Genomic DNA, 106,872 nt, shown 5'->3' with positions numbered 1-106,872 from the left:
GAGTGTCTGGCTGCGCGTAACCAGCAGCCAGGCGATTTGCCTCAACCTCCCACCCCACCATAAACGTCTCCCCCTTACTCTCACAGATATTGTGGAGCACACAGCAAGCAGTAATAACAGTGGGAATATTGGTTTCGCTGAGGTCTAAGCGAGTCCGTAAACTGCGCCAGCGCACCTTTAAACGTCCAAATGCACATTCTACCACCATTCTGCACTTGCTCAGCCTGTAGTTGAGCAGCTCCTGACTACTGTCCAGGCTGCCTGTGTACGGCTTCATGAGCCATGGCATTAAGGGGTAGGCTGGGTCCCCAAGGATACATATAGGCATTTCAACATCCCCAACGGTTATTTTCTGGTCTGGGAATAAAGTCCCTTCCTGCAGCTTTTGAAACAGACCAGAGTTCCTGAAGATGCGAGCGTCATGTACCTTTCCCAGCCATCCCACGTTGATGTTGGTGAAACGTCCCTTGTGATCCACCAGAGCTTGCAGCACTATCGAAAAGTACCCCTTGCGGTTTATGTACTCGGCGGCTTGGTGCTCCGGTGCCAAGATAGGGATATGGGTTCCGTCTATAGCCCCACCACAGTTAGGGAATCCCATTGCAGCAAAGCCATCCACTATGACCTGCACATTTCCCAGGGTCACTACCCTTGATATCAGCAGATCTTTGATTGCGTGGGCTACTTGCATCACAGCAGCCCCCACAGTAGATTTGCCCACTCCAAATTGATTCCCAACTGACCGGTAGCTGTCTGGCGTTGCAAGCTTCCACAGGGCTATCGCCACTCGCTTCTCAACTGTGAGGGCTGCTCTCATCTTGGTATTCATGCGCCTCAGGGCAGGGGAAAGCAAGTCACAAAGTTCCATGAAAGTGCCCTTACGCATGCGAAAGTTTCGCAGCCACTGGGAATCGTCCCAGACCTGCAACACTATGCGGTCCCACCAGTCTGTGCTTGTTTCCCGAGCCCAGAATCGGCGTTCCACAGCATGAACCTGCCCCATTAGCACCATGATGCATGCATTGGCAGGGTCCATGCTTTCAGAGAAATCTGTGTCCATGTCCTGATCACTCACGGGACTGCGCTGACGTCGCCTCCTCGCCCGGTATTGCTCTGCCAGGTTCTGATGCTGCATATATTGCTGGATAATGCGTGTGGTGTTTAATGTGCTCCTAATTGCCAAAGTGAGCTGAGCGGCCTCCATGCTTGCCTTGGTATGGCGTCTGCACAGAAAAAAGGCACGGAACGATTGTCTGCCATTGCTCTGATGGAGGGAGGGGCGACTGATGACACGGCTTACAGGGTTGGCTTCAGGGAGCTAAAATCAACAAAGGGGGTGGCTTTACATCAAGGAGTATTTCAGGCAGGACTTCACGGAGGGTTCCAATAAGAAATGGTGCACCTAAGTTATTGTTCTTATTGGAACAAGGAGGTTAGCCTGGCCACTGATTGATACATGGCTAGATTTACCTCGCTGCATCTTCTCTGTGAGTGACTGCAGTGTGACTTAGAGGAATGAGTCCCCTAGACAGGGGAGGAGGCAAATGAGTACAAAACAAATCTGGTCTATTTCTTGTTTTGATCCACTCCATCTATCTTTTACATCTTTGGCTGGCAGCAGACGGTGCAGAAGAACTGCATGCCATCCACATCTCATGGCTGCTCGGCAGAAGATGGTACAGTACGACTGCTAGCCATCCTCATCTCTTGCCTGCCTGGCAGAAGATGGTACAATACGACTGCTAGCAATCCGTATCACCTGCCTGCTCACCATAAGACGGTTCAATAGGACTGACTGCAGGACTAAAGAGAATGACCTGGTCAAGTCACTCTAAATTAAGTCCCTGCGCCCATGTCTGTCCAGGCGCTCCCAGCCGACGTGGCCAGGAGCACCTCGGACATGACGATGACGGCTACCAGTCGTATTGCACCGTCTGCTGCCACAAGGCAAGGGGTTGCTGCTACTGTGTAGCAATGCCGTACCGCGTCTGCCAGCACCCAGGAGACATAGGGTGACGGTTACCTGAGCGGGCTCCATGCTTGCCGTGGTATGGCGTCTGCACAGGTAACTCAGGAAAAAAGGCGCGAAACGATTGTCTGCCCTTGCTTTCACGGAGGGAGGGAGGGAACGGGGGCCTGACGATATGTACCCAGAACCACCCGCGACAATGTTTTAGCCCCATCAGGCATTGGGATCTCAACCCAGAATTCCAATGGGCAGCGGAGACTGCGGGAACTGTGGGATAGCTACCCACAGTGCAACACTCCGGCAGTCGACTCTAGCCTCGGTACTGTGGAAGTGCTCCGCCGAGTTAATGCACTTAATGCACTTAGAGCATTTTCTGTGGGGACACACACACTCGAATATATAAAACCGATTTCTAAAAAACCGACTTCTATAAATTCGACCTTATTCCGTAGTGTAGACATACCCAGGAAGGAGATTCTACCACCTCCCTAGGTAACGCATTCCAGTGTTTCACCACCCTCATAGTGAAAAAGATTTTCCTAATATCCAACATAAACCTCCCCCACTGCAACTTGAGACCATTACTCCTTGTCCTGTCCTCTTCTACCACTGAGAATAGTCTAGAACCATCCTCTTTGGAACCACCTCTCAGGTAGTTGAAAGCAGCTATCAAATCCCCCCTCATTCTTCTCTTCTGCAGACTAAACAATCCCAGTTCCCTCAGCCTCTCCTCATAAGTCATGTGTTCCAGACCCCTAATCATTTTTGTTGCCCTTCGCTGGACTCTCTCCAATTTATCCACATCATTTTTGTAGTGTGGGGCCCAAAACTGGACACAGTACTCCAGATGAGGCCTCACCAATGTCGAATAGAGGGGGATGATCACATCCCTTGATCTGCTGGCAATGCCCCTACTTATACAGCCCAAAATGCCATTGGCCTTCTAGGCAACAAGGACACACTGTTGACTCATATCCAGCTTCTCATCCATTGTCACCCCTAGGTCCTTTTCCGCAGAACTGCTGCCTAGCCATTTGGTCCCTAGTCTGTAGCGGTGCATTGGGTTCTTCCGTCCTAAGTGCAGGACCCTGCACTTATCCTTGTTGAACCTCATCAGATTTCTTTTGGCCCAATCCTCCAATTTGTCTAGGGCCCTCTGTATCCTATCCCTCCCCTCCAGCGTATCTACCACTCCTCCCAGTTTAGTATCATCCACAAATTTGCTGAGAGTGCAATCCACACCATCCTCCAGATCATTTATGAAGATATTGAACAAAACCGGCCCCAGGACCGACCCCTGGGGCACTCCACTTGACACCGGCTGCCAACTAGACATGGAGCCATTGATCACTACCCATTGAGCCTGACAATCTAGCCAACTTTCTACCCACCTTATAGTCCATTCATCCAGCCCATACTTCTTTAACTTGCTGACAAGAATACTGTGGGAGACCGTGTCAAAAGTTTTGCTAAAGTCAAGAAACAATACGTCCACTGCTTTCCCCTCATCCACAGAACCAGTAATCTCATCATAGAAGGCGATTAGATTAGTCAGGCATGACCTTCCCTTGGTGAATCCATGCTGACTGTTCCTGATCACTTTCCTCTCATGTAAGTGCTTCAGGATTGATTCCTTGAGGACCTGCTCCATGATTTTTCCAGGGACTGAGGTGAGACTGACTGGCCTGTAGTTCCCAGGATCCTCCTTCTTCCCTTTTTTAAAGATTGGCACTACATTAGCCTTTTTCCAGTCGTCCGGGACTTCCCCCGATCGCCATGAGTTTTCAAAGATAATGGCCAATGGCTCTGCAATCACAGCCGCCAATTCCTTTAGCACTCTCGGATGCAACGCATCCGGCCCCATGGACTTGTGCACGTCCAGCTTTTTAAATAGTCCCTAACCACTTCTTTCTCCACAGAGGGCTGGCCACCTACTCCCCATGCTGTGATGTCCAGCGCAGCAGGCTGGGAGCTGACCTTGTTCGTGAAGACAGAGGCAAAAAAAACATTGAGTACATTAGCTTTTTCCACATCCTCTGTCACTAGGTTGCCTCCCTCATTCAGTAAGGGGCCCAAGCTTTCCTTGGCTTTCTTCTTGTTGCCCACATACCTGAAGAAACCCTTCTTGTTACTCTTAACAACTCTTGCTAGCTGCAGCTCCAGGTGCGATTTGGCCCTCCTGATTTCATTCCTACATGCCCGAGCAATATTTTTATACTCTTCCCTGGTCATTTGTCCAATCTTCCACTTCTTGTAAGCTTCTTTTTTATGTTTAAGATCCGCAAGGATTTCACCGTTAAGCCAAGCTGGTCGCCTGCCATATTTACTATTCTTTCGACACATAGGGATGGTTTGTCCCTGTAACCTCAATAGGGATTCCTTGAAATACAGCCAGCTCTCCTGGACTCCTTTCCCTTTCATGTTATTCCCCCAGGGGATCCTACCCATCAGTTCCCTGAGGGAGTCGAAGTCTGCTTTCCTGAAGTCCAGGGTCCATATTCTGCTGCTTTCCTTTCCTCCTTGTGTCAGGATCCTGAACTCGACCAACTCATGGTCACTGCCTCGCAGATTCCCATCCACTTTAGAATCATAGAATCCTAGAATCATAGAATATCAGGGTTGGAAGGGACCCCAGAAGGTCATCTAGTCCAACCCCCTGCTCAAAGCAGGACCAATTCCCAGTTAAATCATCCCAGCCAGGGCTTTGTCAAGCCTGACCTTAAAAACCTCTAAGGAAGGAGATTCTACCACCTCCCTAGGTAACGCATTCCAGTGTTTCACCACCCTCTTAGTGAAAAAGTTTTTCCTAATATCCAATCTAAACCTCCCCCACTGCAACTTGAGACCATTACTCCTCGTTCTGTCATCTGCTACCATTGAGAACAGTCTAGAGCCATCCTCTTTGGAACCCCCTTTCAGGTAGTTGAAAGCAGCTATCAAATCCCCCCTCATTCTTCTCTTCTGCAGGCTAAACAATCCCAGCTCCCTCAGCCTCTCCTCATAACTCATGTGTTCCAGTCCCCTAATCATTTTTGTTGCCCTTCGCTGGACTCTCTCCAATTTATCCACATCCTTCTTGAAGTGTGGGGCCCAAAACTGGACACAGTACTCCAGATGAGGCCTCACCAATGTCGAATAGAGGGGAATGATCATGTCCCTCGATCTACTCGCTATGCCCCTACTTATACATCCCAAAATGCCATTGGCCTTCTTGGCAACAAGGGCACACTGCTGACTCATATCCAGCTTCTCATCCACTGTCACCCCTAGGTCCTTTTCCGCAGAACTGCTGCCTAGCCATTCGGTCCCTAGTCTGTAGCTGTGCATTGGGTTCTTCCGTCCTAAGTGCAGGACCCTGCACTTATCCTTATTGAACCTCATCAGATTTCTTTTGGCCCAATCCTCCAATTTGTCTAGGTCTTTCTGTATCCTATCCCTCCCCTCCAGCGTATCTACCACTCCTCCCAGTTTAGTATCATCCGCAAATTTGCTGAGAGTGCAATCCACACCATCCTCCAGATCATTTATGAAGATATCGAACAAAACCGGCCCCAGGACCGACCCTTGGGGCACTCCACTTGATACCGGCTGCCAACTAGACATGGAGCCATTGATCACTACCCGTTGAGCCCGACAATCTAGCCAGCTTTCTACCCACCTTGTAGTGCATTCATCCAGCCCATACTTCCTTAACTTGCTGACAAGAATACTGTGGGAGACCGTGTCAAAAGCTTTGCTAAAGTCAAGAAACAATACATCCACTGCTTTCCCTTCATCCACAGAACCAGTAATCTCATCATAAAAGGCGATTAGATTAGTCAGGCATGACCTTCCCTTGGTGAATCCATGCTGGCTGTTCCTGATTACTTTCCTCTCATGCAAGTGCTTCAGGATTGATTCTTTGAGGACCTGCTCCATGATTTTTCCAGGGACTGAAGTGAGGCTGACTGGCCTGTAGTTCCCAGGATCCTCCTTCTTCCCTTTTTTAAAGATTGGCAGTATATTAGCCTTTTTCCAGTCATCCGGGACTTCCCCGGTTCGCCACGAGTTTTCAAAGATAATGGCCAATGGCTCTGCAATCACAGCCGCCAATTCCTTCAGCACTCTCGGATGCAACTTGTCCGGCCCCATGGACTTGTGCACGTCCAGCTTTTCTAAATAGTCCCTAACCACCTCTATCTCCACAGAGGGCTGGCCATCTCTTCCCCATTTTGTGATGCCCAGCGCAGCAGTCTGGGAGCTGACCTTGTTAGTGAAAACAGAGGCAAAAAAAGCATTGAGTACATTAGCTTTTTCCACATCCTCTGTCACTAGGTTGCCTCCCTCATTCAGTAAGGGGCCCACACATTCCTTGGCTTTCTTCTTGTTGCCAACATACCTGAAGAAACCCTTCTTGTTACTCTTGACATCTCTGGCTAGCTGCAGCTCCAGGTGCGATTTGGCCCTCCTGATTTCATTCCTACATGCCCGAGCAATATTTTTATACTCTTCCCTGGTCATATGTCCAACCTTCCACTTCTTTTGCTTCCTCCACTAATTCTTCCTGGTTTGTGAGCAGCAGGTCAAGAAAAGCTCCACCCCTAGTTGGCTCCTCCAGCACTTGCGCCAGGAAATTGTCCCCTACGCTTTCGAAAAACTTCCTGGATTGTCTGTGCACCGCTGTATTGCTCTCCCAGCAGATATCAGGAAGATTAAAGTCGCCCAGGAGAACCAGGGCGTGCGATCTAGTAGCTTCTGCGAGTTGCCGGAGTTGTGAGTCAGCCACACCTGGATCTCCGCAAAGAGTAAACCTTCCCCCCAACTCATTAACCATGCAGCACATGTGGGAAACTGAGGCACACACACTATTCATCCAGAATAGTATGACAAACTCCCACTCTGTCACAACATCCCAGAACTTTGGGGGTTTTTTGCACCAGTGTTTTATTATTGACTCCTTTTTAGTTGGAGGCCCCTGGCACCCCCAGATCCCTTCCTGCAGTGCAGCTTCCTCGGCAGTCATTGCCCAGTGTGTGTGTGCAGCAGCCCGCTCCTACCTAAGGGGGCACTTATTGAATTTCAGCCTATTTACTTCAGACCATTTCTCCAGACTGTCCAGATGCTTTTGAATTCCAATTCTGTCCTCCAAAGCACCTGCAACCCCTCCCAGCTTGGTATCATCCGCACACTTTATCAGCGTTCTCTCTCAGTCACTAGCCAAATCGCTGATGACAATATTCACTAGACCGGGCCCAGGGCAGATCCCTGCGGGACCCCACTCGCTATGCGATTCTAGCTTGACTGTGGCCCATTGGCACGGACTCTCAGGGAGCGGTTCTCCAACCAGTCCTGCACCCGGAGGCTCCTGGAGGCTGTTTCCCTAGTGTGCTATGAGGGTCTGGGAGACAGGTCACAAACCGCATTCAAGCTGAGCTCTGTAATCTCCCCCCCAGCCTTGGGACCCGGCCAGAGAAGGATACGAGGGTGGTTTGACACAGACTGTAGCTCAGCCCCTTGTTACCTTTGAGGTGCTCAAAGAGCCAATCTCAGCTGTCATTAAAAACCAACCTTTCTGCCCCCCGCAACATTCGAGCCTGTAAATGTGGCACCCCCCAAAGCTGCTTCTTAATGAGCCCCAGCTGCCGGCCCTTCTCCCAGCACCTAGCCCCAAGGCAGGTTCTGCTCCCCGCTCCCCCGGGGGAGGCTGAGCACACGCCCCGGCGTGGCCTGTGATGCCGGGAGGGGTTTGATACCCACACATGGCCCCTGACGCCCAGTGGCTGGCGATCCCCAGCGCGAGGCTGCAGAGCCTGACCCAGAGCCCCAAAGGCCCCGGGCGAGAGACACCCTGGTCGTTACAGCAGATCAGAGTCAGTCGGATGGGAGAGGACAGCAGGGAGGGCCCTACTCCCCGCCGCCCGGGGAACGTCCTGGTGTTGCCATTTCGCTGCGGTCTGGGCTCTCACGCCGTCCCCGGGCTGCACGGCAGGGCTGGGTGTTGCAGGCAAGGTGCTGGGGACTCATTTGAGATCAGAACGGCCACACGGGGTCGGAGCAACAGTCCAGCCAGCCCAGGAGCCTGGCTTCCGACAGCGGCCAGCGCCAGGTGCCCCAGAGGAAATGGGCAAGGGACCCATCAAAGAGGAGGCCCGCAGGGCAGGCCACGGAAGCCGTCCGAGCCCACTCACGCAGGCTGCCCAGACCCCTCTCCACTCAAGGCCGAGCTCCAAACCTGCCCCCAGGGCTCCTCTCCGCTCTCTCACGTACGTCTCCACACAATGCCACAGACGCCACCCAGGCCTCGTGCCCTCCCACCGGGAGCGGCACCATTCACCCTATTTTGCAGGTGGGGATGCCACAGCCCAGGCTGGCGAGGGGCCGGGCCCAGGACCGCTCGTGGAAGGGGTGGCAGGGCCAGGCACGGGGCCCAGCTCTCCGGCGGGGCCCAGCTCTCTCGGCGCCCGGTGGAGGCACTGGTGCTGTGCCAGCTGCAGGCGGCAGCGCTGGCACCCTGGGGGCAGGCGAGGGGCACCATGTATCTGTCCTTGCGCCTCAAGCCCTTCCCGCACTGAACGGCTTCCGGTGCTCGTGCTCCAGCCGGTGAGCGGCCCAGGCCTCCCTGGAGCCGAAGGCCTGTCCGGCGCGTGGGCCCGCTCGCTGCCGAAGCGCTGGCTGCACTAGGCGCAGGGGTGTGGTGGCGGGCGCGGAGGTGGGCGGTCCGGGAGCCGCGCCGGGGGAAGTGCCCCCCACTCTGCGCGCAGGGGAACGGCTGCTCCGGCGCGTGGCTCTCCCGGGGCTCCTGCCGGGTGCGCTCGGCGCAGGGGCCGGGCTGCTCGGCCGAGGGGCGCCGGTGGTGCTTGCCGAGCGCGATCCTCCGCGGCAGACTCTTGCCGCACTCGGCGCAGGGGAAGGACGCCTCCCCAGCGTGCCGCAGCGGGTGGCGTTGCAGGAGGTAGATGTAGGGGAAGAGCTGGGGGCAGTGGGGCAGGGGAAGGAGCCCCTCCTGCGCTCCGCCGGCGGCTCCACCGGCAGGATGATCCTGTCGCTGCACTTGGTAGCACTTGAAGGGCTTCGCTCCGGCCAGCTCCATGCGTACCTTGTCCACCAGGTGCTCGCTGTAGAGGACGCTGCGCGTGCAGGCCACGCAGGTGACCGTCCGGTCCCGCAGGTGGGCTCTCTGGTGCACCGCCAGCCTGCCCACCCGGATAAGATCTTCCTGCACTCCCCGCAGGGCAGGTTGCACTCCCCGAGGTGGGTCCTCAGCACGTGCACGATGAGGAGGCCCCGTTCCGAGAAGCTTTGCCCGCCGTCCTTGCAGGTATTCGGCACCTTCCCCTGGGGCGCTGGGAGGGCTGCTGCTCCTCCCAGGGACTTCTGGGCTCCCCACGGCTTCTCCTCAGCCCCAGCCCAGATTCCATCACCTGCCGGGCACAAAGAGAGAGACCGGCCGTTACCGCCAGCGCCGTGAGAGGGAAGGAGGCTGGGTCCACAGCAGATTATCGGGGGGAGATTAGCTAGGAGGAGAAGGGGCAGGCGAGATTTCCCATCCAGGATGTCACAGAGAGAACGGCCAGCGCAGTGCAGCCAGTAACTAGCCAGCAGTGATGAGGTCTGCACTGCGGCCGTGGTGGGGAGCTTCGTATCGCAGGGCAATGAGCCCAGCCCCAGACGCTGTCTCAGGAAACGAGACAGCCAGGGAGAGCGTCTCAGCGTCTGAGCGTCCACTCTCAGCCCCAGCCCCTCCCAGCCTCCACTAACCCGAGCCTTTCTGGGGGAGCCCCTGGCATCACTCACCCGTGCTGGGGGGCTCAGGAATCGCTCTCTCCTGCCCCTGCTGGGGCTCTTCCCCTCACTCCAGTTCACAGCTGTTCTCTGGCTTGGGGGCCGCAGAGCCTGTGCGTGGAGGGGAGTCACAGGCATGCGGGGTGTTGAGACGTGTCAGGCCTCAGACACGCCAAGCCCCTTGGCCCCCGTCCTGGAGAGGCAGAGCCAGGCGTCACCCTGGATTTCCGGGGCAGGATCACGTCTGCAGGGCTTGCTACAGCCACGGGTATCATGGGGAGCGCAGAGTCGGTGCCTGGGTCTCTCTGGGAGCCGAGGTCCTGGGGCTCTGAGGACACAGGGCCCATGGACAGCTGGGGTTTTGGCCAGAGGTGCAGTCTGGGTCCCAGGCATCGAACCTCCCTGAGCTGCTCGGAGCCCCAGCCCCAGCGGATGTTGCTCTAGGGCTGCTCCCAGGCCAGGTCCCCCCAGGGCAGCCGGGCTAAGGCCTCGGAGGCACCGAAATGACAGAGCTGGTGAACCAAGCTCCTGGCTCTGTCCCCATGCTCAGGCCACGATGGGAGGTGGAACAGGCACTACCTGGCATTTAGCGACTGGGCACAGGAGCTCCCTGGGGAACCGTGACAAGATGTGCCTGGTCCGCGGGTTGGTCGCTCCCGGCGTGGAGTGCCCAGGAAGTGCCTGGGAGGAGGAGGTCGCGGTCTCTGCCATGGCAGAACCTTTCAACCTGCTCATGGATCCCGGGGCCTATGGGCGGCGACGGTTGCCTAGCCGGCAGGCCAGGCAGCAAGCCGGACTCCTTGGGGGAGCATTGGCCAGGCCCAGCCAGAGACGGGGCAGTGGCCGGGGGGGCTTGGAGCGGTGCCCAAGCCTGGGGCTGATGGACGTGGCTGAGCCCTGCTGCCCTGCATGGGGTGGGAGGGGAGGACCAGCTGTCAGGCCCTTCGCTCAGTCACGGGCCCCCTGCCAGGAGTTCGGAGTGGGGGCCAGGACAGGGGATAACTGGCTATTTGTGCTGCTGCTAAAGAGATGGACAGGGAGCCTCACCCACCGAGGAGACCAGTTCGAAATTCTCCCTCCTCACGGCCCAGGACAGCTCCCGCTGCCATTCCCCTAACGCCGCCCACTCCGCGGGGAGAATCGGACCCCCACGTCCTCCAACGCCACCCGCAGCACAAGCCGCCCCCCACAGCGCCTCCTGGATGGCCGCGCCTAGGCCCTGCACGGTCACCACCCTCCCAGCTGCATTCCCAATCCCCATCTGGGAGCTCACCCCGGGCCCTTGGGAGGGCGAGGCCCCTGGGAAGGAGGGCAGCCGTGGGAGCAGCGCAGGGGCGCTGGAGCCAGACGGTTTCATGGCACTGGCCTCTTCGTCCCCTGCAGTCAAGCCGACAGCAGATGCCCTGGCAAGGGAAGGCCGAGTCTCACGACAGGCTGCCCTGCATGGCAGAATGAGCCAGCAGCTGGGACTGTGGACTGGGACGGAGAATCGAGGCAGCCAGACACCGGCCTGGAACTTGGCTCTGCCTGCGTTTCCAAGGCGACATGGGGTAGGGTGTTGGATCATATTAAAGAAGTTCTGTATTAAAATCACAAATGAGTTTGATTCCCCAGAGTTTCAATTCCAGGGTATTACTAATGAAGAGGTCTCTTGGTTTTTGGTGCTGTTTCTCTCCCTCTCTGTGTGAAACTTGCAAGCTGCTAACTGTGTTAGTACATCCTACGACAGAGTCTGTTCTCAAAGCAGTTCACAGAGAGAGAGACTCAAAGCAATACTCTAACAACAGAAACAGCACCCAGAGACTCCCCGCCCTTTTGTTGTATTAACCATTGTGATTAAAATAGAGATAGAGGATGTATGTGGATGGATGCTTGGTGTGGATAATAACTGAATGATCAGGGAGGTGCCAGCCTAAGAATCCAGTGTCCATCGGCTGAAGAAGGCGTCAAGTGGAAATAACCAGAGGACCCCCACACCCCAGGGCAGACTGGAATCCACCCAACAGCCTCAAGAATGGGAGAACCAAAGAACAAGATAACATCTTGGAGCCGTCAGGAATGTGCTATCTGCTGATTGATTCAGCAACAGCATGATGAAGCAATTCCCATAGACTGGCATAGGAAGAAATTCCTATAAAAATAGACTCTAAAAAGTGAGAACTTTGGGGTCTGATTCTGCAAACCAACTTCCAGGAGCATCAGATGAGCATCTGACAAGGCCCTGCTCCCTCCTCATGTCCAGGCCACCTGGACAGTGGCTTGGCATGAGCAACTCTAAGGCTGGTAACTATGATAACAACCTTGCAGAACCTGTGTGTGTGTGTGTGTTTGTATGAATGAATGTGTGACTAAATATGAGATTGAATGGAATGTTATAGCTATAACTAACTAACTGCTTACTATGATTCTTTCTGTATTCACAATAAATGTGGTATTTTGCCTTTTTCCCTTTAATAAGATCCTGCTGGTTTTTATTTTATTGGTACAACAAGGGGAGCCCTTGGAGCCACCAGCCCAGGGCACTGCCAGGAGCACCGCCCAGGCCTGGCACATCTGTCCCGAGCACCCGCCCCTCGCCCCTTACCCGCGCTGGTCGCAGGTCGCTCTGCGTCTCGCACACCTGTCCCCAGTGCAGGAGGACCCTGGAAAGCCGAGGAGCCCAGACAAACCGACCATCCCCGACACAGGGCCCGGCTCGGTGACTCGCTGCAACCCAACCGTCCGTCATCGGCGCCTGCCGGGGGGCAGAGAACGGCACCGCGTTATCTGAGCGCGCGGGAGAGGCCACCTGGACGGAGCGAAGGCGCGAGCTCTGCGTGGTGACACCGCTCGCAGCGGATGGGGAAGGGCCAGGTGCACCTAGCCCACCTTGTACAACATGGGAAGGGGCTGCAGAGGCCGGGCTCCCAGGTGCACAAGCGTCCCATGCTGGAGGGTGTGAAAAGCCCCCACAGCCAGCAACAGAACAGGCTGCCCCAGGCCGGGGCTGCGGGACACCAGAGCAGCTGCCTGCCAGGGGACACCAAGCCTGGAATAGAGGGGGCTGTGGGTCAGGAGAGAAGGGTGTCAGCAGAGCTTGGGGAAGCCCAGGGCTGGGCTAGCAGGGGGCTGTGGGTCAGGGGCACCGTCAGAGCTGGCGGGGAGCCCAGGGCCGGAATAGTGGGGGGCTGTGGGTGGGGAGTGAGGGGCGTCGGCAGAGCCGTGAGGAGAGCCCAGGGCCGGGCTGGCAGGGGCTGCGGGTGGGGAGTGAGGGGCGTCGGCAGGGCCGGGGGGGAGCCCAGGGCCGGGCTGGCAGGGGCTGCGGGTGGGGAGTGAGGGGCGTCGGCAGAGCCGTGAGGAGAGCCCAGGGCCGGGCTGGCAGGGGCTGCGGGTGGGGAGTGAGGGGCGTCGGCAGGGCCGTGGGGAGAGCCCAGGGCCGGGCTGGCAGGGGCTGCGGGTGGGGAGTGAGGGGCGTCGGCAGGGCCGTGGGGGGAGCCCAGGGCCGGGCTGGCAGGGGCTGCGGGTGGGGAGTGAGGGGCGTCGGCAGGGCCGTGGGGAGAGCCCAGGGCCGGGCTGGCAGGGGCTGCGGGTGGGGAGTGAGGGGCGTCGGCAGGGCCGGGGGCGGGAGCCCAGGGCCGGGCTGGCAGGGGCTGCGGGTGGGGAGTGAGGGGCGTCGGCAGGGCCGGGGGGGGAGCCCAGGGCCGGGCTGGCAGGGGCTGCGGGTGGGGAGTGAGGGGCGTCGGCAGGGCCGTGGGGGGAGCCCAGGGCCGGGCTGGCAGGGGCTGCGGGTGGGGAGTGAGGGGCGTCGGCAGGGCCGGGGGGGGAGCCCAGGGCCGGGCTGGCAGGGGCTGCGGGTGGGGAGTGAGGGGCGTCGGCAGGGCCGGGGGGGGAGCCCAGGGCCGGGCTGGCAGGGGCTGCGGGTGGGGAGTGAGGGGCGTCGGCAGGGCCGGGGGGGGAGCCCAGGGCCGGGCTGGCAGGGGCTGCGGGTGGGGAGTGAAGGGCGTCGGCAGGGCCGTGGGGGGAGCCCAGGGCCGGGCTGGCAGGGGCTGCGGGTGGGGAGTGAGGGGCGTCGGCAGGGCCGGGGGGGGAGCCCAGGGCCGGGCTGGCAGGGGCTGCGGGTGGGGAGTGAGGGGCGTCGGCAGGGCCGTGGGGGGAGCCCAGGGCCGGGCTGGCAGGGGCTGCGGGTGGGGAGTGAGGGGCGTCGGCAGGGCCGGGGGGGGAGCCCAGGGCCGGGCTGGCAGGGGCTGCGGGTGGGGAGTGAGGGGCGTCGGCAGGGCCGGGGGGGGAGCCCAGGGCCGGGCTGGCAGGGGCTGCGGGTGGGGAGTGAGGGGCGTCGGCAGGGCCGGGGGGGGAGCCCAGGGCCGGGCTGGCAGGGGCTGCGGGTGGGGAGTGAAGGGCGTCGGCAGGGCCGTGGGGGGAGCCCAGGGCCGGGCTGGCAGGGGCTGCGGGTGGGGAGTGAGGGGCGTCGGCAGGGCCGTGGGGGGAGCCCAGGGCCGGGCTGGCAGGGGCTGCGGGTGGGGAGTGAGGGGCGTCGGCAGGGCCGGGGGGGGAGCCCAGGGCCGGGCTGGCAGGGGCTGCGGGTGGGGAGTGAGGGGCGTCGGCAGGGCCGTGGGGAGAGCCCAGGGCCGGGCTGGCAGGGGCTGCGGGTGGGGAGTGAGGGGCGTCGGCAGGGCCGGGGGGGGAGCCCAGGGCCGGGCTGGCAGGGGCTGCGGGTGGGGAGTGAGGGGCGTCGGCAGGGCCGGGGGGGGAGCCCAGGGCCGGGCTGGCAGGGGCTGCGGGTGGGGAGTGAGGGGCGTCGGCAGGGCCGGGGGGGGAGCCCAGGGCCGGGCTGGCAGGGGCTGCGGGTGGGGAGTGAGGGGCGTCGGCAGAGCCGTGGGGAGAGCCCAGGGCCGGGCTGGCAGGGGCTGCGGGTGGGGAGTGAGGGGCGTCGGCAGGGCCGGGGGCGGGAGCCCAGGGCCGGGCTGGCAGGGGCTGCGGGTGGGGAGTGAGGGGCGTCGGCAGGGCCGTGGGGGGAGCCCAGGGCCGGGCTGGCAGGGGCTGCGGGTGGGGAGTGAGGGGCGTCGGCAGGGCCGGGGGGGGAGCCCAGGGCCGGGCTGGCAGGGGCTGCGGGTGGGGAGTGAAGGGCGTCGGCAGGGCCGTGGGGGGAGCCCAGGGCCGGGCTGGCAGGGGCTGCGGGTGGGGAGTGAGGGGCGTCGGCAGGGCCGTGGGGAGAGCCCAGGGCCGGGCTGGCAGGGGCTGCGGGTGGGGAGTGAGGGGCGTCGGCAGGGCCGGGGGGGGAGCCCAGGGCCGGGCTGGCAGGGGCTGCGGGTGGGGAGTGAGGGGCGTCGGCAGGGCCGTGGGGAGAGCCCAGGGCCGGGCTGGCAGGGGCTGCGGGTGGGGAGTGAAGGGCGTCGGCAGGGCCGTGGGGGGAGCCCAGGGCCGGGCTGGCAGGGGCTGCGGGTGGGGAGTGAGGGGCGTCGGCAGGGCCGGGGGGGGAGCCCAGGGCCGGGCTGGCAGGGGCTGCGGGTGGGGAGTGAAGGGCGTCGGCAGGGCCGTGGGGGGAGCCCAGGGCCGGGCTGGCAGGGGCTGCGGGTGGGGAGTGAGGGGCGTCGGCAGGGCCGTGGGGGGAGCCCAGGGCCGGGCTGGCAGGGGCTGCGGGTGGGGAGTGAGGGGCGTCGGCAGGGCCGTGGGGGGAGCCCAGGGCCGGGCTGGCAGGGGCTGCGGGTGGGGAGTGAGGGGCGTCGGCAGGGCCGGGGGGGGAGCCCAGGGCCGGGCTGGCAGGGGCTGCGGGTGGGGAGTGAGGGGCGTCGGCAGGGCCGTGGGGAGAGCCCAGGGCCGGGCTGGCAGGGGCTGCGGGTGGGGAGTGAGGGGCGTCGGCAGGGCCGGGGGGGGAGCCCAGGGCCGGGCTGGCAGGGGCTGCGGGTGGGGAGTGAGGGGCGTCGGCAGGGCCGGGGGGGGAGCCCAGGGCCGGGCTGGCAGGGGCTGCGGGTGGGGAGTGAGGGGCGTCGGCAGGGCCGGGGGGGGAGCCCAGGGCCGGGCTGGCAGGGGCTGCGGGTGGGGAGTGAGGGGCGTCGGCAGAGCCGTGGGGAGAGCCCAGGGCCGGGCTGGCAGGGGCTGCGGGTGGGGAGTGAGGGGCGTCGGCAGGGCCGTGGGGGGAGCCCAGGGCCGGGCTGGCAGGGCGTCGGGACTGAGGGGCGTCGGCAGGGCCGGGTGCTGATCCAGGACTGGCTAGTTCGTTAATCCACAGGTCAGGCGCAGGCCAGGCCTAGCAAAGTGGCCGCCCCAGGTGACTGAGGTGAGGCAGACCTGCAGCCGGAGCAGGGATGCTCGCTCAGCTGCCAGGACTCCCCGCTCCCGCAGAGCAGCAGTGACCCAGCCCGCCGGCACGCGGCACCAGCCCATCCCGGGACAAGGCCAGGTCCCTTAAGGGGTGCTGGGCCCCGCCTGCGTGGGGCAAGCTTCGCTCACCGCCCACGTGCAGTCACATGACAGGCAGGCCACGCCAGGAAGGTCTTGCCCGCTGGGGCAGAGACAAAATGGAAGCCGCAGCAGGGCCCGAGTGAGGCTCTATTGCTGGGCTGGAATCCAGCTGCTGGTGGGCCGGGGGCGCCGGCGTGAACCTCTGCCCAGCGAGAGAACAGGCACCGCGGAGATCACCGGGTCCCTGACCGGGCAGCCCCAACGCAGCCTCTTTAGCTACCCCGGGGGCGCCAGCCAGCCGGCGCAGAGCACAGGGCCCCAGGGCTTTGCCTCCTCATCCTCCACCACTACTGAAGTGCCACGGGGGCCTTGCACAGGCGGCTTTGCTGCAGCTGGCCCTGAGAACATGGAGACCTGGGCCAGTGTCCGTGGAGCTGGGCACAGCGTCCTGGAGCCCCGCTGGGTCCCACGGGGCAGCAAGGCTGTGACCGAACGGCACACACCCGTCTCCACAGGGAGGTGCCCTCCCCACTCTAGCCGCGCCTCTTGGCGGGCGGCCCAGACGAACGGGGCACTGAACCCAGCAGGTTTGCAGGGCACACAGCGCCCAACACAGAGCACCCATTCCCCGAGTCCCCCAGAGAGCAGGGCTGGCGGTGCCTGCGAATGGCCAGCAGCGCGGTTCACACAGAGCATCCGCCCGCCGAGGGGGCCCAAGGCAGCTGCCCGGCAGCAGTCTGAGCAGCTCAGGTGCCCGAGGGGACCAGGCCCGGCAGCTGGCCGGCACAGAACCCAACACACCAAGGAGTTATCTGCAGGCCTCCCCACACCGTAACAGAGCGGCTCAGGGGCGGGCTCAGCATCACTCAGCCCTGCTGCGGGATTCCTCCCCCCTTCCCCTGGGGAACCCTCACGTTTGGCTCTTCGTCTTTATCCGCCTTCCAGGCGACCTCCACTGCGGTGCCTGCAGAGCCTGTGTGGGGGAAGAGAACCACAGGCTGGATTTCCTGTGGCCACTGCGGGCTGGGACGGGGGCCACATGGGGAGACAGGAGGACAAGTGTTCCTTTCCGTCCTATGGAAGAGGCTGCCTGGCAGCCCCGGACCGGCCACGCGATGGCCCAAGGAGCTCTCTGACAACTGTGGGGTGCCATTTCTCTTGCCCCCCAAGTCCCGGGGCTATTCACGGCACAGTCTTGCTCTCTCCTGCCCTGGGAACCCCTCTTGTGCGCAGACAAAGGCAGAGCGCTCCCCAGACGCAGAGCACACTGCGGGGAGGCCCAGCTCTGTCCTGCCTTTATTCCAAGGCTCACCACAGCAGGGTTTTCACTACCCCTTCCCCAGAACTCGAGGAAACCAGCCCCTTTGATAGGTTTTCCCTGGAGGGGAAGTGGGGCTGCTGAATTCCCATGCGCACAGACAGGCCCAGGCGGGAGAGCAGATGAGGCAGCTAGACGTGCAGCGGGACGAGGACTCTGCACAGAGATTGGAGCCAGCAAGGATCAAAGCCCAGGCCTGAAAGCCCCAGCTCCCGGGTTAATGCGCCAGGACGGTTACAGAGCAGGAGACGAAGCCAAGGCAGCCGAGAGGGACACGTTACTCAGTTACCAGCAGGGCTTTTTGGGTGGTGGCTCAGCCCGGTTCATGCCCCCAGACAAGCCCCTTGATGCAGGAGCTTCCTCGCCCGGGGAGCCAGTGGCAGCTGCTATGGGGGGTCCCAGTCCTGCTGCTCCCTCCAGCGCCCCGTGGAAGTGGCTGCCCCAGACCCTGGTCAGCCCAGCTGGGAGCAGCTAATGCGGAGGCCTTGTGGGTACTAGCTTGGAGACCAGGAGTCTCCCCATTTTCAGGCCAATCTCATGATTTCTGGGGTCTGCCTGGTGGTTTCTGAACTCCTGGGGCTGGCGATTCTGGGCCATACCCCGCCGGGACCCCATTACCGCAGCAGCAGGCCTGGCTGGGTCAGTGCTGTTCCCACAGCACTGGGCCGAGGCCCCCAGTATGGGCTCAGCCAGGACAAGGATTGGACCAGTCCTGCCCCAGCCTCTGGACGTCTTCCCCACTGACTAGCCCCCGGGATCGCATCTCTCAGGGAGGACGCCCCACTAAGAGCCCATGGCCCGAGGGAAAACCCCTCCCCCAGTGCTCCTCACCCTGGCCTGGGGATCTCGGGGGACCTGCGTCGCTGTTGGGCTCTGACGTTGGGGCTGGTCTCTCCGAGTCAGGGATTTTCATGTGTGCGGCAGCAAAGAAAGGGAGCCTCACCCAGCGAGGTGACCAGCTCGTAGTTCTCCTTCCTCACGGCCCAGTACAGCTCCCTCTGCCAGTCCGCTAACGCCGCCCACTCCTCAGGGAGAAACCGACCGCCACGTCCTCGAATGCTACCGGCACCTGCAACAACACGCAGCCCCATCTCAGCACCGCCGGGATTGAGATCTCTAAGGGACTGAGAATAGTGATGCTGCTCCTCAAACAGCACCGATTTTTGGTCTCTAGCGAAGGGAGGCCCCTGGGACCCGGGACCCAGGACCCGTTAGAGGGGAAAAGCCCTGTCCCCTGCCCCCCTGAGCCAGCCATTCCCCCGACCCTGGGGCGAGCTCAGAGCTGGTGCTCCCTAGAGGGGAAAGGACCCCCGCTCCCCAGGTTACACTGGGCTGGGCAGGTTCTCGGACAGCTGGGCAGAGAGGAGCCGCGAAGGGGCCCGGCAGGGGCTGTTCCCTTCCACCTCCGGAGAGGGGAGCGATGATTCGGGCAATGCAGGAGAAGCCAGGGGCCTGTGAGCCACAGAGAGGCCAGCGGCCTGGCCTAGGAATGGGGCCATGTTGCTGCACCCGAGGCCCACAGCCCACGCCTGGCACGCAGGACGGAAAGGGCTGGGGAGGGGCAGCCGGGGGCCGTCTCAGCGAGGGAGCAGCCAGGGCCAAGTGTGGGCAGGAGCAGGTTCTGGGCAGGGAGCGCTGGGCAGGGCCCAGGGTGGCGGCTGGGGCGACTCTGCCAAGGGGAGCTTGGTGAAACTGAGCACAGTAGATACAGGAGGAAAGAAATGGGCACAAAGTGACCCCCGCTTGCGAAGTGTCTTCTGGTTATTCTGCCCCCCGGGACGTTAGCGGCCTGCCAGCCCCCAGCCCAACGCAGCCCAGTGGTCGCCCTGCCCAGCCCTGGCACTGCCCAGCCCTGGCTCCCACCTGTCTCTGGCCTTTGCTCACCGCGTGCCCTGGGGCTCGAGCTACATCCGCACCGAGCTCTCGGGGCAGGGCCCGGCTGTGGGGGGTCCCGATCCCTGCAGACACCAGGACACGCAGCACCGGGGTGTGTGAACAGGGGCGGGAGCGCTCCTGCGAAGCAGCTGTGCCCGAGCTCCGGCTGCTCCCGGGGGGCCTCCCCGGCCCGGGAGTGGGTCTGCGGGGGCAGATCCCTCCCTGCGCAGGGCGCGGAGCCGCGGACCCCATTTCCTGGCCTCCCTGCGCGGTGGGGACGGAGCCGCCCGGGAGCGCAGGGCCTGGGGCGCCTCCGGGAAGAACAGGGCAGCGTGGCCCTGCTCGCGCTCAGGGCATGCCGGGAGCTGTGGTCCGGTCTGGTCCGGTCCGGTCCGAGTGTGTCGTGGGAAGGAGCCGAAGAAGCCCCCCGAGTTCCCATGGAAATAGACGTTGGTGTTTCAGCGACCCCAGCTAAATGAGTCGCCGCCCCCGCCCCGCCCCCAGGTACTTTCCTTACCAGGGTTTTGTTTTTTAAAAATGAGTTTTGGTTAAAAACCGTCGATTTTCCCAAGCCTGCCTGCGAGCAGCACTTGAGAACCCGGACCATGGGGCTGGCCACATTCGGGTGCCAGGTTTTCATTTAAAACAAGCATCAGAAACCTCCCCCCTCGAGGGGTCCTGCAGGGGGAACTCCCACTGGGTTTTCATTGGAAACAGGAGTGTAACACACAAAGCCGGCAGCCCCCCTGTGCCAGGCCCGCCTGCCGCCAGCTCGGGCTCCCCTGGGCTGCCAGAGCGAAACAGGCTCCAGGGCCAGGATCCGGCCAAGATTTGGCTTCCAAGCCCTAGGGGTTTCTACCCCCTGGACCTCATTCCCACTGGGCCTTGAGCCTGGCACTCACTGACTCCTGTGCCAAATGGGCACCAAATGCTACTTCCCCTCTTGCCTCAAAATCTTGTGGCGCCAAGTTCCACTGGTTAACAACACTGCCTTTAGTCAGGTTTAAACAGGCTGCCTCTGATTTCCACGGGGTGTCTGTCTCCCTTCGGGTTTTCTATCACATCCATCAGTTGTGAAATGAACGGCCATTCAGTCCCATCGGAGTGATTTCCCTGCCCTCCTCCCCCGCCAGCATCACATCTGTCATGGAGTGTGGGGGAGTCCAGGCCCTGCACCTCTCTTCCAGGGATTCACTGAGACTCTCAGCCAGCCAGTAAAACAGAAGGTTTATTGGACAACAGGAACACAGTCCAAAACAGACCTTGTGGGTACACCCAGGATCCCTCAGTCAAGTCCTTCTGGGGGAGCAGGGAGCTTAGACCCCAGCCCTGGGGTTCCCTGCGTTCCTCCACCCAGCCCCAAACTGAAACTAAACCCCCCCAGCAGGCTCCCTCCTGCAGCCTGTCTTCACATTCCTGGGCAGAGGTGTTACCTCCCCCTCCTGGCTCAGGTGACAGGCTCTCAGGTCTCCCATCCCCAGGGCACATTCCCAGGTCAACACTCCCCCCTCCCTGCTGCGTCACATCGTCACAACATCACCTGCTAATTTGGGGTCACCGTGGTGGCTGTCGGTAACTTCTTGATCTGCCCAAATGCCTTGTTGAGTTCTGCAGCCCCACACCCACTGCAGCCCCCTTTTAGTGATACTGGATTGTTTGGCTTCTTCCTGTAACAAGTTTGGTAGAAACTTTCCTTGTTAATAAGCCAAAGCTAAAAAGGACCCAGTTCAGGGGTTCTTAACCAGGGGTCCGAGCACATTGGCCTTCCCTGCTGCTGGATAGGAGTGGGGTCCTGCTGGGAAAAGAGGGTCATGCAGGACCCCCATCTAGTCCAGTGACCTGGTGCCTGGCACACTGCCAGCGTTAAAGCACAGGACTGTGCCAGGCACAAGAGTCCCTGGGTCAGAGCTTCCCCCATCTGTCAACCACCCTGAATCAGACGCTGGGGTTTGTGAAACACCCATTTCTCTGTTTCCTTCTGCAGTCCAACCCCTGCGGTGATCAGCCCTCGGAAAGGCCACAGCCGCCAGCTGTCCAAAATGCACCGCCTGGCTCCTAGCCTGTGAGACAGCAGCCGTCCCTGAGGCGTGTTCCTTGAGTAAACCACACACCTCCCGGGGGGGGCGGCTGACCCCTCTAGGGGCACCGAGACCACTTAGAGATTAATGGGTCTGCTACAGCCTTAGTTAAGGGCCATGTGGTTTTTAGCTCATTGGTTCATGCATTTAGCACCAGAGGTCCCAAATTCGATCCTGCCTGATGGTGACCGGGGTCTGTCGGCGTCACACTAGGAAGGTGTTTTCGAGGCTCACCCAGCAGCCCCTTCCTGCTGCTAAACGCTGTTTCATAAACTGTGGGCCCCCTTTTTATTTATGCAACCATCAGCCAAGTGTCCGAGGCTCCATGGTGATCCGTGTCCACGCAGGGGTGGGTTACTGCACCTCGGACTCACTGCAACATAGGAATTGCCAGATGGGATCAACATGAGGTACGTCTAGCCGGGTCCCATCTTTGACAGTGGCCAGAATTAGGTGCCTCACAGGAAGGTGTTGAAACCCCACAGCAGCAGGTGTGGGATAGTCTGCTTTGCACATGGATCTGATCCTGTCTCTAATAGCCAGAGCTTGGCTTGAGCCCAGAAGCTGGAGGTCTAGTGTCCCTGCCAACATTTTCACCATTATTTCATTCACTGCTCTGCCTATTCTTGTTATCCAGAGAAACATCCAATACCTTTTTGAATCATGCTCAATTCTTAGCCTCAACTAGGTCCTATGTCAGTGAGTTCCGCAGGCTAGTTATGTCTCCAGTAAACAAGTATTTCCACTGATCAGTTTTGAATGTCTCAACTTTTAATTTCATGCAAAGTCCCGGCATCCTTGAGTGAGGAGATGAGGGAACGAGGGGACAGCAGACCCCAACTTCCTTGTCTAGGCCAGTCGTTATTTTATAGACTTTGGTCACGTCCCCTCTCCTGCGTCTGCTCGCTGCGGTAACCCTTCGAGTCGGTTAAATCTCTTTGCAGGGGAGTTTTTCCTTTGATCCCTCTCACTGCCCTTGACTGACCCCCTCTCGTTCTGCCCTAGGCTGGCTATAAGGGGAGCCCCGGGCTGAAACAGGATCCAGGGGTTGGCAGCACCACTGATCGGTGTGAAGGGAGTCAAATATTCCCTGTCCATCCCAAGCCTGTTGAATCCCGACATCACACGAGTGTTTCTGAACCCCGGCGGCATGTGGAGTGAAGATCTCCGTCGAGCTGTCTGGGGGGATGCCCAGGCCCTGTCCAGGGCTGAGCCGGGTCATCTGGACCCCCGCAGGCAGACGGGGAGGTGCTCTTTCCCCATCTAGCATGTCTTACTCTGCATTCAATGAGTATGGGTGTGACGAAGTGGGACTGTTCTTAATGTTTCCTCTGAATATTGTGAGGGTGCCTCAGTTTCCCCTATGCAGTTCTTAAGTATCTACGTGGTGGGGTAAGGGTGTATGATCCTTGCAGAGCCCTAGAGGGCACGTGTGTGCAGGGGTCTGGACACAGAGAATGGCCATCACCCTGTTTCCTGGCAACTGATGGCCTGGCCCTTCCCACCTAGAAGGTGAGAGCTAAAGGGTTGGAGAAATAGGAATCAGGTGCCCTCTTTGCCCAGGGAAAGGAATAAAGCCCAGGGGAGAAGGGGCTGGAGGGAGTTTCAGTTGGGGGCTGGCTGGGACATGGAGTGAAGTGCAGACGTGGTTGTCTGGCTCACTGCCCCCCAAAATGGACCCAGCTGAGGGGTCCTGTTCTCTGCACCTACAAGCTCTGTTTTAGACCATGTTCCTGTCATCTAATAAACCTCTGTTTTACTGGCTGGCTGAGAGTCCCGTCTGACTGCGGAGTTGGGAGGCAGGACCCCCTGGCTTTCCCAGGACCCCGCCTGAGCGGACTCGCTGTGGGAAGCGCACGGAGGGGCAGAGGAGGCTGAATGCTCCGAGGTCAGACCCAGGGAGGTGGAAGCCGGGTGAGCTGTGTGTCCTGCAGACAGGCTGACTGGCTTCACAGGGATCAGTTCCAGCGCATCGCCCAGGGACTCTGTGACAATGGGTTCCCTGTGTGCCCGTTCGCCCAGCTGGGTCCGGGGTCTCTGAGCCCCTCACGGCCCCTTCTGCACCTAAGTAACCTCCACGCCTTTGTGTCACTGGCAAACATTGCTGCTCCCGTGCCGCACCCCCAAATCACTGGTTAATATACTAGCCACAGGCCCCAGAACAGAGCCCACAGGCCCTGCTGGTACCCTTCTGGCGGGAGGAAAGCTGGCCACTCCTTCTGACACTGAAGACAAGGACATGCCAGCCTGTCCTGAACACACAGGGCCTGGCCCTCCCCTGCCCTTTGCTCTGTGACCTCCCTCACGCTGGGCACCAGATCAGAAAGCGCCGGACCCCTCTCAGCACTCCTGTAGGTGGCTGCACAAGGAGCAAGACGAGGAAGCACCAGCCCCCGGGTAGGGAATGTACCACGGCCGACAGGGAGCCTGGGTAACTGTCTCCTCAAGCAGCGATCTGCCCGCCCAGGCCCTGGCCTGGGCTCTGTGGGGCACCAACGCATAGGCCTGGTCACAGCCCCCATTAGCCGGCTGCAGGCCATGCAGCCCGACAGCCCGAGCACAGGAGAGCTGGTGCCTCCATTCCTCGCCTGCAAGCCCCTAAGTTTGGGCCCCGTGTTCCTGCTGCAGGAGCTGATGGCATCGCCAGCCACAGGGCAGGGGCAAGCCGGCAGCTCCCAACGTGGTTTGAGAGCGGGGGGGAGAACACGACCATCCCTGGGATGGGGGCGAGGAGGAGGGGGAACCAGGTAACACCCTGTAGTGTCTGCCCCTGGGAGCACCTCCTTGCTGCTGACTGCTGCCATAAGCCCTGCCCTTCCCAGCCAGCCCCCTACCCATCTCTCCCCTCCTCCCCAACCCCGGATCTCACGTCTGCTCACACTAGGAGAGCGCACATTAGTGGGACAGGTGCTGGCTGGCTCCAGGGGGCCCCTGCGGGAAACCCAGCACCCCGGGACCAGGTTCTGGAAACGGGCAGCGTGATGCAGTCCCTGTCCCCAGCCAGCCCCGCAGGGCTGGCAAGCTGTGCCCTGCCAGAAAGCACAGGCACGAGGACCATTGCCCGGGGGCAGAGCGGAGAGCAAGGCCCCTGTCCTTCAGTGGGGCTCTGACCCCATTGATATCCCCTATGCCCTGCCAGCCGCGCTGCCCTGTGCCGGTCAGCAGCCACGTGGCTCAGACACACCCTCAGGGCACGCTCCCAAGCCGGCCTGGCACAGGGGGTTCAGTCCTTTCTGCGGTTTGCAGTGACATGGACCTGACCCCTTGGGAACATTCCCTGCACCCCAGCCAAGCCACTTCTCGGCTGCACGCCGCTCGCCTCGTTTGCTCTCCAGAGCCATCTTGCTTTCCCTGTATCCTTCACACATCATCCCAGGACAGCGCCTGGAACCCGGCCCCGGGCAAGCGCTGACAGGAGCTGCCCACTGGGGACCCCTTCCAACCCCCTCAGTCCAGGCTCAGCTTGTGCCCCCCAGCAGGGGGGCTCAGAGCCCTTCCCCCTCTCTGCCCTTCAACCCCCCTTGATGTAACCCAGCCAGCGAGAGCCCTCTGGTAGCATCAGCACGTATCATGGGTGTATTTTTCTGGGAAGGGAGTGGGGAACAGGAGCCAGGACTCCTGGGTTCTATTATGGCTCTGGGAGGGGAATGGGGTCTAATGGTTAGAGCAGGGGGTGGGGGGGACTGGGAGCCAGGACTCCTGGGTTCTATTCCTCTATTTGCAGGGTCATCAGTCACTCCATGTGGCCCGTTTGGCATTCGTTTCCTCCCCCGCTGCGAAGGCGGGAGGTGCTGTGCAGCCGGTGTATGGGGTGGAGGGCTCCCGTTCACACACAGCTCGCTCCCTGCAAGCACCAGCAATCCCGTGGGACCAGCAAAGACAGACACTCATGAGAGACCGTTTATTTCCAAGCAGCTGGCTGCCCTAGTCAGAGCAGGGCCTGGGAAGACCCTCGCCCTAGTACAGTTGGTACAGGAGAGGGATCAGTGGGATGCCCCAGCTCCAGAGCCAGGACAGGGAAGCGGGGCGGCGTGGGAGGGATGCAGGCTGTGCAGAGCAGTTACTCGGCAGAGCGAAGCTGGAGCCTGGCCGGGTGCTCAGATATCCTGGACAACCTGGGCTTTCTCCTTGTCCGGCAGGAGGATGGAGTCAGAGGACAGGAGCGGCTCCTTGCCCCCCGTGGCCTCGGCCCAGTCCTGAAAGCAGGGCAGAGGTTTAGGGCTCCAGCGGGCTGAGGGCTCCAGAGCCGAATAGCGCAGCCAGCTGAGGGCAACGACGCCCGTAGCTCCGCACTGCCCCAGCGCATATCGCCTGGGCAAGCTGCTGCCCCCCGGGCAGAGAGGAGAGTCCTGCCGCGGCCTGGACCCCTCTGCTGAGGAGAAGCCAGTGAGCAGATGGGTCCTGACCCCTTCTCGCTCTGCCCCCGCAAGATTCCCGGGGCACTGAGGGTCTCTGAGCTCGGGGGCTCAGAGCGCGCGCCCCAGGGGCTGGCCTGACATGCAGGGCCGGCGGGAGAAGCAGGAAGGGGTCCCCAGGACTGCCTGCCCCTTCCGTTATCACAAGTAGCCTTGTGATGCAAATGGGATGGGGGCTACCCTACAGCCCCAGGCGAGGTAGGCTCTGCCAGCCAATCAGACGGCTCCTTCCGCTCCACCCATTTTGTACTGAGCAGGGCAGGTCAGGTTACACTGCAGCTTTCAGGAGCTGGCACTGATGGGGCAACAGGCCCACTGCTCCCCGACTTGTGCCCCATGCTGTGGGGACCCCCAAGGGGGGGTCCCCTGGATCTCCACAGAAGCCCAGGGAGGGGTCATCTCAGCTATCCAGGAGCCCTGCTGGGACGTCTCCTCTTCTGCCACCCCCATACAGCACTAGGGTGCGTCTCCCCATATCACTGACCCACCAACCCTCATGCCAGTCCTGGGGAGGCAGAAGGAAGCCCCTGGCCCAGGGTCCCCCGCTCCTGGGAGTTCAGCCAGGGCTGCCCTGGGGCCCAGCCAGCCTGCCCTAGAGATGATCCCGCTCCCCCGTTACCTGCTTCCTGCAGCACAGGGCCCAGCAGCCGTAGAGGAAGGAGTAGAGGGTGATGCAGAGGCCGGTGGCCATGATCAGCAGCAGGAGCAGCCGCACGCCCCGGAACAGGTTCTGGGAACAGCGGAGGGGACAGGCAGCACCACGGTCACGGGGCCCCACCCTGCCCGGGGCCAGGAGCCACCCAGCTCCCAGGGCTCCGTGCTCGGACAGCAGTTGGATCGGCCAGAGCAGCCTGCACAGCTCTGTCTGGGAGCTCTGTCTGGGGCCTGGTCCCTCATTTCAGACCCATGGGCCTCATTCTAATGATCATGCTCCTTGCTGGGGGGCAAGCCCCTCGTAGGCCATCCTGGGGGCTGCCCCCAGGGGGCAGTACGGAGCCTGTGAGTCAGATCCTTCCAGCCAAGGCTCACCCAGCACTTCCCCAAGGGACACCACGATCAGGAGGAGGGACCCAGCCCCAAGGTCACATGGCAGCTGGTGGCAGAGTCAGGATAGAACCCAGGAGTCCTGGGGCTCGGATCACTGCAGCACAGCTGCCTCCCACTCCTGCAGGAGGAGATGCACGTCGGGTAAACTCTGCCTCTCAGTGACCCAGACATCCAGCTGGACTGAGCCTCCTCTGCACAGGATCTCTGGGGCAGGAAATAGCACCCCTGGAAGTGACCGTTGGCCAACCAGCAGGTCACAGCCCCTGCAGAGGCTCCAGTCCCCTGGACCCCTGCAGAGCTGCGGAGGGCGGGGTCTCCTACCGGGCGGGGCACCATGTGCGCACCTCTGCCGGCCGGGGCGAGGGACCGCCCAGCTCCACGCTGGTGCCTGCAGAGAGGGGGCCCGGGACACTGTGGTGACCATGCCAGGGGGGCTGCTCACCTCAAGCCTCCTGAACTGGAACCTGCAGTCCTGTGGTCTCCAGAAATCTTCGGAGCCCGTGGGCGACGGTGAGGCCGGGCCACACAGGTAAGAGCCTTCGGTGAAGGTGAAAGACCATGCCATATCCCGCGCCCCGATGATCACAGCCACGGTCGCCGAGACAACGCTGGCCAGGGTGAACAGCAAGGCTAGCCAGACCTGCGGGGAGGGGACCCACCGGGTGAGGCACAGATGCACCTGCTTCCCCGCCCTGCCCTGCCCGCGCAGGACCATGGTCCAGCCCCAGGGCTCGGCAGGGGCACACGGCCTGAGGCTGCAGGGACGGAGGGGACACTGCAGGGCAGGGGGCTGCCCAGCCCCACCCACCGGCAGGTGGGGCGCTAATGAGGGAGCATGGCACATGGGGGGTCCATCGGAGCCTCCGGGGGGTAGGTGTACAGAAATGCAAGAAGAGGGTGGGGGCATCAGGGCAGTAAGACTGGCCACCTGACACACAGTAGAAGGGATTTTGTAGATTCCCGGCACCAGGACCGTTCTGCCCACCCCGCTGGCACCCTGGGCCCGATGAGCTAGAGCGGGGCTGTTAGAGACACGCGTGGCCTGGATTCACTGGCTCCTTATTCTCAGCCGGGACGGGTCCGGTTCCGCTCCAGCCAGCGGCTCTTGTCCGGTCCCTGCCTGTCGGAGCCAAGGGCCGTCTGCCACAGAGCCCCCTCCCCTGCACAGACCGGGCTCCGGGCACCGCCAACCCCTCCCCTGCACAGACCGGGCTCCGGGCACCTGCAGACGGCACGCACGGCACCGCCGACCCCTCCCCTGGAGACACTAACCCAGCGAGCTCTGGCAGCCCCTCACGGGAGGCAGATTTCCCAGCCCCCGGCTCGTCCCTGTGGCTCCTTTCTGACCCTTTCCCACTTGCCACCATCCTTCCGGAAGTGGCACCACCAGTCCGGAATGCTCCCCCCCATCCGGGCGTCGGGGTGCAGACAGCGCGGCTGCCCCCATGGGGAAAAGGGGGCAGGCTGGGAGTAGCCGGTCGTTGGGACCCACACCCAGGGCACTTCCCTTCAGTACAAAGCAGAGCCCCCTGGAGCCAGCAGCCGGTGCCCAGCGCCCCGGGCACGCACTCACCCAGCAGCCAGTGCCACGCTTTTCGCTCACAATGCAAAAGACTCCGGAGATGATGAACTGTGGAAGGGAAACCAGGGTGAGCGCCGTGTGGGCTGGGGCATTGCCAGGAGCAAGACCTCACCCCCAGCACCCACCCCAAGGTGCCCAGCAAAGGTGCAGGGGGTCGCTGTGCAGACAGTAGCCCTGGGGCTTCCTCTGGGACTGCCTGGGCCAGGGCTGAAGGCGCGTGCCGGCCGACTGTCCCTGGGGCCCATGGGAGCACAGTGTGGTGGGGATCAGGACAGACAGCGGACTGGCCCATGCCAGAGGGGACCGGAAAACAGGTCACTTGCTGACGAGCCACGTCCCTCTAACGAGCCCCAACAGCCACTGGAGCCTGAGAACTGCAGCCGCTTTGGGCATTACAGAGAGACCCCCGCGTCCCCCCCGAATCCCAGTCCGAGAGCTCACGCCCGGGGAGAGAGGTCCAGCTTTGGGCCGAGGAGCAGCTGCAGAAATCCCGCCCCACAGGCTCTTCACTCGGGCCTGTCCCTGGCAAACGGTGTCTGGAGCGGGGGAGCCAGTGACTGAGCCAAGCTGCTGCTCTGGGTGGCAGGGCTGCGTGCGACTCACCAGAGCGCCTGTCCAGAACGGGGATCCCGACGAGATCTCCTCCATGTGCGGCGCAAAGCAGAGCATCACGCCAATGGCCCCACACACGATCCCGAGCAGCACCTGGCAGGCCTGCAAGATCAGCCCACAGGATTCAGCAGATGGACACAGCAGCCTGCCTTGCCTATCCCCCCCGTCGCCCATCTCCCCTCCCACCCACAGCTGGAAACAGTTCTCATGGAGGCAGGACCAAGTAAGCCCAGCCCAGCCCTGACAGGGGTTTGTCCAGCCTGCTCTTGAACACCTCCAGTGACGGGGATCCCACATCCTCCCTTGGGTGCCTGGTCCAGAGCCGAGCTCCCCTGAGAGCTAGAACGATTCGCCAGCGTGGAGCCCAACTCCCCCTTGCTGCAGATGGACCCATTGCTCCTAGTCCGACCTTCAGTGGCCATGGAGAACAACTGATCCCTGTCCTCTTTCTAACCCTAACTCCAACCCCCAACCACCCAGCACATATTTAAAGGCTCCCGTCTTTATCTTCTTTTCTCAAGACTAAACAGACCCAGTTTTCTAGACCTTTGATCGTTTTTATTGCTCTTCTCTGGGCTCTCTCCAATTTGGCCACATCCTTCCTGAAGTGCAGCGCCCAGAACTCCAGCTGAGGCCTCACCAGTGCTGAACACAGCAGGGCAGTGACTTCCCGTGTCTTACATACGACACTCCCGTTAATACGCCCTAGAAGGAGGTTAGCCATTTCCACCCCGGAATCATGTTCTCGAGGATATTCACTTTGTGACGCTCTCTAGCCGCCAGCTCCCCCCAGCCAGGTGTTCCCCATTTTGTGCCTGGGCAGTTGTTTTTTCCCTCCCACGTGAAGTTCTTCGCACTTGCCCTTATTGAATTTCATCGGTTTGAATTCAGACCAGTTCTCCAATTTGTCAAGGTCATCTGGAAGTCTCATCCTGTCCTCTAAAGTGCCTGCAGCCCCTGCCAGCTTGGGGTCATCCATGGTAAGTAAATACTTTCCACGTCATTAATGAGACTATTGACTCGTACCCGCCCCAGGACTGCCCCAGCGGGACCCCACTGCATGTGCCCTCCCAGTTTCACAGAGAGCCACCGACAGCTACACTCTCAGTCTTTCAACCCCCTGATGGTAATTTCATCTCAACATCTCCCTACTTCGCTTATGAGGGCATCATGTGAGACAGCGTCAAAGTCTTGCAAAATCAAGATCTATCACGTCTACTGCTTCCCCCACCCAGGAACCCCGTCCCAGAAGGAAATTCGGCTGATCTGGGATAATTTATCCATGACAAACCCAGGCTGGCTGTTCCTTAAACCCTATTTTCCTCGAGGTCTTACAAACAGATTGTAAGCCGCACTCCCGCTCTAGACGTGCTCCTGCTCACTGGGCTCTCCCCACTACACATCTGCGTGTCCCTGCGGCGCCCTGATCTCAGCCCCGTCCTGCCACGTTGGCACTTACCCCAAGCACTTTCTGCTCCCCGCGGTAGCGGCCCTTGGCAAGGCCCTGGCTGGTGGGTGCCCAAGGCTTGGCCCTTCTCTGGAGCATGGACCTGACCAGGAAGGCCAGGCACGACTCCTGGTTGACGGTGATGTTGATGACGGTCTTGTCCGAGCCCTCAGTGGAAACCTCCATGTCATTCACCTTTACCACGCTGGTCGGCATCCTGAGCCCGCTCTGAAACAGGGAGGGGAGTGAGAGCAGCGCCCAACCCGCGTGCCTGACCTGCGCAGCCCCCGCGCCAACAGGAGGTTCCCCTAGCACAGCCCCAGACCACTCTGCCCCACTGAGCACAGCGATGCCAACACCTCCTGGCCGCCTGGGAAGGGGCCGTTTCTAAGACCCCTTTTCAAAGAGGCCTGGAATGGTCCAACGGTTGCTGGATGTCATAGGGCTTACCAGACAGGATCAGCTCTGGGCCCATCTCCAGTAGTGGCAGGGAAGGGGCTGCAACCCCTGCAGTGGGCAGTGAAGGGATAACCTGAGACAGGATCACCTCACAGGGTCAGCTCCTTCCTTTCCCCCATTCTTAGGGGTCAATTTATGCCCTGAAACAGGCGGGTTCATACCCCTTCCCGCACTAATCCTCACCACACTAACTCTGGATGTTCTCATTATCCATAAATATGGCCAGTCTATTCTGAATCATGCTAAATTCGGCCTCAGTTAGATCCTGTGGCATTGAGTTCCACAGGCTAGCTTGTGTGGTGTGAAAAACTATTTCCTTTCATCCTCCCCCTCCCAGCACTATCTTATTTTCTTTCCATTATGCCAGCAAATTTCTAATCACACTTAAAAATGACCAAGATATTATTAGTGATTTGGTATGTATCCTGTGGACACTCGATGTGCCAGGACCCCAGTGTGTAAGGTGCTGTACAAACACAGAACAAAGAACGTCCCTGCTGACAACCTAAGTATAAGACAAGAAATGGACGGGGAGCACAAGGAAACAGGGACCAGACCAGATGGGATTCACTCAAGAGTTCGGAAGGCACTCAAATGTGAAGTTGCAGAACTACTAACTCTAGTAGGAGAGGTCTCGGAGTAGCAGCCGTGTTAGTCTGTATTCGCAAAAAGAACAGGAGGCCTTGTGGCACCTTAGAGACTAACACATTTATTTGAGCATAAGCTTTCGTGAGCTACAGCTCACTTCATCCACTGCGTGCATCCGATGTAGTGAGCTGTAGCTCACGAAAGCTTATGCTCAAATAAATTGGTTCATCTCTAAGATGCCACAAGTCCTCCTTAACTCTAGTATGTAACTGTGACATAGCCAGGGCAAGATCCAGACCCATGAGTAATTGTATCCCCTGCCCTCTAGCCTGGGGTGCCTTTTTCACTGCTGTAGCCACCTGCCTGGTCTGCTCACCCACAGCCTCCAGCAGGTAAGTCACTCCCAGCGAGGTCTGGGTGAGTTGCAGCCAGCCCGACTCATGCTGGCTTTTCTATTGCAGGGTGACCCCACCACACTCCCAGTCCCAGATTTCCCCCCAGAAATGCAGGTCTCGTAGAGGCCAGCCATTTCCAGGACAATTACGCTGATATAAAGTGTGTCATTTAATTCATAAAAACGAGAAGCACATTCTTACTGTCCCACATGGAGCTTCCCAAACACTGCACTTCAAAGACAGGATTAGATAAAACAATAAACAAGTTTATTAACGACTGAGAGAGAAATTTTACACGAGTACAAGTAAGGAGGCATAAAAGGCAGAACCAGTTACAAGGAAAAGAAAAGTGAAATGCAGCTCCTGCCTAACTTAGCCAACCAGGGTACTTTGAAGCCAAGTTGCTCTCACCACGTTTCGGCAGTTCTGCGGGTGAACTTCTTTCAGTCAGGATCCCTCCCCCACTCCAACGCTGCTTCCTTCGTTCTCCAAGTGTCATGAATGCCCACGGGCAGAGAGAAAGGGAAGAAAGCTTTGGTGTATCTGCCCCCCTGGCTTATAGTTCCGCCCCCCTTTGAGTAACGTTTCCAGCGGAGATTCAGGAGACAGTCTACGTGGAGTCTATAGTCCAAGTACACTATATTACTGCATCACCAAAGGCCACATGCTTGTTGACCCTTCAAAGAATTATAGTAGATTGCTGAGGCATGATTTCCCTTGACAAAAGCAGTGTTAACTCTGCCCCAACAAATCTTGTTAGTCTCTGCTTCTGACAATTCTGTTCTTTACGAGAGTTTCAACCAGTTTGCCCGGTACTGAAGTCACGCTGACCGACCTGTAATTGCCGGGGTCGCCTCTGGAGCCCGTTTCAAAGATCAGTTTCACATGAGCTCTCCTCCCATCATCTTGCACTGAGGCTCAATTCAACGATAGGTTTATCCTCCTGCTGATAATAGCCGATAAGGACTCCTCCTTGTTTTTGCTGATACAGACTAACACGGCTACCCCTCTGAAACCACAGTTTGTAGTTCTGGAATTTCACATTTGAGTTCCTTCAGTACTCTTGGGTGAATCCCATCTGGTCCTGGTGACTTATTGCTGTTTAGTTTATCCATTTGCTCCAAAACCTCCTCTGATGACACCTTAATCTGGGACAGTTCCTCAGATTGGACACCTGAAAAGAATGGCTTAAGTGTAGGAACCTTCCTCACATCCTCTGCAGTGAAGACTGACACAAAAAATTCATTTAGTTTCTCCCCAACGGCCCTGTCTTCCCTGAGTGCTGCTTTAGCACTTGGATCATCCACTGGGCCCTGGATTGTTTAGCAGGCTTCCTGCTTCTCACGTACTTACAAAAATTGTCATTAGTTTTTGAGTCTTTTGCTCGTTGCTCTTCAAATTCCTTTTTGGCCTGTCTAATTATACTTTGACATTTGAATGGGCCATCAATGGCTATAGCCAAGATAGTCAAGGATGCAATCCCAATGCTTTGGGTGTCCCCAAACCTCTGAGTGCCGGACGCTGGGAGTGAATGATAGGGGATGGATCACTCACTAATTGCCCTGTTCTGTTCACTCCCTCTGTAAGCACCTGGCACTTGTCACAGGAGACTGGCCTAGGTGGACCTTTGGTCTGACCCAGTCTGGCCGCTCTCATGTTCTTAACGAGCCAGTGCTGGGCGGTCTCTGCACATCAGCTGCCTACCCACAGTTACTTCACCCACTCAGCCATTTACACATGCAGAGAGCTTTACTCTCATTCTATTAGGGTGACCAGATGTCCCGATTTTATAGGGACAATCCCGATTTTGGGGTCTTTTTCTTATATAGGCTCCTATTACCCCCCAATCCCCTTTCCTGATCTTCCATATTTGCTGTCTGGTCACCCTACATTCTCTAGCAAGATTTTTCAGAAGAGCCATTCCACGCAGAATGCCAACAGGACAGCTCGGCCGCGCATTTTAACATGGAAATAGCCAAAAGCCGTTAGTGGGTCCTCATTGTTAACACGTTTCAACTCGCTGGGCCTGTGTCCCTCTCAAAAGGCAGCCGTACAGCTCCTGGCAATGTCAGGTCTCCTGCATGCAAGGATCTTTTCCCCAGCCCCACATCCTGCAGGCTGCTCTTTAGAAATGGACATGGCACAGTCCCAGCCGGATACTCCGGGTTTGCTTCCTGATCCACCCACACGCATCCAATTGCAGGGCTGGGTCCCTGGAGTTCAGTGGCACTGAGCCTGTCCCCGCCAGATGTACTGCTCAGCTCGCATGGCCCAGCCTTCGGGCAAGCAGGGCTCGGGCGCTGTGCAGGAGCCGGAAGCAGAACAGAGCTCTGCGGTGGGAAAGCCCCAGAGGCCTCCTGGAGCTTCTCGTCCAGTCCCGCTCCTCCCTCTGGCAATCCCCCCCCCCCCGAGACCAGTGCCTAGAGCCGAGCCCTGCCCCCCCCGCCCCCGAGGCCAGCGCCTAGAGCCGAGCCCTGCCCCCCCGCCCCCGAGGCCAGCGCCTAGAGCCGAGCCCTGCCCCCCCCGCCCCCGAGGCCAGCGCCTAGAGCCGAGCCCTGCCCCCCCCCGCCCCCGAGGCCAGCGCCTAGAGCCGAGCCCTGCCCCCCCCCCGCCCCCGAGGCCAGCGCCTAGAGCCGAGCCCTGCCCCCCCCCCGCCCCCGAGGCCAGCGCCTAGAGCCGAGCCCTGCCCCCCCCGCCCCCGAGGCCAGCGCCTAGAGCCGAGCCCTGCCCCCCCCCGCCCCCGAGGCCAGCGCCTAGAGCCGAGCCCTGCCCCCCCCCGCCCCCGAGGCCAGCGCCTAGAGCCGAGCCCTGCCCCCCCCGCCCCCGAGGCCAGCGCCTAGAGCCGAGCCCCCCGAGGCCAGCGCCTAGAGCCGAGCCCTGCCCCCCCCCCCGAGGCCAGCGCCTAGAGCCCTCCCGCCGAGGCCAGCGCCTAGAGCCGAGCCCTGCCAGCGCCCCGGGGGGGGGGGGGTCAGCAGGGTGCAGCCCGGCCCCAGCAGGTCTGCCCGGGGCCGTGCCAGCCGGGGTCACGTTCCACCCCCCGACGGGCTGTTCCCCGCTCGCAGCAGCGGCGGGAGCCGGGCAGGTCCCTGCCCCCCCGGAACGGCCAGGCTGAGACAGGGGCGCAGACAGGCGGGGGGGCCCCAAGGCCGACGGGCCCCCAGCTCGCAGCGGGAGAGGAGGGTGTGGAGGGGCCCGGACCAGCACCGCGGCTTTGGGGGGCGCTGCCCCCGCGGGTCAGAGGTGGGGGGCCGCCCGGGGAGCGGCTGGAGGTCGCAGCAGCAGATTCCCCCAAAGCGGAGTCCAAGCCAGCGGCTGAAAAGCCAAGCCCGGCCCGGCCCGGCCCCGCAGTCCCGGCCGGCCGCCCCGCACTCACCGCCGGCCGCTCCGCGACAGCTGAGTGCGCAGCGCCGCGCTCCTCCCTGCCTCGGAATGCGCGGCACGGAGCATGCGCGGTTCGCCCGCCTCCCCCGTCGGCGTCTGCGGGCGGCTCTCGGCGCCGGGGGCGAATCGGAGCCGGGGGGCCGGGTCTGAGCGGGGGCGGCCATGGACGGGGGGGTCCAGCAGCTGGAGGCAGGGTTAGGGGCGGGGCTAACGGGAAAGTCTGGGCGGGGTTAAGACCAGGGGCGGGGCTTAACACACCCCTGAGCCAGCACATGAGAGCACTTTAAATTGCCGGTGCAGATAATCCCTGAGATTTCATTCAGTGAAACATTTTACCTATATCCCCATAGAAACAAAGAACCCCTGAGCACCTCGGTGCCTGAATGCATGGCGTCTCTGAGCAGTGTCCCAAGTTCTCTTATTTCCTGCTGGGATTCCCTGAATTCCCTGAATTTTTAAATCTAATTTTTTGAGCAGATGTTTATTCTGTTGGAGCTGACTTCCACTCGGACGGAATTTCTGGCCTAGTGCCAAAACTTCGTTTTGAGTCACTCCACCAATGGGGGTTGCATTTTTGCAACTGTTATTTTGCCTCTCAGTCTAGGCCTTAGTGGTTTTCCGCATGCCGTTGTGTACAACTTGATTCTCAAATATTCAATAAAGGCCGTATACTGTCTCCTATAACGTCTTTCTCCCCGGAAAAAAATCTATTGTAATTTTTGCAGACAATTAGAACTGCCATCGTGGGTCAGACCAGTCGTCCGCCTCATCTAGTGTCCTGTCTGGTGACAGTGGCCAATGCCAGGTGCTTCTAAGGGAATGATCAGACCAGGCGATGACTCAGTGAACCATCCCATGGTCCCCTCCCAGCATCTGGCAGTCAAAGGACGGGTTAGGGACATGCAGAGCTTGGGCCTGCATCCCTGATTATCTTGGCTAATAGCCAATGTACTTATCCTGAGGGACTGATCGAATTCTTTGTTCAACCCATTCATAGTTTTGCCTTTCAAAATATAATGAACACACATCTACAACCCCAGGATACCTTTACAACCCCAAGGATTCTAAAATCGTGAGTTATACACCCTTGAGTCAAGACATTGTAATAAATAAATGATTTCTTTTTTTATGTGCCTCTTTGTTCCTGAGCCTGTGGGGTGCAGCAAGGCCAGTTCCAATGCCTTGAGCCTAAACACCTGAATGAATCTTCGTCTGCCCTCATACTCCCAAACATTTCATATACCTAAGGCCATTTCTGCACTTTAAGTGTGGGTTAACTCAAGTTATGTCAGCATAGAGTCACTACGGTGGGTTCTAGCCCACGAAAGCTTATGCCCAAATAAATTGTTAGTCTCTAAGGTGCCCCAAGGACTCCTGCCTGCTCTTTTTGCTGAGACAGATTAACACGGCTGCTACTCTGAAATATGTCACTTGTGTGCATGCCTCCTGGACTCCTTGTCTCAGCAGTCAGGGTACTCACCAGAAGCACGTGTATAGTTTCAGAGCGAGGTGCACCATGAATAGATATCCCACTGTCCACCCACTGTATTTTGGGAAGCTTTGGTGTGGCAGTGTATGCTGGGTACCAAACAGGTCAGACAGGGCTGGTTGTGGCCAGGGGATCCAACTGCTTAGAATGCATTGTTAACATCCACTCATTTTACATGTAGCCCATACATAAACTTGTACATAATGTTTACACGTTTTTTTCTAAACCCACTAACCTGCCTGGCCCTCCTCACTGTCTGCCATCTCACACAGACTCAGGGAGCTTGCACGGCTCTGCACTATTGTCACAAGTGTTTGCACCCAAAGCTGCATGCCCCTTTGCTATTTGCAGATCAGCAAACATACATGTGGGGTGTGACATTATACTCTACATGCTTTATGAAAATATGCATACGGTACGGATAGGACATAGGTAATATAGACTTTATGCCGGATGGCTGATGTGGGGTAGCCACATCACAGTGCCGTGTTACAGGGAGCACATCCCTATAGTTTGCAGGGTCATTCATGTGTGTGTGTGGAAATGCTGCCTGCAGCAGCGACAGGTCCTACTTTGCTGACAAAGGTATTTCAAGCAGTCTCACACGTCAAACCAACTGGATCGCCCCCTTTAACCAACAGTGGAACAAGCCTGCAAGCGGTAGAGGTGGTCTATCTTGCCTTTAGGAAGGCTTTTGGTACTGCCTCCCATGACCTTCTCATGAACAAACTATGGAAATGAAACCTAGATGGAGCTAAAATAAGGTGGGCACAACGAGTGGGGCTCTGCAGGGATCAGGTCTGGACACGGTTTGATTCACAATCTGAATGGCTGGGATAATGGCACAGAGAGTACACTCAGACAGCTTGTGAAAATGTAAGGTCTAGAAAACATGAGCTATGAGGGAAGGCTGAAACATGGCAACAGGTTTCGAGTATGTACAAATAAAGTAGCATCCTTTTGCAGAAGCTGTTTCTTACAGTCTAGACGTCTCACCAACTGCTACAGAAGCACATTTCTACACAGAGCAATTTCACCTACATCTGGACGCATTTGCTACATCAGGGTGCAGTTTACTACAGCAGCAGGTTCTTACAATCTATACGTATCAATAAGTGTTACCGGGCCCGGCCCCAGCTCGCTGCAGTTCGTTCCCAGGCTGCAGGGGGCAGGCTTGGGGTGGTGCAAAGCTCTGCATCTCTGCCGGCGTTCGTCTGGGGGTGGCCCTGGCCATGGGCCCCCTCTGGAAGCTGAGCGAGTCCCGGGATGGTGCCGCACGCAGGGGGCTCGGCTACCCAGAGGCAGCCCTGCAAGGAACCTGCAGCCCAGGTCCGGCTGGGCTCGCTTCCTCCCAGGAGAGCTCCCGGCAGGGCGGACAGGGCTGTGGGGGCCGCCCGGGTTGGGTGTGGGGATCCCGGTGCAGAGAGGCGAGGTGTGGAGCTGGGGGTGCAGCCCTGGCGGGGGCGGGGTTTACCCACTGCACCTGGGGATCATGAGCCTCCCTGGCCCACGCCAGACTGCGGGCCACCCCGGACACAGGCCACTGTGGTTTGCAACCCAGGACGGTGCAGGCCTGTACTGACTCCCCAGGGTGCAGGGCAGAGGCGAATGGGGCAAAGCCGGGGGAAGGTGAGAGCTGGTGGGGGACCCTGGCGCATCCTCCTGGATAGAGTTAGGGTCTGATGGGTCTCTCTTAGATAGATCACCAGTAGGGCGATGGTTCCTGCTTGAGTTTTCCCAAGGGAAGCCCCATTTTCCCGCTCTGGGCACCCCCTTTCTATAATGAGATTCTGCCTATTCCTACATTCTCCACATGTGCATGAAAGTGTCAGCTCTCTCTTTTCTTCTTGGTCTGGTGTCCCCTAAAGACGCAAGGGACCCTGATTTCTATAGGCCGTGTGGGTTCTCTTTATTCTCATTAACACTGATGCACAACCTGTATCCAGGGGTGAGCTGGAGCCTGTTCTCAATGGTTCGCGCGAACCGGTTGTTAAATTTAGAAGCAGTTTTAGAACCGGTTGTTAGGGCTCCCTGAGCTCCCGGCCAGGGAGGCTCCCCCGGCCCCTCCGCCGCCTTCCCACCTCTTGCAGGGCCTCAGCGTGCCATGCCACCGGCACCAGCTCTCCGGACCGCTCCTGGGCAGCTCTGCAGCGCCTGCCACGTTGGGCAGCATGGGGGGAGGGCTGCGAGCTCCAGCAGGCCACGCGGCATCCCGACACACTGCCCTGAGCAGCATGGTAAGGGGGCTGGGCTGGGGCTGGGGCTGGGAGGAGGGGTTGGATAAGGGGCAAGGAGCAGTTGGAGGGGGCGGAGGTTCTGGGGGGGCGGTCAGGGGATGGGGAACGGGGCGGGTTGGGTAGGCAGTCGCAGCCCCAGAAAGTCCCAGCCAGGCTGGGGCTCGGCTGGGGCAGCCCCCCAGGCCAAGGGGGCCCCGACTTGCGGCGCATGGTGTAGGGCTCAGTGCTTTAGAAGGGGGCTGTTGGAGACAGGGCCGGATCTAGGCACCAGCAAAACAAGCAGGTGCTTGGGGCGGCCCATTTCTAGGGGCGGCATTCCGGCCCCGGCCATGCTGCCCCTCGCAATGTGCCCCCGCCCCCTAGCTCGACCCCACCTGCTCCCCTGAGCGTGCCGCAGCCGCTCCGCTTCTCCCCCTCCCTCGCAGGCTTGCTGTGCGCCAAACAGCTGTTTGGTGCGGCAAGCCTGGGAGGGAGGGGGGAGAAGCGGAGCGGTGGCGGGTCGGGGGAGCAGGCAGAGCAGAGGTGAGCTAGGGCAGGGTGTTGCAGGGGGGAGCCGTCGGAAGCAATGTGGGGGTGGGAATGTGGCAGGCCCGGGGGAGGAGGCCAGACTGGGGATTTGGGGAAGGGGTTGGGAAGGGGCAGAGCCAGGGGCGGGGAGCATGAAAAAAAAGTGGGGGCGATCAAAAATTTTTTTGCTTGGGGCGGCAAAAATCCTGGAGCCGGCCCTGGCTGGAGAAGGGGCTTGGTGTTAGAGGAGGGGGTGCATGGAGCAGCACCGTTTGGGGGGCATGGGGCTATGGAAGGGCTGCGGGGCCCCGCGTCCTGTCTCGGGCAACCGCTCCGGGGCCCCGCGGGCAGAGGCTGATCCGATGCCGCCTCGCTCAGCAGCCGCAGCTGAGCTCCATGCCTCTTCCTGCCTGGCCCAGGAAGCGTGACCGGCTGCGCTGGGCAGGGAGATCAGGCACCATGTGACTGGGCGGCGCATAGGGCCAGGGAGCCAGGCCCTTGGCAGCAGCAGCCTCCTCTGCCCCAGGAGCCGGGCAGGGCCGGCTGGTGCCATGGCTGGGGGCTGCCTTAGATGTGCTGGGGTGAGCCCCCCCCAGTCTCTCCCACTCCTGCGCTGTGGGGCTGTCCAGCCTCTGCCGCTCGGGGGCACTCGCATCCCGCGGTGGGGAGTCGGGCAGACGGCAGCCTTGCCTGCAGGGAGCTGCCGCCCCACATGCCAGGAGCGACCCCACTGATGCAAGGGCTGCAGGACTCCTGCGCCACCATAGAATCATAGAATAGAATCGTAGAATATCAGGGTTGGAAGGGACCTCAGGAGGTCATCTAGTCCAACCCCCTACTCAAAGCAGGACCGATCCCCGACTAAATCATCCCAGCCAGGGCTTTGTCAAGCCCGACCTTAAAAACCTCAAAGGAAGGAAATTCCACCCCTCCCTAGGTAACGCATTCCAGTGCTTCACCACCCTCCTAGTGAAAACGTTTTTCTTAATATCCAACCTAAACCTCCCCCACTGCAACTTGAGGCACCTGGGATGGAGAACGGGCCTGGGGAGGGGAGGGGGCAGGACAGAGCCTGGGGCGGGTGGGAGGGGGCAGGACAGAAATCAGAACTTTTTATCGGGAACCGGTTGTTAAGATTTTGGCAGCTCATCACTGGCTGCGTCCCATGGTTCAGGCACATGGTGGAGACAGATGCGCCCCGACAGCAGTTTTTCAATTAAAATTAATCTTCCAGCTGATTTTTTCACAGTATCACCACTTGGTTCCTCTTTTCCCCTGACCTCAGGGCATCAGGTCATTCTTCGGTCACTTACTTCTGTCAGCATTTCTTAGCTCCAAGGCCTAAAATAGCGAAGCTAAGATCTTGCAGCCTCAGCCTACAGGCCTTGCGTTTCATCCCTACTCACTCAGCATGGGTCGACGCTATGTGGTTAGGTCGAATTTAGCTGCGTTAGGTCTATTTAAAAATGACTGCGTCCACACAACCAAGCCCCTTCCGTCGACCAAAAGGGCTCTTAAAATCGACTTCTGTACTCCTTCCCGACGAGGGGAGAAGCACTAAAATCGACCTTGCTGGGTCAAATTTGGGGTAGTGCAGACGCAAATCGACGGTATTGGCCTCCGGGAGCTATCCCAGAGTGCTCCATTGTGACCGTTCTGGACAGCACTTTGAACTCCGATGCTGTCAAGGTTCCTTCCCCACTCTGAACTCTAGGATACAGATGTGGGGACCTGCATGAAAGACCCCCTAAGCTTATTCTTACCAGCTTAAGTTAAAAACTTCCCCAAGGTACAGACTTTGCCTTGTCCTTGAACCGTATGCTGCCACCACCAAGCGTGTTAAACAAAGAACAGGGAAAGAGCCCACTTGGAGACGTCTTCCCCCAAAATATCCCCCCAAGCCCTACACCCCCTTTCCTGGGGAAGGCTTGACAAAAATCCTCACCAATTTGTACAGGTGAACACAGACCCAAACCCTTGGATCTTAAGAACAATAAAAAATCAATCACATTCTTAAAAGAAGAATTTTAATTAAAGAAAAGATAAAAGAATCATCTCTGTAAAATCAGGATGGTAAATACCTTACAGGGTAATCAGATTCAAAACATAGAGAATCCCTCTAGGCAAAACCTTAATTTACAAAAAGACAAAAAACAGGAATACACATTCCATCCAGCACAGCTATTTTACCAGCCATTAAACAAAAGAAAATCTAATGCATTTTCTAGCTAGATTACTTACTAACTTAATGGGAGTTGGAAGACTTACATTTCTGATTTGTTCCCGGCAAAAGCATCACACAGACAGACAGAACCCTTTGTTCCCCCCCCCCACGCTCCAGATTTGAAAGTATCTTGTCCCCTTGTTGGTCATTTTGGGTCAGGTGCCAGCGGGGTTACCTTAGCTTCTTAACCCTTTACAGGTGAAAGGGTTTTGCCTCTGGCCAGGAGGGATTTTATAGCACTGTATACAGAAAGGTGGTGACCCTTCCCTTTATATCTAGGACAGATGCACTAGCCAGGTACACAGGAAAAGCCCCAGGAACGTTTGAATTTCATTTCCTGTTTGGTAAGTGTGGGAACTTAGCAGCACTCAGCAGCACAGGTGACCATGCAGTCCCCCCCGGAATCATAGAGCATAGAATGTTTGTACACTCCCCCATCATCTCCGTCCCTGAGGTTATCACAGATTAGAAGGCAAAAAAAAACCTCACTCACAATGGCATGTTTTCCGAGCTCATGCAGTCCTCCCGCACTGATAGGGCACAGCCTAATGCCTGGAGGTATTCAGTGGCAGAGGCCAGGAAAGAATTAAGTGAGTGCAAAGAGCGGAGGTAGGACGCGATGCTGAGGCTAATGGGGGAGCAAATGGACATGATGAAGCATCTGTTGGAGCTACAGGAAAGCCATGAAGAGCACAGACCCCAGCTGCATCCACTGTATAACCGCCTACGCTCCTCCCCATGTTCCATAGCCTCCTCACCCAGACGCCCAAGAATGGGGGGGGGGGAGGCTCCGGGCACCCAGCCACTCCACTCCAGAGGATGGCCCAAGCAACAGAAGGCTGTCATTCAGACAGTTTGATTTTTAGTGTGGCTACAATAAACAATATGGCCTTGTCCTTCCCTGCTCCCCCACTTCACTCAGGCTACCTTGTCCATTATCTCATTTTTAAAAAAAAATTAATAAAGAAAGAATGCATGGTTTCAAAACAATAGTTACTTTATTTCGAAGCAGGGAAGATGGTTGGCTTACAGGGAATTAAAATCAACAAAGGGGGCAGGTTTGCATCAAGGAGAAACACACACAACTGTCACACCTAAGCCTGGCCAGTCATGAAACTGGTTTTCAAAGCCTCTCTGATGCGCAGCGTGCCTTGCTGTGCTTTTCTAATCGCCCTGGTGTCTGGCTGCTCAAAATCAGACACCAGGCAATTTGCCACAACCTCCCACCCCACATTAAACGTCTCCCCTTACTCTCACGGGTATTATGGAGCACACCGCAAGCAGCAATAACAGTGGGAATGTTGGTTGCACTGAGGTCTGACCAACAGCACCAGCGAGCTTTTAAACATCCAAAGGCTCATTCTACCACCATTCTGCACTTGCTAAACCTATAGTTGAACTGCTCCTTAGTACTGTCCAGGCTTCATGAGCTGTGGGAGCAAGGGGTAGGCTGGGGTAGGTGTGACCGTGCGGTGCTGCTGGCTGGGAGAGCAGCCTGAGGCAGGAGCCTCCAGCTTGCAGGAGAGCGGAATTGCAGCAGAAGCGGTGGAGCCATATGCCATGCCCTGGAGGTTGCTAGGAACCGGGCAGGGAAGATGTTCCCAGAACCCCCGGCCAAGCTACATGTCCGACGAGGACGGCTACCAGTCCTACTGCACCATCTGCTGCAGAGTTGTAGGAGAGCAAGAGAGCAGGAGAGCAGAGTTGCAGCGGAAGTGGTGGAGCCGTACACCATGGACAAGGACGGCTAGCAGTCCTACTGCACCGTCTCCTGCGAAGGCACCAGGAGCAGCTGCTGTGTAGCAATGCCAGCTGCTGCAGATGCTTCTGTGTCGAACGCTTGGAGGTCCTGGTAGGGCAAGGTACCATGGCCAAGGCAAAAGAGCAGAGCCCTGGAGCTGTTACATGTGTCAACCACAGAAGTGCAATGGGGTGTTACAGCGCCGATCGGACTGGAATGTATGGCTGCAAGACTTCTTCACCAGCGACAAAGCACAGGAATATGATGCACCTAAAATCTAAAAAGGCCCGCACATTTCCCAGAGTCACTACCCTTGATAACGAAACATCAGTGATTGCATTGGCTACTTGGATCACAGCAGCCCTCACAATAGACTTGCCCACAACAGCAGCGGTGACGGTGAGGTGAGCGGGCTCCATGCTTGCCATGGTATGGCGTCTGCACGGGTAACCCAGGAAAAAAGGCACGAAACGATTGTCTGCCGTGGCTTCCACGGAGAGAGGGGCAACTGATGACGTACCCAAAAGCACCCGCGACAATGTTTTTGCCCCATCAGGCATTGGGAGCTTAACCCAGAGTTCCATGGGCGGTGGAGACAGCGGGAACTGTGGGATAGCTACCCATAATGCACCACTCCTTAAGTCAATGATAGCCACGGGAGTGAGGACGCACTCCGCCGACATAATGCGCTTAGTGTGGACATACGCAATTGACTGTATAAAATTGAATTCTAAAAATCGACCTAATTTCGTAGTGTAGACATACAGATACCTAATACATACTTATCCCTTCCAACGACTGATCAGTCTGATACTTCTGTATGTAAGAGCAGCCACACTGGGTCAGACCAAAGGTCCATCTAGCCATAGGCACCGACTCTGTGGGCTGGAGCATCCACAGGGAAAAATTAGTGGGTGCTCTGCCCCCACCGGCAGCCAAGCTCCCCCCGCCCCCACCCCATCCTCCTCCTCCTCCCCTGAGTGCGCCGCGCTCCCACTCTTCCACCCGCCTCCCAGTGCTTCCCACCCAGCTGCCGTCAAACAGCTGTTTGGCAGCATTAGCACGCTCCAGGAAGGAGGGAGAGGAGCAGGAACGTGGGGCACTCAGGGGAAGAGGTGGAGCCGCGGCGGGGATTTGGGGAAGGAGTTGGAATATTGGCAGGGAGAGGGCAGAGTTGGGGTGGGAACTTTGGGGTGGGAAGAAGCAGGGGTGGAGCCTCATGGAAGGGGTAGAGGGAGGGCTGGGCCGAGGACAGAAGGGGGTCGAGCACCCATGGGAAAGTGGGGAAGTCGGCGCCTATGCCTCTAGCCCAGTATCCTGTCTTCTGACAGCGGTCAATGCCAGGTGCCCCAGATGGAATGAACAGAACAGGGAATCATCCAGTGATCCATCCCCTGTCGCCCATTTCCAGCTTCTGGCAAACAGAGGCTAGGGACACCATCCCTGCCCATCCTGGCTAATAGCCATTGATGGACCTCTTCTCCATGAACTTACCTAGTTCTTTTTTGAACCCTGTTATAATCTTTGCATTCACAACATCTTCTGGCAAGGAGTTCCACAGGTTGACTGTGCGCTGTATGAAAAAATACTTCCTTTGTTTGTTTTAAACTTGCTGCCTATTAATTTCATTGAGTGGCCCCTAGTTCTTGTGTTATGAGAAAGAGTAAATAACACTTCCTTATTTACTTTTTCCACACCAGTCATGATTTTATAGATCTCCATCGTATCCCCCTTTAGTTGCCTCTTTTCCAAGCTGAAAAGTCCCAGTCTTATTAATCTCTCCTCATACGGCAGCCGTTCCAGACTCCTCGTCATTTTTGTTGCCCTTTTCTGAACCTTTTCCAATTCCAATATATCTTTTTTGAGATGAGGCGACCACATCTGCACACAGTATTCAAGGTGTGGGCGTGCCATGGATTTATATAGAGGCAATATGATATTTTCTGTCTTATCTCTCCCTGTCCTAATGATTCCCAGCATTCTGTTCGCTTTTTTGACTCCTGCTGCACATTGAGTGGATGTTTTCAGAGAACTGTCCACAACGACTCCAAGATCTCTTTCTTGAGTGGTAACAGCTAATTTAGACCCCATCATTTTATACGTATAGCTGGGATTATGTTTTCCAATGTGCATTACTTTGCATTTATCAACATTGAATTTCATCTGCCATTTTTGTTGCCCAGTCACCCAGTTTTGAGAGATCCTTTTGTAGCTCTTCGCAGTCTGCCTGGGACTTAACTATCTTGAGTAGTTTTGTATCATCTGCAAATTTTGCCACCTCACTGTTTACCCCTTTTCCCAGATCATTTATGAGTATGTTGAATAGGACTGGGCCCAGTACAGACCCCTGGGGACACCACTATTTACCTCTCTCCTACAACTGAACTCTATTTAGCATACAATGATTCTACATGACATGTTAATTAATCAGAACAGCACACAATAAATGAATGGTTTCAGAGTAACAGCCGTGTTAGTCTGTATTCGCAAAAAGAAAAGGAGGACTTGTGGCACCTTAGAGACTAACCAATTTATTTGAGCATGAGCTTTCGTGAGCTACAGCTCACTTCATCGGATGCATACCGTGGAAACTGCAGCAGATTTTATATATACACAGAGAATATGAAACAATACCTCCTCCCACCCCACTGTCCTGCTGGTAATAGCTTATCTAAAGTGATCATCAGGTTGGGCCATTTCCAGCACAAATCCAGGTTTTCTCACCCTCCGCCCCCCCACACAAATTCACTCTCCTGCTGGTGATAGCCCATCCAAAGTGACAACTCTTTACACAATGTGCATGATAATCAAGTTGGGCTATTTCCTGCACAAATCCAGATTTTCTCACATCCCCCCCACCCCCATACACACACAAACTCACTCTCCTGCTGGTAATAGCTCATCCAAATTGACCACTCTCCAAGTTTAAATCCAAGTTAAACCAGAACATCGGGGGGGGGGGGGGGAGGAAAAAACAAGAGGAAATAGGCTACGTTGCATAATGACTTAGCCACTCCCAGTCTCTATTTAAGCCTAAATTAATAGTATTCAATTTGCAAATGAATTCCAATTCAGCAGTTTCTCGCTGGAGTCTGGATTTGAAGTTTTTTTGTTTTAAGATAGCGACCTTCATGATTTTAGTTTAAGGTGTGTGCGTTTGGCTTGCCAGCTGCGTTCTTAGGGGGGAGAGCATTTCTGATCCCTGAGTGCGCCAGGCTGGGGTGTGGGTCTGTTCTAGGGCAGGGATGGGCCCGGGGTCTCTGGGATTTGGATTAGCAGGGGGCTCGTGTAGGGTGACCAGGTGTCCGGAACAAAAGGGACCCTGGCGGCTCCGGTCAGCACCGCTGACTGGGTGGTTAAAAGTCTGGTTGGCAGCGCTGCGGCAGGCTAGTCTCTACCTGTCCTGGCACCGCGCTGTGCCCCAGAAGTGGCCAGCAGGTCCGTCTCCTAGGCGGCAGCCGCCCGAGGTAAACCCGGTCCCCAACCCTCTGCCCCAGCCCTGAGCCCCTCCAAACCCAGACTACCCTCCTGCACCCCAAACCTCGCACCCCCAGAGCCCGCATCCCCAGCCCAGAGCCCTCATCCCTCTGCAGCCTGCACCCCTACCTCTGCCCCAGCCCAGAGCCCCCTCCCACACCCTGAACCCCTTATCCCTGGCCGCAGCCCAGAGCCTTCACCCCCTCCCACACCCCCCTCCCGCACTCCAAATCCCTCGGCCCCACGCCCTAGTCTGGGGCCACGGGGAGGGGGCGGGGCTAGGCTGTCCGGGTTTTCTGGGACTAGAAAACTGGCAACCCTAGGCGGGGGGAGGGGGGCAGGATCTGTGGAGCTGCTGCTTTCCCTGGGCCGCAGGCTTCATTACTCTGATTTCTCTATTCCCCTGGCGCCAGGAGCCCAGGCACGGGCCGGCCCCGCTGCGCCCGGCGCTGCACACACACACCACGGAGACGAGACTCCAGCTGGAGCCGGGCTGCGGGGGGAGCGGTCGGGGCGCTGGCCGGGGTCTCCCCTGCGCACTGGGGGATGCTGGGAGATGTAGTTCTGCCCTTCCCACCGAGCAGGAACAAAGCCCCAGCTGCGAGCCGAGCTACAGCTCCCGGCTGCGGGCTCCGGAGCGCCCCGGGGCCGGTTCCCCTGCGCGCTGGCTCCCGGGGCCCAGCCCATCTGCCGGGCCCACCGCTTCCCGGCCCGCTGCCCGGCGCGGGGACCGACCGACCCCCGCCCCGCCGGGCAGCCGCCTCCCCCGGCCCGGCCCGGCCCCTGCGCCCTGCCGTGCGCCCAGGGCGCGCCGCGCTGGTCCTGCGCCGCCATTCGGGGCGCGTCGCGGCTGGGAGCGGAGCCGGCCGAAGGCAGCGGGCGGGCCATGCCGGCGCAGGTAGGGGTAGGGCTGGGGCTGGGCCGGGGCCGGCGGCTGGGCTCGCCCCGCGCCAGGGGACGTGGGGCTGGAGGGAGCCGAGCCCGGGATGCGGGGAGCGGGTGAGCCCGGCGCCCTGTGCGCGCTCGGCCCCCAGATGGTCCCTGGCGTGGCCGGCGGCCCCGGCACCCCTCGCCCTGCCTCGATTGGTCGGTCTCCAGCCCCGGGCGGTCACGCCGCGGCCGGGCGAGAATCAGGCCCTGGGCCTGACCTGGCTGCTTTGCTTGTCCCTGCCCGGGAGCAGCTGGCAGGCTTGTTATCGTCGGGTAGCGTGGAAGCGCTGGGGCTGTGGGCGCCGCGGCAGGTGTGAATATCGGGCCCCACCCTTGTCTTTAGGGGAGGGTCCCCCTCTGCCTGCAGGGCCAGCCCAGCCTGGCGGGGTCTCCCTGGGAGTGGAGCGAGGAGCCGCCTGAGAAAGTCTCACCTCCAGGGGCCTTCTGGCAACCACAAGGCAAAATACAAAGGGCAGACGCTGGTGCCAGGGGGTGGATCCCATGGCACAACTCAGGGCAGCCCCAGAGCTGCTCCTCTGGGATCCTGCCTGGCCAGACACAGAGGGAGGGAGCCAGACCCGCTAACAGATGAGCAGGCTCTCCGGGGAGACACCCCCCTGCAGAGGCACCTGCCCCTCCTCAGGGGTGGGTCTGCAGCAGCAGGAAGAGGTGTTTGGTCTGGAGGTGCTTCTCGTGCATCAGTGTAAATCCAGGGGACCCACAGTCCTATCCCCCTCCCCAGCTCAGGGTTGGCCCCAGCCCTTGGGAATTCTATGCATTGGGGTATGGTGCCAGGACTAGGGGCTTGTTAGCCTGACTAGCCTGTGTGAAAGAGGCTAATATAAAATGAAGCAGAAGCCTGCACTTAGGTCAAAATGCCCCCCACAGCCCTGCCGTCCCTGGGAGTTTGGCCGGACCCAGGCGCCAAGCTGGGATCATCGTTATTCTAACATACGCTGTAAGTCGTGAGAGGTTAGATACGCACCTGGGGTAGCCTGCGTGTGTCTAACCCCTGCTTCTGCCTGGCTGGACTGGAGCCCACGGTGCTGGAGCCCACGGTTGCATTGCAGGTGCCGGTGACGTTTGAGGACGTGGCGGTCTATTTCTCCCCGGAGGAGTGGGCGGCGTTAGCGGAATGGCAGAGGGAGCTGTACCGGGACGTGATGATGGAGAATTACGAGCTGGTGGCATCTTTGGGTGAGGATCCCTTTATTAGCAGGAGCAGCAGCATCTTGGGCACCCCAAGATCTCACGTTCCCTGGGGACCCTGGCCCTGATGTACGTGGGGAATGCCCGGCGTGTGGCTGAACATCGGAGACTTCCCCCTGACGAGGGGCTGCAGTGCCGTGCTCCGTGGCCTGGGTCCAGGGCGCTGTGTCTGGCAGTAGATCCATCGCTTTCAGCCCCCGTTTGTTGGCGCCATCCCAGCAGAGGTATGCTGATGGCCGGGGCTGCCTCCTAATGGAGGACACGTCCCCCCACCCTCCGGCATTAGGGTGCATAGCCTCCCTGTTGGTGCTTAACGGGTCACGAAAGACACGTTGGCGCTGAGCCCCAGCACTAATGAAGCACTGGCTGGGCGGCCGGACGGTGGCTGCTGGCCCGACGCCCAGCTCGGAAGGTGGCATGGGGTACGATATCGCCACCCTGACTTCTGCGCGGCCACTGGCAGCGGCGCTGCCTTCAGGGCTGGGCGGCCGCAGAGAGGCAGCTGCTGCCTGGGAGCCAAAGGTGCCAGGGCGATGAACTGCCAAGCCTGGAGGTGCTGGGGCCCGGCTTGCTGTCCCATTGGACCCAGCTCCTGGAGTCTCAGGATCAGCTACTCAGAACTGTTCACAGTGATCCAGGCCCCTGTGACCTCACGGCTCGGTTACTGCCAAGCTGCCTCCGTGCAGTTCCCAGGGGCTCGAGCTGGTGAAGGACGCAGTAGCAGCGGACGTGGGCACGTACCCTGTGCCCTGCACCAGCTGCCTGTTGACTCCCAAGTGCAATCAAAGGGGCTGGGTGCTGTCTGTGGGCGCTAGATGGCCCAGGACCCAGCTGTCTGAAAGGCAGCCAGTATCCTATCACAGGAACTTCCAGCCTGGGGGCTCCTCGCAAGAGAAATTCCTGTTGCAGTGGCTGGCACAGTGAGTCCTTCTCTTGCCCATGAACAGGCTCCGTGGGCCCCAAGCCCAAGGCATCAGCTAGAAAAGCAAAGCGAGAGAAGGCGCCATATGTCTGGGACCACCAGTACTCGAGAGCGAAAATCCTGATGCTTCCGGCACAGGGGAACGACACCCCTAACCAGGTGAGACCTGCTCCGGTAAGGAGAGCGAAGTGCTGGAAACTCAGAGGCTCTGGGCAAGAGGGGACTAAAGGAAAGGCCCCAGAGCTGGCCAAGGCATGGGGCATCGGAGAGAGACGCCACGGTGTCAGCTATGTTTTAGGCCTTTGGGTAGCGGAAAACTTTTTTTAACAGCAGCAGGCAGCCTAATGCCCCGTCAGTGCCTGTGGCTTCCTGTCTCCGAAGGGCTTCCCCGATTTCTGCTTTATGAGCACCGTTAATTGCTGGCTCATAAGCATGTAAGCCTGAGTCTCCCGGTATCCGGGCTGTTCCCGCTCTGCTCTGGCGGCCGGGCCCGTGGTGCTGGACGGGCTCTGGTGCAGGCTGGGCCCTGCGTTCTGTGCCAAGGCGTGGGCAGCGAATTGGGGACGTGCTGAGCCCGCGCTGCTTGTTAGGAGAGGGTGATCCCTGGGGGGAAAGGCTGGTGGGAAGTGCCGCGTGCCGTGGACTCTCTGGCTGTGGAGGGCGGGCACTGCTCTGATTCTCTGCCCGTTTGCAGGGACATTGCAGGAGACGTGGGGCGCTTGCTGGCATCCTGCTCTGGGGGAGGAGGAATTCAGGTCTCTCCCTGCCCAAGAGCCCTCAGGCTCCAGCTCTTAAAGCAGCAGCCTCCCTAAGGTGACTTTCCCTCCTTTAGCAACTGGCTAAGACAGCTCAGGGCCTTTTCCTTCCAGGCGGCCAGCTGCCCTGCCGCAGGGGGTGAGAACAGAGGGTCGCTGCGTGCAGCGGCCTGGGGAGTGGCTTAGCAGGGCTGATCTGTGCTGCAGGAGCCGGCGACCTTCGAGGAGGTGGCGGTCTATCTTACCACCGAGGAGTGGAAGGAGCTGAAGGACTGGCAGCGGGAGCTGTATCAGGACGTGATGAAGGAGAATTACGAGCTCGTCACGTCTGTGGGTAAAGATCCCGTTATTGGGGCAGTGGCCCGGCCTGTTACCCCGGCCCGGCTTCATAGCTTGCTCTTCTGGAACGTGGGCAGAACATGCCCCAATTATTCTTAATTAGGCAGGGGGACTTGGTGGCTTCCTAAGCCAGGTGTGTCATAAACACACCAGCCCCGACAGAAGGCAGCCAGCGTGCGCGTTCGACTCCTGGCGGTGGGCTGGCTAGCTGAGCCATTTGACAGGCTCGTAACAAACCTTGCCTTCCATCGAACAGGAGGCACCATGGCGAAACCGGAGATTGTCTCTAGGCTAGAGCGTGGGGAAGAGCCATACAACCCCAGAGAGACGCATGTTCCTGGTCCCCACGGCATGGGTGAGTGAGGCCAGCAAAGCTCCTAGAGTCGGGGTCCCTGTGCCGGCTCCTGGCACGTGGCACTTGGTTGTGTTGGACACAGTGGTGCCCAGTTCATGAACGTTTCCGGCCCTGCCAGTGCGGTGCCCGGCGCTGAGGAGGGCATGGGCCTGAGCTTCAAGCAGCGGGTCAGTCAGTGCGTTTGTCATTGCCAGGGCAGACCCCACAGGGTCCCTCTGCCCCCTCCTGCCAGTGCCAGCAGGGGGGACCATTCCTGTGGGAGGTACAGACAGAATTGGGAGGAGTTTCCCTCTCTCCAGCAGGCACCGTCATTGCAAGGCGGGCAGAGGCTGGAGCCTGCAGGCCCTGGGGAGTTCCCAGTGGGGCAGGCCCGGGGGAAGTCTGGCTAGCAGGGACACAACAGGACCTTCCCTTGGTAAATAGCGGGTGTGGGTGAGACACACCTGAGGGCAGGGGCGGCGCATGAGGGAGGATCCAGGGGCAGGCTGTGGACTGGCAGCGCTGTAAACACTGGTCCCGGAGGAGTTTCCACAGGAGTATGTCCCACAGAGAGGCCCTGGGGGCCGTAGCTGTGCCCCCAGGCTTGGCTTTACCCCCAAAACCCCCCAGCTCACCGGCACATGGAATAACGCCTGGACGCTCCTCTCCCGGCAGGTGGTGGGACCCGGGGGACTGATGAGGAGGGGATGCGTCGTGAGGAAGAGCCGGCAGAGCTGGACCCGAGCGAGATGCTAACGGAGCGAGACGCAGCGAGAGTTTCCCTGGGCTCGGCCGGGACCGGAGCCAGCGCGAGGCCCGGGGGGAATGGACACGATGAACCCCCGTGGGGCGAGAGGCGGGTCAGGGACTCCCCAGCCAGCGCTGAGCCCCAGAGCAACGGGGCCCCAGAAAGACTCCGCCCAGCGCCCGAGAGCCAGGGGGGCAGCCTGGGGACGGGAGCCGTGACTGTAACCCCCAGCGCAGCGGGGCCGTGTGGGGGGAGCCCTGGGCAGCGGGGGAAGCCAACAGAGGAGCACGCCGCCCCCGGGGGCAGGAGGCCCTACAAGTGTGGGGAGTGTGGGAAGGGCTTTGGCAGCCAGGCCTCCCTAGCCAAGCACGGGTGGCAGCATGCCGGGGCGGGCGCCTTTCCCTGCAGCCAGTGCGGCAAAGCCTTCAGCAGCAAGGGCAACCTCCTGCGGCACCTTACGCTGCACAGCGGGGAGAAGCCCTTCGGCTGCGCCGAATGCGGGCGCCGCTTCCGCACCAAGCAGGCCTCCCTGTCGCACCGGCGCGTGCACAGCGGGGAGAAGCCCTTCGCCTGCCGCCAGTGCGGGCGGAGCTTCACACGCAAGGAGAACCTCCTGCGCCACCAGGAGACTCACGTGCCCAGAGAGCCCCAGGCTTGCCCCGAGTGCGGCAAGAGCTTCCTGCACGCGGGCTCGCTGCTCCTGCACCGCCGCGCCCACGCCGGGGCCCGGCCCTTCCCCTGCGCCCACTGTGGCAAGAGCTTCAACTGGAAGACGAACCTCACCGCCCACCTGCGCAGCCATGCCGAGGAGCAGCCCTCCGCCGGCCGCCAGCGCGGCCAGGCTTCCAGCGACCGCGGAGACCTGCTGCGGCACCAGAGGGCCCACGTGGGCGGCGGGCTGCCGATGGGCTACGGCCACGGGGCGACCTTCAGCGAGTTCCTCCAGATCCACGAGATGCTGATCTCCCGCACGCATGCCCGCAAGCCCCTGGGCGCCCTCACCAAGTACAAATGAAACCTGGCTGCAGGGCCCGGGCAGCTCTGCCAGCGCGGGGCAGGGGAGGACGCCCAGCCCCGTCTCCCAGCACGTGGCCGGGTAGAGGACCCTGCCAATGCAGGTACGCCAGCGGGGTTACGGCCCGGCCAGAAAGCGCGGCCCTGGTGTGGGGAGCGCTCTCCAGAGCTCTGGCTCCTCGCTGCAGGCTCTTCCCCCAGGATTTTTCCTTTGGCTGGTGGCTGGTTCCCATCCAGCGTATTCCGGCGGCTGCTGCTGCCAGCTGTAAGGTGGCTGCTGCCCCCTGGGGTGCACTGGTGCCATTGTTTAGGCCCCGACGGCTGGTGATGAAGTCCTGCAGCACGTTCACAGTCAGGGCTGCTCTCCGAGCTCTGATGTTGCCGCCCCTTGCAGGAGAGGCTGCTCGGACGTGTCCCGATAGCCAATAGCTAGCAGAGAAGAGCAGGGCCTAGGAGAAATCTTCCGGGTCAGCCCCAGGTAGCACGCGTGGCTCGGTGCGCTGGCCAAGGGGGCCCGAGTGGCAGATCTCGCTGCAGCAAGGCCCGCGTCCGGGAGAAAAGGCAGCATCGCAGAGGAGGCGCAGACTGCAGCTTGCTGACTCCAGGGAGAGGTTTCAGGGGAGTGCATGGTGACAGCAGGCTGGGTTAGCCTGGGGCTGGAGAACCAGAGAGTCTGTCCAGCAGCCTCAGTCGGGAGTCTCCGCAGTACGTGGGCTGCCGAGAGCAGCCTGGCTCGCTGGTAAAGGGCCTGTAGCCGCACTGGCTAAAGGCGCCATTGACCAGTCTCAGGTCTCGTTAATCAGCCAGGATCGACTCACCGGTGGGTGCCTGTGAATCCCAGCTGCCCGCTGGGATGTCTTAGCCGCATTGCTAGCCTTGCCCATCCAGCCTAAGGTCCCACCATTCTGATTACCCTCTTGCCTTGTATAGAGCCATCGAAATGCTGGGCTGGAAGGGACCTCAAGAGGTCCCTGAGTCCAGACCCCGGCGCTGAGGCAGGACCAAGAAAACCCAGCCTGGTCCTGACAGGTGTTTGTCCAACGGGTTCTTAAAAATCTCCAGTGACGGGGACTCCATGACCTCCCTTGGTGGGAGCCTGTGCCAGAGCTTTGCTGCTCTGGGAGTTTTTGCTACTATCTAACCAAAATCACCCTCTTGTTCCCCACTTCCCTTTGAAGCTGGCTTTATCTGCAGCTCTCTCGGCCTGGCTAGAGCCTGAGCCATTGTTGGCTCCCCTCTGAAGTCGGGGAACACCACGTTTCGCAGGGTCTCGCTGTGTACCCCTCTGGGCTGGTTTGGCGGCTCCAAGGATGCTGGAGTTCCAGTGGGCGAGGAGGGAGGGCCGAGGCGTGTTCTCAGCACGAACGGGGTCCTGTTTAAAGAACGTTTTCTTGACTAGGCCTAAATCACCAGCTCGGGTGAGGAGCGTGCCACCTTCATGCAGGCTGACCGAGCAGTGTATGCAGTGACATTCTCCGCGCGGTGCGGAAATACACCCTCTCCCGCTGTCAGACCAAGTGTCCAATAAACCAGTCCAGTTGTCGCTTGCTGCCGCTGAGGTGTAGCTAGCATTTTTGTGAAACGGGCGAGTCCCCTGGGGGCGCAGGAGAACTTGGTGCAACACGGGCCGTGAGCCGGTTGTGTTGGGCATGAAGCTTTTCTGGGTTCTCCACCTCCCAGGCAAATGTCAATCGGCTTTCCTCCAGTTCGTGCTGTATTTCCGTTGGGCTGAGCCCCTACCCAGGCCGCTCCCTGCATCCCGGGCGTGACCCACCCCTCCTGGGAGCTCTGTGCGTCTCTGCTGTCCTGGGGTGATGGTACAGAGTTGCCGAAAGAACGGCTTTCCAGCAGCAGGGGCCAGGGAACTGTCTGAGAAAGGGCTCTCCGCACGGCCAGTGACTCAGCCTTCCAAGGATGGTGAAGCAGGGGATGCAGATGTGCACTGCCTGCTCACTAACCTGGGCTCCCTGGCTGCCCAAGCCTTTATTTCCCCTGCCCCGTTACGCCTGCAGGGCTGGGTGAGAGAGAGAGCCGGGCTCTGGCCCCCTGAGCCCTGCAGGGCCGGTGGTGCCTGGGGGTAAGGGCGGGTCTGTCCCTGGGGAGCCCTGTGGGGCCAGGCCAGCTAAGGGAGGGGAGCCGGGTCTGTCACTGGCGAGCCCTGCAGGTCTGGGCTCGCTAAGGGAGGGGATCCTGGGGAGCCCTGTGGGGCTAGACTGGCTAAGGGAAGGGGAGCTGGGGTCTGTTCCAGGGAGCCCCGTGGGGCTGGGCTGGCTAAGGGAGGGGGAGCTGGGGTCTGTCACTGGCAAGCCCTGCGGGGCGGGGCAGGGCTGGCTAAGGGAGGGGAGCCCAGGGAGCCCTGCGGGGCTGGACCGGCTAAGGGAGGGGGGACCCTGGGGAGCCCCGTGGGGCCGGCCCGGCTGAGGGCGGGGGGGACCCGGGGTCTTTGCACCCGCAGCAGGTTCGGTGGCCGGGGTCCCGGCTTGTGCCCAAAGCCCCCGGCCAGGGCCGAGTTTGGGGACCCCGGACCGGGCCGGGGAAGAGCCGAGCCCCGCTGCAGCCGCGGGCCGGGTGGAGGGAACCGGCTCGTCGGCAGCGAGTCCCTGGCCGGGCCCGGGCTGCTCCTCCCCAGCGCTGGGCCGGGCGGTGTGAGCGGCTCCTCCCCCGTCCCCGCCCGCCTTCTTCCGGCCCCGGCCCCGGCCCCGGCCCCGGCCTAGCCCGGCGGAGGAAGCGCGGCGGTGCCGCGGGAGGCTCCGGCGAGCCCAGCCGAGCGGCGCGCAGAGCCCCGGGCCGCGCAGGGGGCATGGCCGCTGGGAGCGCTGCTCAGGTAGGCTCGGTTCCGCGCGGCTCGGCTCGGCTCGGTTCCGCGCGGCTCGGCTCGGTTCCGCTCGGCTCGGCTCGGGCAGCGCCGGTGGGCTCGGGGCGCCTGCTGGCGGGGGGCTCCCCTGCGGCACCTTCCCCTCCCCGCCCGGCTGCGGGGCCGGGGCCAGCGGCCGGGGACCGTTAGATCATCTAGTCCGAGCTCGGGTGCATCCCCTGGACACATCCCGGCGGGCCCGGCACAGCCAGTGCCCCCAGGGGCCGGGGCCAGGCTCCTGCCCTGTGCGTTTGGCTGCCCCCAGCGCCCGTTTCCAGTGCCGGGGGCCGGGGCCGGCGCCTGGGAGCCGCATCTCTGAGCCTCTGCCGGGTGAGCGCAGCGGGACTCCCGGAAATCGCCCCCCGCGCAGGCTCCCAGCCCTTGAAGGCTGGGCCAGGCTCTGGAGCTGCTGGAGGGGCAGGAAACGGTGCTGCAGACAGGGAGCCCCCCGGCATAGCCCCAGCCCTGGGCTACGGCCGCAGAAGGGGACGGTCCGTCAGGGCAGGAACGGGCCCAGCTCCGGCGACGGACCCGTTCTTCCATCCCCCCGGGGCGGGCTGGGGCGCGCAGGGGGTGTGGTGGCCTTTTCGCCCCCGACAGAGGTAGTCCCGTCAACCTGCCTTTTAAGGGTAGAGCCTCTGGGTGCCCAGCTGCTGGAGTCCCCTGGGGCCTCCAGGGTCGGGACATCCAGCCCTGCTCCCAGAACCCCCTGGACGTGGCGGCCACGGTCGGTTCGGATTGCGCATCGTGGAAAGCTCGGCACATGGCGCTGCACGACTCGTCACGGATAACGAAGGGATCCCACTGGCCGAGTTCGGAACGGCCCGAGTTCTCGGGGCTCTGCCTCTTCCCGGGGACCCGCGAATGTTCTTAAAACCGAGTTGTTGTGGCCGCTGCGTCTTTAGGATGCACAAAGGGGGTTTGGACGTTGTCATTCTGCTTGTTTGTGTATTGGAAGGAGGGGCTGGTCTCCCTGGGAGCCTCTGGCTGACCGGAGAGCGCCCTGAATGACTGTCCGTGTGGGGTGAGCGTAGTGTAATCAACCAGACAGACCTGCTAGACGGGGCATGAGCGGTGCCCTGCAAGTGAAGCCCGGCTAACGAAGGGGGGCAGTGACTGTTTAAAATGCGACGGAGTCTGTTTCTTTGTGGTGGCACCTGTTTAACTCCAATGCCCGAGGAAGACTGGAGAGAAAAGCTCTCTGAGCTAAAGTTTGGCTCGTCACCACCTGCCCTTCCAGGAGAGGCCACGTTTCTCAGTCCGCCCAAAGATCAAGGAAGAGGAGACTTGATATTCCTGATGTAGCTGTAAGGTAAAAAACAAGCAGACTCCCACCACAGTCCTGTTCTGTTCTGGTCTCTCTGGCCGTTATGCATCATGAGAAAGGGCGGAAGTCCAATGTTTTCGGCTTTGCAGATCACCTTTAAGTTTAGCCCAAGCGAGCCTGCTGCAAACTGGCTCCCCTGGGATCTCTCCCTCCTCTGCAGCTGCATGTTCTCATCGAGACACCAGCCGGGTGGGTCTGCGGGCTGGCTGGGTAGGTCTGAGTGCCAGCTGGGTAGATCAGGGGCTACTCTCAGCCTGGCACAGACCAGGGCTGGATGCGGTAATTGGCAGTATTATGGTGACACCCTAATGACCCTAGATCAGGGTCCCATTGTGGTGGGCTCTGGATATACCCAGAGTCAGAGACAGCCCCTGCCCTGTGGTGCTTACAGGCAAATCTAAATAACACAGATAAAGGTAGGGAGGAGGTAAGTGTTAACCTCCCATCTGGCCACTGGAGATACTAAGTGATGTATCCAGGGTCACACAGGGAGTCTGTGGCAGAACCAGGAACTGCCCCAGGTCCCCTGAGCGCTGGCCCACCACTGTGCCCACTACACCAGTCTTCCTGAGCAGTCGCCCCACCCCGCATAGGACAAGCTCGGGACACCCCCAGGCTTGAAGCCACGTGGGACTGGTCAGCAGAAGATCAGAGACAAAACCTGTCTCGGGCAAGGTAAAGGAAGGTGACCCAACCGGCCATGGGGCCCTAGGCTGGGCGGTGAGTGGGGCAGCTTGGAGGATGTGACCATGAGGAAGGTGGATAAAGATGCCACTGAATCAGTAGGTCCTGAATGGGGACCCTTCTTGTGTTTCAGGCCCTGGTGTCATTTGAGGACGTGGCGGTCTATTTCTCCCCAGAGGAGTGGGGGGTGTTAGCTGAATGGCAGCAGGAGCTGTACCGGGTGGTGATGATGGAGAATTACGAGCTCATCGCCTCGCTGGGTAAGACTCAGGCCCTGTTAGAGTCTGTGAAAGGCCCTGGCCGGTGCCAAAGTGGGAATGGGATGAAATCCACCCTGAGGGAGACCCTCTAGCCCACAGGAGCCAGCTGGAGCTCGCACCTCTCGGGCAGCGAGCGAGCTCTGTGCATGGTCCAGACACGGCCCAGTCCCATGGTAGCCCTTTTCAAGGGAACATTTGAAATGCTGCAGGGCATCCAAATGTCTCTTCAGAAGAGCCTGGGAAACTGGCTGAACTGTTCTGCCTGGGAGCATGTCCCCTCCACGGGGCCCAGGGGCTGCAGGTACCTGCCCATCCCTCAGCAGCTGCCTCTCCCAGCAGGGATGAGGAATTCCAGCCTGCTCCAGGTACCGGTGGGCTGCACCTCGCAGGGGCGGTGCCCGTCCACACACTGCTGTTACGTATGGACGCAGCCCTGCGGGAGCTGGGCTCACCCCAGGCAGTAGCCCCCCATGTGTCCCTGCCCCAAGAGGTTTGCAGTCGGAATGAAGAGCCCCTGTGACAGCATCTCCCACTCACATCCGACGCGTTTGCAAATCACCTCTTTCTGCGGCGGACACAGGAAACCCAGACTGTGGGTCTCTCCCCGTGCCCAGGTTCTGCAGGCCCCAAACCGGAAATGATCTGTAAAATGGAGCGAGGGGAAGAGCCACACGCTGCAGCTCCCCAGGGGGAGAGGGACAGAGGAATCCTGGATGCCCCCAGCACAGGTGAGCGGCACCGATTCCCCTTCCCAGCAAACTGCTCAGAGACAAAAGAGCAGAAACTTGGTGCGACGTTCAGTCCCTGTCCCAGGTGGAGATGAGCAGAGGGGGACTCAGGCCCTGCGCTGGCCGATCAGTATCCCCAAGAGACGTTCATGCAGCAGTGGCCTGGGCGCGGCCCCTCTGCTAGGGCCAAGACGGGGCTGGGGGTAGAACTGCTTGTGCCAGCTCTCTGCTCCTCACGGCGGCTGTCTGCCCGCTCTGCGCTGCTAAGGGGCATCCCAGCCTCCAGCCCCCGATCTCCCTGGGCTCCTTGCTCTGCAATGAGATCCGCGGCAAGGCCGTTCCTGCAGGGAGATAGGGCACATGGTGCGGGAGCTCATCGGTCTACCATTCGTTCCTCCCGCCCTGCGGGCCAGTCCCGGTCGTGTTCCCGCCCGACGGGGAGTGTGCCGTGCCCTAGCACACGCACGCTAGCCTTGCCCAGGATCTCTGCCCGCATTGGCTGCACAGCGGGCACCGGCAGAGACACGGTGTCTCTACGGCCCGGCCCCTCCCAGCCTCACTCCACAGCGCGCCGCGGGGGCAGAGGTGTGGCTCGAGGCGCTGGGTGGGCCCGGGGCTGGTGGGAATGGGCAAAGGTGTGTGGCTCTGTGGCACCAGCGGAGCATCCGGCCTCCCCCAGCCCCTTCCCAGCGTGTAACTGCTTGGCTTGGTCTGTCCAACAGCTGGCTGGGGCAGGTGTGTCAAGGAGGAGCGGTCGGCGGAGGGCTGCAACGAGCAGTGGGCGGCGCCCACCTCGCTGGCCGGGGGAGCCGAGGGGTTTGTGCTGGAATATCCTGCCCTGTGGTGCGAGGTGAAGCCGAGGGAGCTGGCCGGAGACGCCCCCCAGCAGTCCCCGGAGTGGGAGGGAAGGGACGGCGCGTTCCTGAGCGGCCCGTTGGCCATGATCCACCCAGCGAGCGAGGGCCCCCTCATCTGCTGCGAGTGCGGGAAGAGCTTTGATGACGAGGCCTCGCTGAGCGCCCACCAGCGCCTGCACCCGGGCGCCGGGCCCCACGAGTGCCGGGCCTGCGGGAAGAGCTTCCGCCACCGCCGCAACCTGCTGACCCACAAGAAGCGGCGGGGCACGAGCCGGCACGCGTGCACCGAGTGCGGGAAGGGCTTCTGCCTCAAGGGCGACCTGCTGCGGCACCGGGCGGGGCACGCGGGCGAGGGCGGCCACGCCTGCAGCCTGTGCGGGGAGAGCTTCCGCCACCGGAGGAACCTGCTGGCCCACAGGAAGGAGCACGCCGGGGACACGCCCCACCGGTGCCCCGAGTGCGGGCAGAGCTTCGGCGACCCGGCCAGCCTGGCCCAGCACGAGGCGGCGCACCGCGAGGAGAGGCCCTTCGTGTGCGCCCGCTGCGAGCGCAGCTTCAGCTGGAAGGAGAGCCTGCTGATCCACCAGCGGAGCCACCCGCAGGAGCGCTCCCACAAGTGCGCCGACTGCGGCCGCAGCTTCAGCCGCAACGGCAACCTCCTCATGCACCAGCGGGTGCACACCGGGGAGCGGCCCTACGCCTGCCCCGAGTGCGACCGCGCCTTCTGCAACAAGGCCAACCTCATGGCCCACCGGAAGCTGCACCGGCGGTTCAAGCCGTACGCCTGCGCCCACTGCGGGAGGAGCTTCAGCTTCAAGACCAAGCTGCTCCTCCATCAGAGGGACCACGGGGACGAGCAGTAGCCCCCTGCCGCTCTGGCTGCTGGAGGCTGCAGCCGGGCCTGGCAGGCTGCCTGGCTCTGGTGTTGCTAAGGACCGGGGCTGAAACTCCCCCCGGGCAGAGGGCTGGGGCGAGGCCTAGGTGTTGCCTCAGCCTGGAGGTCCCCTGGGCCATGGAGCAAGACCCCCGCCTTTGCGGGGAAGCTCTGCTGTCTTGCAGAGGCCTGGTTAGGTCACTCTGGGGGGGTTCTGCCCTTGCTAAGGGTAGGGGGTGAAATTCACCCCAAGGCTGAGGGCTGGCGTGCATGCGGGACTCAAGCGGTGCCAAGGCCTTGCCAGCCAGCCCTCTCCCCGGGGGAATTTCACTGGTCGTCAGTATACTGCCGTGTGTCCTCATTGTAAGGCACCAGACTCGCCCTGGGCCTGGCTGCCCTGAGAGCTACATCCCCCTCCTCAAATGGCAGTTCCCCGGCCCGCCAATGGGCGTCCTGAGCCCCCCATAGTTACCTAACCCACCCATAGGCAGTGGTGGTCTTAGAGAGTCATAGCAGCGAAGGCCAGAAGAGATTGTTCTGACCATCCGGTCGGGCCTCCTGCTTCACCCAGGGCAGAGAATCTCACGCTGGGTCTCCTGCAGCCCCCTAAGAAGGACCATTGGGCAGTTTCTGAGAGAGGTCAGGGCACTAGCCGAAGCCTTGGGTTCATGTCCCTGCTCTGCTACAGATTTCTGTGTGGCCTTGTGCATGTCTCTTAGCCGCTCAGGGCCTCGCTGTCCCAGCCGTACAATGGTGATACCAGCCTGTCCTGCCCACGGGGGGTGGGGTGGGGATAAATGCAGTCATGCTTGTGAGACGCCTAGATACCACGGTGATGGTAGCCAGATAAATGGATGGATTGTCTGGTTGGCCCCCGGCATAGCCCGGGCTGTAGAAGTTCCCACGGTTGAGCGTGAGGCTCCTCTAGCTGCTGTTCCCAGTGTGACTGGTTTTTCCCATAGAGACGGTCCTGTGGGGCATTTCCCAGTGCGCTGGCTGCACTGGGCGGGACGCCCGCCCTGCTTGTTTCACCACAGCATCGAAGGGGTGCCCTGTACCTTGGTCCCTTCACATTATAACTGCGCCAGGATTTTGGAAATGCTCCGCAGCTCCAGAGCTGCGCAGGGCTGCCCCCCATCGCAGCAGAGGGGGGTGTGGGGAGGGTTCCCCGTGGGGCAGTGGGGAGAGACAGTGAAGTCTGTGCAGAGTTCAGGGCAGATATAATCCCTCCAGGCCGGGCTGCAGCGAGGTGACCCATGTTCCTAGTGCCCACCCTCCTCCAGGGAGAAACTGCACAGCGTTGTGTGTGTCCTGGCTGTGCGCCCCCCGAATGTGCAGAAGCAGCCATCTGCCTTCCAGACTTCCCCCCCCCGGGGACGGCCCAGCGATGGGGACCAGCACTGCAAGTCAGGCGGAAATTGCTAGGGCAGTTCCCATTCTGCGGGGAGCCCATTCCTGGCAGGCTGCCATTTCTGCTGAGCAGCAGCGCAGTGAGTACCGAATCTGGGCCACCTCCATGGTGCTGGGGACACAAATTCCTCTTTCTTTCAATGGACAGAATGTCTTGGGGACCTCGTGTAAATCTGGCTGCAGACAGACCATTACCTGGGGATTTGCAGGTCCTGCCGAAAATAGAGAGTTATTCCTTGCTTGGGGCTCTCCGCAAAATGCTATCTGCAAACCCTCCCCTGGCTTGTCCACTCTGGTCTTGTCATGTCAGCCTAAGGAGATACTTCCCACAATGCACAGTCAACCTGTGGAACTCCTTGCCAAGGGATGTTGTAAACGCCAAGACTATAACGGTTCAAAAAAAGAACTAGACCAGTTCCTGGAGGATTGGTCTATCAATGGCTATTAGCCAAGATGGTCAGGGACGCAGCACCATGTTCCGAGTGTCCCTAAACCTCCATCTGTCAGCAGTTGGGAGTGGACGCCAAGGGATGGATCACTTAATAAACCGCCCTGTTCTGTTCATTCCCTCTGAAGCACCTGGCATCGGCCACTGTTGGAAGACAGGATCCTGGGCTAGATGGACCATTGGTCTGACCCGGCATGGCCGTTTTGATGTCATCCCCTGTCCCTTCTGACCCATCGATGATGCCAGCTTTGACTGCCTACTTGTCTGCTTCTCTGCTGTTCTCGCCTTGGCCTCCTACACGACTGCGACCCCCTCCCTGGACTGATCTCTGAGACCACTCCCATCCCGCCTCCCCCCCCCCCCCCGCATGTCCCTCCTCCAGGCCGGGTCATGTCTCCAGGACCTTGGCCAGCTAACAGTGGTGAGGGGGCGGGGGCAGTTGGGTATAGTCGATGTGTATTTATTCAGTTCCCCACCCTTCGTATGTTTACATGGTGCCCTGAGCTGTCCGCTCCTTGGAGCTGGGCCTGCGGCTCCCTGTCCATGTAGGTGATGCCTGGCAGGCTGTGGGCCCTGCAGTAACCCAGATACTGCATTATAACAACTGCAGGGGCTCTGGCCACATGTCCTGGCCAGAGCTGAGCCTGTCGGGCTGGTGGCAAGGGGTACATCTCCACGGGCCCAGTGTTGGTACGGTGGCTATTTCCTGTTACTGGGTGAGCTCAGGGTAAGGAATAAAGATATCGTGAGTCAGGATCAGGTGTTGTACAGGTGATATCGGATTATTGGTTTCAAGATTCTTGGTTTCAAGAGCTCAAGTCAAACCATCAGTGATGAACTTTTCCTGGGAAACTCACTCAGCAGCTTCCTTCCACCTGCCCTTTATGTCAGACCTCTTATTCCCCTGGGGATGTTTAATTCATTAGGAATTGGCCCCTCTGCTTCGCAGGTTAACGGCAACCCTCTCCGGGTGCTAGAACTCCCTTCTGGAGAGCCCCCGACTCCTGCCTGAGACCTAGGGTGACTATGCTTCCCTCTGCTGAACACGGGACACCCGGTAAAATTACTCGTATTCAAGCGAGTTCAATGGCAATCGATCAGAACTATGCAGAACAAACGTTCACATTACCATCAAGTTGACTGAGCCCGTTAAAATTTACCTTCTTCTCTTTAAGGCTTTAGGGTTCACACGGGAGGGGTGCCCCCCCACACACACACAGAGGGAGAAGTGACACATACACTCCCGTACACCTCTCTCACAGGGTGCGGGGGAGATGTGTGACCAACCAACCCGACCATCCCTGCCTGGTGCTCTCTGCCCTCCATGCCTGCCTGCCTCTCCTGGTTCCTGACACTGTATCTTCCCAAGGCAAGGTGTGTGTGTGGGGGGACAACACACAGGGTCACATGCCCCTCTCCCCCCACCCCCTCCATTTCTGCCAGGGTTCACACCAGAATGTGGCCAGCAGCAGCGTTTTGGGGAGGGAAGGGATGGGAGCTGCCTACAGCTGTGGGGGGGGGTGAGGGGGGGGAAAGGGATGACCAGGCCCATGTCTTTGGAGAGCTCATCTCTTCTCCCCCCGCCTTCCTGCCCCACACAGTGTCAAAAGGCAGCTAGCACCTGCAGGCTGCTGCTGGCCACGGACATAACCCAGTGCCTCCTGTCCCCTGGCTACAGCGCGGGCAGGAAGGGGTTAAGCCCTAAGGAACCTGGCCAGGTGGCTCAGCAGGGGAGGGTGCCTAGGGGACGGGGCGGCCCCATGCTCCCTGGGGGCAGGACCTAGGCTGGAGGCCTGGGGGGTGAAGATGATGCTAAGCCCCTATCTGTTGTGGAGCCTGCAGGTTCGGTGTGTGAACAGGCTGGAAATTGCCCCCTCCCCCCGAGCTTAGCTGCAGGGCGGGGAGGCTTCCCCATGCCAGCGCTGTGCGGGGCTTTGGCACATGCAGGATTCGGCTCCTCCTGGCCAGTGCCCCGGGCTGGAGGGTCTTGGGCGATCCTGGGGTGCCGGCCCAGCCAGAGGCAGTGGGGAAAGGAAGGAGCCTGCCGGCCAGGTTGTGATGAGCTGAGCTCTCCACTGGGGCTGGGAATGGGACATGCCCTGCTGGGGCGGGGGGGGGGTATGGAGGAGCAGTGGGATTGGGGGTGTGTGTGAAGGGGCAAAGCAGGGAGAGGACGGTGAGGGGGGAGCACGTAAAGGGCCGATGGGTGGGCAGCAGAGGCGACGCGTAACTGGCTGCTGCCTGGCGCCTGCCCGCACTCACCACCCACCGCAGCTCACAGCCAGTGCCAGCTGGAAACGGGCCGGGGGCGGGGTCCTACTGGCCGAGAGCCGGCACGCGGCGGGGGGGAGCGGCTGGCCCCTCATGCTGCAGCTTGGCCCCGCCACCAGCCTGGCACACCCACCCCCCTTGTCGGCCACGGGACTCCCCACTCACTCCTGGTGGGTGGCAGCTGGGGAGCAGGGTCCCGGCCAGCAGCAGGACCTGCCAGTACTGATCGGGGGAGACAGAAAATACGGGACAATTTGCCTGTTTTTAAGAAAAAGTCGGGACCCCTGCAGGAGGGCTTAAATACGGGACTGTCCCTTTAAAACCGGGACGTCTGGTCACCCTGCTGACAGCTGCTGCTGGTCCAACTCCTCTCTGTGGCTCACTGAGGAGCCGGGTGGGGGGCTGACTGCATCTCGCGGCTGAGAGGCCAGCTGCCCCACCATCCCCGGGTGGCTGGATTCCCTCCGGCGTCCTGCCGCGGAGCTGGCTGCTCCCCAGCCCTGGTGCTCTTCGGCAGGACAGGCCCCCTTGGGCCAGAGGAATCTCGGGGCCGCTCAGATTCCCTGGGAAGCAGAGCCAGCGCCTGGCTGTCGGTGCCTTTCTAGCGCTGCCCTTCTGAGGAGCCAGCGGGTTACAGCGAGAGAGAAAGAGGCTTCAGGACACCTGGCTGCTGAGCCGTGTCCCCAGGGCAACGCAGAGCCGCTCGGGGGGCGTTAGAGCGAGTTGTCTCTGCACGCCGCAGGGCTCTCGGCGGAGACTTGGTAAGAGCCAGAAAACCAGATCTCCAGCCCTGGCCAGAACGCAAGTGCTACTAGTCAGTGCAACCCCCCCCGGCATCAACGCAACGGTGAGACGGGCCCGGATTCGCGCAGGGAATTTCAGACGCACGCCGCCCTTCGCGTCCGGCTCGGACGTCTGCCCTGTGTTGGGGCTGTGCAGGATCCTACGCTGCAGGACGGGGGAGCAGCAGGCTGAGCCCAGAGCAGATCAGCAGGGAGGGAAGGCTGCAGAGGGCCTGCCAGGCAGGGACAGGGCAGGAAGCTTGCGTCTGATTTCAGGGCCTGAAGGGGCCATTAAGAATGATCGTCGGACCTGCATGGCACAGGCCCCAGAACCTCACCCAGCAATACCCGTGCATCGAGGCCAGCAGCTCGGGGTTGAGCTAGTGGTTAGAAAGCAAGTCAGGTTTTGTCTACACAGCGTTTAGCGACACGGCCAGGCAGTGTAAACGCTGTTGGTTGGCGATACTTCCACCCCCTACGAGCAGGGTTCGTGTTGGCCACAGGAGAGCGCTCCTGCTGACAACCAGCTGGTCACTGCCACTTGCCGCGGCAAAACTTTTGTCTTTCGGGGGGAGCAGGGGGAACATTTTAAAGCACCTGTTAAGGTTCAGTTGGCAGTGTAGACAAAGCCTAATAAGTCTCTACTGAAAGGCTCCAAGCGATGGGGACTCCAGCACTCCCCTACCCATGCTGGGCCAATGACTAGCTGCCCTGGCTATTAAACGTTTGCATCTTATTGCCCGTTGGAATTCAGTGATTCCAGCGGAGAGACGCAGCGAGGGCGTGATACGGGCAGAGCGGCTGGCTGGGGGATGAGCTCGCTGCTGTGTTTCCGTGCTCGAAGCTGTGTTCTCTTGCCATACAGGGCTTGCCAGGCCAGCACCATCAGAGCCAACTGCCAAGTGGAAACGTTCGCAGCCCCAGGAGGGCCCCATGCTGTGGACCAGTGGTCTGATGATCCATTTCTCAACTGTCAGTTCTTCTTCCACCACTGGTGGCTAAGGAAACAGCCAGTTCTGCTGGGTGGCTGGCCAGGTGTGAATCAGTTGGCACATAACCCTCCAGAGACTAACGCTACGCTAGTGATTTCCTGTTCTCTAGAGGGGCTGGTTGTGATCAGTTCCCACTCACGGGTTACAGAGCTCAGGGAGGTCTCCGTAGTTAAACACGTTGGGAAATTATTCATCAGCTTTCAAATAGCAGCCGCCCCAGTCAGCATGAAAACCTCGGAAGGGAGGAGAGAGCTGAGCCTTGAGCTGGCATCAGTGTCCCGGGTACCACAAACCACTGGCAGCTCTTCTTGCCACGAGCAGTGGCCCAGGCTTGCTCCCGCCCGGCAGAGTCCACGTGTAACACAATTCTCCGGGGATGGTTGTCCCTGGTAAATGGTGGAGCTTTATAAAGTCACTCTGGAAGCAGACTGAAAAACACTGGGGCTTACTCTGCTGCCCCGTCTCACTGGGTAGCACCTTGCAGCCCGACTAGCCCCAAAGCGCCAGCGACGAGCAGGAATTGGGCAACACAATGGTACGTGGCCATAGCAGGATGTAAGACCTAAGGCCTTGTCATACAGGTCTGGTCTGAGGCAGGCCCCACTCACAGAGTCTGGCAAGAACAGGGCGGACATTGCAGAAACACACATTGCTAAGAAGTCACCGAGTACTTACGCAAACACATCCCAAAACAACAACAAAAGTAAAAACTGAAGAATCTTGCACTTAATGGCCATGGTAGTCATATGGCTGAAACAAAATGCCACAATGCTGGCCAGTATAGCCGGGATGTGGTCGTTGGGCAGTTCGCCAGCTGCCTGCGCCGGGCCGGGGTGGCACACAGAGGGGACACCCGCACGCAGCCCAACACCTAACCACAGGGACCTGGGGCAATGGCCTACCAAGCGCCCAGTGCAGGCGGGGCCTCATGTGCATCCGCCTGGCTCCGTCAGAGGCCATGTGGATGGGCCGCTGAGGCTGGGGGTAAAGGTCAGCCCGAAACCGGCCAGGTGCGTGGTACTTGCTCTGCCAAGAGGGAGCGGAGGGCTCTGGAGCGGGCTGCGGCGTGCGCTCGGCGGAGCCTTTGGGGCAGCACGACGCTCCCACACTCACCCCTCGCTACGTAACTTAAAGCTGCTTTGGAGCCGCTCTGGCCCCGCTGGGGAGAGCCTGCTGGCGGGCTTGGGCTCCTGTGGCCACCTTGACTTTCCCTTGCATGTGCCCAGCTGCTGTGCGGGTCCGCAGAGGCCACTTATCTTCACTGAAACCAAATTAGACTGAGAACCGAGGCACGCACTGCGCCCAGGGAGGGCGAGGACCCATGGGTGCACACTGCCAAGGGACGTGGGGGATTCTCCGGCTCGTGGCTGCCCGTCTGGGAGGTGCCTTCGCCAGCACACGTTACTGGGCTCCGTACAGGTGACCCTGGCCTGGGCTGGACAGGCGGGCGGACGGGATGAGCTCATGGTCTCTTCTGGCTTTAATCTCAACCAATGACTGGCCGCTGCTTAGGGCAAATCACACTCCTTTCGCGAGGCAGTTGTGCACCTCACACCTTTTGCAGCAGCTTCACGCCCTAGGATGGGAGGAGCTGGTTCAAAGGTTACAAACGCTGCCTTCTCCTGCTGCGGCCTCATCCCCGCTCCAACTTCCCCCCCTTGTGATTTAGACATTTTTAAGATGGTTTAAATTGTTCCTGACCACCAGCATTCCAAACCCAAATCCGGCGGGCAGCAGAGGGTGATGCGGGGCCGCTGGGCAGCGGGCAAGGAGAAGGGGCCCGCCCTGAGAGCTGGTGGTTCTCAGGGTGGCTGGAGGGTTCGTGACCATGAGCACCGGAGCAGGGCCGACATGAAGTTGGAGCCTTGGTCTGTCAAGACTTTCTTGGGGGACCCCACTCGGCTGAAAATGGTCAGGAGCGCATCGGCCACGGTGTCTGCTTCAATGGAAGCTAAGGGCACTGCCTCGGGGTAGCGGGTGGCGAAATCTACCACCACCAGAATGTATTTCTTCCCTGACCGAGTCATCTTGCTGAGAGGCCCCACGATGTCCATAGCCACCTTCTGGAAAGTCTCCTCTATGATGGGCAAAGGTCTCAAAGCCGCTTTCCCCTTGTCCCGGGCCTTCCCCACCCTCTGACAGGGGTCGCAGGATCGGCAATACTGCTGGACCGTGGTAAAGACCCCGGGCCAGTAAAAGTTCTGTAGCAACCTCTGCCGGGTGCGCCGGATTCCCTGGTGCCCTGCGAGGGGGATGTCATGGGCCAGGTACAGTAGCTTGCAGCGATACTTCTGGGGGACCACCAGCTGCCTCCTGATCCCACAGGACTCCACTTCCCCTGAGGGAGCCCATTCTCGGTACAGGAACCCCTTCTCCCACAGGAACCTCTCCTGGCAGCCTCTCCTCATGGTCCGTCCCACACTGAGGTCGGCCAGGTCCCTGAGCTTCCGCAAGGAGGGATCTTTCCTCAACTCGGCCTGGAACTCAGCGGCTGGGGCAGGGATGGGGACCTGTTCCCTCTCGCTGGCCAGGTCTGAGGCCTCCGCCTCTCTGAGCCGTGCCCCTCGGCGCTCCCTCCCCACCAGGGTAGGGTCCTGCGCCTCCGGTGTGGTACCCTCCCGAAGGTCAGGGTGCAGTGCCCCTCGCCGGCTCTAGCTACGGGTCACAACCAGGGCGGTCTGGGGCTTGCTTGGCCAGTCCTCTAGGTCTCCCCCCATCAAAACTTCAGTGGGCAAATGGTGGTGTACCCCCACATCCTTGGGGCCCTCCTTGGCCCCCCATTTCAGGTGTACCCTTGCCACGGGCATCTTAAATGGGGTCCCGCCCACCCCTGTCAGGGTCAGGTATGTGTTGGGCATCACCCGATGTGGGGCCACCACCTCGGGCCAGGCCAGCGTCACCTCCGCGCCCGTATCCCAGTATCCACTGACCTTCCTCCCATCCACCTCCGGGGGAACAAGGCACTCTCTCCGGAGGGACAGCCCCGCGCCCACCCTGTAAACCGAGCACCCTGAGTCCAGAGCCTCCAGCCCTCTGGCGGAGCTGGCCTGGGGTACTCTTCCCTCCTGTGCAAGTGGTAAACTGGTAGCCCCCCTTTCTTGGGTCGTCTGCCCCTCATCCAGCTGGGTCCCTACCCAGTTAACCCTGGGTAGGTTGGGTCTGTTCAGTCTGTCCCTGAGCCCGGGGCACTGGGTCCGTACGTGGCCTCTCTGGCCACAGTGATAGCAGCTCAGGTCACGTTGGTCCCCTCGAGCGGGTCGGAGGGGCCCGACGCCAGGCGTTCCCCTTTGGAGGGGGTTCTCCCTATTTCCCCGCTGGGAGGCCCCATGGTGACTCTCTCTGCATCAGGGGGGGGCCTGTTCTTTTGGGACTCCTCCCGGCTACCCCGTGACCGACTGTTCACAAACTCGTCGGCCAGCTGCCCTGCGTGCTGGGGGTTCTCGAGCTGTTTGTCCACCAACCACAGCCTCAGGTCGGACGGGCACTGATCATACAGTTGCTCCAGTACGATTAGGTCCAGCAGGTCCTCTTTAGCTCGGGCCCCAGCTGTCCACTTGCGGGCATACCCCTGCATCCGGTTGACCAGTTGTAGGTAGGTGACCTCAGGCGTTTTACGCTGACTCCGGAACCTTCTCCGGTACATCTCGGGGATCAGCCCAAACTCACGGAGCAGGGCCTGTTTGAACAGTTCATAGTCCCCTGCCTCCGGCCCTGTCATTCGGCTGTACACCTCCACGGCTTTGGGGTCCAGTAAGGGGGTGAGGAACTGGAGCCTGTCTGCAGGGTCAACCCTGTGCATCTCGCAGGCATTCTCAAAGGCCGTCAGGAAGCTATCTATGTCCTCCCCCTCCTTACGCTGGGCCAGGAAGCACTTATCAAAGCTCCTTGTAGTCTTGGGTCCCCCCTCACGCACCGCAGCCGGGGCCCCACTGCTCCTCAGCCTGGCCAGCTCCAGTTCATGCTGTCTTTGTTTCTCCTTCTCCTGACGTTCCCGCTCCTTCTCCTGACGTTCCCTCTCCTTCTCCTGACGCTCACGTTGACATTGTTTCTCCTCCTCCTGCTCATGTTGACGTTGTTTTTCATGATCCTCCAGCTCCCTCATTTTCATCTCCCTCTCCCATTCCAGCCGCATTGGCTCCAGGGATGCGGAGCTCCACCAGGAGGATCCCCTGCTGGCTGCTGGGGTCAGGGTGACCTCGGTATTCGCTGGGCTTCCCCCAACCCCTCCCCCAGGCCTAGGTAGGAAGGGTCTCGGGATGTCCTGGGCAGCAGTCTGACCCCTCCCAGCCCGGTCAGGCCCCAGGGCCCCCGTTGTGTCCGCCGGGCGGCTTCCCTCTGGGACAGGGATTGGGTCATCCAAGCGATCCCTCTCCTCCAGCTAGGCAATCAGCTGTTCCTTGGTGGACCTCCTGATGCGCAGCCCCCTCTGCCTGCACAGCTCCACCAGGTCGCTCTTAAGGTGTTTAGTGTACATCTCCCTGCTGGCCACTCGCAGGCCGGGCAGCTTTCCACGGTATCCAGGAAAAACCCCTCGTGTGCCAGTCCTTCTTGAGGTCACCACCTCTTTGCCAGGGTTGAGCTGCAGACTCCTCCGCCCCTGGGACCGCTCGTTGCAATCCCCCGGGGGATCCTGTTACTGCAAAATCCTTCTCTCTGGTCACACACTTCCAGGGGTTAACCGCCCCCTGAAACCGTCTCTCTCTGAATCTTCAGCACGCCTGGTCCCCGTCAATCCCCCTTCGTTTTACTGTTCCCCAGTCACTTACTGCAGGAAGCGCCGTTCACGGGGTGCAGTACATCCCACCGCTGCCACCAGTTGTCACGGAGTGTGGGGAAGTCCAGGCCCTGCACCCCTCTTCCTGGGATTCACTGAGACTCTCAGCCAGCCAGTAAAACAGAAGGTTTATTGGACAACAGGAACACAGCCCCCAACAGAGCTTGTGGGTACAACCAGAACCCCTCAATCACGTCCTTCTGGGGGAGCAGGGAGCTTAGACCCCAGCCCTGGGGTTCCCTGTGTTCCTCCACCCAGCCCCAAAATGAAACTAACCCCCCTGCCCCCATCAGGCTCCCTCCTGCAGCCTGTCTTCACATTCCCGGGCAGAGGTGTCACCTCCCCCTCCCCCTCCTGGCTCAGGTGACAGGCTCTCAGGTCTCCCATCCCCAGGGCACATTCCCAGGTCAACACTCCCCCCTCCCTGCTGCGTCACATCCTCACACCTGGCTCACAGGCAGCGGAGGGAGGTGATCTCGCTGAGTCCGACCGGCCCTGTCCCAGGCGCTCTGTGGGACTGTGGGCAGACGGGGCGGCCCCGCGGCCCGGAGAGGCAGAGACATACACTGTGCAGCCTGAGGGAGCGGCCTGCGATGGCTCACGTCGGCCAGCCCATCGCTCCTTAGCGCCAATTCCCAGCGTGGGGAGCCGCCCAGCCTTTGGGACCCGGGTGCCTTGGCAGAACTGAAGGTGCACGTGGGTTTGTGGAGGAAGGGGATTCGTTTGTCACGTGCTTGGAAGATGCAAAGTGCTGAATCCGCGCGAAGTGTCCTTATGAAACAGCTGCGGGCCAGCCCAGTCCGGCCATGTGTTTTTAATGGCCCCTGCTCCCTAGCATCTAGGCACCATGCGCTCAACTCAGAACCCTGAGGAAGGGCCGCGTCCTCCATCCCTGCAGCCACACAGCCCCGAGAGGGGGCACAAGACAGCTCGTCCCTGAGCAGAGAGACCGCGAAACTCCAGCTCCTTCTGCTCGCTGCCGGGCTGTCCCACCAAACACGCAGCCCAGCTCCCCAGCGTCTCGCTCGGCACCTACAAGGGCCGCTGCGAGGTCAGCCCCTGGGGTGCGGCGTGGAGAGAGGTCACCTCTCGTGGCCTGACTTGAAGGGATGCTGAGCACCCGTCGCTCCCAGGGGCTGCAACGGGTGGTGGGTGCTCTGCACGTCTGAAAGTCAGGACTGCAACATCAGCATGGTGTTGTCCACAGCAGGGCTCTCTGTCTGTCTGTCTGTGGAAACGAGGCGAAATCGACCAACAGGGGGACTGGGTCCACCTGGTCTCTGCAGACGAGCACCAACGGCATGAGGCCGACCTGGGCAAGGCTCGAGAGTCGTTACGCTTGGCACAGGGTTAACAGAGGAACCAGGATGCAAACTCCCTCCTGGGTATTTTGCTTTTGCTCTCTCTCTCACATGCACCCCCAATCTCTCTCCCCCTCTGTCTCACATCCCCACTCTCTCCCTCTCTCTCTCTCACATGCACCCCACTCTCTCCCCCTCTCTCTCTCACACGCACCCCCACTCTCTCCCCCTCTCTCTCTCACGCACCCCCACTCTCTCCCCCTCTCTCTCACACACCCCCACTCTTTCTTTCTCTCCCTCTCTGACACGCACCCCCCCTCTCACATGCACCCCCCACTCTCTCTTTATATCTATCTCTCTCTCACATGCACCCCCACTCTCTCCCCCTCTCTCTCACACACCCCCACTCTCTCTCCCTCTCTCTCTCACATGCACCCCCCACTCTCTCTCCCCTCTCTCTCACACACCCCCACTCTCTCCCCCCCTCTCTCTCACATGCACCCCCACTCTCTCCCCCTCTCTCTCACACATGCACCCCCCACTCTCTCCCACTCTCTCTCACACACCCCACTCTCTCCCCCTCTCTCTCACATGCACCCCACTCTCTCTTTATATCTCTCTCTCTCTCACCCACACCCATTCTCTCTCTCTCCCTCGCTCTCTCACACACCCCTACTCTCTCTCTCTCACACCCCCCCACACTCTCTCTCTCTCTCAGACACACACACGTGCTCTCTCTTTCTCTCTCTCTCTCTAATGCCTGAGACAACGACTTTTTAAACTGAATTTTGCCCCAGATGTAAAGAGGAGTCTGCCAGGCTCCGGATCAATGGTTCATCCAGACACACCCAGTGGGCCAGCCTTAGGCTGACCAGATGCCCGATTTTACAGGGACCGTCCCGATATTCGGGACATTGTCTTATGTAGGTGCCTATTACCCCCCACCCTGCCCCAATCCTATCGGGCACCCGAGCCAGGCTGCATGACGCGTGTGACCTGCAGAGGCTCACGGCGTCCCATAGCATACGTGGAAGTTCGTTGCCTGTCTGGCCATGTAAGTTCAGCATGATTGGGACGTTCAGAGGGGATGCCACCAGCTGACCTAACAAATGTTTTTCGTGCTGGCAACAGAGTAGAAATCCCAGACCAGGCGTAAGTGACCCTGCGCCAATTCCAGAGGGTGGCGCGTGTGATCGGGTTGCCAGCTGGTGGGTGGCCGGAGCAGACCTTCCACCTGTCCCGCTTTGACGCTCAACCCTCCCGCCCCCATTAACGGGCAGTTGGCTCCCGCCCCCCGCCACTCCCTCTTCCCCCCGACTGAGAGCCCCCCCAACTGAGGGTTGTTGCGACCTGGTGCGGGGGCTGCAGTGCCGGATTTGGCCAAGACGTTCCTCCATCTCCGGCGGGGTGGACGGGCCAAACCTGAGTGGCGCTGCACCCCACTTTAGCCCCTTTAAATGGTGGGAGGGATGCTGTAGCGGAGAGGGGAAAACTCCCCATTAGTGATGGTTACCAGAGGTTCGTCCCACCCGGCTGGGGGGCCAGGAGCATGTTGGGAAGTGGCTCTGTTCCTTGGGGGGCCGTCGTGATTTATCTGCGGCTGACAGCACTTGCTGTAACTCTTGCCGCTGGAGCCGGCGTGTCCTGGCCCCGTCGTGTGACGTGGGGATGCACGAACGTGCCCCTGCCCGGCGTCAGGGCTGGTGCGTGTCACACTCTTGTGCCAGTGGCTGTCCCCGTCCCCTCTCACACGACGCTGCCGCTTGCTTTGCTTTCGCTCAGCCCCGCACGCACCGGGGCCGTACGGAGGCCGCTCCGGCTGGAGGGGTTTTCCATGGAACAAGGCGGGAGGCTAGCTCTCTTCCCAGGCTGCCCCCTGGCCCCCCTGCTGCCTCCGGAGCCGTCTGCTGCTCCCATCCAGCAGGACGTGGGCCTCTGGCACTTCCCCAGCTCTCCCCTGGGTGTCACGGCAGTGCCGGGCGCTCAGCCCACCGGGCTCTCAGCCTCTTCCCTACTGGGGGGCTCTCTGGCGCGAGGCCTGCTCTGGCTCCCCGGTCAGCCTCCTGGGGGTCCCGCTTTGGCCAGCTGCTGGGTGAGGCAGGGCTGGGCTCTGAGTCTCTCCCCTTTCCCTGCCAGCCCGTTTGTGTCTCTGACCCCTCCATGCCTCCTCTCACAGGAACAAAGGACTGAAAGGGCCCCTGCCTCGGGAGGCCACTGCAGCATCCCCTCCTGTTCAGGGTCCCCCATACAGCCAGCTAGGTTTCTTGCCCCCGCTACTCCCAGAGCCTTTCATGCTTTGTGTGTACATAATAAGATCTTCTACACTTTCCACTGAATGCATCCGATGAAGTGAGCTGTAGCTCACGAAAGCTCATGCTCAAATAAATTGGTTAGTCTCTAAGGTGCCACAAGTCCTCCTTTTCTTTTTGCGAATACAGACTAACACGGCTGTTACTCTGAAAGCTCCCCTGATTGATGGTTAGAAACCTTCTTCTCATTTCCAGCCTGAACTCACCCCTATTTATTCTGGTGCTAGCCTCCTCTTGGAGCGTCATCAGCTTTTCTCCAAGCCAAGCTCCCAGTCTCCTCGCGGTCTCTCTATGCCCCCAGCCCGTCTCTGCAGCTGTCCCAGTTTGGATTCCTCTTTTCTGAACACGGGTGACCAGAAAAGCATGCAGCACTGTCAAGGTTCCTTCCCCACACTGAACTCTAGGGTACAGATGTGGGGACCTGCATGAGAGACCCTCTATGCTTATTCTTACCAGCTTAGGTTAAAACTTCCCCAAGGTACAGACTTTGCCTTTTCCTTGAACCCTATGCTACCACCACCAAGCGTGTTAAACAAAGACCAGGGAAAGAGACCACTTGGAGACGTCTTCCCCCAAAATATCCCCCCAAGCCCTACACCCTCTTTCCTGGAGAAGCCTTGATAAGAATCCTCACCAATTGGTACAGGTGAACACAGACCCAAACCCTTGGATCTTAAGAACAATGAAAAAGCAAGCAGGTTCTTAAAAGAAGAATTTTAATTAAAGAAAAGGTAAAAGAATCACCCCTGTAAAATCAGGATGGTAAATACCTTACAGGGTAATCCTATTCAAAACATAGAGAATCCCTCTAGGCAAAACCTTAAGTTACAAAAAGACACAAAAACAGGACTATACATTCCCTCCAGCACAGCTTATTTTACCAGCCATTAAACAAAAGGAAATCTAATGCATTTCTAGCTAGATGACTTACTAACTTAACAGGAGCTGTAAGGCTGCATTCCTGATCTGTTCCCAGCAAAAGCATCACACAGACAGACCAACCCTTTGTTCTCCCCCCGCCACTCCAGATTTGAAAGTATCTTGTCCCCTGATTGGTCATTTTGGGTCAGGTGCCAGCGAGGTTCTCCTAGCTTCTTAAGCCTTTACAGGTGAAAGGGTTTTGCCTCTGGCCAGGAGGGATTTTATAGCCCTGTATACGGACAGGTGGTGACCCTTCCCTTTCTGTCTAGGACAAGCCCTCACCAGTGCCTTGTAGAATGGCAGTTACACTTCTCCATCTCTACGGGAACTGCCAGGCCTGATGCATCCTAGGATCGCCTTTGCCGTTTGGACAGCTACATCACACTGGTGGCTCAGAGTCATCCTGGGATGGACTGATAGACAGAGCCACAGGTTCATCGATCACGAGGCCAGAAGGATCCATTGTGATCATCTCGTCTGAATTCCTGTATAGCTCAGACCAAGGAGCTACCTCAAAGTAATTCCTAGAGCAGAGCTTTTAGGAAAACATCCAGTCTTGATTTGAAAACCGTCAGAGATGGAGAATCCACCAGGACCCTTGGTAAATTCTTCCTGTGGTTAATTACCCTCACTGATAAAAAGGTACGCCTTATTTCCAGTCTGACTGTAATCAAGTCACCCGTAGCCTTCTCTTTCTTAAGCTAAATAGACTGAGCTCCTTGAGTCTATCACGATAACCATTCTTGTGGCTCTTCTCTGAACCATCTTCAATTTATCAACATCCAGGTCTTTCTTCTCCCCTGTTGTTTGCAAGTGATGAACCCCCAGCTTGTAGCAGAAATTTTTATTAGTCCTCCTAAGTGCATGAATTTGCACTTTGTACTTTTTAAATTTCATCCCGTTTCCGGAACTCCAGTCCCCAGGGTCACCCAGTTCTTTCTGGGTGATATTCTGATCCTCCTCCGCGGTGACGATGCCTCGCAGCTCTGTGTCGTCAGCACATTTCATTAGCACGCTCCTGCTTTGTGCCAAGGTCATTAATGAAAATATTAAATAAGAGCTCCCCCAGTCAGAGAGACAGGGAAGGAGAAGTTGAGAGCAGGCGATGGGAAGGGATGGAGAAGGACCATAGATGCCATGGCAGGAGCTATTGGGACTTAAAAAAATGCACATCGCTTTTCTCCTGGCAGGTTGCCTTTAAAACTGCGTTAAGCTAGAATGGGTTGCGGTGTGAACAGTGCACAGACTAGGCCAACACATCCCAGATCCACCGTGGAAGAGGATCCTCTCAGAGATCTGCAGAGCATTCGTCTGTACCTGGGACCCGATCCTGCCATCGGATCCATGCGCTGTCCACACTGAGCCCTTCAACCCTGTGGCTGAGGCAGATTTTAAGCAAGCGCTCAGCTAGGTCAGGAGGAGGGCTGGAGTTTAGCAAAAGACTCTAAAGAAGGAGAGAGAGAGGAGGGGAGACGACACGTAAAGGGGAGACTTGGCGAGTGGGTTTCAAATGTGCATTAATCTGGTGAATCACTTTTGATCACGAATAGCTCCTCTGGGGCCCTCGTTTTCCTATTTCTGCACGAGTTCTTACAGCCCCCCCCCCCCCCCGCACCGCAGCGTCTGAGCACTGGGTCTCTCTGTGAACCGCCTGGCACACCACTGGGACGACACAGGGACTGCCTAATAACTGTCCTGACGCCTCTGCTCTCCACCCATTACAGTTCACTGACTCCGGAGTCTATTTCTAGTAATGCCGCCAGACGGCATTACTCTGCACCGCCTCCCGTTCTTATATTCCTGGGCCCAGCCTCTCTCTTCTCCCCTGTGACAGTTCCCATCGCACGCTCGTCCTCCCCAAATCCCTGTCTCTCCAGCCCTCCATTCTCTGCATCATGACGGCATCACCCGCTCGCAGGTCTACGCCCCAGGACGTACGCTCGTCTTAGGGTTGACTATGGGTATTGCAGTAGCATCTGTCACCACGCAGGGCCACTGCACCCTGTATTTCCTCTCAGTGGTTCAGCAAGGGCACCCATTCTGAGACTTCCAGCCTCCTATCTGTCACCTGTCTTGGGTGGAGACTTGTGTCTCTCTCCCTCCTGCCTGCCGTATTCCAGTTCCCTGAGCAGTTCCCTGCCCTCGCTGTCTTATTCCCAGCAACAGACAGTCTGCCAGGCGGGTCTCCTTGATCTTCAGAGATTAGTCACAGTACAAGTGCCCAGGGTTAAGCAACCACACAGCCTTCTCTATGCAAACATTCATTCTTAGGTCAAAAGCATTACAGAGAAAGCATGTGACAAACAATAAAAGAACCTACACAGATTCTAGTGAGCTTACCAGTGATCACACCCCTCACCCCAACAAGGGCTCTGGCAGGAGTAGTCCTTCAACCCCCCTTTAGGGTCACAGGTTCATAGCAGCCCCAGCTCAGGACTAGCACCCAGATGAAAAGTTTAGTCCATCCTTTATGCTGTTCAGGGGTCTCTGATCTGGAGTTTCCAGGAGCAGGGGATCAGTGGACAATGGGTTTTTCTCAGCTTCAAGAGGACGGACTCAGAGATGGGTCATTCCCAACCCCCAGGATTTCCTAGGAAATCCACTTCCCACGTGTTGTCCCAAAAATCCTTTGACATTCCTGCCCCTTCCCAGAGATTCCACTAGTCAGTCTCCTAGAGATGTTACATCCAATTCCCTAGTAACACAAACACGGTGACAGGTCAATGCCTTTGAGGCCCATCGAGTTGCACTTCGCTCAGTAATGTTGATCTGAATTCCAGGAGGTGCGCCCAGGATATCGCCACGTCTCTCATAGCTCCCGGTGAGGATGGGCCCCGCGCTAGCTGCTGTGCGAAGACATGGCAAGAGACAGCCCTAAAGCCACTCGAAGGCAAGATGAACCAGTGGGCGTAACAAGCAAACTGGGGAGAGGTGGGGAAAAGCCAGCGGTTACCCAGCCCAGCTAGGTGCAGAACTGGATTTTATAGAATTACGTAATATACCCAGGATAATGACGCGCTCAGTAACGTTGTTACCATTCCAAATCCCGGAGCAGCTTCCAGCAGCTACCGATGGCGAATGTGCTTGCAAACAAAAGCCAATCAAACCTTTATACCGCCCCGCGCAGCCCCGATTCACAGCCGTGCATGGTTTATGGCACATGGATTGCACCCGGCCTTTCTGAACATGTAGCCCTGAAAGGTTCAAGCTGCCAGACTATGCCCCCGGGCGGCAGAAGTCCCTGTCTCATCTACATCTAAACTTTCAAAACCAGTCACAGCATGAGAGCAGGGCGGTGAGATTCTGGTCTAACAGGTAGAATTGAGAATCCTGCAATAGCTTCCTTAAAGACAGCTGGCACCCTGCCCCTGAAAACCCCAGCCAGTGACAGAACCAGTTCTTTCCCATGGCTTCCACCAGCCAGGACAGAGCCGGACCCAGCATGCAGGTTTGAGCCCAGAGAGCCAGCACCTCTAGGAGCCTTTGTGCCAGTGACCAAAACACCAGCTGAGAAGACTTGGTGTTTGCACCCTGGCCCCGTCCCAGGGCAGGCTCTGTGTCTCTGCACATTATTCTACGACAGGGGTTCTCAACCTTTCTGGGCTCAGGACCCACCTGTAAATGTTTACGGCCCGTCGTGACCCAGTAAATAGTCTGGGGCTGGAAGCCCTGGGGCAAAGCCGTAACTAGGCATTTTAGTGCTTGGGCTGGGCAAGCATATTTGCGCCCCCAACCAGAGGAGACACGTGTGGGGGGTCACTTGCCCCTCAGATTTTTTGGCTGCATCTCCCCCACCTGAGACCGGCTGGGAGGCCTGCTGAGGTGAGTCCGGGGGTGGAGGTGATGTTCCCTCCCCGCGTGGGGCTGGCCTGAACCACCTGGCCTGAGCTACCTCTGCGGCTTTGCGCCCTGGGCAGCTGCCCTGCTCGCCCCGCCATGGTTACAGCCCTGCCCAAGGGCGGTTTCGGTCAGGTCCTGCCCCTACTCCGGTCACACTGACGTCTGGGCCAGACCTGAGTGGCGCTGGGACCCAGAGGCTGCAGTGCCTGGAGAGGGAGGCGAGCCCAGCCAGGGCCATGGGTCCGGCTGTGCCACGTGGTCCTTGGAAACATTCTGGCGGTGACCCAATGTTGGGTCCAGGACTCAGGCTTGCACTAAGCAGAACCCAGTTCCTTGCAGCCTGCCCAGCACATGGGGTCAGTGTTACAGTCCCTGGCTGGAAGGGTCTTTCTGTCATTGGGATCCAAAAGCTAAAGATGACTGGATTGTTACCTCTTCCTTCCCTCTCCCTGGCCCTGCCCGCCTGTCTGGTTCATCCTCCTGGCCTCTGGTGCTCTAGGCTAGGGCAAGGCCTGTCTCTTTGCTCCTGTCTGTACAGCTCCTAGCACCGGGAGTCCGCAGGCGTGCCTGGGGCCTCTGGGCACGGAACAGTACGAATTCGAACCACTGCTGACGCTGATTGTTCTGTGCCCGGGAAGGGGCCACTGAGTCATGTGCCCGAAAATCCAGCCAGCCCCAGGAGACGGGCGGGCCAGAGTGGGCCCTGGGCGCAGCGACCCTGCCCTGCCTTCCACCCGGCACCGCCTGTTCACACCGGGTTATTTCTGCACCAGCTAATCCGGTTTGGAGAGTCTGGGCTCAGCGGGGCGGGGGGGTGCAGAGGTCGGGGCCGGCTCGGCTGCCTCTCGGTCCCGCAGCGCAGGCCGGACACGGGAGATCCCGGGACCGGAGCGGGGTGCAGACTCCGGTGCCAAACCGGAGCCGGAGGCTCGGCGCCGCCCGCGGCTGCTGGGAGCTGTAGTTTTCCTCCCGGCCCCAGCCCGGGCGAACCCGTGTCCCCCGCGGCCGGGCTCACAGCGCCCCCGGCCCGGCGCTGCGCGGGGAACCCTGCGCCCTGGCCCCGCGCCCTGGCGAGGTGCGCGCGTCCTGCGCCCCCCTTGCGCGCCGGCCCCGCGCGTCCCTACGCGCGGACTACGGCTCCCAGGATGCAGCGGGCGCGGAGCCCTTTGTCTCTGCCCCCGGCGACGGCCGATCGGGCTGGGGAAGTTCCCGAGTCGGCGGCCATAGGGGAGCCGGGGCGCAGCCGGGGCGCAGCGCGCAGCGGGTGAGTGCAGCGGGCTGCCCGCTCCCTGCGCGGGGCGCGCCTCGGGGAGCCCGGCCGGGACCTGCCTGGGGGCTGCGCGCAGGGATCCGCGCTCCCGGGGGGGGGGCTGCTGCGCGCAGGGATCCGCGCTCCCGGGGGGGCTGCCCAGGAGGCTGCGCGCAGGGATCCGCGCTCCCGGGGGGGGGGCTGCTGCGCGCAGGGATCCGCGCTCCCGGGGGGGGCTGCTGCGCGCAGGGATCCGCTGTCCCGGGGGGGGGGGCTGCTCGGGGATCCGTGGGGCGGAGTCAGCTCTCCCCCTAGCAAATGGGCCCCTCGCCTGCTCCCCCCGAGGCTTGCAAGTGCCGTGGGTTTGGCGGGGGGCGGGGGACCTGGATCCTCGCCGCCCGCGCCCCACCCCGGCCGCAGAGCCCTTCCTGGCGGGGGCACGTTTTGCTCCACTCGCCCCTGGCCCGCACGGGGCGTGCACGGGCTGGGCGGGGGCCAGGACAAGGCTCAGCCCGGGGCACAGTGGCTGGGCCGCGTGGGGGTCCCCCGGCTTCCCCCCGCCCCCAGCTGCTACCGGCGCTTCCCTTGTTCACCATCCCCGCGCCACCCGCCCGCATCCCCCGGGACCGCCCGCCAGGCGCCGGCTCCTTGGCCGGGTCCCCCAGGAAGGGATTTTTGGAGAGGGGGAAAAGGTGATTTGTGTTTAACTGTAGCTGAGAATGGGGGCAAACGGGGACGGGCCAGGAATCCTCCGCCGGTGGAAATCGGACCAACTCCATCCATGGCAGCCGGGCTCCCTGGATTGACACCAGCTGCGGATCTGGCCCTGGTCCTTCACTGGGCAGCCTGGGCCCTGATCCTGCAATTGGATCTGCTGGCGGGGATCCAGTTGCCGGATTGGGGCTTTATCCTCCCGCCCTGACCTCCCCTGTCGCCTCCAGGCACCCTAATCTGTCAGGTGGAGAGGGTAGAAGAGGAGACGGCAAGAAGGGCATGTGACAATAATAGTCTCTCTTGCACTGGAAATCCTTCCATGTCTGCTTCCCTGTCCTGCCGGGCTGTGGCCTGGCTCAGACCGGTCCAGCCCTGGCTCTGTTCCGCAGGCCAGTCATTGGTGTGAAGGAGATAAAGAAGGTTTGGGTCTAGATTTGACATAAGCCGTGAGGGATGATGATAAATGGAGGGGGGAGGCCATACTGCCAGCAGCCTCATGTGATCAAACATCATGAGTCAGGCTGCAAAGGATCATGGGACTGGCTTAAAAGCCCTGAGCATCTTTTAAACCTTGGGTTTGTTTGATTTGCTTCCTAGCCTTTATGGTGTCTTTGCTTCCCATTGTCGGGCTTTTCTCCACAATCCATGGAAGCGGGGATTCTCCCACAGTCTCTTGACTCCGGCAGCTGGGGCTTTAAACAAACACGGCAAAGATCACGAGGCTCGTGATGGACTCTCAAGAGGTGGCAGCCCTGGGGCCCTTAGGGGAGAGCACCGCAGAGAGAGGCCATGTGATGGCTGGGCAGGTGCCAAGCTGTGTGAGTGTTTACACTGGGGATTACAGCCACCTGCACCAGCCCAAACAAACACTACCCACTGCTGTTCGCACCAGTGCCGTTTGCCCGTCGTGTAGACGGTGACGTCTCCGACTTCGGCTCTCAGGGGTTGTCTCACACGGGGGTTTAAACAAGGCCGGAGACGACCGCCAAGTGTGCAAAACGTTCCCATGTCAGTGCTACCCTGTCCTCTTGCTCCCCTGCTCTGTTCGTCTGTTTCTGGCCCTACACTGGCCTCGCGTGGGGCTCCGTGGGGGCCCAGAGGTCGGCTGCTCCCAAGGGGTTGCGGTAGCGGGGTCCTAGGGAATGAGCCATCTGGTGCAGGGACCGGGTCCTTGTTTTGCAGAGCCCCCTGCACCAGACACTACGAAGTGAATAACAATGTCCTAATGTCCTGTGCTAACCGGTACTGACATGGCGCTGCAATGCCCCTTTTTCTTGAGATTTGTTTTTAAAAATGGAGGTGTTAAAATGTGGGGTGTGCCCAGGAGCAAGGCAGAGGTGGAGAGCAGCCATAGACCCTTTGGAGTCACAGAATCACAGAATTTAAAGCTGGAAGAGACAACCCGAGCGTCTGGTCTGATCTTTCGCATAGCACAGGCCAGCAGCGCCCCCCAGCACCCGCCCACTGACCCCAACGGCGAGATCAGACCAGAGCTTGGCAGCCCACAGGAGACTAGAGCACAGGAGGGTCGGAGGGACCGAGGGGCCCCAGTGCTTGTCAGTGTCAGGGAAAGGCTGAAGTGAGAGACACCCCAATAATCCTGGCAAGGGACTGGCACCCACAGGCTGCAGAAGACGGCAACGTGCCCCCTCCCCCCAGGTGACTGACAATCCGAGCAGGGGGGGAAATTCTTCCCCACCCCACACATGGCGATGAGTTAACCCCCGAAAATGTGGGCATGAACCAGCCAGCCCAGCACGTGAGAGCGAGAACGCTCGGGGTCCCCTTAGCGCCCTGGCCCACCCCCAACATCCCGTCTGTAGCCCTGGCCACCCCAGTGCTTCAGAGGAAGGAGATTAAAGAAAATGGAGGGGAAGGAACAACAACCAGGCAAACTCTGAATTCATAGATGCGCATCTCTCTCCATGCAAACGACACTGCAGCCGTGGCGTCCGTGGGGAGGGAGGTGAGCAGAATCCAGCCCTTACGTTGCAAGCTCCCGGGGCAGGACAGTCACTGGATCGATGTGTCTGCAAAGCTCCTAGCTCCCGCCTCTGGTGCCGTGTAAACACTCATCAGAAATAAGCAAAAGCTGGAGCTTTCCCGAGCGGTGAGCGGGGTGCAGATATGTCTGAGGACGTCACTGTCTGTTTTTCCCCAGAGGAGTGGGCAGAGTTAGCAGAATGGCAGCCGGAGCTTTACTGGACGGGAGGCAGGAGAGAGACAAGCTCGTGGTTTTGCTGGGTAGCGATAAGACTGGCTGGAATCTGTGAAATGCTCCACTTGGCTTCAGATCAGGACTAATTTTAACCTCCCAGTTAGAGTGTGTGTCCCTCACCTGCTGCATTTACCAGCTGGAGGCCTACTCCTGCCTCCCTGGTTTTGCTGGGAGAGTTGGGTGCGCCTGGAATTGAGGAGAAGGCCTGGCAAACCTGTGAGATTGGCCACCAAGAGCAACCGGCCTCCTATGAGAAAACAAACCAGCATGTGGTATAAACCAGGGTGCTCCGTTCCCCTCCAACCACAGGGCAAAATCCTGTCTTGACTTCCACCCCTGATTCCAACAAGCCTGCCAGGTGTGCGATGCTCAGCACAGAATTTGGCCCATCACCCCCTGGCTAGATTTCTCTGTCTTGTATTTTTCACTAGGCAGCTGTTCCGGTGCTCCTGTGTAATAAAAGCAGTGAAGCCAAGCCAGCACTGGGATGTGTGCACACCCTGGCTCTGTGTCTCTGGGAAGTGGCTGCCTCTTGTTTCTGTTGGGTGGTAGGTTAAAGGCAGAAAGCTGCCCCCCCGAGAGGCGGCTGGTGATATTCCAGGAGGACACCCCATGGAGAGACTTTACTGGGCATAGAAACGGTGCAAGGAAAATAAAAATTAAAACCCTTTTCCCACGTCATTTCTTCCCCAGGTTCAAATATGTGATATTGAAAATCTTGAGGCTGTTTTAGGGAGACCAGCCGTCTGAGGAGACGGGAGAAGAGCACACCGCTTTGGGGACCGTCTGTCTAGGTGCTGTTGTATCTGATGGCTTTCTGACATCTCCATTGCTAGCCGTGAATCGAGGCTCTAGAAATCTGGCTTCATCCTGTTACTCGCCACCCCTGTCCTGCTGGCCTCTCCCAATAAGAGTTATTGCCACGAGTCGGCAAGGGCGGTTATTGGGGCGCACGGATCTTACAGCTCCCGGTGCAGCCTGATGGGTGTATCGGTCTGCGAGCTCTAGGCCCTGTTCTCTTGGCTGACACCCGGGTTCTTCTCATGTTCCTTCCGCTTTGCTCACTGGCTGGCGCGAAGCAGTCAGAGCTCACCGGTGTCTGGCCCGGTGTCCGCAGCACAGCGACGACACAGGGTGGCAGCCATTGGTTGGCCATAGTTCTGGCTTAGGCTGGCGGCGGGACCATAAGTGAAGGACAGGGACAGGCAGTACCGTGCCCTGCTGGGGGTGTCTCTGAGATTGACGGTGCACCTGGATTTATTTAACGTCTCTGTGAGGGACTGTAGGGGGAGGGTGAACGCGGCGTGGGCTACCTTCGCGGATGCTGAACTGGGAGGGGTTGGAAAACCAGCGAGAAATAACACAAAGGGGCCTTTGAGATGCAAGTGTGGGAAGGGACCAGCAGAGTGCGAGTGTTCCCGTGGGGCCGTGCGGACAAGGTCTCTGCAGGCAGATGGACAGTCAGCATCCCGTGCCCTGAGGAGCCAGTCTCCTCTGGAGGGATGACGCGGTGAGGAGTGGCTCACAAGGGCGTGTCAGGAGACAGGGAAATGCCCCAGGGAGTTGATCACTAACAAAGAGCTCGGGTGTTTCTGGTTTATGTCTCCCGGCTCTCGTTCTGAATGCATGCGTGGCACGGCCGGTGCCCCAGGGAGCTCGGCGGTGGGAATCGCTGGCTGTGTGCCGTGTGTTCGGGGAACTGTCTCGCTGGGTCAGGCCAGCGGGCCCTGTACTGCTGGCTCTGACTGTGGCCAGTCGTTTCAAAGGAAGGGGCAAGAACTCTGCAGGGGGCAGCGATGGGATAACCTGCCCTGGGGCAGTTCCCTCTGCCCCCATTAGCTAGAGGCTGGCTCCTGCCACGGAGAGGAGGAGGTCTGCAGCCCTCTCCAAATCCCTGCCCACGTCTGCAGCCCTGGCTGTTATAACTGGCTCTTCCTGACCTCCCTCTAAGTGGCCAGTTCCAGTGGGGGTGCTGGGATTTGAAGAGGGAGCTCGTGTGGTGCCGGGGAGGAGGGGGCAGGGGAAGGAACAGAACGGGGAGGGGGAAGGTAGTGACTAGAGAGGATTGAGCACAGCACAGGTTGTGGGTGTGGGCGGGGGAGAGACTGGAGAGCACACGGCCCTGGGTTACTGGGACCCCAATGGGTGGGGAGTTCGAATCCTCACACTGCAAATGTGCCCCTTGTCTTCACTGCCTGGCCTGAGCCTGTGGCCCGTGGAGGAAACATGTCTCTGGTTAAAGGCAGATGCTGCCTGGGAATTGGGTTGTGGATCATGCCCTGGGTGACCCGGGGAGGCCCAGAGCGTGACTCGTCTTTCCCTTGGGCAGGCTCCGGGTGCATTGACATGGAAAGCCGGTCTCAGATGGAGCGAGGGGACAAGCTGCATGTGGGCAATCGCAGGGAAATGAGAGAGAGGGGAATGCCGGACACGTGCGGCACGGGTGAGTGGTGCTTTGAGCCCCCCAGGACTGCTCAGCAGGAAACTGGCCGGTCTTGCTTTACAGACTCCACGCTATGGAGAGTCCACCCGCCCCCGGGGAGGCTGTGCCAATGAACAGTCCATCCCCCGCCCCGCAGCGCTCACACGTTGCATCTTCTTTCCAGCTGGAATGTTTCTAACTTCAGCTTCCAGCCCCCGTGTGTTGTCCTGCCGGCTCCCACAGGACAGAGATCCTCTGCCCAGGCAGGTACTTGGAGAGCACGGTGGAGTCACCTCTGAACCTGCTCTGGGATGAGCTAAATAGGTTGAAAAGTATCTGCCAGCCTGTCGGTGCCCCGGGAACCAGACTGTGACTCTCGGTCCTTGCAGGTTCTGCTGACATCAGCCCCGAGGTGTTTATTAAAACGGAGCAGGAAGAGGAGGCGTGCGCGGGGGCGCCCCCAGAGCAGGGAGAGAGAGGAATTCGCCAGGCCCCCAGCACAGGTGAGTGCTGCTAAATTCCGCCTGGAGTTGGTCAGGCAAAGGGAGGCCAGGAAGAGCTAGGATCTCGGGGGAACCCTTATAAACTCCTACAGTCAGGCTGCCTGTGTCCTGCCAGCTGTTTCTGACCATGGAATGGCCCAAGACGGACTGAGCTGTACCAAAAGTTGATCAAAGCCGGGTGTGCTTGGAGCTGCAGGGTTGCTTCCAGCACCGTAGCCTTTGCCACAGAAGGGAAGCTGGGACTAACTGGGACTAGACGTGTTGACCAGACCTAGGGGCTCATCAAGCAGCAGCGTGGTCCCTGCGCTCATGTGCAGCCAGGACCCTTCTTCCCAGAGCAAGGCATGAGCCCCCCTTGAGGAGCACGGCCGTGGGACGTGGGCCCATCCCCAGGGAGTGGGTCTGAGCCCCCAGCACAGGGATGCCTCGAGCAGCGGGTCTGGTGCGTTCTCTCTTGTCTGCCCTGGGCCAGGAAAGGATGGGCACAAAATATTTCACATGCAAGAGCCCCAAAGTCCCAGTCCAGGTTCCCCAGCCGGGGCCTGTTCTGTTCAGAGTCTCCAAGGGTTAGCTCAGCCCAGGACTGTCCCACGGACCCGGGACGTTATTCCTTCTTCCCTTCTCTCTCTGTTCCCCTCCCGGGCACAGGCTGGCCTGACGTGAAGCAGGAGATTGTGGTGAAAGTGGAGCCAGACGACGAGTCATATGTGGGGTATCCCCAGGGCCTGGGTGACCGAGACCTCCCTGGCTACCCCAGCACTGGTGAGTGATGCTAACCGCCCCAGGCCAGCTCAGGGAAGGGGGCTGGGGCGAGCCGGAAACTCAGGGGGGACCTGTGTGAACCCCTGGAGTCGGGCTTCTGGGGCAGGAGCCTTTGCTGGCCCTGGACACAGTGGATCCAGAAGCCGTGTGAGTCCCCCAGCCTTGTGAGCGTGGCTTCCCCTGCAGTGGGGGAGGGACAGACCCCTCCGCTGAGTAGCTGGGTCTGGCCGTGTGCGGGGCGTTCCCCAGGCAGACGGTGACTCGGGCGCCCCTGCAGTGTCCCAGCTAGCTCCTCCTGCTCCCCCCACGTTGTCAGCTGGGTGGAAGTATGCACAGGGGACATCCCCCCCCCCCCCCCCCCGAGCTCCCCTGCCGAGCCTCCTCAGCAGCTCCCCACGCGAGCTCCCCTCCTGTTCCTGTGGAGATGGGCTGCCGCAGGGATTGGCTCCCCTCCCGCGTGGACGGCTGTGCGTGGGTGTCTCCTTCCGGCTTCCCGGCTCCTGGCGGAGGTGTGCCCAGAGCCTCACACACAGGAGCGTGCGGGGCTGGACGCACGCCACAGCCGAGGGGCCCCATGCGTGGGGAGCAATGGATGCACAGAGCTGGTGGGGACTGGCCATGGGGGGCAGCGTGATTGGACCCAGCAAGTGTCTGTGCCCAGGGCCCTGCAGAATGTGTGGCCAGCCCCGCTCAGCGTTCTGCTGCCCCACAGCCCAGGGCTCCGTATCGTCTGCGCCCCCCTCCCTGGCCGCTGTACACGTCGAATAGCTGGGAGAGGCAAGGGGACCCCCGGAGCCTTGTATGAGAGACCTCTGTGGGACCCAGAGCAGGGCCTTAACCACTCGCTGGTCCTGCCCCATGCTCCGGGGAACGAGCCAGCCCCTGGAGGGCAGCCTCCCCACAGGGGATGGTCGCAGCCCCAGTGGCCAGAAGCCAATGAAGACGACCACCAAGAGCAGCGTTTTATTGTCCTTACGCTGGAGATTGTCTGCTCCGTCCTCCAGGGCTGTCTCTGCGCCAGGGCCCACCCCGGCGAAAGGCTGATCAGGGCTGGCTGCGCCCGGCCCCCCTACACCCGCCCTGGAACAGGAGGTGCAGACACCTCCCAACCAGGCCAGGCCAGGCCCTGCCCTCCAGTGCTCACAGTCTGGATCCAGGGAGGAGCTGAGGAGACCAGCACGGGGAAGGGCTGCAGGGAGGGGATCAGGCGGTTAGGAGTTGGGCAATGTCTTCAGAGAAGGCTTAGAACCACAGGCACTTCCCCCTCTCGCGGTGTGGGTGAGCCAGCTCTGCCCGGGAGCCCAGTTAGCCCCGTCCCACTGGCCCTACCCCCCCCCAGGGCGTGCAGGGCGGCCCCCACTGAGCCGGCTGGGCAATGGGGTCGGCCTGCCCCGGTGCTGAGGGCGGCTTTAGCTGGAGCCGGTCTGGCTCCCTGCATGGCAGCAATGGGCCAGCTGGGTGACTCTGCCTGGGGCAGTGGGCATGGTGGACTGCAGCCTGCGGCTGCCCGAATCAGTACCGCTGGGTGTCTCTGGCCTCGCGATGGGAGGATGCCGAGGAGTCTCCTTGTGTCCCCACGGCGCGAGCGCGCTGGCCGGGCGTTGGGCCTGGGGCTGGCTCCTGCAGCGCAGCAGCAAACCGACGAGGGGGGCGTTGGGGGGCAGCAGGTCCCTGGGCGCCATGGGCACTGGCTGAATCCCTGCCAGGAAGTGACACGATGAACAGGTGGCCGCATTTCCCCCACTGCCCTGCCCCACCCCGAGTGTAACTGGCCCCGGCAGGGTGGCCGGGGGTTAGGGGATCTGGGTTCTGTCTGGTGACAGGTCCCTTGGTGCTTCAGCTCCCTGCCGGCTAACCGGGGATAAGACCTCCCTGGCATGCCTGAGGGATGAATGCGCTGTGGGGAAGAGCTCCCTAGGAATGAACGCCGCTGACCACGGGAGAACAGCGCAGCGGGATCCGAACGCTGCCCTGGAGCTAGTCTCTCCCTCGCAGCCGTGCCGTGGGCGTAGGGAACGTGCAACGTGCTTTGCTTTCCGCAGGTATCAAAGCAGAGATCATCATCAAAACGGAGCCCGAGGACGACTCCTACGGCGAGTGTGGCCAGCATTACTGTGAAGGAGACGGTCCCGACGACCCCTTCTGTGAGTGGTGCTGGGATCCACCGGGACGGTCTCCGGGGGCAGGTGTGAGGGGAAGAGCTGGAAACTCAGGGACCCGCCTGTAGATTCCTCAAGGTGGGCCCCTGGCCGTGCCAGATCCTGGCACACACAGCTCGTGTCTGGCTTCCTGGTTCGCCTACAGGAGTCGCCAGAAGCTGGGGCACCCTACTGCCAGGGGTGCGTGTGAGGGATTGGGGGCAGACTGTAGTCAGTGGGAGGAGGACAGGACAGGGGGCCCTGTGGATATATTCACAGGCAGGGACAGGAGATCTGAGGCCTCTTGCTGTGTCTGCCACAGACTGCAGAATGACACACAGACAGACACACCCCAGCCAGCGTTCCCAGGGGCAATCAAAAGCCAATTTAAAGCTACTTTGCAAGGTCTCCCTCCCCAGCCCTGAGTGACCACAGGAAACACTGGGTGAGGCTTTTTCTTTCCTGTGAACAGGTGACGCAAACCCGGAGCTTATCGTGAAAGTGGAGCCAGACGATGAGTCAGCCATTGGGTATCCCCAGGGCCTGAGTGAAGGTGGAATTCCTGGCTACCCCAGCCCAGGTGAGCCATGCTGAGCCCCCCGGACAAGAGGGACAGGGAGAGCTGGAAACTCAGGGAGGCCCTGTATGAAATTAGTGAGCCAGGCTGGCTGTATTGTGCCGGCTCTTGCGGGGCTTTGGGGCGGAGCTCGGAGCTGGAGCGCGGAGCAGTGGAGCTGCAGGTTTTTGCCTGGAGCGGGAGCGGAGCCGGGGCACAGAAAATCTTGACTGCTCCACTGCTCCAGTTTGTTTTTTTCATTTTCACTCCAAAATGAGTGATATTTAGCAAGAAAGTCCTGAAGGTGCCAAAAAGTTTCAGATTGTAAAACAATTGATATTAACATCTCCGTTACCACTTTACGTAATATGTCACAGTTCTTCTCATGTCGGCCGAAATCAAGATTTAATGTACGGATACAAAATTACCAAGTTTTTTGGAGATAGTTATCAGACATCCAGCAACACTGCAGACTGCTCCCACCCTTGTGCCAAGGTTAGGCGAGTACGTACTCGCGTAGATTAGTGTGTGTTGATACTTCTTTTGTAAGGGTTGATCAACGAGACGCGCTGAGTGCTGCGATTACGGAAAAGTGTGACACGACGCAACATTTAAGATATCGCAAACAGGTATATTGCAAAAAAAATGTTTCTGTTTATTGATATATTTAGATATTGCAAGAGATGTTAACCACTTGAACTCATTTCTCACACGGGCTCCCATTACCGGTACATTTGTACGTGCTACCGTATCACTCTGGCGGACTTATTTTATATGTCATCTGTTCAACGGTCTTTTGGTAGCGTTTGTAATTTTAAATTTACTGAAAAAGTCGTGTGCAGCAGGCATATAAATATACAATAAACATTTTTGCATAAATTAGGAGTGAGTTTTGTGATATATCCAGAGTGATTGGAAAATGTCCAGCACAACTTCGGGGGTGAATCCTTAGGTCATTTTAAGAAAAAACATTTCTGTGAACATTTCTGTGCAAGTGTCCTAAAATTCTTCCTAAGGGAGCTATAGTCCCTTCAAGGAGGTGATGAAAAGTTAATTTCTGATTAATATCTCAAAAATGCTTTAATATAAAGTAATGAAATTATGTCTGTGTCTTAGTGTTAGTATGTGCTACCATATTACATTATCCAAAATCATTTAAACCATAGGTGTCCCGAACTGGCATTTGGTCATTTTTATTTCATATTTCAAGAAAGGCTTGTCATCGACTGCCCCTGGCTACGAGTGGTAATATTATGTTCCAGAATATGTTAATAATTTTTGGTTATTATTTATTATTACGTTGAAAATGTATGTTTCCAAAGTTGAAAAATAAGTAATAATAAAATTGTTTGTATCATTCTAAGCAGATTAACCGTTTGAGAAAACTGTTTAAAAATTTTAATTAAACAAAATAAATTGAGTACCGTTTCAATGCATGTTTTAGCATTAAATCATATTCCAGGTTCGTATCTGTTAAATAGTCGAAGATTTAATAAAATATTAAATAAAATTGGCCCAGTCCCCCCAGTTCATGATGCCTGTGGTTTAAATAATTTTATTTGAATGCTGTTGTATGATAGAATGCTGGAAATCCACTTTAACGGGAAAGCGGATTCAAATTGCAAGCACCGTCCTTTTAGTAAAGAGAGGAAATTTTTGGAAATGTTTTTCCTTCATCAGGCTGGAAACATTATACAAGATAGAACCTGTTATTTGCTCTCTCTTGTATAATCTATTCAGGCTGATGAAGCAAAAACATATTTCCAAAAATTTCCTCTCTTTACAAAAAGGACTGTGCTTTAAATTTGAATCCGCTTTCCTGTTAAAAGAAGAGGACGACTTGTGGCACCTCAGAGACTAACCAATTTATTTGAGCATAAGCTTTCGTGAGCTACAGCTCACTTCATCGGACGCTGTATTTTTCACGGTATGCATCCGATGAAGTGAACTGTAGCTCACGAAAGCTCATGCTCAAATAAATTGGTTAGTCTCTAAGGTGCCACAAGTCCTCCTGTTCTTTTTGTGAATGCAGACTAACACGGCTACTACTCCGAAATCTGTTTCCCGTTAAAGTTTATTTTCAGCCTTGTAACATGTAGCCTCATTACTTCCCAGCAATGAATGTTGTAGAAGAACGATAGCACACACTAATGCTACGGTACGTACCACATTTCATGGCTATATCTGTATTAAAGTGTTTTTGAGATATTAATTAAAAACTTGGAAAATATTTCAAATATTTTTACCGCAAATTTCATAAGAAAAACTAACTTGCAATTTATAAATAAAAATTTTAATTAATTATGTATATTAAAAATACTTCATTAGAACTGCGAGAAACATGTTAAAATATTAAAATATACTTTAATAATTTTGTGTAAAAAAGAAAATGCGATCATTTTTGTCCAGAAAATCCAAAATAAATTCAAAGTACCTTAAGTGGTTAAGATATCACAAGCAGGTACATTATAAAAAAGTGTAATGCTTTTGTTCATTGCTTTTCGAAGATCGTAACAAGAAACCTTTGGCTGCGGTAGCAGCCCAAGAAGATTTGGCCAGGGCTTCAACAAAAAAATCAAATCTGCCCCCCATGATTGATAGCCGATTTACGGAAAAGGATCTGAACAACGTCTTTACTTTTGAATTTGAAAACCCCAAATCTGGGCTTTTGCGAAAAGCAAAGAAGAAATCAGCAACATGCAAGGTGGAAAAGGAAGTAAATGGCGAGCTCAAACCATGTAGCTTCAAGACAAGTGAGGCAAGTGCCGTGAAAAGTTTCAACCTTTGGCGGCATGTAAAACGTAACCATCCTGAAAACTATGCGGCTCTGGTTACAAAAAAGGACCAGGAAGATGAGGCAAAACAGAAAGCTGATGCGGCGAAACAACGTTCATCTGGCTCTTTGAAAACTCCTGGAGAAAAGATTTTTTCGGAGCTTCATCTGAAAAGAAACCCAAAATTGAGCAAACAAAACTTGACTCATATTTGAAGTCCTCAAAGGTTACAGTCATCATGGATGCCAATACTTTCCATGAAGGGCTGATGGAAATGGTTTGCTTGAGTTCAACACTGCTCACTACCTTCAGGCTAAAGAACAAAGGATTCCAAAAAATTACAGATGAAATGGGTTGGCAGCTTGGCGTTTTGACGGGGCACGATGCGGTTCGTCGTTTAGTTGTCAGCACAGCTGAGTCTGGTCGCAAAGAGCTCAAGAAAGCTTTGGAGCAAAAATTGTGCTACCTGAAAATAGATGTGGCAACCCATGGAAACAGACATTTCCTTCCAATCAGTGCTCAGTACTATGAAGAAGGAAAAGATAAAGCTGTGGTAAAAACCTTGAACATAATCGACACTGAAGGGCATCACAATTCTTCGTACATGAAAAGTCAAGTAAAAGCTATTTTAGAAAAATTGGAGATCAGTGAAATGCAAGTGCTGAGCATCTGCGTTGACAATGCAGCAAACATGACGTGTGCCGTCAAAAATTTCAGCGAGGACAATGAAACCATCTCTACCTCTGAGACCAGGGATGTGGACAGAACTGAAGCTATTTTGCCTGATGAAGGCACTAAAGGAATGGATGAAATTGAACTCAACATGGATGCTGCTGCGCAATGGGTTAATGACCCTAGCCTCATACTTCCAACATGGCTTCATGAGGACGACTCAAAAGTCCAACTGATGAGGTGTGGTATTCACACTCTTCAGTTGGCAATCTGGGATGGACTGAACAAACAACATGCAAAGAAATTTCTGGCAAAAATTCGACAAGTTGTTGTCAAACTATGAACCCCAACTATTCAAAGTGTTCTGCTTGATCTACATGGGGTAACTCAATCATTGGATACTGTGACTCACTGGGGTTCAACATTTGCGATAATTGATCGGCTTCTCGTTTTTCAATCTTACTGTGAACAAGTGGCGGCTGCTGCTGGAACAAGAGAACTCAAGTTAACAAAAGCTGAATGGGACGAAGTGAAGAACCTGCGAGACCTCTTGGCAAAGCCAAACCAAACAACCGTGAACCTTCAAGCCGTCGATGTAACCCCAGGAGTTTTAATGAAGGAATGGCGAAAACTGTCAAAATTCTTGGAAGAAAATGGTGGACAAATTGCAGAAGGAATTCTATCCTCCATGCAGAAACGCGAAGAGAAGCTTTTTGACAATATTCATTTCCTTGCTGGAGTTTATGTTGACCCATGGTATCAGATTCTTCTTACCTCAAGGGAAATACCGAAGGCAAAGGAAGGGCTCCTTGATATTGCTCGACGACTCGAAAAACAAAATCTGTTGCTACATTTGAACTCGGCGAAAGAGGTTGAAGAAAAAAAAAAACAAAAGGGGTCCTCAACCGTCAAATTTGCGGTTTCGGAAAGTTCACATCCTTCAGAAATAGCAGGCTGTTCTCAAACGTCTGTCTCCACTCTGAACTTGTTCGAGCGTCCATCCCTGAGACGTCTTCAGCCATCACAGGGAAATGGAGATAATTCAAGCACCAATTCTTCAGAAGAAGACGCCTTCGAAAAGGAATTGGATAAACAAGAAAGACACCGGCGAGTTTCTGTGATTCATAATTGTAAGGAAGCGTTATTTGAGAGAAATGTTCGGGAAGATTGTGAGGCGATGGAGTCCATTGGTAGGCTGAAAGTGAAGTCTGTTTTTGAGGCCATTCACAGCTACCCACACCACATTCAGGCTGCCTGTCGAATTGCTTCGAGCATGCCGACAACTCAAGCCAGTGTAGAGCGACTGTTTTCGGCTTTAAAGTTAATTTTAAATGATTTGCGGCAGACTGTGAAAGACGACTTGATTGCTGCAATAATTTTTTACAGAATGAATCATGAATCATTCTAGTTTATATCATTGTTGATGACATTTAAATTGTTTTAAAAGTCTGAATAAAAATGTTTTTTCAAAATGACAGTATGCACTTTTTTTATTTAGTTAAAAATTAATTTGAGTCAGAGCGCAGAGCGGTGCCGGAGCGGAGCTGGAGCAGAGCAATTCAAAAATTTGATTGCTCCAAATCCCTGGGCTCCTAGCACATGGACCCTGTGTAGCCACTGGGTGCAGTGGAGCCCAGAACTGCAAATCTCTCTGCCCTCGCGAGCGAGAGACGGTCCCTCTGCAAGGGGGCTGGAGGCTAAGCCCCAGTTAGCTGAGGATGCTAGCGTTAAGAGATTGCTTTTTAAGCGTCAGCCGACATTCTGTTCACTGCAGTGCTGTCTGGAGGCCTGAACTGCCCTGTCAAGGCAGGAGGCAGGTCTCCCGGAGCCGGGCCCTGGGACTGGTCTGTGCCTGCTGAGTGCTCTCTGACTCGCGACAAGAGAGATCTTGTGAACATTACCCGAGGGCCTCTGGCTGTGTGCACCTCTTTTGGCTGCGATGCTGACCCGGTGGGGGGAGCCGGCCTTGGCTGTGACCCACGAGAAGCCAAGAGAAATTCCTCCAGCCTCCGCTGCCTCGTGCGAGTGCGATGGCCTGGCCTCCAGCGGGGTTCCCGGGTCAGAGGGTGACAGGGCTGCCCTCCGCCGGCTCCCTGGCCTCCTTCCCAAGCTCGTAAAGCAGCGAGTCCTGCAAGCAGGATGTAAAGCCAGGGGAGACCTAGGTGCCGTTTTGTTGATGGGGGGGGGGGAGATTATTCTATTGCTTCACCAGCCCCTCGCAGCGTGAGCCAGTACGGCCCTTCCTGACAGGCAGCCTCAGGGGATCGAGAGGGTCCGTGCCGCACAAGCCAGCAAAGGTCCAAGCCTGCCCTGACCTTGCCCAGGCATCTTCGGCCTAGAAAGGAGCCTGGAAACATTAAAAATGGCAACACCTGGGTCTCCGATGTTTCTCTTTTGTCTTATTGACGCTTTGAGTCTTTCTAGCTGCCTCTGGCTTCGGTGGGGTGCTGGGTTGTGCGGCAGGGACGGGGACGGAAGTGAGGCCTCGGCGGCACTGGGGCTACGGCAGCAAAACGCGTCTCGCTCAGGAGTGTGGAAAAAACACACCCCCCCCCGCCCCCCCCGAGCGACACAAGTCTCGCTGGCATACGTGCTAGTCTGCACCGTGCTGTGCTGGTGGGAGACGCTCTCCCGCTACCGCCCGCCACTGAGCTGCTTTCATTACGTCGACAGGCGAGCTCTCCACCCCTCCCCGTGGGCGTCCCACGGCCCCGCGAGCTCCCCCCTCCCTCCCCCCCCGGGTGTCCCGCGGCCCCGCGAGCTCTCCCCTCCCTCCCCCCCCCCGGGTGTCCCGCGGCCCCGCGAGCTCTCCCCTCCCTCCCCCCCCCGGGTGTCCCGCGGCCCCGCGAGCTCTCCCCTCCCTCCCCCCCCGGGTGTCCCGCGGCCCCGCGAGCTCTCCCCTCCCTCCCCCCCCGGGTGTCCCGCGGCCCCGCGAGCTCTCCCCTCCCTCCCCCCCCGGGTGTCCCGCGGCCCCGCGAGCTCTCCCCTCCCTCCCCCCCCCGGGTGTCCCGCGGCCCCGCGAGCTCTCCCCTCCCTCCCCCCCCGGGTGTCCCGCGGCCCCGCGAGCTCTCCCCTCCCTCCCCCCCCGGGTGTCCCGCGGCCCCGCGAGCTCTCCCCTCCCTCCCCCCCCGTGGGCGTCCCGCGGCCCCGCGAGCTCTCCCCTCCCTCCCCCCCCGTGGGCGTCCCGCGGCCCCGCGAGCGCGCTCACAGTTGTATCCGTGCTGCTGTACCGCGAGAAGCGTGTAGGTTCAGACACGGCCTAAGACGAATAAGAAAATTGCCCGTCGCTGCCTCTGTCCCACGGTGACGTTCTCATGGCTGTGGGAGGTGATGCCGGGCGGCGGTGACCCAGCCCAGCACGTCTCAGAAAGGTTGATTTTCCAAGGTACAAATGGGAGCGAGGTGCCCACCTGCCGCCGACAGTCAGTGCCGCTCGCTGCCACTTGTGTCTCTGGAAGTTACGGCTCTTGGGAACGCTGCCCAGCACCCATGGGACCTTCCGCCGGTGAGCAGTGCCTGGGGGCAGCTGCTTTCTCGGTCGGCGAGCTCAGAGGGTGCAAGGCATTAGAGCCTGCGTCTCTGTACAAACAGGGGGGTGCCACCGAGCGTCTCGGCCCTGGCACTTAGCTGTATTCTGCGTTCAACGCTGGGAATTCCCCCGTCCCCGGCACACGGAATAACATCTGGCCTCTCTCTTTTCCCCAGCAGGTGATGGGAGCAGGGGTGCCAGCGAGCAGAAGCACCCTGGGGAAGAGCCAGAGGACGTGAAACCAAACAGGGCTTTGCTGATGAGAGGCTTAGAGGCTGCTTCCCCGGGCTTGCTCAGGACAGAACCCAGCATTAATCACTGGAAAGTGCAACACACCCAGGGAAACATCACGGCGCTCCAGAGACCCACAGTGACTGTGGAGGGGCCGCAGACAACCCCTGAGCCCAAGGGAAAGGTGCCAACGGCCCCGACAAGCAACCCCAGCCAGAAATCCCTTTCGGCCTCTGACCGCAGGGGGGCTGTGGCCGCCAGCACCGAGACGGTGAAACGCCCGCGAGCCCACGCTGCCGAGCGGCCGTTCACGTGCACCGAGTGCGGAAAGAGCTTCCAGCACCGGGGAAACCTCATCACTCACCTGCGGGTGCACACGGGCGAGAAGCCCTTCACCTGCACCGAGTGCGGCAAGAGCTTCAGCCAGAAGGGCGACCTGATGCGGCACCAGCGCATCCACACGGGCGAGAAGCCCTTCGAATGCAACGTGTGTGGGAAGAGCTTCTGCTCCAAGCAGACCTTCATCCTGCACCAGCGCATCCACACCGGGGAGAAGCCCTTCTCCTGCACCGAGTGCGGCAAGTGCTTCAACCGCAAGGCCAACTTCATCACCCACCAGAAGATCCACCGCGGGGAGCGCCCCTTCGTCTGCGCCGAGTGCGGCAAGGGCTTCTGCGCCAAGAAGACCTTCATCCTGCACCAGAAGATCCACATCGGGGACCGGCCCTTTGGCTGCTCCGAGTGCGGCAAGAGCTTCAGCCGCAACGGGGATCTGACCCGGCACCAGCGCATCCACACCGGGGAGCGGCCCTTCGCCTGCGCCGACTGCGGCAAGTGCTTCAGCCACAACGGGGAGCTGATCAAGCACCAGCGCATCCACACCGGGGAGAAGCCCTTCACCTGCACCGAGTGCGGCAAGAGCTTCAACCGCAAGGGCACCCTTATCACCCACCAGCGCATCCACACCGGGGAGCGCCCCTTCGTCTGCGCCGAGTGCGGCAAGACCTTCAACCTGAAGACCACGCTGATGAAGCACAAGCGGATCCACACGGGGGAGCGGCCCTTCACCTGCGTGGAGTGTGGCAAGAGCTTCAAGTACAAGGGCAACCTGCGGACCCACCACCTCACCCACACGGTGGAGCGGGTCTACCCCTGCACCGAGTGCGGGAAGATCTTCAGCCACAAGAAGGAGCTGACGGTGCACCAGGCCGTCCACACGGAGGAGAGACTCTTGTCCTGCTACGGAGACGGGGAGTCGTTCAACCCCTTCCTCCAGATGCACCCGCTTCTGCTGTCTGTGCCCCAAGCCAAATGCCTCTGGAAGCCTTAACGCAGTGTACATAAGGAGGGAGTTAGAGACATGCTACGTCCCCTGAGCAGGAGCAGAGGAGGAGCAATGCTGTAATTTAGGATTTGGACATGCCGTGGTGCTGATGAAATAACAGGCTCCCTGGCACAAGGAGCTCCCAGGCTGAAGGCCTGCGCTGACGAACCAACCGTGCATCCCTAAGGAAAACACAACTGCACATTCCCTGCACAACGCAGCTCGAATTCCAATGAAAACAAGGGCCCGAGTCTTGCCCTGAAGGATGCCAACGCTGTAGTACTAATCCCATTTGCTGGGTTGGACGTAACCCCCAGAGGTGCTAGAGAACGTCTGGCAGGAGGGACGGGAGATTTCTGGGAAGGGATCTGGCTTATGGAGCAGCGCTTGGAGGGCGTTGGGAATGACATGGCCCGGGTTGACCGATGTGGGGTCTTCATCTTACTACTGAAAGGAGCGGAGGGTGCTAGCAGGACTCTCCTGCCCGTTCCTGTGTGGAGCAAACGTGGGAGCGTCGTGCTCATTGGGATAGTTCTGGCGAAGACCAGTGGTTTCTCAGGGCGTGGGGTGCTGTGCTGTGTGGTGTTGTTAGGTCAGGCCCCGTGGGTACTGGGGGGCGGGCGAGACTTTGCTATTGCGCTGTAGTTATGGCTTATGCCAGCAGCTCCTCAGTGGAGCTACTGGACAGACCTGACGGACAGCGCCTGTTCCAGCCGGGCCGGTGACAGTCTGGGAAATGAAAGAAAACCTCAGTCGAGTGTGGACTTGAGGACTCCAGGTGCAATGCCCTGGAGCAATAATTACTGTAGTGCTCTTTCCTCTGTGTTCTCTTACTGACTATTTACCCACCAGGAGTGTGCGCCGGGCTTCACAACTGTGTACGGCCTGATCCCTGACCTGAGAAGTGACCATCTCACTGAGACCACCTAGAGGTCTGACAGAGATTCACAGAGTCCTAGGGCTGGGAGGGACCTCAGGAGGTCGTCTAGTCCCGTCCCCTGCACTCCCAGCAGGACTAAGTATTATCTAGACCATCCCTGGCAGGTGTTTGTCCAACCTGCTCTTAAAACCCTCCAGTGACAGAGACTGGTTAGAGCTGGAAAAGACCAATTGGTCATTTTGCCCATTCCTAGCCAATGCAGGGTCGGGCTCTACTCTGTATTTTCTAGGAATATGTCCAGCCTGTTAACCCTCTCCAGCGATGGGTCGCCCCTCGCTCCCTTGTGAGGTCCGTGCACAGTCTAATAGACACTGACTACTTCTCATCTTGTGTGAAAGGGACTTGGGTTTAGTTGCTAGTTTGTAGTTAGGCAAAGGGTCATTTTAACGTTAAAATTTGTCGTTCTCCGTGTGGATAGCCTAGAATCCTAGTTGTTAGATTTGGAAAAGAACTAATAAGTCTTCTAATAAACTCTAGTACTTCTCCCTGGCACTGCACGCCTGTTCCCTCCAGTGCTTGGTCCGTCTAACTGTACGTGTCCCAAACTCTGGGGTGTCACCTCTCTGGGGGGGTGGTTCCACAGCCTGAAACGTCTCCCCCTTAGGAAGTTTTTTTCTGACATTCAGCTTTAATCCTTGATTTCGTCCAGTCATCCCCACCTTGAATTACTGTAAAATTCTCTCTCCCGTGCCCGCGCCCCCGTGTTTCCCCCGGATTGTTATCGGGTCCCGTCAGGTCACTGCTCAGTGAAGCTGGACCTACTTGTCTCTTTTGCTCATTCCTCACCAGTCAATCCCTTGTGCCCCCAGATCACATTGTGGCTGTTCTCTGAACGGGCCATCGGTATTTTTCCAGCTCTCCTGAGGAGCCCTGAACAGCATGCCGTCTCCAGTGGGGTTATCCCAAGGCAGAGAGATGGGGGCTGTCACCCCTTTGCTCCATTACACAAAGCCTCTGTGTATTGGCCTTTTCAGGTGCCAGGATGGACTGGAAGCTCCTGTCTAATCTGCTGCTGTCCACTGTCTTCCCCCAGGTCCCGATCAGTGTTTCCTGCTTCCTGGATTCTTTCCTTCCCACTGACTCTCTGCAGGGCAGATGCTGCTTCCCTAATAACATGCTCTTACTGCCTCTGCTAGGTGATTCGTGAAGAAATGGCATAAATCAGGAGCTCCCAGTAACACAGCCGTGGCACCCGCTGAGCACCTGCTCCCAGCTCCGTCCTGTGGCCTGTTGTTATTACTCTTGGCTAACACGTCTGCAGCCAGCGTTCAGTCCGTGGGATGGTCTCTCCTGACGCTGGGTCAGCCGGGACAGTATGTTTTGATGAGATGCTCTGTCAAGTGCTTTACTCACAACCAAGTGCGTCTTATCTCGCGCTTTCCCTCCACCCGCTAACTGTCCGAACAAGCAATCCGGGCACTGCCTTCTGCTGCTCCCTGCCCCAGGCACCTTCTGGGGGCGGGAACGAAGACACCCTGGCTCTCCCTGCTCCGGCCTGTGCTGCGCTTTTCCCACCGTGGCCGAGACGGGCTCGGGGCTGGAGTGCTTGAGAAAACGGAGCGTCCGTGGGGTTGGTCTGCCAGGTTCCGGATGAAGAACTGACCGAGAACCACAGCGAGTAGGAGGGGATGGGATGTGGAGACAGAGTCCCCTGTTGGGTCCACTCTTCCCCCACCCCCAAATCCCTCTGTTGTTAAAGGAGCCCGGGGGGCAGGCGCTATGCGAACATTTCACGATCCAGCCATTTCACGTCAACTTGTGATTTACAGATACCGCGTGAAGGGCGTTGGTTTGGGCCAAGTGAGTGACTGGGGGAAAATGGCAGCCAAAGGGACTGGCCGGAGTCAGGGTGGAATGATTGGTGCGTTGGTCCAGGAGACCAAAATCCCCCATGGGGGAAAGGAGAACAAGGGGGATTTCTATAGGGCTGAAGTGGTGTCTAGGCCTGGTCTGGCTCTGTATCGGGTTGTGCTCACCACCCACGGTGCCTCCTACCGGTTGCTATGGGAATTCGCTCTGTCCAGCAGGGCACCCTCCTCTTGTAGTGTCTCACTCCCGTCACTGCTTCTCCACTGTCTCCGCTGTCTGGGACTCCCGGACTGTGGCGTCCTCTTCAGGGCACGGCCCTCCGGCTGTGCCCCAGCTCTGTTGTCTCCCCGCTTCCAGGGAGCCCGCAGTCCTTCGCCCAGCTTCTCGCCGCAATGGACTAGAGCGCCCAGTCCAGCCCCTTGCTCAGGGGCAAACTGCAGTCCTTTGGCCGGCCACTTCCCTCAGCGGCCAGTGGGGCAAAAGGGGGCGCCCAGGCCTGCCCACTACTCTGGGCCCCAACCCACGGACCCTCTCGCTGGCAGCTGCTCATGGCCTCTCCTTCCCCTCTGCCGCTACCTGCTTTCCCTGGGCCACTTCTCCATAGCCCCAGCACCTACTCGGCCCCTGTGTCAAGGACGCGGTCTGGGAGCCAGCCGGGCTGGAGCTCCACTTGCTCCCCCGACCCTGCCCAGCACGGCTCTGTCGCACGCACTTCTCTCTATGGGCAGCCAGGCCCACTCCCTCAAGCTCCAGGAGAGACTGAGCTCCTCGCTGCCCTGCAGCCCTTCTTATAGGACCCAGCCTGGCCCTGATTGGCTGCTTCTAAGCCTTCCTCTGGTTGGCTGGGTTCTGCACAGCCACTCCAAGGGCTGCTATTAACCCTTTGCCAGCCAGTGAGGGGCTGCTGCCCCGTCACAGGCTCCTCTGCACAGGGTGAATTTCACCCCTCACTAAATCATATTTTCAGGACCCTTCTTTTCTAGCGGGTGCTGAGAGCCGGGTTCCAATAGTTAAACTCTCTGAAATAATTTGCTAGGAAGCAGCTTGTTCCCATCTCCCTTGTGAAAGGAATTTCCTCTGGTCCCAGCTCAGGGTACCCCACAAATGCCTTCAAAGTTATTCACCCAGCTAAACTGAGGACGAGTTAGCAAGGGGTGAAACTCCTCTTTGCAGATGCTGCCATCGCTAAAGGAGTTTTGGCTGCTAGAATCTCATCTGTGACTCAGAGTCTGAAGAGAGGTTGGATGACGATAAACCAGGCAGGAGCTGTGGGTCTGGACCTGCCAGATTTATAAAGGGAGTGGCTGGTTCTTTACTAATATGGTTATTTTGTTGCCTATTGACTCATTTATTTGTAACTTCCTTTTGGGCTGTTTGGACAGAATTCTTCACTGACCTCTTCTGCATGACCTTGCTAGCGATAGAAAGCAAATTAATCAGTGTGTGTGGTGTATATTCTGCAAATGTATTTGTATGTAAAATTACTCTTCTGCCATTGGTTATTGGTCTCCAATCCTGGGCTTTCTGGTGTCAAATGGGAAAATTCCCCTTGGCTCCAGTGGGGGTCAGGACAGGGCCCACTGATGGTATTTATTATTCTTATGCAAAAATCTTCCCCTCTGATGATTCTTATTGTGACAATAGGGTCACTGTGCTGAGAGGTTGTGTAGCCTAGAGCAGTGGTTCTCAAACTTATTTGATTGGGCCCACCTTCTTTGTGTCTGTGGTTCTTTGTGCCTCCCTCCCCACTGCCCCCCAAGTACATATATCGCTACCCAGCTCTGAAGCACAGAAGTAAGGGTGGCAATGTAGAAAGTGACTTTTCACAGCAGACTTAGCGTCCCAGTGCCACCCTTTCTTCTGCTGCCGCCCCCCTGGGGCTGACAGACGGAGGCCCGCCACCTCCAGGTGAGGGATGGGGGTGGGGGAGAAGGAGAGCCCAAGTCCAGGCTGCTTCCTGGGGAGGGATTGGGGAGAGCCCGAGCCTGGGTGGCTCCACACTTCCCGGGCATGCACGGCCCTTCTGCACAAGCCCCAGCCACCTGGGGCTGTCAGCCCCAGCTCTTATTAAAAAAAACAAAAAAAAAGCTCACAGCTTGTGCCTCCCTTGGGCGGCCCACCCCATAGTTTGAGAACTGCTGCCTAGCCTTTGGGAACTCCTGGAATCCAGGGCTCCTGAGGTCTAATCCTGGCTCTGGACTTAAGCTCTCAGTCTCAGTTCCTCCATCTGTAAAATGGGGATAATAATACTTACCGCACCTACCTCACAGGGGTGTTGTGAGGGTAGCTAATCACCGGCTGTTTGAACAGTGCTTAGAAGAGACTGTAGAGCACGTGGCCGGAAGACTAAGTATTATTATTGCTGTGGCCTGGGGCCTGCTCTTCCCTGGGGACCGGATGTGTAAGAATTTCTCCAGAGATGCCCTTAGATTGCCGTAGAGCAAGGTCCATGTGTATTTATATTTTCATTCTTTTTCCTAATCTAGAAACTAATAAAAGGTTAGAAATGAAACAAGCCACCTCTCTGGTTTGGCGCTGTTTGTCCTGGGACCACGGTGTTGCTCGTTGCTCATGTTTCCATTGCTGGAGTGGAATCCCCCCGCCCCCCAGCGCTCGTTCTGTTGTGTTACTAGGTACAGAGGCACATTGACAAGGCAGGAATTGTCGGCTCACTCGTTCCTCTTTGGGCAATTAGTGCTTCATTTGCATTCTTTCACCACCAAAGCAAGTCTCCTGCCTCGGCTCCTGTTAACTTCCCCTAGCACCCGGTAGCCCTTTTATAGAAGCTTTGTTCCCAGCATGCCTTTCTGGAGCTGGCAGTTCAAACTCCCCTGAGCCATAAATGCCCTTTTTCCAGCTAGTAGCCGTTGGCTCCGTCTTTCTCTCTCCCGGCTGGGAAGGAAGTACCTGTTGTGTTTGCCCTTCCTTAGGGCTAGATTTTTCACATGCTCACCACTCGTCGCTGGGGTCAGGTTTCCAAAAGCACTCGGCACCTAATCAAGGGGACAATTTTTCCGAAGTGCCCAGGACCCCGTTTCCGAGCTGTTTTGAAAATCCCGACCTCCCTGCTCTGGGATGGCTCATTCTCACATCCAGTCTTAAGATCTCTCCTGTTAATGATTTTTCAGAAACACGGGATTGCCGCTGCTGCAGTGATTCGTTGGCCGTGGTGCTAGGTTGTATGTTACTTAGGCTTGCTTTAGACCAGTGGTTCTCAAGCCGCGGGCCGCTTGTGGCCCAATCAGCACACAGCTGCGGCCCATGTGACATCCTCAGGGCCATACAGGTCGTGCGTATGTCGTGTGGCTGTGGCCCACATAACACAGAGAGAGCTGCATGTGCGGCCCACAGTGGTAATTAGGTTGAGAGCCATTGCTTTAGACCAGTGGCTCCAACCGTTCCAGACTACTGCACCCCTTCAGGAGTCTGGTTTGTCTTGTGCACCCCCAAGTTCCACCTCACTTAAAAACGACTTGCTCACAAAATCAGACATAAAAATACAAGAGTCACAGCCACACTGTTACTGAAATGTTGCTGGCTTTCTCATTTTTACCATATCATTATAAAATAAATCAACTGGAATATGAATATTGTACTTATAGGAGTGATCCCATAGCAGCTGTTTTTACAGGGTTGTCCTCCCTGCCCAAGCGTTTTGCATATCTTGTCTTTTCAAAGCAGCACAAAAGGGAAGAAGTGAGGCAGTCTCTCCGGAAGTAGTCATCATTAATTTCAACCTAGGTACTGATCTAGCGCCCCTCAGTGGGGCAGCCGGAGCCCTTGGTCACTGTGGGTAGGACCTTACTCCCCGGTCAGTCCCAGTGGGTCACTTGAAGCGTAAGGTGGTATTCAGTGTGCAGGTGGGCAGGCCTGGGACCCAGGCACAGCTGTGGGAGGTGAGGCCCTGAGGGTATTTCAGTCCTGTCTAAAGAACAGGAGGATTTGTGGCATCTTAGAGACTAACCAATTTATTTGAGCATGAGCTTTCGTGAGCTACAGCTCACTTCATCGGATGCATTCAGTGGAACATACAGTGGGGAGATTTTATGTACACAGAGAACATGAAACAATGGCTGTTACCACACAGACTGTAACGAGAGTGATCAGGTAAGGTGAGCTATTACCAGCAGGAGAGAAAAAAAACCTTTTGTAGTGATAATCAAGGTGGGCCATTTCCAGCAGTTGACAAGAACGTGTGAGGAACAGTGTGTGTGGGGGGGAATAAACATGGGGAAATAGTTTTACTTTGTGTAATGACACATCCACTCCCAGTCTTTATTCAAGCCTAAGTTAATTGTATCCAGTTTGCAAATTAATTCCAATTCAGCAGTCTCTCCCTGGAGTCTGTTTTTGAAGTTTTTTTGTTGAAGAATTGCCACTTTTAGGTCTCTCTGGTCACTCAATTACAGACCTAAAAGTGGCAATTCTTCTTCAATAAAAAAACTTCAAAAACAGACTCCAGGGAGAGACTGCTGAATTGGAATTAATTTGCAAACCGGATACAATTAACTTAGGCTTGAATAAAGACTGGGAGTGGATGTGTCATTACACAAAGTAAAACTATTTCCCCATGTTTATTCCCCCCCACACACACTGTTCCTCACACGTTCTTGTCAACTGCTGGAAATGGCCCACCTTGATTATCACTACAAAAGGTTTTTTTTCTCTCCTGCTGGTAATAGCTCACCTTACCTGATCACTCTCGTTACAGTCTGTGTGGTAACAGCCATTGTTTCATGTTCTCTGTGTACATAAAATCTCCCCACTGTATGTTCCACTGAATGCATCCGATGAAGTGAGCTGTAGCTCACGAAAGCTCATGCTCAAATAAATTGGTTAGTCTCTAAGGTGCCCCAAGTCCTCCTTTTCCTTTTTGCGGATACAGACTAACACAGCTGCTACTCGGAAACCTGTCAGTCCTGACTGTTTCTTTTCCCTTATTTCCCCTCAGCATGTGGGAAACGACCTTATTGCCTTACAGGACCCAGCAAGTTCCTCCTTACGTGCACCTTTGATAGCATCTCCTCTGACTTGTGACGTTGGTGTAGTGTGTTCCTGGTCTGGGGACGCAGGCGCCCGCAGGACCCCAGCTCTGACCCCGGTCTCTCGGCCGGCCGGGAGCCCCACGCAGCAGGGGTGGCTGGCTGGCAGGCAGCAGAGGGGGAGGA

The 106,872-nt window shown here is 58.6% G+C and overlaps 4 protein-coding genes across 6 annotated transcripts; 3 read left to right on the top strand and 1 right to left on the bottom strand.

Annotated features, from left to right (window-relative positions):
• Positions 1–25,266: 25,266 nt before the first annotated feature.
• On the bottom strand, positions 25,267–35,386 carry LOC311516659 (transmembrane protein 176B-like). The gene is given in 8 exon segments (XM_084620964.1): positions 25,267–25,575; positions 26,414–26,524; positions 27,284–27,481; positions 28,415–28,471; positions 29,027–29,137; positions 30,495–30,710; positions 35,266–35,310; positions 35,312–35,386. Coding segments are annotated over 8 exon segments (897 nt in total). The 5' UTR covers positions 35,372–35,386; the 3' UTR covers positions 25,267–25,476.
• Positions 35,387–47,535: 12,149 nt separating this feature from the next.
• LOC311515708 (uncharacterized protein) lies at positions 47,536–54,784 on the top strand. The gene is made up of 6 exons (XM_084618959.1): positions 47,536–47,878; positions 48,981–49,107; positions 50,067–50,200; positions 51,004–51,130; positions 51,392–51,490; positions 52,145–54,784. Exons 1-6 carry the CDS (start codon positions 47,867–47,869, stop codon positions 53,230–53,232), a joined length of 1,587 nt encoding a protein of 528 aa, XP_084475085.1. The 5' UTR covers positions 47,536–47,866; the 3' UTR covers positions 53,233–54,784.
• Positions 54,785–55,924: 1,140 nt separating this feature from the next.
• LOC311515709 (uncharacterized protein) lies at positions 55,925–63,441 on the top strand. The gene is made up of 4 exons (XM_084618960.1): positions 55,925–56,055; positions 58,230–58,356; positions 58,971–59,084; positions 59,807–63,441. Exons 1-4 carry the CDS (start codon positions 56,032–56,034, stop codon positions 60,802–60,804), a joined length of 1,263 nt encoding a protein of 420 aa, XP_084475086.1. The 5' UTR covers positions 55,925–56,031; the 3' UTR covers positions 60,805–63,441.
• Positions 63,442–80,977: 17,536 nt separating this feature from the next.
• LOC311515707 (uncharacterized protein) lies at positions 80,978–104,219 on the top strand. Of its 3 annotated transcripts, none has more exons than XM_084618958.1 (7): positions 80,978–81,127; positions 86,374–86,487; positions 86,856–86,969; positions 87,618–87,731; positions 89,774–89,875; positions 90,342–90,449; positions 97,580–104,219. In XM_084618958.1, the coding sequence occupies exons 2-7, from the start codon at positions 86,391–86,393 to the stop codon at positions 98,959–98,961; spliced, it is 1,917 nt and encodes a 638-aa protein (XP_084475084.1). In that variant the 5' UTR covers positions 80,978–81,127; positions 86,374–86,390; the 3' UTR covers positions 98,962–104,219. The 3 variants fall into 3 exon arrangements, with proteins under 3 accessions (XP_084475084.1, XP_084475082.1, XP_084475083.1); XM_084618956.1 differs by having other exon boundaries at positions 80,979–81,127; positions 97,577–104,219; XM_084618957.1 differs by lacking the exon at positions 80,978–81,127 and adding an exon at positions 83,165–84,838 and having other exon boundaries at positions 97,577–104,219.
• Positions 104,220–106,872: the final 2,653 nt, after the last annotated feature.

Source organism: Lepidochelys olivacea (genome assembly GCF_965140295.1).
Source record: "Lepidochelys olivacea isolate rLepOli2 genome assembly, chromosome: 2".
NCBI classification, from domain to species: domain Eukaryota; kingdom Metazoa; phylum Chordata; order Testudines; family Cheloniidae; genus Lepidochelys; species Lepidochelys olivacea.
Note: the sequence above shows the minus strand (reverse complement) of the source record. Positions and strands in the feature narration are given on the sequence as shown.

What these genes read in the sequence shown, in the direction of transcription:
- LOC311515709 (XM_084618960.1), top strand. Translation starts at nt 56,032, where the DNA reads ATGGCCGCTGGGAGCGCTGCTCAG. An exon ending in CCGCTGGGAGCGCTGCTCAG is followed by an intron (nt 56,056 to 58,229) that starts GTAGGCTCGGTT and finishes CTTGTGTTTCAG; the next exon opens with GCCCTGGTGTCATTTGAGGA. An exon ending in CCTGGATGCCCCCAGCACAG is followed by an intron (nt 59,085 to 59,806) that starts GTGAGCGGCACC and finishes TCTGTCCAACAG; the next exon opens with CTGGCTGGGGCAGGTGTGTC.
- LOC311515708 (XM_084618959.1), top strand. An exon ending in GGAACGACACCCCTAACCAG is followed by an intron (nt 50,201 to 51,003) that starts GTGAGACCTGCT and finishes TCTGTGCTGCAG; the next exon opens with GAGCCGGCGACCTTCGAGGA. An exon ending in TCCTGGTCCCCACGGCATGG is followed by an intron (nt 51,491 to 52,144) that starts GTGAGTGAGGCC and finishes CTCTCCCGGCAG; the next exon opens with GTGGTGGGACCCGGGGGACT.
- LOC311515707 (XM_084618956.1), top strand. Translation starts at nt 86,391, where the DNA reads ATGGAAAGCCGGTCTCAGATGGAGCGAGGGGACAAGCTGCATGTGGGC. An exon ending in GCCGGACACGTGCGGCACGG is followed by an intron (nt 86,488 to 86,855) that starts GTGAGTGGTGCT and finishes CGGTCCTTGCAG; the next exon opens with GTTCTGCTGACATCAGCCCC. An exon ending in CGGTCCCGACGACCCCTTCT is followed by an intron (nt 89,876 to 90,341) that starts GTGAGTGGTGCT and finishes TCCTGTGAACAG; the next exon opens with GTGACGCAAACCCGGAGCTT.